At 40.0% G+C, this 139,909-nt stretch overlaps 15 protein-coding genes across 19 annotated transcripts in view; 5 read left to right on the plus strand and 10 right to left on the minus strand.

Moving 5' to 3' along the window:
- Window positions 1-3,974: 3,974 nt before the first annotated feature.
- Window positions 3,975-12,010, minus strand: LOC137937172 (succinate dehydrogenase [ubiquinone] flavoprotein subunit, mitochondrial). 2 transcript variants are annotated; one of them, XM_068782275.1, is made up of 17 exons: window positions 11,770-12,010; window positions 10,730-10,900; window positions 10,500-10,587; window positions 9,942-10,088; window positions 9,712-9,852; window positions 8,641-8,726; window positions 8,430-8,522; window positions 8,280-8,343; window positions 7,955-8,098; window positions 7,510-7,697; window positions 7,244-7,418; window positions 6,974-7,144; window positions 6,687-6,756; window positions 6,461-6,581; window positions 6,340-6,377; window positions 4,340-4,488; window positions 3,975-4,221 (listed from the first exon to the last, which is right to left on the minus strand). In XM_068782275.1, exons 1-16 carry the CDS (start codon window positions 11,866-11,868, stop codon window positions 4,386-4,388), a joined length of 1,899 nt encoding a protein of 632 aa, XP_068638376.1. In that variant the 5' UTR covers window positions 11,869-12,010; the 3' UTR covers window positions 3,975-4,221; window positions 4,340-4,385. The 2 variants fall into 2 exon arrangements, with proteins under 2 accessions (XP_068638376.1, XP_068638372.1); XM_068782271.1 differs by having other exon boundaries at window positions 3,975-4,488.
- A 5,227-nt stretch (window positions 12,011-17,237) lies between these two features.
- Window positions 17,238-19,023, minus strand: LOC137937188 (probable aquaporin PIP1-4). Its single transcript, XM_068782284.1, has 4 exons — window positions 18,641-19,023; window positions 17,907-18,202; window positions 17,651-17,791; window positions 17,238-17,543 (listed from the first exon to the last, which is right to left on the minus strand). Exons 1-4 carry the CDS (start codon window positions 18,969-18,971, stop codon window positions 17,451-17,453), a joined length of 861 nt encoding a protein of 286 aa, XP_068638385.1. The 5' UTR covers window positions 18,972-19,023; the 3' UTR covers window positions 17,238-17,450.
- Window positions 19,024-22,792: 3,769 nt separating this feature from the next.
- On the plus strand, window positions 22,793-27,000 carry LOC137942693 (glycosylinositol phosphorylceramide mannosyl transferase 1-like). Its single transcript, XM_068788426.1, has 5 exons — window positions 22,793-23,284; window positions 25,116-25,512; window positions 26,232-26,395; window positions 26,505-26,575; window positions 26,655-27,000. The coding sequence occupies exons 1-5, from the start codon at window positions 23,094-23,096 to the stop codon at window positions 26,813-26,815; spliced, it is 984 nt and encodes a 327-aa protein (XP_068644527.1). The 5' UTR covers window positions 22,793-23,093; the 3' UTR covers window positions 26,816-27,000.
- Window positions 27,001-30,149: 3,149 nt separating this feature from the next.
- Window positions 30,150-33,435, plus strand: LOC137942691 (GDP-mannose transporter GONST2-like). 2 transcript variants are annotated; one of them, XM_068788423.1, is made up of 8 exons: window positions 30,150-30,295; window positions 30,941-31,080; window positions 31,212-31,341; window positions 31,551-31,649; window positions 32,419-32,573; window positions 32,679-32,795; window positions 32,900-32,997; window positions 33,087-33,435. In XM_068788423.1, the coding sequence occupies exons 1-8, from the start codon at window positions 30,224-30,226 to the stop codon at window positions 33,128-33,130; spliced, it is 855 nt and encodes a 284-aa protein (XP_068644524.1). In that variant the 5' UTR covers window positions 30,150-30,223; the 3' UTR covers window positions 33,131-33,435. The 2 variants fall into 2 exon arrangements, with proteins under 2 accessions (XP_068644524.1, XP_068644526.1); XM_068788425.1 differs by lacking the exon at window positions 30,150-30,295 and adding an exon at window positions 30,527-30,577.
- A 1,361-nt stretch (window positions 33,436-34,796) lies between these two features.
- LOC137943137 (transcription factor MYB119-like) lies at window positions 34,797-37,193 on the minus strand. Its single transcript, XM_068788830.1, has 3 exons — window positions 36,796-37,193; window positions 36,487-36,613; window positions 34,797-35,660 (listed from the first exon to the last, which is right to left on the minus strand). The coding sequence occupies exons 1-3, from the start codon at window positions 37,191-37,193 to the stop codon at window positions 34,797-34,799; spliced, it is 1,389 nt and encodes a 462-aa protein (XP_068644931.1).
- Window positions 37,194-42,935: 5,742 nt separating this feature from the next.
- LOC137942533 (uncharacterized) lies at window positions 42,936-46,421 on the minus strand. Of its 2 annotated transcripts, none has more exons than XM_068788224.1 (3): window positions 46,318-46,421; window positions 44,281-45,957; window positions 42,936-43,755 (listed from the first exon to the last, which is right to left on the minus strand). In XM_068788224.1, exons 2-3 carry the CDS (start codon window positions 45,741-45,743, stop codon window positions 43,506-43,508), a joined length of 1,713 nt encoding a protein of 570 aa, XP_068644325.1. In that variant the 5' UTR covers window positions 45,744-45,957; window positions 46,318-46,421; the 3' UTR covers window positions 42,936-43,505. The 2 variants fall into 2 exon arrangements, with proteins under 2 accessions (XP_068644325.1, XP_068644326.1); XM_068788225.1 differs by lacking the exon at window positions 42,936-43,755 and adding an exon at window positions 43,839-44,169.
- A 7,377-nt stretch (window positions 46,422-53,798) lies between these two features.
- Window positions 53,799-54,263, minus strand: LOC137943138 (protein NRT1/ PTR FAMILY 5.9-like). Its single transcript, XM_068788832.1, has one exon. The coding sequence runs from the start codon at window positions 54,261-54,263 to the stop codon at window positions 53,799-53,801; it is 465 nt and encodes a 154-aa protein (XP_068644933.1).
- Window positions 54,264-54,266: 3 nt separating this feature from the next.
- On the minus strand, window positions 54,267-62,715 carry LOC137943139 (uncharacterized). The gene is made up of 10 exons (XM_068788833.1): window positions 62,595-62,715; window positions 62,302-62,519; window positions 61,273-62,168; window positions 60,480-61,179; window positions 56,523-56,757; window positions 55,946-56,059; window positions 55,611-55,828; window positions 55,341-55,471; window positions 54,577-55,251; window positions 54,267-54,483 (listed from the first exon to the last, which is right to left on the minus strand). Exons 1-10 carry the CDS (start codon window positions 62,713-62,715, stop codon window positions 54,267-54,269), a joined length of 3,525 nt encoding a protein of 1,174 aa, XP_068644934.1.
- A 7,497-nt stretch (window positions 62,716-70,212) lies between these two features.
- LOC137942672 (protein NRT1/ PTR FAMILY 5.4-like) lies at window positions 70,213-77,232 on the minus strand. 2 transcript variants are annotated; one of them, XM_068788401.1, is made up of 5 exons: window positions 77,054-77,232; window positions 72,786-72,933; window positions 72,466-72,683; window positions 71,412-72,308; window positions 70,213-71,318 (listed from the first exon to the last, which is right to left on the minus strand). In XM_068788401.1, the coding sequence occupies exons 4-5, from the start codon at window positions 71,657-71,659 to the stop codon at window positions 70,508-70,510; spliced, it is 1,059 nt and encodes a 352-aa protein (XP_068644502.1). In that variant the 5' UTR covers window positions 71,660-72,308; window positions 72,466-72,683; window positions 72,786-72,933; window positions 77,054-77,232; the 3' UTR covers window positions 70,213-70,507. The 2 variants fall into 2 exon arrangements, with proteins under 2 accessions (XP_068644502.1, XP_068644503.1); XM_068788402.1 differs by lacking the exon at window positions 77,054-77,232 and adding an exon at window positions 75,506-75,593.
- LOC137943140 (protein NRT1/ PTR FAMILY 5.7-like) lies at window positions 71,688-72,906 on the minus strand. The gene is made up of 3 exons (XM_068788834.1): window positions 72,786-72,906; window positions 72,499-72,683; window positions 71,688-72,308 (listed from the first exon to the last, which is right to left on the minus strand). Exons 1-3 carry the CDS (start codon window positions 72,904-72,906, stop codon window positions 71,688-71,690), a joined length of 927 nt encoding a protein of 308 aa, XP_068644935.1.
- Window positions 77,233-91,354: 14,122 nt separating the features above from the next.
- Window positions 91,355-93,101, minus strand: LOC137942535 (nematode resistance protein-like HSPRO2). Its single transcript, XM_068788228.1, has one exon. The coding sequence runs from the start codon at window positions 92,931-92,933 to the stop codon at window positions 91,506-91,508; it is 1,428 nt and encodes a 475-aa protein (XP_068644329.1). The 5' UTR covers window positions 92,934-93,101; the 3' UTR covers window positions 91,355-91,505.
- A 4,484-nt stretch (window positions 93,102-97,585) lies between these two features.
- Window positions 97,586-102,768, plus strand: LOC137943141 (uncharacterized). The gene is made up of 9 exons (XM_068788836.1): window positions 97,586-97,619; window positions 97,788-97,919; window positions 98,478-98,564; window positions 98,698-98,757; window positions 99,104-99,174; window positions 100,009-100,059; window positions 101,652-101,701; window positions 101,911-102,037; window positions 102,425-102,768. The coding sequence occupies exons 1-8, from the start codon at window positions 97,586-97,588 to the stop codon at window positions 101,990-101,992; spliced, it is 567 nt and encodes a 188-aa protein (XP_068644937.1). The 3' UTR covers window positions 101,993-102,037; window positions 102,425-102,768.
- LOC137943142 (uncharacterized) lies at window positions 102,440-111,095 on the plus strand. Its single transcript, XM_068788837.1, has 8 exons — window positions 102,440-102,511; window positions 102,607-102,669; window positions 102,729-102,780; window positions 102,969-103,040; window positions 104,498-104,628; window positions 110,148-110,293; window positions 110,496-110,588; window positions 110,671-111,095. Exons 1-8 carry the CDS (start codon window positions 102,440-102,442, stop codon window positions 110,882-110,884), a joined length of 843 nt encoding a protein of 280 aa, XP_068644938.1. The 3' UTR covers window positions 110,885-111,095.
- A 7,589-nt stretch (window positions 111,096-118,684) lies between these two features.
- Window positions 118,685-123,515, plus strand: LOC137937209 (auxin transporter-like protein 2). The gene is made up of 9 exons (XM_068782299.1): window positions 118,685-119,362; window positions 119,523-119,706; window positions 119,844-120,029; window positions 120,418-120,530; window positions 120,646-120,829; window positions 121,041-121,138; window positions 121,457-121,664; window positions 121,752-122,009; window positions 122,948-123,515. The coding sequence occupies exons 2-9, from the start codon at window positions 119,539-119,541 to the stop codon at window positions 123,158-123,160; spliced, it is 1,428 nt and encodes a 475-aa protein (XP_068638400.1). The 5' UTR covers window positions 118,685-119,362; window positions 119,523-119,538; the 3' UTR covers window positions 123,161-123,515.
- Window positions 123,516-126,707: 3,192 nt separating this feature from the next.
- The window catches only part of LOC137937199 (nuclear pore complex protein NUP62), a 14,961-nt gene continuing 1,759 nt past the window's right edge, over window positions 126,708-139,909 (minus strand). The window contains exons 2-10 of the mRNA XM_068782292.1: window positions 135,247-135,342; window positions 134,518-134,638; window positions 134,224-134,302; window positions 129,039-129,161; window positions 128,425-128,502; window positions 128,025-128,128; window positions 127,614-127,701; window positions 127,418-127,516; window positions 126,708-127,187 (exon numbers count right to left, since the gene is read on the minus strand). Of these exons, the coding sequence (XP_068638393.1) occupies window positions 127,095-127,187; window positions 127,418-127,516; window positions 127,614-127,701; window positions 128,025-128,128; window positions 128,425-128,502; window positions 129,039-129,161; window positions 134,224-134,302; window positions 134,518-134,638; window positions 135,247-135,342 (881 nt within the window). The 3' untranslated portion in view covers window positions 126,708-127,094. The remainder of the gene's footprint in view (window positions 127,188-127,417; window positions 127,517-127,613; window positions 127,702-128,024; window positions 128,129-128,424; window positions 128,503-129,038; window positions 129,162-134,223; window positions 134,303-134,517; window positions 134,639-135,246; window positions 135,343-139,909) is intronic.

Below are 139,909 nucleotides of genomic sequence, written 5' to 3' on the forward strand. Positions count from 1 at the left end.
CTCCACATTTTCTTTTCTTTTCTGCTATTAAATAAACCCAATGGACGCAGTGAGGTCCCGAGGACGAGGGTGATAACATCGTCTCCCTCGAGCTTCTCCTCGGCTCTGCTCTAGGATCTGACTCTGCTGAGCTTGAGACTAGTATTTAATACCCCGACTGTTGGGTAGTGGATTTGGGTCACACCACCCTCCCTTCTTTCTGTTTTCAAAAAACTAAAAGAACCCTAATCACAGTTGAGATCATTTAATTTGGAAATGGATGATATGGAAGGAGAACGTGGAAGAACCAGAAGAGTCGATACTCAATCCATCGCCTTATTTAACAGACTACATACTGCAGAAAGTTTTTTTTTTTCTTCTTTTTCACGGCTACTAATTATGGTAATTAAGATCGATTCACGGTCGATCGTCGTCATATAAGAATATTTTCGTCACTAAGGTTGTTGAATTTCTTTTTGATCTTTCACTGTTGTTGCTGTGACAGCCGAGCTGATCGAGCTCTACATCCAGCCTATAAAGTGAGCTTACTTGGAAGGGATTTAATTCTAGATGTTTCATGTTCACTCGTATAGATCAAATTGAGTATGTAGATAAATATAATATTAGATTTCTGTGGCGTAGAGTCCTTGCTGAATCAACGACTTATTTCACTGCTGCTTACCACAGTTTCAAACAGGTAGATATCACCATCAACCACCTCCTTCTCTTTCCGATATCTTCTTCCTTTCCCCTGATCGAAGCAAACATTAACTTAAAGCCAAGCAAAACTAGGGGATTCGGGAAAGCCCTTTTCCACTATTCCAATTTGACGCCATATTCGATCCTTCAAGAAATAGAAAAAAAAAAAATCGACTTGGGTACCTGCTTTTAAGAATTATTAGCTCTGAATACGCACCTAAGGGTGATTGGTGTTTCGAAATGAGAGTGAAGCAGGATAATGGGAGTCTGCCAATCCATCCAAGCACGTGTTATGGAAGCATTTCTATCTTCTGCAATTAAGTTGGCGGCCAACGAATAAGGTCGGGGTGGAGACACAGGACAATGGGGACATGGTTAGGAGTTGGAAGTGATTGCTCACAGTCACGGCCTTCCTTGTCGATTCAAAATGACGAAGACCTTCGTCTGTTGGTTCGTAATCGTCGTGTACGTGCTTCTTTTAATGGCTTCTTGACCTCGTTTCAGTTATACCAAGGCGCGAATATGGCTTGTGCTTGGCTTCACCTAACTTCCGCAGCAGCGATTATTGTTTTTCAAGTTTCTATTACTTCATTAATGCAGATTAAACCAGTTTGCTGCAAAATAAACTGGAGACGAAGACGAGTCTGCTTCAGTCTTTTCTCTGTGTTTTTCTCCATTGTTTTGCCAAAACAGAGGAATCAAATATTCAATGTGAGAAAGGGTTTTATAATCTCATTAAAGATGATCAGTGTGTTAATCTTATCATTTACAGGATTTTTTTTTCATCATCTATGAAATGAAAAGAAAACAAACCATTCTTACTTAATTAGGTATTAAGTAATTTTACCCAGTTATACATTCAAAGTTTAGGAATAGAAGCAGCTTCCATTAAATAGCTGCTACAAACAGGTAGGAAGTCTGGACCTGCTGAGTTTGTTAAGAAGAGTCATTGACTTGGCAACTTCACGTGAAATACTTGACTTTAGACGCTTATACTGAGACAACCTGATTGAAGTTTAGGTCTTTCTGAGTTCGATCATTCAGTTCAATCTTCTCTTTTGGGCAGCTTTGGTTTTTCTTTTCTTCCCAGTCTCGTCTCACAAACCTTGATATTATTGCCTTTTTTACTGGTTTTTGTCACTTTGCCGAATTAGAATTTTTGCTGATTTATCTCTAGACCTAATTTAATACTGGCACCTTATAATTTTGCTAAAAATGGTTACTCATTCATATAAATTTTTTATGAAAAAAGACGAGAGGAAGCTTCAATAATCCTATTTCATTCTAGAGCAAATCACATCACCAGGCTCCCAAATTTTTTAAGGGAAAGCTGAATGGGAATGAGTATCTCGACGACATGATCGAGCTGTTCGATGCATGCAATGACTTGCAGGAACGATGCGATCGATTTCTATGGTGGCCTCCCTTTATTCCGTCCGTTGTGTTAGCTCCCGTTTCAAACAGGAGAGCCTGGTAAGGGATCATCGCATGAGATGTGATGGGTGGCTCCCCATTAAATATCAACCATTAATTCTTTAACAATCTATCAACTATTGAACATCACATCGTAATGTCTAGTTTGGCCCATAGGTTGTGATATTTTCACAGGCATTGGCCATGGATGAGAGGAGGTTCTCTCCTTCCTCTGTCAACAAGAAGAGAAGGGGAGACAGAGAGAGAAGAGGAGGGGGACGGATAATCATGGTCGCACTTACACCCCTTGATCGAAGAAATCTGATATTTGCTCAATGCCACTTTCTTCTTTCAAAAGTTGTTCAGTATTTTTATCTCCCTCCAGTAATTATTCACGACTTCTACGATTGGTAAGTCTTTTCCCCTCTGGTTCTGTCCGATTTACCTTATCCGACTCGAAAAATAGGATCCAAATCGGTTCGAATGTAAAAACGAGAAGGTAGCAGCTGACACGCCACAACCACCTAGAATCTGCTGCGACAAACCCATGTTGAGTGCCAAAAAATTCCAGGTTGAAGTCTGCAGAGCAAGTAACCGCAGCCCATCGCAAAACTGGTTTTTCCGCTCCGAGCTTTTAAATAGCATTGACATTGAATTGAAGACATAACACGGAAGATCGCCTGGCATCACACTGCGAGTTTGTCTGTTCGATAGATTTCGTAGCTGTTGGAAGCATTCTGTGGATTCAGTGCGGAAATTCATCAAACACTCAGAGAGACCAATCGACTAAAATAATCTTACACGTCAGAGCAACCTAAAAGATCGCGTCAGTGCGGCCATGAAGTCATCCATTATTGTGTCTCTCGTTGCAAAGCTTGACGCAGACACGCGAACGTCCCAACCCATTTTTTCGGCAGCGTAAATGCCGAAGAGGCAGGATGAATGTCAGCAAAACAAGGAAAAGTCCGTCTCTATCGGGTTTTAAATTGTGGAGACGGAGACCATTGGTTGGCCAACATTTGGCAACATTTTCATTGGCCCCCTAAGGTCCACAAGACCGTGGTGGCAGGAATTCCACATAAGGCCACCACAATCACTGAATAAGGGCACAATACTGTAAAGGCCAATAAAAAGCCTGCGAAGATGCAAGCCATGGAAAAATCCTTGTGTTCACACACTATGAAGGAGCTGTAACCACTCTTGTGCAGCAAAGTTAGTACTAATGATCAATTGTTTGCTCCCTCATAGCTTCCTCTTTGAACAGCTCAAAATTGAGATGGAATCAAGTTCAGTAATTGTCAATACGTTTTTTGTTGGATTTGAAGACATTCGATTTGAAACTGCCCCATTTCTCTTACGTTAACTTCCTCTTAAACATTTAGAAAAATAATTAACAAATTTCGGAAAATAGGAATGACTGCTTATATTTCAGCAAGGCTCGGTCACCGTCGCATAGTTGGCATCTGCTCGATACGCATATCATATGAGCAAAAAACGTAATGATCACAGAAGGATCGTTTACAGATGGAGAAATGAATGTTATTAAGCAGATGCCAACAGAAGAACCCACAGTTCCTTACAGTTGCAGTAGCATTTTTCAAGTTCCTGATTCCTATTAGCAGACGCATGCATGAAGACACAGAGAACGCAAACTACTGCTTGATTGCGCATACTGGATAATAAAAAGAAGAACAGAGAAATTGGCTTCTCATCATCAGTAACATTGCTAATTGTGCCCGTGAATCTCAAGGGCTTGGATGATTGGTTTAGAAATTGAAAACTGTGAGACTAAGTTCCATGGTCTGATGTGTCCATTTATTTCTCATGACACGGTCACCACTGATGCCAAAGCTAGATAAGACCTGCAACTCTCTTTACATTAGTTTGTCGAACATGTTAAATAGCTTTAAATTAGTGAATATTAAAATGTACAAGGGAAGTGACTCCAGATCTCTTTTACAATGACTGTAGTACATGAATCCTTTGTATTTTCCAAGATAGAGATATGGCTGAGTTTTCATCTATATGTAACCCAATCTCCATGAGGATCAGTATGCATGGACATACAAGAGATGAGGTAGCTGAATCACCTTCTATAATGTGTCTCCATAATTATGGAGAAAACAAAATCTGAAACGCACGGACAGAGAGGACATAAAATTATTCAAAACTGTCCTTCTAAAATTGATCATTATTGGAGATAAGAAGAACATGCAGTAACATCATTCACCAAAGCAAGTGTCATTACTTTATTGATGCTTCTCCAGTGATAACGTAACCTTCAGTTATCTCTATCAGTAAACACGTGCTTTTGGTGGGAATGACTCAATTTCATCATCCAATGTATTCATGTGGACGGGTCTATAATCAAGCCGTACTGCCCCATTATTCCAGTACCTAAGAAACAAAACAGCACAGAGACTCTTAGAAAGTGAGCGTGGGAGAGAGAGGAAAGAAGGCAAAAAACAAGTTCTGCAAGAAAACTAAGCTCATAATATTCAAATTTTATGTTCTTTAGAGGTAACAAATTGAAAAAAGATACTTTTATTTTCTATCCTAAATTTCCTGCCCGGTTTCTGCTGGAAGCCACATTGAAGCCATTGAGAGAAAGGAGGTTCTATTGGAGAGGCACTTCCTCATATTTTAGGAATCAATAAGTAAATTAGATGGAGGTTGAGAAATATCATCACAACCAAGTATAGATGCATTGAAAACTGATGGCTTTCTTTGGGACTCACCCCAGCCATGATGGCAACCTCACCAAATTTAATCTGGATATTTGGATAGCTGGGAACACCCTTCCTTAGGCTTCCCCATTAACCTTTAGACTCACTCACGCCCTCAAATTTGGACCTCAGTGCATACCATATGGTAAATAGTGCCTGATCCTTGGGATCATAAGTTGAAGTATTTCCTCTCTAAAGAAGCAGCTTATGAAATTTGTACTCTGCTGTCATGGAAGCAGGAAATGACATAATGATTTGGAGGACAAGCTCTTATACATCATATATAGCCAGCTCGTAGTATGTCTCTGTGCCTTTGACCCTTCTACCAAGCCAATATTGGCCAATATCTTGGGTCATTCTGAACCCCTCCAAGATTGCTCATTTTGTTTCATGTGCAGTGATGATATATGATCCTCACTATCAATCAACTTTAGAGAAGTTGCAACCCAATGGAAACTTCCGGACTTCATAATGAACCAATTGAGATGGTGGAGCATCTCATTCTCTACAGTCATTTCATACAGCAACTATTGAGTGCATTCTTTTGCAAGGTTGATCTCAACTTTGTTAGCGATTATCTGTCTCAACTCTTCTTGAGCAGTCAATGGCTGTCCTCTTAGAGACAACAGGCAAGAAAATATGGTGCCTAACTAATGCAGTTACATCTTGGTGTGCCTGGAAGGAAAGAAAACGGAGAACCTTTGTGGTCAAAGGTTGGTGATTTCATAAAAATGTGAGGCACAACATCCTTTTCTGGGCCAACAAGCTCCTTGAGCTTAGCCACTTTCCCAATTCCATGTTTAGAGAGACTTGGAGGTCTGTGATCAATCTGTCAAGATACACTATCGATAACCCCAAGCTGTGTTCCTTTCTCAAGATGAACTTTGACAGCAGGTCCATAAAATCCTGGACCTACAGGCAGAGATGGCATTATAAAGGACTACATCAGTAAGGTCTGTCTTGTCTTCTGTCCCCAATGTCAAGATGATTCCATGAATAAAGAGAGTTAATAGTATCCGTGACTTCAAAAAATTCTGGTCACTTCACTATGCCTCTCTTGATCGAAAGGGACTTGGCAATCACCATCAGCTGGGCTAAGCGTAGAACTCCCCCAGCTGCCGCTGTCACCGTCGTAGGGCAGGGCAAGTTGTTTCAAGATCAAGGGCATTCATCCATCCTAGATAGTTTTTTTGGGTCCATGCTCTAAGAAGTGCCAATAGCATCTCCAATTTTCCTTGTGTCTATCCTCCTTAAAAAACTCCCGTTCATCAAATGACTGTATCACTTTTTTAATAAAAGAACTATTAAACACATAAACAATGTAACACCTGCTTTAGTGCTTAAAAAAGAAAAATATCTGCAAATGCATGTGTAAGGCAACCAGGACCCAACTACAATAGTTTTGAATGATCAAAACATGCTTCACATTGATATAACTGTAAACCATAGTGATAGAAATGATCATTGAGTATGTGTCAAATGTGTGTTCGTGTGAGAGAGAGAGAGAGAGAGAGAGTGTAACCCCAATGTATGTTTCATCCAATTTTCATCATCCCGTTTCTGCAAAAAAGGGCAATATAAACATCGAATCAAAACGAAGGTGACTAAAATCTTGAAAGTTTCTAACAGACACGGATTCTCACTGTAAAATCTTCACGAGCATGTGCTCCTCTGCTCTCTTTTCTAGCCTCTGCAGAATGCATAGTAATGCATGCATTTATCAAAAGGTTTTCCAGTTCTATGGTTTCTATCAAGTCAGAATTCCTGCATCAAAGGTTAAAAAGAACACATTATCCGCAAAAAGAGTTGCATGTGCGAATTTGGATGACAAATCATTAAAAAACCACTACCACAAGCAATATGTTTTACCATATCAGACTTCGATCACTCAACTTTACATCATCAAAGCTCTCCCAAACTTTGTCTATCAACTTACACCCTGAAATGCGAAATGTGCTATACAATCAAGAAAAAGTAGAGTAGGGAACTTAAACAAATGTCATTTTCTTAGGTTGAGCTCCCTTCAAACTTTTATGATGGAACAAAATAAATATTCAAGAGGATAAAACCAAAAATAACCATGAAATTCACAAGTCCCAAATGAATTTTTATTAATAGTGGAGGCAGATAAGACACTTGGAAGAAAGACTACTTACCCTCTTCTAAGGTTTCTTGAGTCCGAAATACAGCTGCATTATTCTGCATGACTCGTTGCATGCTGACACGTATTTTTGAAGTAGGCAGTGAACCATTTTTGTTCCTCAGTCTATCAAGCCATGCAATTGTCTTTTCCCCAGCATCACTTGCCAGAGGTTTTTGTTTTGCTCCTATAAAAACATTTAAGTTGAAAATAGTCATTCCACACAGTTAGTCACCATGTTACAGAGAATTTTTAAAGAATTTAAAAGAGTAAAAGAGGATTATACCAGGCTTATTAATCTCTGCAATCCTATTGGCACAAGCTCGGCCAAAAACAACAATGTCAAGAAGGGAATTTGCACCAAGTCGATTAGCTCCATGAACTGATGCACAAGCTGCTTCTCCAGCGGCCATTAATCCTGGAACCAAGGCATCTGGATCATCACCTTTAATATGAACAACCTGACAACCAAAAAAGGCAACAATAAGGAAAGCAGTAAGTAGAAAGCAAAATCAACACCAACATCAATCCCCTTGTTGGTGCTTCATTTACCTCCCCGTGGTAGTTTGTGGGTATGCCACCCATATTATAGTGTACTGTGGGCAGAACAGGAATGGGCTCCTTTGTAACATCTACACCAGCGAAAATAGCAGCAGTTTCGGAGATGCCAGGAAGTCTCTCCTTAAGCACTTCTGGGGGTAAGTGATTCAAGTGGAGATATATGTGGTCCTTCAGAGGTCCTGTTGAAAGACAAGATAACACTTAACTTGCTGACTACTCTAAAATACAAAAAAGAAATTCAATGAAAAAGGAATACGGCACTTTAATCATTTTGAGATCCCAGAATATAATCAAGAGGCTAAGCTCATTCTAGATAGTTAGGATCTACATGTAAAATACAGTGTCAAAAATATGACAACTGGGAGCTCTTAAACTGAAATATGTCTTCATTTGTAATCTCATTGTCCAAGTACAAGGGAAGTAGATGGAATAATACCTACACCGCGACCTTCACGGATCTCCATTGTCATTGATCTTGAAACAACATCTCGTGATGCAAGATCCTTTGCTGTTGGGGCATATCGTTCCATAAACCGTTCACCTTCACTGTTTCTGAGAATACCACCTTCACCTCGGGACCCTACACAGCGCACATGAAACAGGAACAGAAGTCAAACAGTAAGAGCATTGCATCCACATAAACCAGTAAAAACAAAAAGTTCAGGAAGTTGCACATTAAATCTGAATGAGGTTTTGGGCTCCCTAGCTATCTGCTCAAAATACAGAGAATAGAAAACTTCTAGGACCAAAAAAATATCAACCTTCAGTAATAAGGCATCCAGCACCATATATACCCGTTGGATGAAACTGAACAAACTCTAGATCCTACAAAATAGATACAACACCAAAATATAGTAAGATGCATGAATGAGTTCAAACAACTTCAATACTGACTTTGAATATACAGATACCTCAAGAGGTATGCCAGCACGTGCCACCATTGCATTGCCATCACCAGTACAGGTATGAGCTGAAGTTGCAGAGAAGTATGTCCTACCATAACCCTAACAGGTGATATGATATCCAGAAGTTCAAAAGAAGTAGAACGTAGAATTTTCATTAATAATCATATATGTATACATGGTAAGACATTTGTGATCCAAAAACACAAAAAATTTGTACCCCTGTGGCCAAAATTGTAGAAGCAGCGCGGAACCGGTGAATTGTCCCATCTTCCATATTTAGTGCAATCACACCTTGACAGGCACCTGTATCATGCACAAAAGATAAGAACATGACAAAAAAGTCTGGTCTCAAACCCTGACATCTGTAAAAGCTGATGCACACATATAATCATCTCTTGCAAAAGTAATGTATGGTGGTCCTTATATGACCTACCACAACCAGATAACTACTTCTTTCTCCATCAAATTCATTGGCCCACTTTGGAGTTGGAATATTCTTTCTCATAAGAATAGATAATAAAATTCCATTCACCCACAGCCATTTTGTGCAAGTCTGGTTACATTTAGGGTTATTTTCACATATTTGCATGTCTATCTTCATTAAATATAAAATTTCTCTACAAGACTATGCCCTCAAAATCAAAGAAATACTCAGCATAAGATGATGTTTGCCTTGTTCAGATTGTTCTACTTTCCAAACATTAACAGATGCCACCTCAAAGATGTCTACAGACTCAGAAACCCCATTCTAAGATCGGATAAGAAAAAATCATTGGCAATCTGGGAGCAGAGAAGGTTGATCACATTGGCCACCCTTAGAGCGAGCTTGTTGCTTGGCTTATGTACTGCCAGACCATTTCTGAGCTAAGCCGAAGGGGAGCTCCAGGGCTACAGATGGGGAAGACCTGAAGGTGACACGACCTCAGATGTACAAGCCACCAGCTCCTATGCGGAAACCTTTGAAGCCCTTGGTCAGGCAAGCGATGAATCCCCTTGCAAAGCCCAAGGAAGCATCACCAGTCAAACCCGTAACTCCGGCTAAAGCAGAGATAGTAGGGGCTAAGCCCACACCAAAGAATACCGACAAAGATGCTGCTATAAGGTTTAAAAAGATCTCAATGAATGTGAAGGCTTAAGATAGCTGACTTTGAAGTCATATGCCAAAAGCACCATATAAATCCCTTGATGTCAAATTTTATGCCTCAAAAGAGATGACCTGATCAAAAAGAGATAATAATAAAAGTTCCACTATGCAGGGAGACATGTTCCTGTTCACGAAACAACTTACCATCACTATCCATGATAAGATCCAAGGCGAAGTACTCGACAAAAAACTGTGTATTGTGTTTCATCGCCTGACCATAAAGAGTGTGCAATAGAGCATGGCCAGTTCGATCAGCTGCACAAGCACAACGATAAGCCTGGCCACCTACAAATTGGAGACAAAACCTATGCATCAGACAATATTACTCAACTAAAGCACATACAAAACCCTTAAATCATGTCTTGAGTCTATACCCTTTCCAAAATTCAGGCTTTGACCACCAAAAGCACGTTGGTATATTTTACCATCTTCAGTCCGAGAAAATGGTAACCCATAATTTTCTAGCTCTATCACTGCCTTTGGTGCCTCTCGACACATGTACTGGATAGCGTCTTGATCACCTAGCAAACATGATAATCCATATGTTGAGAAAACCAAGAAATATTTTAAGCATCAGCATTTGCAAGTAGGTTTTTTAATAGAGATTTTATATCATCATAATTCTATGGCACATTAACAGTTTAAAATACCATAAAACCAGGTTCAATTGAAGTTACAGAGTTTTAGGGCCTTTAGTTTGCTAGGCTCTTTTGTATTGTTCTGTATCTTCATTTCTCAATGAAATTCTAAAATTTTTCCAAAAATAATAATAATAATAATAATAATAATAACAGTGAGGAACTTAGGGGTTAAGTAACAAGAAAGTCAAAGATAGGCAGATCTGAACTTCATAAAGATGCAGATGCAAATTCAGAATTGCAATTCCAGGATTCAAGAACAAATGATAACCGAAAATGCCCGGTGAAACTTACCTAACCAATCACTTCCTTTAACTGTGTCATACATGTGCCACCTCCAGTCATCTTCAGTCATGTTTCCCAGAGCTGCATTGATGCCACCCTGCAAAGAATCCAAGGGCATATTACTAAGGAGCAAAAAGTTTTTGAAAGCTAATATCCTGGTTCTCCTTCAGGGAAAGTCAATCATAAGCTTTGTAAAAGAAACTAGAGGCCCATAAGATGCTGCAAAAAAGTCTTCATACCTGTGCAGCCACTGTATGTGACCGAGTTGGGAAGAGCTTCGTGATGCAGGCAGTGTTGAACCCATGTTCTGAAAGTCCAATAGCTGCTCTGAGACCTGCTCCACCAGCCCCGACCACAACCGCATCATAAGTGTGATCAACAATGGTGTAAGATGACCTACCTACAACCCCCTGCAAAAGCAAAATTGAATAAAACTCAACTTTCAAAACAATATGCGCATGGGAAAAGCACAATTACAAAAAAGATCTTTTGGACTAGATCAAACCATAAAAATAAATTATGTGGCATAATGGTAAAATCAAAAAGGTGACAACCCCAAGAACAAACCAGTTCCACAATTGGACTTAGATACAATAAACAAAAGACTATCATATAGAAGCAAAAGGCAGAAACATTAAACAGAGATCAGAGAGTGAGAGTATTTCTGCAATAACCAAGTTTCTGAAGACCTCATCTGCTTCACAAGTGGAAATTCCATGGAAATAGAACAATTTTCATAGAAATCATGAGAAGCAGAAAAAACACATATCGGGTGGTAATTGAACAGAACTCAATGAGAACACTTCAGATAACACCACAGTACATGTTGCTCCAAAACTTGGAATGTGTTCCAAGAACACGAAGCAAAATAGACAACGACCAGCTGACAGATAGCAACAGCAGATTTTTACCAAAAAATCATTGAAATACAAGTCCAGCACATTACTCTTTTGTCATTAAAACTAGCAATCCAAACGTAGTTAACTAAGTCAGAACTAAAATTAGAAAAGATAGAGAAAGCCTGCACTTCGAATTTAGTGACAGATGGATCAAAGAAAATATACTAATCCGACCGGTGTCCGGCAAAGGAGTAAAGATAGATCCCCTACGGCGATAAAATGAATTGCAGACGTACTACCGGTAAACAGGCAATCAGAAATCATATCAAGCGAGGAATCGCCAACTCAGCCTCAATAAAGATCTCAGAGAAAAATAAAAGAAACATTATAAAAAAAAAGAAAAAAATAGACTAAGCAAGACAGATATTAAAGATTCATACCGAATCGGTAGAGAGAAATCGGGAAAGCAAAGGCTCCTTTGAGACGGATCTATTGCAGGAAGAGGAGAGGCGAAGACCGCGAGAGAGGCAGCGCCACATCGTCGTTTTCCGAAGACTGCAGTATCTTATCTGAAATCAACCTTTCCGGCCTCCCTATCGGTACTGCTGGAGAGAGCTGCTCCGAAGGAAAAGCGGTGAGAAGAGATGGCGGACAAACAAGTAGGAAAACAAACACCAGAGCTACCTTCGGGACGCATATAATTAGCCGTGGTAATCTTGCCACATTATAGTGGTTAATGAACTGTCATGACTCTGACGTGGCTAAGTTTGCACGTCCAATTAGCTCCACGTCATAACCTCGTTGGGCATCAGAGCTTGGATTCATCTCTTATTTGATTTTCATTTTTTAAACACAAGAAAATATCAAATTATAGAATAAAATAGAAAAATTTAGACTCGTGAAGGAAATAATGAGTTAGATTTATCTGATTGAAAATAAATATTAGCATCGTTAAAATGCATTTAACTTTCGCCTTCTTACAAACGCTAATCTATTTTGACTTGCTCCCCTACAGTGATCGAATGAGAATAGATAAGAGGCTCGTGTGATTGACGTGAGAGGGTAATACGAAGTGCATGGATACAAATTATGCCTTGTAGTGAAAGACAATTTCGAATCCACTTTGTTTAGGGTGGCTTTGAAGTGAGCCGGCTCGAGTTCGGCTCGGTTCGATTTGTTATATCTCGAACTCGAGATCAGAATTGGGCTCGTTTAGATTAACGAGCCGAACTCGAACAGAGCCAGGTTCGGCTCGCCGGCTTGCGAGCCGACTTGTTAATTTAACGAGCGGCAAGGGGGAGTTAGGAATTTTTTTGGGAAAGAGAGAGTCCCGACTCCCATCTCTTCCCTTCCATCTTGCGCCTACGAAACTCATACTTCTCTGCCATTTCCATGCCGTTTCAGCATGATTTCCTCACGACAATCGTTGTCCGTCGACGGGTATTCATGGGAAACGGGGGATTTTGGTCTTCAAATCTCTCGTTCTCCCTCTCCCTCTTTGATTCCTCAATCTCTGTCCAAACTTCGATTTTTTCATCTACGATTTATTCCTCTGCGATTTCTTCCTCTTCTATCTTCTTCCTCTTCGATTTCTTCATCTGAAGTTTTTCCTCGCCGACGAACGAAAGCAACGATCCAACGGGAGGTATGATTTTTATTTAATGTTTTATTTTTTTGCATCGTCGATTAATTTCAGCAGTGCTCCTTCATTCTTGGAAAAGTTTTGGAGATATCCCCGAACGGCGAACACTCTCTGTTTTTGTAAGTGTTGATTTTTTTTTTCATTTTTATCTTCTATACGTTTTCTTCCTCTGCGATTTCGGTGTTGATTTTTGTTTTTCATTTTTATCTTATGTACGTTTTCTTCCTCTGCGATTTCGGTGTTGATTTTTTTTTTTCATTTTTATCTTCTATATGTTTTCTTCTTCTGCGATATCGGTGTTGATTTTTGTTTTTCATTTTTATCTTATATAAGTTTTCTTCCTCTGCGATTTCGGTGTTGATTTTTTTTTTTTCATTTTTATCTTCTATAAGTCTAGTTAGCCTTTGGTTGACAGGACTCTGGGATTTGTTGTATATGTTCTAGGTAAAGTTAAATATATCATTTTAATCATTTTTTTACCTTTTTTTCCTCAATCAATAAGTTTATCTCGTATATGTTTTCTATCATGTGGTTTTTTGTTAAGCATGAAGAGAATTTAGCAGACCATGTAGTTGATTATTATCTTATTACTCACCTAAACTTTGACTTTCCAATTCCAACCTATATTGTTATCAGCGGTATTGGTTTTAAATGCATAAAACTTCTGTTATCTCTTAAGAATCTGTCTAAGCTAAAAATGATCATTCATCCTTTGCTCGGCATTGCATTAGGTACTATCGTCATTCATATATTATCCTACATTTGGTATCCTATACAATTTTCCTGTAGACAAAGTCTCAAAGCCCTTCTTCTAGTCACAATATGAGGAATATCAACATTTTCAATGTACAGTGCACATCTATTTTTGCTAGTTCACTACTTATATTGATCTCTGTTCACATAGATTGTGTCCATATTAATTATATTTTATCTAGTAGTGGACTTTTTTATCCAAAATACAATGCTTAGTCTTTATCTTTTTTCTGTAGCTTCTATTGTGACTTGATTCTGTTTTTTTTTTTTTTTAATAACTTGAGAGAATTAAAATTACAATAACATGCTCTTTAAAGCAATTGTGTAGACAAAAAATATGTCCTAACTTGAGAGAATTAAAATTACGATAACATGTTTTCTTTTCTTTATGTTTTTAATTTGTAATTTTGTTTTTTTTGTAGAAGTAAGAATGTCAACACGTCCTCAATTGGCATCAATAATTAACACTAGTTCTAGTGTGGCCATAAATAGTGACTCAACTCCACCAGAGTCACTACCCTCTGTCATAGAAGTGGACCCAGATGAAATTACCATAAATGAGGATGAAGGTGACATTACCCATACTTCAAAAAGACAAAAAAAGTCTCATGTGTGGTTGGAATTCAAAGAAGTATCACTTAATGGTACAAAAAAGGTTCAATGTGTTCATTATAAAATCAATTTAAGTGTTATTAGTAGTGGAGTGACCATACATATGAGTCGACATTTGAAACGTTGCACTAGTAGAAAAGTGGCAATGAGAAAACAAAAAACTTTAAACTTTCAACCAGTGGGAGTGGGTCTAATGTTGATCAGAGTCCATCTGGACTTCCTTTTATGGATTTTGAAGGAAATTATGATCAAGCTAAAATGAGAGTACTCATTGCTCATTAGATTTTTATGCATGAACATTCAAGATAGTAGAAGAGGAGGGATTTAATTTTGTAATGAAGATGACAAATATGAATTATGAGAAAATATCCCGTAAGACCATTAAGAAGGAGTATATGGAGGTGTATGAGGCAGAGAAAAAGAAATTGAAAATTTTGTTAAAAGAGATTAACAAGATTAGTCTTACCACGGATCTTTGGAAGTCCCAAAATCAAAAGATTGAATACATGGTTATTACTGGGCATGTTATTGACAGTAATTAAAAGCTACAAAAACAAGTCTTGAGTTTTGTGCATGTTCCTCCTCCTCCTCGTGGCGTTGATATAGCAGATGTTATTTACAAGTGTTTGAAGGAGTGGGATATTGAAAATAAAGTTTTTAGTATTTCAGTTGATAATGCTGCATATAATGATGTCTGTATGAGAGTTTTGAAAGAAGATTTTTCAAGGAAAAAAAATTGGTTTGTAGTGGAAAGTTGTTTTATGTGCACTGTTGTGCTCATATTTTGAACTTATTAGTCCAATATGGTCTTGTTTAGATTAAGAATATCATTGATAATGTGTGTGAGAGTGTCAAATTCATAAATCTGTCTGAGGCTAGATTTTGCACTTTTTCTGAAATTGTACAACAACTAGAACTTGGTGAAAAGAGGATTGTTATTGATTATCCAACTTGTTGGAACTCCACTTATGACATGTTGTCTTCTGCATTAAAATTCAAAGATGCATTATCAAGATTTAAAGTTAGAGAACCAACTGATGATTGTTTGCCAAGTTTTGTTGAATGGGAAAAAAGTTGACATGGTGTGTGAGATTCTAGAAGTTTTAAATGCAGTTACTAATATAATTTTTGGGAGTGATTACCCTACTTCTAATTTGTACCTTAGTGAGGTATATAGGGTAAAAGATGTTTTGAATTTTTATTATACAAATGAAAATATTTTCATTAGGACAATGGTTAGTAGAATGAAAGAGAATTTTGAGAAGTGTTGGGGTGAATGCAATTTCTTGATGGTTGTTGCTTCAGTTTTGGATCCAAGGGTCAAATTAAGGTTAATCGAAATGTGTTTTCCAGAGATATATTTTAAGGAGGAAGTTACAATGAATAAAAATTTAGTTCGATGCACTTTATATGAGATCTACGATGAATATGTATCCTTATATAATGTGGATATTAGAAATGAAAAGATTGTTTCAAGTACTAGCTCTATGGGTGTTTCCACAAGTCGTAGGCCTTCATCAAGTTTTGGTTGGTCAAAGTTAATGAATTATATGAAACAAGTGGATGTAGTTAATTTACCAAGGTCAAAATTGGAAATTTATCTTGAAGAAGGTGTATATAGTTGTGAGTGAACTTCACAATATGATTTTGATGTTTTAGAATGGTGGAGAGTGAATCATATGAAATTTCAGGTATTATCTAAGATGGCAGCAGACATCCTTGTAATTCCCATATCCATAGTAGCTTCAGAGTCTACATTTAGTGTTGGTGGTAGAGTAATAAACTCATATCGTTCTTCCTTGGCACCAAATACAGTTCAAGCTTTGATTTGTGGCAGTGATTAGGTTCGGGTTCTTCACGGTATAAAGAAAAATCAAAAGGTGAATTTCTTTGATTAATTATTTATTATGATATTATTTAGTATATTATTTAGTTTTTTTTTTTTTATGATTACAGCATGAAAAGAAGAGTGTAGAGATAATGCTACTAACTACATGATTTTTCATGTTTTTCTCATCATGGTAATTTTAATATTTTTAACGACATTAAGTAACTAGTAGTGGAAGAGTATTTTTTTATCTGACAATAACTAATTTTATTTTTTTGTTTTTGTCATAGGTAGAGATTTTTTTCATGCATGGACGTATATTGTTTTCTAGTATAAAGAGAAACAACTATAGTTTGTAAATTTATAATGGATTTATAGTTTTTTTTGGGTAATTGTAAATTGATAGTGATAATTCATTTAATTTTGTTATGTTTGATTATTGTATAAAGTTTATTCATAATGTTATACAGTTTATGGAGTGTTTAGACTATTTTATGAAGTGTATGGAGTGTATAAACAATTTCATGGAATGTTTATGAAATGTATAGATAAATTTATGGATTTTATAAAGTATTTATGCAAGTATTATGTATATTAATTATGTCCAATTTTATACAATTATTATATACATAAAAATAATTTTATATAAAATATATACATAATTTTATATATAATTTATTTAATATATTTAAAAAAATATATATATATATATATATATTAAAACTCGACCTCAACTTAAAAATATTTAAATCAAATTCGACTCAAACTTTATGTAAATTCGGGTTCTACCTATAAATGCTACGGAGAGTTCTAAAAGTGAAAGGTGTAACATTGCCATGATATAAATGAAATTTATGATCGGACTGGAGACCGGAAAGGGTAAAAACAGCTTAGACTGCAGTCTGCGCGGCTCGTATTCCTAGTTCCAACAGAAGGATGGCTAGAGCTGAGTGGTGCCAGGTTCACGTCAGAGAAACAGAAAAGGGTAGTAGAGACGAGATCGATCGAATGGAAAGGAATAACATTATCCACAGGAAATTATTCCAAGTAGGATGGGTTGATGAAATTTGATGTTTACAGTTCAGAACATCCATTAAAACAGAGGCCCACATTAAAAAAGCAGCCAAACCTACCCACATTTACTGAAACTGCAACTACAGGAACGTACCAAATACGTACAAGGCCACAAGGGTGAAAAACAGAAAAGAAAACCTAGAGCAAATTCCACTTTTTTAGTGCTTTTCATGATTGACGAAGGGGAAAGCAAATGGGGGTTTGTTTCTTCATCACTTGGACTTGAATGGGATGGCGCGGATCACGACCTGGTGGTAAACAGCTGCTAGGAATGCTCCAATGAAGGGACCGACCCAGAAAATCCACTGCAATTTCAGAAAAGAGAACGCAAAATCAGTTGTTTTTTTCTATGGCCAACGTCCCAACTTCAAATGAATTAATGAAGACATAGGTGGAGAAACGGAGAACATACGTGGTCATCCCAGGCATGATCCTTGTTGTAGATGATGGCGGCACCGAGACTCCTTGCTGGGTTAATTCCAGTTCCGGTTATGGGGATAGTTGCCAAGTGAACCAGGAAAACGGCAAAGCCAATGGGAAGAGGAGCCAAGATCTGTCAAACAATACCATCAAGCACACACCAAATTAGCCCAGAAACAGGAATTCATAGTAAAACTTTAAAAGAGTTTGATGATCATTAGTTATCAGAGGGAGGAGAGGAGGCTTACAGGGACGTGAGAGTCTCTAGCGCTCCTCTTGGCATCAGTGGCAGAGAAGACGGTGTAGACGAGGACGAAGGTGCCGACGATCTCAGCTCCGAGGCCGTCGCCCTTGGTGTAGCCATGGGCCACGGTGTTGGCACCACCTCCGAGTGCTTGGTAAGGACCTTTCTGGAAGCCCTTGACGACACCGGCGCCGCAGATGGCACCCAAGCACTGCATCACCATGTAGAAGAGGGCCCTAGTGAGGGAAAGTTTGCGCGCAAGGAGCAGACCGAATGTCACCGCCGGATTAATGTGACCACCTGCACAGAAGAAACAGCTCCTCATACCATTTGATACAACAGAGAAAAATCATCTTCCTTGATTCAAAGAGAAGCATAAGTTTATCAGACGTAAGAGAATTTTTTTTTATTTTTTTTTTGGAGAAAATACCAATCATCTTTCCATATGACAAAATAAAGAAGAAAATTTGAGACTTGATCAGGTGGTTTTTTTTTCAGAGGAAAAACACGAAGAAATGAACAGATTTTGGTTCCACAGACAATGAGACATATAGAGAAGTGGAGTAACAAAACAAAACAAGAAGAACGTACTGTAGCATGTATAAAAGATAAAACCAATATCCCCGGTAACGGCGGCAAATTTCTTTCGTGAACCAATTAAAAGAAAAATACAAGAAGAAGAGAACAGAAAAAAAGAAGCAGCCATAGATCAGATATACAAGAAGAAAAAAAAAATACCTGAGATTCCAGCCGTGCAGTAGACGAGGGCGAAGATCATACCCCCGAAAGCCCAGGCAATCCCTTGAATCCCAACGCTGGCGCACAAGTTGGGCGATCTCTTCACTCCCATCACCGTCAAAATCGTGATGTATAAAAAGAGGAAGGTCGCCACGAACTCGGCGATCCCGGCCCGGTAAAACGACCAGGAGCTCAACTCCCCGGGCTCAAACAAGGGCGCCGGTGGAGGTTCTTTGTAGTCCTTGTCCTGGCTCTGCGCTGCCGTCCCAAGAGGCTGCCTCTCCGAGAACTTGTTCGCTCCGAGCTTAACATCTTCCTCTTTGCCCTCCATTTTTCTCCCTGAACTCCCTGCCTCACTCTGACTAAAGTCTCAACTGATAAAGTGCAGCGAGGAAGCTGAAATATATAGCAGATAGAGCGACAGAAGAGCCGGCCCCCACTCCAAGCCTATTGAACTCGTTTTTCTTACGGCAAGTGTCCGTCGTGGCGACCGACCACGCACCGTTGTCCATTCATTTCCTGGCTTCATTTTCCTTTTCTGTGTTAAAAAATGTCCATGATTGATGATCAGCAATTATTAACTATTTTTATTCTGTTGACTAACCGTACACGTGGTTGAAGATCATCCATCGATTGCTGGCAGAAACACACGTATTTTTTGACAACATGTGCTCGTGAGCTGGACCGGTTCGAACAGGTAAAAGAAGCTGGAATGAGATATTGAAGCTAATTAAACAAATCATTGGTAAAATGCGAGACTAAATGATATAATTGGAAGTAATATCCGTACGGTCCAGCTAATTCCTTTTCTTTTACCGGTAAAAAAAAGTACATACACTACTGACCTACTGTTAAGGGAAATTTCTGCAATTAAGTGGCCCGTCCGGTCCAGCTAATTTCTTTTTTCCTGTCAAATTCCCAACAGAGCCTCCAGTCACGGACTGAGCGGAGATATCACGAGAAAGCAAAATATCGTGATCAGACTGTAGTAGACCGCTCGGAGAACCGGGAAGCGGATCGAGCCATCACTAGGCGCCATTTGAATGAGACAATGAGCCATAAAAGATAGGCAGGTCTCTCTAGAGAAATTGGTTAGGTGAATGGTCGATAGGGATGTTTGTTGAACCCCATTAATATAAGATCAATGATGTCAATCGAACAATTTTGATGAGGCCTGACGCTCGTATTACATAACACAGTTGTAATTTATATAAGAGCCGGTGAGTGATTGTTGGAGGAAAGAATAGACGATAATTTAAACAATATCATCTATACATGATGAGGTTCGTTTGAGTAATGGAGGAAGAGTGATGATGGCATGGGCCAAGTCCAAGTCTCCGGTTTAAACTAACCCCATTACAACGCACTTTTATGGTTTTTTTTTTTTGTCTGGATTATATCGTATTTCCGCAACGCGATTGCGACCTCGAGGTGTCAACGTCGCATGAGTTTTAGAATCAGAGGGGGTGGCATCAGCGAGCATCCCAGCCGTTGGCGGCGACCGACTTTTGGGCGGCCAGAGCCATCTTTTATGCGATTTCAGTGGGACGGTCAGACCAAATTACTTGGTGATGTCACGACCACGAGCTCGGTTTGAAAGCTGGTGAGTATGGAGACCGGCAGGGCAGGGCAGGGCACATTGAGGAGTAGTCTGGAGACTATGCGCACAGCTTACTGAGTTCAAGTGTACATCCTGAAAAACGTATATCGATGGATTGGATCAGTATTTATCGTATATATTATCAATATATAGATTGAATCAGCTATTTTATATATAATTTATTTGACAACTTATTAAATAGTTAAATAAATAATATAAAATTAAAATTTTCTAACGTAAAATAGCTCAATAAGTACAACAAAAAAGAAAAGTTACAAGTTGATTTCAAGTGATGGTATGAGATTTTTTCTCCCATTTGATTATTTGATCTAATGTCCGTCCAGGGACTTAATTTGAGCATTTAATGATCCAATGAATGTATAGGAACTTCGTCCCTTGGTTGACTAAATCCAATTTTACAACTAACCTTTACTCGGTACTTAAAAAGATAAATTTTGATCTTGTATTAGAGTGTCGGTTCCAAAGTTTTGGCAAAGTTGCGACAAAATTCCACCGTGCAATCTTTGTAGGGATTTTGGTAGTTTTTAGTATTTTTGGTAACAATGTCACATGTCTTTGATGTAGTACCTCCGTTAATTGGACGAAATTTTCTTGCAACGCTATTAGTGACTATTTTTGCCACCTTATTTGATTACATGATATTTTCCTCTAATTCAATTTGAATGATGGTCCATAAAACTGATTTCCATAAAATCGATACACAAAATTCAAAGAATAAAATGTTTCTAATGAATAAAAAAATTCTTAAAAAAATAAAAATCATTTGAAAAAGACACTTTAATCACATTTTATCTCAAATATACATTCCCCTAAATAAAAATTTATTGAATCAAATTTATATATAATAGGATAATTAGTTAATTGGGCATGGAATAACTATTATCCATTTACATGTTAGTATCATTTCCAATGTCCCTCTTTTTATTCCATTTTATAGCCCTTAATTATGAGAGGAAGAGAGTTTTTATGTCAATTTTGCTTGGACTAAGCGAGAAGAGGAGAGAAGAGAAAAATAGGTAATATGCTAGAAGGAGAGGAGACACATGAGTAACCAAGAGTAAGGGTACCTAACCTCCACTTAGGCCACAAACCTTTTGGCATTTTGGCACTAGAGAAGAATTGGGCAACCACCACTTACGCCACAAACCTTTTGGCACCAACTCTATACTTTCTTATGATTACTACTAAAGTGATGTCCTTTTTAACTTAGGGCTGGTCACGCGTTAGGTGAGAGTTGGGGTGGGTTTTAAAAACCCAAACCTGACCTAAAACCCTGACCCAAATCCCAACTATTAAAAAACCCGAATAATCTCTGTCCCTATAACCCCGCCCCATTCCCGTATCTTTAACCCATCCCTGTTTCATCCTATGACCCGATCCACTATGTATTTGTTAATTTTTTTTAAAAGCGAGTTATATAAAAAAAATTATATTGTAGTAAATAAAAATAATAAAATATCTCCAAAAAGTTATAAAATTTCTCTTTTTATTTTAAGTGTATAATTATAATTTTAAAAACTATATAAGTTAATTAGGTTGGTTAGAGTTGGGGTCAAGTTTGGTAAAGCACGTACAAACCCAACCCAACCTCGAACTCAGTACAAGTTTTTTCCCCAACTCCATGAGGGTGAGGAAGAAAACTTGAACTTGGGTTCTTTTTGGGTTTGGTCAAATTGTTTTTATCGCTAGGGTTGGCATTAAGACGAGTTATGCTCGAACTTGAATATGTTCGAACTTAGTTTGATTTGAATACTTTAAAACTTTGTAATAGAGCATAGTAATGTATAATAACCAGATTAATAGATCTAAAAGAAAAAATAAATACTTCCATTAATAGTATTTATTTCATTGACAAACAATAATATTAGATGTTGAAGTACCCAAAAGAGCCGAATGATGGATCGTCTTTGAGGTTTGAGGTAAATAAGATCAATTATCAACCAATTAAACAGGGAATTGACGAAAAAAATTAGAATAAATGATATTTTTGTAAAAAAATATATACTACCGAGTCACCTCACAGAGTAAACAAGTTGAGTTTAGAAAATCTCAAGTTTAGCTTAGTTATACTTAACAAACGTTATTTCAAGTTTAAACTCTAAATGAGCTCAAGTAAAAATTATACACTTGACCTTAATTAAAATATTGAAAAGAAGGAAGAAAAAACCGTGTATGTATTGAAAATAGGGAAAGGCCGTAACGGCGGCATGACCAAACCAAGTCCGCTCTTTCGTTTCCGAATAACACCAAAGTTGTCCAATCAAGCTGCCATTTTCTGGAATCTGATTTTTCAGATTAAGAAGCCGTAACACGCCACGTACTTAAATGCTTTCCGGATTTTATTACTGATTCGGGTATCTCCGTTTGTACTTCGCGTCGATGTTAACTGATCACGCCACCTTGACCTCCCATCTAATTGAACGGGTTCGGATCGTTTTCTTTCTTGGCCCCACATCCTTACTTCTGCCCTGTTTTCCACGGTCAGGGAAGCCTGTCGTCCACGATCGACCATGTCGCTTAGGAAGAAAACAATAGCAGAGAGTCGGTCGGGTCGACGGGCGTGGTACGTTTGAGGTCCTGTTTCAGCTTTGGGTTTTGACTCGGAGAATGGGGAGAATCAGGCCGACCTTGTCTTCTTCCTAGGAGCGGAAACCAACGAGAGGGACAAGCAGACCAACGAACGAACAGACCAACCGACTTCGTCTCCTGCCTCTCGCGTTTCCCCAGTCCCCATGGGGCATTCGTCGATGCCATCCCATTGTCCCGGAAGCCGCCTCTGAGAAATGCCTGCTGAACCAATCCCGTTGTTGGCTACGTATCACCGCTGCTCTGATGAGAGGGAGCTCTTCTAGCCGCAGGTTTCTGCAGAGATTTCGCCAACTTCTCATCTCCTCCGGCTCTGTCAAGATCAAGCTGCTACTCACCTGCTGCATCGTTTTCACCTTTTTCCTCATTGCTGGCCGAGCCGCTTCTTTTATGGGATTGCGCCATCGTCACTCCCACTCTGGATCTTCTCCCCCCAGGTCTGCACGCTAATTCTTCTTTTTTTTTTTTTTCCGTTTCCCCTATAATTTACTTTATTTCAAGTTGTATTTGCCTGCTCTGTCGCTTTCGGCCGCCTCGGCTCGAGAGTTCCTTCTTTGATTGGACGTAATTCTGAAACAGCCGGAGCTTTCTGTTCTCCGGAAGTCGATTTTTAAACCACTACCCTAGATCTGAAGGTTTAAGCTCTGTAGTTTTCTGTAACTTGCAGGAGACTTCTTTACCGCTTGCTCACTTGAAGAGTTATTCGTTCTTAGCTTGTTATTGTATTTCCGGGTTGCTGATAATGTTAAATCTCTGAATAAGGTCAATATTTGGGAGAGTTGTTCAAAAAGTTTGGGTGTCGAACCACTTTCGTCATGTCATAATTAAAATAGCTAGAGTGCACTTTTGCCAATAACCAGTTATAGCTCATCGACGTGTCGTTTTGTGTGAGCTATAGGACTTCGTTCTTTACATATTTGTTTGTTTTATTGCTCTTAATGTTGCTTCCTCTGTTTAGCTTCTAGAGATTTATTATTCCTTAACCTTACTTGTTCTTGTTAGTTGGAGTTGTTGGAACTATCTTTGTAAATTATTGAATCAGATGATGAGGACCTTTCTAGTTATACGCTGAGAGTCGGTCAAAATAGATGAGGTTAGTTGCTTTAGAATTTAAGCTATCTTTGAGACATCTGGAGGTCAAGGACTAGAGGTTACCAGGTTAGTGCATATAATTCCAATAGATACGAAAGCTATGACTAGAACTTGGAAATTTGAAAGAATAGAAACCAGTTGAGGTAGTTGAGCACACTGCATATGGATATGATATCAATGAGTAATACTTGAAACTCAAGGTCTAGAAAACTAGTCAGGTAACATTTGTTACGGATGGGCGTGCCCTGTATTCAGTTTTTGCTGTAGATAGAATTTGTGATTATCCATTAGGGATACTTGATTAACTTCAGTATTTGGTTGTGAGGAATGATTGTGTAAAATCAGTCTTTGCAATTTTTTTTTATCTGTTTTATCTTCTGCAGACGCCTATTATAGGGTATGCTGGTAAATTAATCAGACAGCTGCTCTACTTCATTTCATACTGAAATAGAAACAACTGCCTTATCAGTGTTTAATTAATAAGAAAGAAGAGGAAAATGGTAGGAGCAAACTGAAGGGCTTTTTGAATACTGAAATAATTCATACAACTTGTTCAGATGGTTTTTCAATGATCACTTAATCACTTTTTAAAGCCATTTAATAATAAATTTTTTGAATACTACAAGGTAGTCTTAAAACACTTAGAACTAGAGAGTAACTATAATTCATACAGCTACTTGACAGTAACTTTCTAAAAAATAGACCTATTTAGAGCAGGAAGATACTTTTTTTTTACTTGTATCTAGAAACTATTGTAACTCTTCTAGCTTTTCTAGCCATTATAGCCTTTGACTATGAAGTGACTCTGTATATTTGAAGCTTAAGCAGCCATAAATAGCCGGTGACAAAATATGATTCTGTTTAATTTTCTCTGAGCTCTTACCAGGTAGAACTGCTGATCCGGTCTTCTTATTATCTGATTTCTGTATCAGCATTTTCGTGATATCCCATGTCTTTGGCTCTTGATAGAACAACCTTTACTTCTGATAGACAATTATACTCAATGTTTTTTTTAAAAAATTTCCTTTTGGGACGGCTAATTCGCAGTTTTCTTCCTGAGTATTGGTGATTTAGGAATGTTAATGATCTTCTTTGATTTAAGTATGACTGTTTAATGATTTATTGTATGTGCTTTCTTGGTTTGTTTAAATGCTAATCCACTTTTATTTGGTACAGGCCAGGATTTACTGTTGTGATTAACACATGGAAACGAAATGATCTTCTGAAGAAATCTATTGCTCATTATTCTACCTGTCTTTGTGTTGATTCTATACATATTGTGTGGAGTGAGCCAGGTCCACCCTCTGATTCTCTCAAAAGGGTCCAAAGGCACATTCTACAGTCCAAGTCTAGAGGTGGTAGGCATATTGAACTGAAGTTTGACATACATAAGGAAGATAGTCTAAACAACAGATTCAAGGAGATTCAAGATTTAAAGACGGAAGCTGTCTTTTCAATTGATGATGATGTTATATTTCCATGCACTTCCCTGGAATTTGCTTTCTCAGTCTGGCAAAGTGCACCTGCAGCCATGGTGGGATTTGTGCCTCGTATGCACTGGCTAGATAAATCGGTAACACTTCATTTTCTCTTCTAAATATCCTTTCTATATCTTTATTTTAGAAGGCGTCCAATAGGACTTATTTGTGCACTGTCATAGTTGCTTTAAAATTAATGATAAAGGTTGTGTTTGAGGAAAGTTTGTTCTACCCAAGTAACAATTTTGACTTTCATGGCTGCAAGATTCATGGGGTCCTTCATTCAAAAAAAGAAAAAACAGAAAAAAAGATCTGTGTAAGTTGGGTCCCATGGAAGGATGTGGGACCTTCCACATATTGGCAGAATGTCCTCACCATTAATACGGTTCTATGGTTTTCAATCACAGTAAGGTTGATATCCTAGAGATGGTCCTTCTTTAATTGGATTATGAATGATTGCACAACTGGAAGCAGTTGTTAATCCTTAATTGTTTCCGTCCTGGTGTTCTGTGACTTGATTATGTCTTAGTGGAGTCTCACTGATATCCTTTTAATTCTATTTTGCCCCTTAATATCAACTGTGTCACATGATGATGCAATATACTTGAAGAGTTGCTCCAAAATTCTGAATGAACTTGAAATTTTTTGTTAGTCACATAAAAACACTCATAAGCAACTCTTCTCCTGATTTTGGAGTTGCAAGTTTTTAGTCTTGGTAAAGAATGTATTCCCAAAGCATCTGTGTATGGTATTTGATTGCTATTGCCAGTCTCCAAGTGTAAGATTATGATCAAAATGGAATTTGTGTTGACAGACGAGCAATTCAGAGTCTTACTCGTATGGAGGGTGGTGGTCTGTGTGGTGGATGGGTAGATATAGTATGGTTCTCTCCAAGGCAGCCTTTTTCCATAATAAGTATCTGGATTTATATACAAATCACATGCCAGCCTCTATCCGAGATTATATCACAAAAAATAGGTCAAATATTTTTTGCATTTCTATTTTCCTTTGTTCATTTATTTTTTTTCCGATTTTTCTTTATATGTGAAGTCACATTTTCATTTGTATTAGATCCTGATTTTTGCAGGAACTGTGAAGATATTGCAATGGCTTTCCTTGTTGCAAATGCCACGAGGGCTCCTCCAATATGGGTCAAAGGTAAATAACCGACTGTCCTTTCCACTTGCTCTCCTACCTGATTAGGAATCATCATTATCTATTCTTTTGCTTGATGCAGGTGAGATATTTGAGATTGGCTCCACTGGAATCAGTAGTTTGGGAGGTCACAGCGAGCAGAGATCAGTATGCGTGAACAAATTTGTGGAGTTATATGGGTATATGCCGTTGGTATCGACATCTGTAAAGGCGGTGGACAGCCGCAACCTTTGGTTGTGGTGATATCTTGGATTTTGGTGTTCACTGAGTGTTTTTTTTTTTTTTTAATCCCCTATGAATTAACTTAGCCGTTCATTCTACTCCCTTTTGTATAATATTTATTTATGAAGAGCCTCGTCAAAATTCATCATGTGCATTGCAGCAGTAGATCATTGATTTTTCCAGATAGGTTTTTGTTAACTTTGTAAGCATCCAAATCTGTTAATAGATGGAGATGTTTTGCAAACCCTTGTATACATATGCCATCTTGTTTGCATTATTTATCCATAAGTTTCTCCTATTTGTTGATCAACTTCTTTGCCCTTTCTGCTGGTGGAACTCCTTATTTTTGAGTCAAGAGTTGGAAGATTTCAACCAAAATTGGGTAGACTATGAGAAAAAAAGAACAATTATTTCCTGTAGAACGACTCTGAGGCAAAAAATTTCTATCTTCCGCTTAATAAAACCGTCAAGTTGTAAACTGTGAGGCAATTTTTTTTCTTTTTTAAAGGAAGAAGAAGAACCTTAAAGCAGTAGATGTCAAACCCTAACCCCTTACACCCTAGTTACATGTCAACCTTTTAAAGCAGTATAATTTCCCATGTCCATTTTCGAATATCCCAACCGTGGGCCAATTTCTTTGGCCGGCAATGCATGTGCTGGCATCTTCAAAGCTGCGATCTTCTTGCTGTGAAGGTACAGAAGGGGGATTCCTTCCCTGTTTAGGCTCCCACCAGCACATGTGCCCGGACTCTGCAATTTCCATCTTTGCACGTCTTATTATTATTATTATTTAATACTTAAAAATACTTTTAAATGCATATTGAGATTGTTTTGTATTTCAGCTTTGAGCCCCAAAAAATAAAAATAAAAAATAATAATAATAATAATAATAATAAATTGAATTAGACTCCACAAAATTGCTATTAGAACCTCATTATGAGAAGAGGTTTAAAAGAAACATAATTTGTCTGTTTGCTAATATTATTAAAGAAAAAAAATATACATAACATTATTTAAATATAACTATCATATTACCCAAATAAAAAGAACATAATTTTTTAATTTTTCAATTTTTATTGATCGAATGGCTCTGATCTTATGATGGAAATGCTTACTAATTCATTCCGATCCCTTTCACTTCAATCTGCGGATTACTTCAGATTGGGTTTTATTTGTGTGATAAAAAAAATTTAATCCACCGTCAACCAGAGCACATTTCGCGCCATATTTTGCGCGCGGCAACGGTCGACGAGCCGTTGCCGCTTATTGCAGCGTCCGTCAGGCATCAGCTGCAACTCAGAAACCCTAAACCCTCCTAACTCTTGAAGCAATGAACTCCGAGCATTTGACTTTTCGGATCTCGGGACGTTGTGTTAGAATTTTTTTTTTATCTCAAGGTGCTTCGATCATAGAGCTCCTCACATTAATGCTCACTGCTTTACGTTTGAAAGAAAAACTCCCCCTCTATCTACGCTCTCTAGATCCACCTTCATCGTTTCCTCCTTTGAGTATATTAAAAGCAGGTTGGCGCTTCCTCACAATTTTGAAATTTCTCTGGCGTCTTCGATATTGTTTATGTTGTTGGCTGTCGTGACTGAAAAATTTTCTTTCCGTGTTCTCTTTTTCGATTCCCGGAAAGGCGCTTTACAGTATAACAGGTTTAATTATCGTAGAACGTCGAGAACAAAGCAACAGCTGGAGATCCTAGAAGTGACGCTAGTACGATAGATCGAACTGATTTGTAAAAGAGTAAGTACTTCTATTACATTTCCTTTTTTTCTGTTTCAGCTATTGGTTCGTATATTTGTTCACATTGATGAGTACCTTTTTCCTAGCATTTAGTGCTTAGAGACGCATTTCATGTGCGCTATGGTCTTCCAGAAGTCTTTGTTGCTGCCTTTTCTTAATGGCTTGCCCATCTCTGCTTTATTTGCTGACTTTGCTGACATTCGATCTTTGAAGGTAGTTGTATAAATCACTGATATTCGACCAATACTAAGGCTATTGATGCTTGACATCATCGTTTGAGCTTAACGTTCCTCTCAATCGAGTGTCAAGGAAGAGGGGGAAGGTGGATTCCTTGTTTGAGCTCGAGGTTAGTCTTCTGATTTTAAAGTTTATTTATAAAAGTTTAAGGTCAGTTTTTTCATCTAGTCTTCATTGTTACGAGGATTAAGTTATTTGCATGTGAAGTCTTGACATATTTCATATACCGTGAAATTTTTGTTGTGCCAAATTTATGTAACAAAGAAAATCTTTCTTCCGGATATTGGATGTCAGTATTGTCTTTGATGTTGTCTGTGTTATGTGGTTCTGTCATTATCATCTGAATCATTTAACATGACTTCTCTGCTTTATGGATTCTTGCCAACCAACTGATTTGTTTTCTAATGGATATGTTCAGCAGTCAGATCTTGTAAAATTTGCATTATTGCTGTTCAACCGACATAAGTAGATAACTAAATCATGATTTGAATTGTTCCTACAATTTATAACAATTTTTAACTTTAATGTAGTGGATACATGTTAACCAAGACACTCAAAATCTCAAACTTTTTCGAAAACAATTTGAGATGGATATCACCACATTATTACCAGATTAATTGTATGTTATTTGTCTAAGGTGCATTTGGTGAATTACCTATGTATGTGAGTGTTCCTCCTACATACAACTACTGCAATATGTTGTTCTTCCTGGATGTCAGCGTTGAAGTGCTTGATGCTTCAGTCTTCTTATTAGTAGCTGGCAAGCTGATGTTCAGCCCTGCAACTATTTTCTAGTTTAAGAGTCTGCAGACACACCTATCAGTTTTGTTGTTAAACTTAATACTTTCTTCTTTCAGGTATTGTCATGTCTGTAAATTTCAAACTGGGCTCTGACATTGATCATGATCAAGAGAATCCAAGAGTTTGTGATGCCAAAGAGGAATTAAACTTTAGAAAAGGTAATAATATAGTTTACAAGATCCTCCATGGTTTCCTGAAGCAAGGAAATACGGCAGTTGTAAACATTGCCACAAATGTAGTAAGAAGAGCATCAAGAAAGAGGTAATTGTTGAAGTTATCTGCATTGTTGCCTTTTTCTCATCCTAATTAATTTTGAAACTTTTGCTTTCAACATCTGACATGCATGTGACTTAAAAGTTGTGGGATCTTCATCTCTTGCAAGCTTTATGCTTGATGGGAATATTCCACTGCTTTGTCAGGGGACATTCCACTTTCTGTACATTGCCTGATGATAATAGAACAGAATTCTTGTGAGGAGAATAATTAATATTTTATTTGTCTACTTGCAGAACTTCGAATGGTGCAGAATTCGGTGGTGGTATCAACCATCACATTGATGAAGATGAAAAGCGGCAGCATGGATCTGAAAGATTGTCTGGGCCCCTATTATCAGGAGCAGCCTACTGCATTTCTTCCTGCTGTATGATATTGCTGAACAAAATTGTTCTATCCAGCTTTGGTTTTAATGCCGGAATTACTTTAATGCTTTACCAGGTAGCAAATTGTCTCAACGATTGATCTACCAAACTTAATCACTTAGCTGGAATAATGTACCTGGAGATTTTTTTGTTTCATTCTAGAAATATGGCTTAAAATTTCTTAATGCCATTATCTGTAGCATCATACATAATACCATTCTAAGACTCCCTACATGCACAGGGCATGCTGAATGGAAATCATATTCAGAGTTGACAAGGAATAAGGCAATGGAATTCATTATCCTTTAGTGAACCCATTTTGTTGTGTTAGTGAACTGAGTCGAAGTAGATCTCCCAGGTAAAATGAATTCCAAAATTCATGCCTAAACAGCAAGATTATGTTGTCCTTTTGAGATGGAATATTTAAGTGAAAGAAGGTTGCATAATCTCATTACTAGTCAAATTTTTTAGATTTCATTAGATAATTGTACCCTGGCATACTACATTATTACCATTGACTCGAAGCAATACATTCCTTCAAGGAAAGTGGTTTACCCTGGATTTCATACTTTGTTTCATTTCTGAGGGTAATCTACTTTTTTCATGCACCAACCCTACTTTCATCCTTTTTATACTCTCACTCTCACTCACTCTTAATCTTCATTTTCTCCAATCTCGAAGTCCTCGGCTAGTACTTACAAGCTACTTATACATACTGCAGAATTTAGTAAGTGTAACAGTGATTATTGCATTGGGGTGCTTGGGAGCAGTCTCAATAGAGAAGTTCTCTTGGAAGCTCATTCGTATTTGGGTTCCTGTCAATCTCATCTTTGTTGGTATGCTTGTAACAGGCATGTACAGGTAACCTTTTGGATTACTGACTTCCTTACTATATTAGATATTATAAGCTCTGGAATATCTGCTTTCCCTGTTTTACTCAGATTTGCTGATACTTTTCAATTTTATGTTTTTTGTTTTTGAGGATTTGTCAGTTTGGAAAATATGAACGTTGCAATGGTGACAATCTTAAAGAATGTCACTAATATTATAACAGCTGTTGGAGAATACTATGTTTTCAGGAAGCGTCAAAATAGAAAAGTTTGGATTGCAATGCTTTTAATGGTATGAATTTGCTCTTATAACTGTTGTTTAGTGTGGTTTGTTACCTTACTGTTCTTTCAATTTGTTTTTGTTAAATAAAGTGATCTATTTTCTTACTTTGCTTGTATATTGAGTCTGCATGTTTGGTGTTGCCCATAAACACCAAATCATTGTCTCTCATGTGCTACCGTTGGATGTGAACTGATTAAATTTAGCTGAACCTTTTTCAGATCATATCAGCCATGAGCGGTGGCATTACAGATCTCTCCTTTGATGCAGTGGGTTATACATGGCAAATTGTTAATTGCTTTCTCACAGCAGGTTATTCTGTAAGTTTCATATGTTTTTCCTGTTCTGTGGCTGATTCTTTTTGTCTTTATTTTCTTCAGTTTGTTGTTTATTTATTCGTTGAAGCTACAAAATCTTTTCTGAGGTTTATACATCTCTTGGCTTCCTTCAAACACAAACTATACTTTTATCTCATGTCCACTTTGAGACGAAAATTCCTGTATTGCACACTTTGAGAATTTTCTACTTTAAGGAATATTTGCCTTATATTATTTCTTAATTATACTTCAATGACTTCTTCATTATCTCCTCAACTCCTATGCCAACTTTCACCTTGAGTATTGAAAGCCCCCTACATAATACTCTAGTAAAAAATCTTGTCATTTATTTTACATGGATATCTTTTGCAGATTAAGTATGATTTTAAATTTAAAACCATGCTACAGTAGTTCAAATTTTGTCATTCACTAAATCATGTAAACTTTGGTATTCTATCAAGAGTCTTTGCAATTTCTGAACTAATTATTTAAGTTGCTTGCTAAGCAGGGAGCTTCCCTCCAATCCCTTGTTGTAAAAGGAGTGCTCCCTAGCTAGCTTGTTGTCTTTTGTTTTGTTTAATAAAACTTTGCTTTTCTAAAAAAAAAAACTAATTATTTAAATTTCTATCGATTATTTTGGTATTCTCATTATTGGTCTCTTTAATGTATTCTGATTACTGTAATCAGAAGAATGCATCAAAGAAGTTTAATTTGTCTTACATTGCATCACCCTTGCACAGCAAACTTAGTCTATCTTTGCTCTCTTGGGCAGCTAATGATGCGCCAAGTGATGGATAGGGCAAGACAGTCAACCAACTCTGGATCTCTGAATGAAGTGTCCATGTCTTTGCTGAATAATGCTCTCTCTTTACCCTTTGCAATATTGCTGATCTTTCTCTTCAAGGAATGGGATTATGTCTATCACTCGTAAGCAGTTCGATCTCTTTGACAGTTTACATATAGCATCTGAAACTGCAGTATCTTTACTTGTTATCATCCTCTCTGACATCTAATTGGTGGGTTTATACACAGTCAAGTGATTAAGATGCCAATGTTCTGGGTTGTGGCAACAGTCAGTGGGTTACTTGGACTTTCTATCAGTTTTACTTCTATTTGGTTTTTAAACCAGAGCAGTCCCACAACATACAGGTGGAGTTATTGATATGATCTGGCTTCCTTCTATTTTCTCTGTCATCATTTTCCAAGCAAAACACTGCTAATAACGAGTTCGTTTTTGCCTTGTTCTTCTTCAGTCTGGTGGGTTCTTTAAATAAGATTCCTATATCGATAGCTGGTATTGTGCTGTTCAATGTTCCACTCAGTGTGCCCAACTTCTTCACCATCCTCTTTGGTACCGAACAATTCAAACCTTCTTTTGCTTAATTAACATTTCATTTTTCTGTTCTGGATTTTCTGACAAAGCGTTCTAATTTTGAGCAGGTCTGTTTGCTGGCGTCTTATTCGCAAAAGCCAAAATGTCCTGACTATTGTCTCACAAGGTATTTTCACTTAGGAACCCCTCCAAGAAAATCCTTATAGAGGGAGTGATTTTTTCTTAAAAAGTTGTTGCTCTATTTCAATTTTCATCAAGAAGAAAATATTTAATTAATTTTGACATGGCCTCTTCATTGAACCGGTGAGATTTGACTGGCCCATCTTGGGCTCACAAAGTTGGTGATAGATAGGGTTCCGAAATTCGGCACAACAAGTTAACCTTGCAAGAGTCCCCCATTGGAGTTCTGGTTAGCAACCCCGTACTCTTGTGGGTTTAAGATATGGTTCGAGTTTGTTTGCCGCAAATTGGAAGGAATGAAAATGTCGTTTTTCTTTTACGTTTTGAGGAATATTCCACAAGTTACAAGCGACAAAAACGAAGTGTAAACGGTGCTAGACCGCTCTGGTCGTACTTATTGCTGTTTTCTACAAGCTTAGAAGCGACAAAAAAAAAGTATAGTGCCATGCAAGAGTGGCGGCTTTGGCGGCAGATAGTGCCACTCGGGCTTTTCTTCAGAGCTACGATAGGCGTTTGGCTAAGCTTGAACCTTCAAAACTTCAAACCTTAAATTTAATTTGAGCTTGAGCTCCAAAATGAAATGAGTTTAAACTCAGATCCAGTTGGGTGATGAACTCAAGAGAATTTGGTGATGAACTTAATACCATTTATTTGCATGTTATTGCAAAGGAGTCTAAGACTTTGGTGCATACTAATAAGTTTGGAAATCTTGAGTTTGGTTTATAACATCTAATGAGCCTTATTAAAAATTTGAGTTTGAGCTGAGCTCAAGTGAAAGCTGCATTGAGTCAAGCCTGGTTTGCAAATCGGTTTGGTTTAGTACGACCCCTACAAAGCACCACCAGCACTTTGAATCAGAGTTTTTCAATCGTTCTTCAAACCTTGGATAGGCTCAATCCCAAGTTCAAACCTGGATTCAAAGAGAGTTAAGAGGGGACTTGTACCAAAATAAAAAAAAAAAAGGCTAAGTTGAAACCCTGATCCAAATCGCTCCCTTAGAAACAAAATCAAACATAAATAGGCCATGACTTGGACTCTTTTACTAATAAATGGACTATTACAATTGTTTTACATAAATCTTTTACTTTTCAAGGAAACTTAAGGACACTAATACACATGCACCAATAAGCACATAACACCATCTTTTGTAGAGTAAAACCAATATCATCACTGATACAATTTCGGTCTCTTATTACGATAAAAATAATCATAACCCATTTTAGAAATCAGAAGTTTTCCCTTCTATAATAAGATGATTAACAGTAAACAATCATATCTTGCCGTTTTGGATCATCTTCCATAAAAAAATGTCTAAAATGATTTTTACATCTCAAGTAGAGGAACCACATTGTTCCCTAGATTGATTTTAGATCTCTTAGCTCATGAAATATTTCTCTAGAAAGATTGAAGAACCAAATAAGAGCAAACAGTCAAACATGTGTTAAAAACTGGTTTCAGAATAAAAAACACTTTCGTCTAATAAAACCAGAAAAAAAAAGGTTGTTTCAGTCAGCACCAGGTCATAGAGAATCTCTTCATACAATTTTCAAATGACCCAAATTTGATTTTGGATGGTTATGTTGACTCAGTTGCAGCGCCAAGTAAGAACTAAGAACCCTTTTAGTTATAATACCACATCACGATAGGCTCCTGCATCTACTCTGAAGGATCTGCGAGGAGGAAACCATCTCTATCAAGTCCATTTCTTCCCTGCAACTGGAAAAAGCTTGGTCTTGTTCCATCAGAAGCTTCGCATTTGTTTTCTCGTCTTCATCTTTAGCACCCGATGCTGATCCGTTCAACAGATATGAAATGTAGAGGTCAGAATGAAGATGGGTTGATGCTGAAGTGGTACTGGTTGGAGTTGTTCCCGCAGTGGTAGTTGCAGCATCTTCATGGACACTATTATCAGAGAAGTAGTCTATAATTGGAGAAGGTGCAAAGAATGCAAGTTCATCCATATCCATCAATTGATGCTCGTTGTCTAGCAATGAATCATCTGATAATAGAACGTGTTCCAGCTGCCCAACTCCAAGTACTGTTTCCTGCCTGCTGGATTCGATGGAGGAATCAGCCGGTGAATATGTATGAACATCTTCATAGAACTGTTGTAGAAGATGGTTCTCGTCTTTAGAAATAGTTAGTTCCAGACAATCGTTTGTTGTTGAAGACTGTTTTGGGGATGTAGCCTGCACAAGATTTGATGGATTTGCAAGGCCATTCGAGTTGTTGCCATTGTTCGTGTTAATGAAGTCCTCTTTGGAGTAGTACATGCTTCTAATGTAATCTTGCAGAACACAAGGCTGAGATTTCCCATTTTGAACTGTCGTTTTTCGGCTCTTTCTTCTTGAATTCTGCCTCCTTTTGGTGGCGTTCCAGTGATTCTTTATTGAGTTTTCGGTTCTGCCCGGGATTCTCTTTGCGATTTCAGCCCATTTATTGCCAACCTTTTCGTGGGCTTCAACTAACAATCTCTCTTCGTCTTCACTCCAAGTGTCTTTCTGCATAACGAAAAGATATGAAAATGGAATCAGAGAGAGCGAAAGAGGAATGACACATAGAGCCTTAGGTGGCGTGAAACGCGGATAATAAGAAAACAGCTTTAACTGTTCATATGCTCCGAGAACAATGCTGAAATATAAAAACGACATGGAAGAGATGATTTGCTTGCAGTGTCAGATGAGAGAAAACATAAAAAAACACAAAGAAACGTTATAAGAAACTTCAAAGCATAATAAAGAAGGAGATAAAACACCTGGGACTTCAGCTGTTTAACTACTAGAAATAATCATGAAGAGAACAACAGAATCGGAGAGGACGTTACAGATACTCAGTGGTCCTCCTCAGGCATCTAAGGCAGCAAATAATTAAGAAACCTTAAAAGTAAGATTACTTGAAAACTTGCCAGAAAGGTTTCCAACGCTTGAAGCAGGTATGCAAGTTTAGTAAATTCTTGGGAGATTCGTAGGATTGAAAATGGACAAGATGAACTATTCAGAACTAGGAAGTTGGAGAGGAGAGAAGCTAGACCCTTTCAGTCAAATCAGGGGAAAGTGCCGACTACTATCTATTTAAAACCTAATCTGTGCCCTCAACTCGTTCAGATGTTATTTCTGATCTTCTTTGACCGTCTTCTGGTCTATAATTTGCCAGAAGATGAAAGGAAGAATGAGAGTAAGACAAACCTTGTATCTTGTTATTTATTAGGGAAAGGGATGAAATCCCAATCATGGAGGGGAGAGGTGCTCTCCACCAGGGAAGATGTTTTCTTCTGAACAATGCATTTTTGCTCGATATTCTTTTGAGCAAATGAGAGGAAGAGGGAACCTTGATATCAGGGCGTAAATGATTGTGCCATCTCTCTCGGCACTGCTTCCCGATCCGACCCACCAGATGTTGCGCTATTAGAGACCATTTCCTCACACCGTGTTGCTTCACCAGTTTCAGCAATAGGCTGATCAAAACAGGATAGCAGAGAGACGAAAGTAAACAATTTCGTAAAAAAAAAAAAAAAAAAATCAAGTTCAGTCCGTAATAACACAGAAGTCTTCTTTGTTTAGTTTCTTTCCAGATGAATTCTTTCGTGTTTCACAAGTGAAAATTTTCTCTGAGAATTCAAAGCTTCATGTTTGTCACCTGTCTTCTTCAGCTGTCCACTGCCCTTTCACCACAGCGGAGCAGGATCCACCGGACCTTTTCTTTCCTGTAGAGTTCTTGTCATTTCTGCGCCCCCCGCCTTCACTTCTCACTAGTTCATCGCCATGCACAAACAAGCCATCAATGAAGCTTCTCTCTTCGAGAGCATCCGGCAAGTAGAACCCATTAGCAGGACCGTCAGTTGCACCATAAGGTACCCCACGGAACCCGCTTTCGGAGGCTCTCGCCTGTATGGCCGCTGCTGCTTCTTGTGAAAAGCCGTTCGAGCTCGTCCGAAACCAGTCAAGAGGAGTCAAGAGTGGTGCGGGGCGAAGAAGGTGAGCAGCTTTCTCAAGAAACCCATGTCCGAGACCGACTCCTCTTTCCATGAAAGCCATACAAAGGATAGTAAAAGAAGTCGCAGAGAGCTCCAGAGGCGGTGAATTGCGCTCGAGAAATGGCTTTGATTCTGGGCTGGTTTTCTCTCAGCTACTTGTAAGAAAGCAGTTACGGGACGAAAGCTGAAGTTTAGCAAATAGACGCGTCTGAAGGGAAGGTGATCTACCCACCGTTGATTATTGGAAGATCCAGCGGTCAATAATCGTCTGCGGCTGTAACGCCTCACCTCCCTCTCAGAGACAAGAAGAGTCGTTATTGCTTTGTTAAGCGTCATTAACTCCTAATTACATTACCATTTCTGAATTTTTTTTCTTTTACATAATTTCTTTTAGAATTTTAGTCAAATAAATTTCCAAATAATTAACCCATAAGCTAATAAAATTCTTTAATTAAAATTTAATTTAAAATTTAAAATTAATAAATGAGTCAAAACTCAAGACTAATCACAGACAATTTTGAAATGAGGCTCCAAAATTTACGTAACTATGTCCAGTGGTCAAGAAAGCCCAGGCCCACAAGGGGCTCATCCATGCACACGAACAAACTATCTCAGACCAGAGATTTCTGAAATAGACTAATCCACGTTTAAGACTTTTTAAGTTCGTTGGTGCCGTGCATTAGTTTAGGTGAGGTTTCAGGAAGGGACGAGAGGCACGGCGGTCTTCTGGGTCATCGCAGTAATGAGATGTAAGTAGCAGTTACTGAAAGTTCGTTAATGGCTTTCCTTTTTGATCTTGGGAAGTTTTAATTGCCGACGGTGAACTACCGTTAAGCTAATCGCTTCAACTCTTCTGAAATGTTTCAATTTTTTTTTGCAGGTTTCGTTTTATTGAATTTGTTTGTTTTATATAAAAATAATTTCCAGTAGTTAAATAACGGTGAGCACATCTCCCTGTAGAGCTTCTCCATTGCCCATGTCTCCTGGTATATTTAATTGGACACGATTCGGGGGCTCTTGCTACCCTTTGTAGTATCTATAAATAACCTCCTTGGCTGATCTTCTCCTTCAACACTTCTCGGTCAGTGAGAAAGGGAAGCCTGTGGGAATGTTCTCAAATGAAACCATTGTGGGTGCTGCGGATAGGATTAAGCCTTTGAGAAGGGAGAAGAGAGTTTGGATGAGTTTGAGAAGAAATGAGAGAAGTTAATGTTCTACCTCTTGGTTAAGGTATCTATTTATAGTTTTTTTTAGTGAATTTAAAATGATTACATTATAGTTAGGGTTACAACCTTATAAGAGAAGATATATAAATAGACAAGTAATTACATCTTCATGCTTGCGAAATCTTCTTATTTATCAATATGCCACCTATTGGATATGTGAGCTTGAGCCTATCTTCTAACACTCTCCGTCAAGTTGGAAGAGAGAAAACATTATAAATACCCAAGTTGCCACATTTAAAAGAAAGGATTTTAGACCTGTTTATAAAGTGGCAATCTACCTCAATGTGTTTGGTTCTTTCATGAAAGACCGAATTTGAAGTGATATGAATAGCTGTTTGGTTATCATAATATAGATCCATATAACTTCTTTTATAAAATCCCAATTCAGTAAGAAGGGACCTGATCCATAGAAGTTCATTGATTGTGTGAGTCATAGCCTTGTATTAAGCTTCTACACTAGAGCTCACAACCACATTTTGTTTCTTGTTTATCTGCGTAACCATGTTCCCTCCAACAAGAGTCCAATATCCAGAAGTGGACTTCTTGTCATTAGGTAATCCACCCCAATCTGCATTTAAGAAACCTTTTATGTTAAAGTAGCCAATTTTCCTATAAAGTAATCTTCTTCCTGGGGTTCCTTTTAAGTAGCATAATATCATTTCCAAGGCTTGCCAATTGGCAAGTAGTGGTTTATGCATGTACTGACTCACCACACGTACGACATATGATATGTTTGGTCTAGTTACCGTGATGTAGATAAGTTTGCTTACAAGTCTTTGATATTTGCCAATATCAACATCTTTTCCAGAAATTGCACATAATTTAATATTCACATCCATAGGTGTGTTGGCTGGGCGGCACCCCATCATTTTCGTTTCTTCGCGGAGGTCCAAGACATACTTCCATTGAGATAATATTATCCCAAAAAATAATTTAGAAGTCTAAGATCTTTAGTTTTAAATTCATGACATATCATGTTTTTGATTTATTGTATATTATTCGCATAATTATCGGTTAAGACAATATCATCAACATACACAATCAATAATATCTTTCCTTTGAGGTATCTTTAGTAAATACCGAATGATCTATTGAGTATCGACAAAATCCAAACCGTAGTAGTGTTTGACTAAATTTATCAAACTAGGACAGAGAGAACTGTTTAAGCCCATATAAGGATTTCTTTAAGCAGCATATGGACTCCCCCTCAACCACATAACTAGGTAGTTGAATCATATAAATTTCTACTCGTATATCACCATTTAAGAAAGCATTTTTGACATCGAGTTGATAGACAGGTCATGAAGAGTTAGCGGCAAGCTATAACAAGACACCTACCGATTTTAACTTGGCAACTAGAGAGAAGGTATCCTCATAATCCACTCTATAACATTGAGTGTACCCTTTAACAATGAGGTAGGCCTTAAGGCGAACAATGGGCCCATCGAGATTATGTTTGACGGTAAAACCCATTTACAATCCACCGGTTTCTTACTTGTTGAAAGCGGTGCCAAGTTCCATGTCTAATTTTCATATAAAGCTTGCATTTTCTCATCCATAATCATTTTCCATCCTAAATGTTTCAGAGTCTCTTACTAGGAGTGTAGAATAGAGATGCAAGGAATTAATAACATGGGAAGACAAATGATGGTGAGACATAAAGTTTACGAGATTATTTTCTTACAACAATGAGCCGAATATCAAACTGAGGATCAAATGGAATAGGGGAAGAAGGCTTACCTCGGTAGGACTTTCTGAAATAGACTAGTCCACATTTAAGACTTTTTAAGTTCCTTGGTGCCGTGCATTAGTTTAGGTGAGGTATCAGGAAGGGACGAGAGGCACGGCGTTCAGACGTGGTCGTTGCAGTAATGAGATGTAAGTAGCAGTTACTGAAAGTTAATCGCTTTCCTTGTTTTTAACTTGGGAAGTTTTTATCGCAGTAATGAGATCACCCAGTAGCCAAAAATTTGAATATGGATATGCCTCGACTGGGGAGAAGGAAAGATGGTTATTCTCCACCGACAGCAAAGAACTATTTGTTCACATCTGCAGAGACGGAAAAGTATATATGATCTTCTACAATGTCGTTTTACTGCTTGATGGGATCAGTGGTCTATTCATTTGCAGCAAATATATGCTCATTCACTCTACCTGTCGGTGCGTTAAACTCTGTTTTTTGTTTAATATTTCAACCAATTTTAGGTCTCATCTGCCATCACCACCACCAACACCACGAATAACAAAACATATGCTTGTAGATATTTGATCTCTCAACAAATCATGAATAACAAAATAGGGTTGTTGTCCAATCACCTTTTATTTGCTCTCGTAATTCGTTAGTGGGGAGAAGGATCCCCACCACCTTAATAATATCCAATCATGGTCTAAAGCAAGAATTCATCTCTTACTATTAATTTACACGAGTTCTGTGTCTCTTTCGTAATCTTCTAATTCCATTAATGGCAGTTGAGAAACTCTTTTCATCCTCGTTTTTCTTCTTTCCTGTCAATTTTAGATTATGCACTTAAAGATCGTTCGCATATTCGTCAATCGATTTACTTCGCAAGTTGGGGTGCCCAGTAGCAAATTAAACCTTGCCAGCCCAAAAGGCAACATTAGCCAGGAGCTTTCCTGAAATCCTCCATTACTGCCGCGCTGATGCGCTGCTGATCTTTTCTTGATAACAAACAATCACTGACCTATCTACTGGTTTTGTCTTCTTCAATTTTGACAAGCTTAAATTTTATTTTAGAATTCAGAACTGTTGCAAGTTGATGCAACTTGGCTTAATACATTATTAAACGAAGACTTGACTAGCGATGGACTGCAGAGGACGATCATCGATAAGTACTTGTGCGGCAACTCATTTTCTCCGATTTTTTAAACCGTATTTTAATCATGCTAATGATGAAGAATGACATTAATCTCAGGAGTTTCCCTTCCCCCGACGAGTTTAATCTTTGGAAATCGCACTCATCATTACCGGTATAAAATAATCTCATCAATTCTAGAACCGTCTGTATTGCCATAAATTGGATCTCCACTCTGTGCCGCTACTGGGAAAAAAAGATCAAAATGACCAGAATTTCTTATCCTATTTTGTTCGAAAGATATCATATCCACCGCGTTAGAAATCGGAATTTTCTACTGTAAAGCTCGTTCAAAGATAGGAATCATGCAAATGAAAACGTCTATATGAAGGGAATGTTTCTTAATTTCCTCCATTATTCTTGTTTATTCAGAGGCGTCTGGATTCTGATTATTTAATGTCGCACTGAGCAGGAGAAGAAGATATGGGGAGGGATGGGAAGGGCGATGGAGGAAGATAATGAGGCCATTTCTTCACGTGTTCATGAAGTCATCTTCTGCTTGTCCGAACTGATAATCCTCTTCTCCAGGCCGACCCACTTAATATAATTGAAGCCAGTGGTAGATAAAACAACGGAGCCAATCTCTTCGGTATAAAAACAAATGATTTCACGACTGTTCCTTGATACTCGCAGAAAATAATTCATCCAGTATCTACAGAAGAAGGAATTGTTCTGATACAGTCAAAAATGATTAATTAGCTTTCGAAGGGGTAGAGTTTCAACGTAAAAGTTCGAGAAGTCAAAGAGTTAAACGTAAGAAAGCAAGAAAATCACGGATTGTGATATGCCTAAGATATTGATAAGTACAACTCGAAGGCGACCAAAGAGTCTCTGGCGGAAGCCAATTCCAAACGTGCAACTACATCACCCATCCCTTCGTTCTGAATTTCTTGTCAAAGGATCATTTGTGCTGTCACAAGAAATTAAAAATGCATTTGTCTTTCCGTTTCCCGAAGTTGGCAAAACGAATTCTAATATGAACCGAACAGGGGATTCAGGTCCTATTAAAACGGATTCAACAACACTGTTTTAGACATTAAATCTCAACCACAAACTCTCTACCGGCTGCTCAACGAAACCTCCACTTCCTGAATCATTCAGCTTTCTCTGTATTAAGCTCTTCCCCGATGCTCCTACTTCCTATTTCCATACAACTTTCGTGGAAGAAGAACCAAACATATGCAAGCAAGTAGAAAGCATCCTCTCTAGTAATCTGTGTATTCCCTTTCGCCGAAAGAGAAAAAGTAAAGAGAAATGCTTCTGCTATTTCTCAAAGAGCCGAACAAGAACCAAATGATAAGAAACAACGAGAGTTTAGGCACATAACATGGGCTGCCCCTCAACTGATTGGAAGAATGTTGCGAAAGTGGAGCTGCGACGAGCGCCAAATCCAAAATCTGAAAGCAGGATCTGCTGCTTTAGCGAGTGGATTCCGAACACTGGACGCGAAAGCACATCGACGAGTCGACGACACTACGTCTTTTCATCGTTATTTTTTCAAAAGGAGACAACTTTTCAACAACTGCACCTGAACGCAAGCAACCGCTTCGGGTGTGTAATTGGTTCCGACAATTGTAATCTCGATCAAATGAGATCCAGAAAGCACGCGAAGAAATGTGAGAGCCTCCCTGGACTTTTTCCGATAACTATGAACGTAACAGAGATGATCGAGAAAAACAGGAATAGTATTCTGTTAGCCACCATGAATTATGATCGCCTCAGCGTCCAAGTTTCAAACTTTTTGTGATAATGCAAAATACTACAGTAGAGAGTTTCTTGAAATGGAAAAAGTTCGTACAGGTCGGGAATCTGGGAAATTTTCCAAAACCTGTGGTTGATGGTTCGTTCGTACAGGGAGCAGTGGGCCACCATGTCACGTTCCGCATTCCGCGAATTGTGGTACAAAGCGAGCTTCAACCGTACGCACGGAGACGCGGACGGACCTGAATATTTTAATTTTTGAACCAAAAATCGTGTCTTATGCACAAATTTCCTCTGCCTTTGTAACAATGGAGAAGGGCGACAGCAGCCTGCTTATTTATCTCATACATGTGGAAACAGGAAACAGTACAGAAATCCCTCCACAGCCTGTCTCTGCCAAGTTCTTTTGCATCCTGGACTACGAATGGAAGCACGCTGAATCTCAACAAAAAGCTTCCCTCTTTTTCTCATTTTCCATTCTTTGCTTTCCTGTAAGAATTATTACTATGTGCAAGTCCAACACCTTCAGCCAAAGGAAGCGGGACATGGGGGGAGCGAGGCGAGAGGTTTTTCTTATGTATCGTCGGAATCCATGTCTCCTTCGAGGGGGAAACAAGTGTCTTCGCCGCCCGTGTTCCAGAGGAAATGGGCGTAGTTGGCAGCGTGAAATGTGTTGCCCGGATCAGCTGCGATGGCTTCCAAATACGTTTCCTCCGCCACCGTCATGTCCTTCCGTGCCAACCACAGGAAACTCGCGTACCGGCTCAGGGACTCTGCGTCCGGCGGATAGACGCGCACCGCGCGTTTGAAGTACTCTTCCGCTCTGTCCAGAGCCCAAAAAATAAAAAATAAAATACATCAGCGACTGCTCAATGAGAAGAATCTCTGATTACCTGCATCGCACCTTTTAAGTAGCTTACAGAAAACTCTTAAAAGCTAAAAAGTAAATTGGTCGAAGTACTTTGGGGTAGGGCGTAGCGAAAAAATCGCAGGGAATCGGAAGGAAGATACCAAAAGGTAAAAGAAGAGATTTTTTCACATCCAAGAAAACCCGTCTGTATCTATCAACTTGCCCCTCCATCACGCGCGACGAGACCAATTGGGGGTTCCACATGTGGAATCCCAGTACACAACCAGAAAGCCACATGGACGGAAGGGGTTTAGTGGTGGACTCCCCTCACCAAATCGAGAGAGAAACGCCTAAAACCTATCATAATGCCCGCCCGCCTCTAGAAACCTGTTTATTACGGAAAATTAAAACGCCTAATTGAGAAGCCCAAAAGCTTTTTTTCTTTCTCAGGTTCACGGCGGCTTTGCGGAAGTAAATAAACTAGAGATAGATTTTTACCTGTCGTGATCGTGGACGACGAGGAATAGGAACTGTGCGTAGTTGGAAAGGAGGAGAGGGTTGTCCGGCTCCAGCGAGACGGCGTGCTGATACATGAGCTCCGTCTTGAAGTACTCCGTGTTGTACTCCGGCTCCACGACCGCCGTCACCGGCGACACGAACCCTTGCATCGTCTCGCTGTCCAATACCTCGTCTCTTACACTTGCTTTCATTCGGGACGCTTCTTCCACTATCGAGTTCCAAAGCTTCGCCTCCCTCAGCAACTGCGACCCCGATATCCCTCCCTCCTCTTCCACCGTCCGCTCCCCGACCGGCGACATTCCGTCCGGCATGATCGTGCTGTGTTGTTGTGACGAGGACCTGTTTAACCAACCGTCTCCCCCGTCTGTCGCCCCCGCCACCGGTCGAATCTTCCCGCCACCCCCACCGATGGAAGCCGTTTTACCGGTTACGGAGAACGACCTGATCGATGAAGGATCGAACTTCGATACTCGGCTGTTTTCCACCGTTGAGAAAGCCTCCGCGCTGCTTGTGTAAGATTGGGGCGGTGGACCGGCAGCAATGGCGACGTTGTGCCCCATGGAATATACGGTGAAATTCGCGAGTAGAATCATGACGTAGACCATGAGGGTGGGAGTACGGGAGAAAATCTGCTCGAAGAGCCAGACGAAAGAGGCGTGCATTTCTTTCTGAACGCGGACCAGAATCCCCTGCAAGTCTTCGTAGTAGAGGACCTCTCGCATCTGTAAAGTGTAACTCTGCAGCTCCCGGATGATAAATACCATGGACGAGAAGGCCTTCTTCACGGAGCAGTAGGCGGATTCCCCTGCTTCTCGGAAGCCTTCTTCCCATTGCTTCTTCTTCTTCAAGATCCGGAGAGAAAACGGAAGTTCGACGCTGTTCGCCTTCCACTCGATGTTCGCCGGAATTATCTCTTCGTGTTCCGGCCACTCCGGTGGCTCCGACCGCATTCTAATCCACGGAGGTTCAGCAGATTCGAATGGTCTAAGACTCTGTAAAGAGGGGAAATCGCTTTCCATTCTTGAGAAAACTCCCTGGCTCCCGCTAATTTCACCTGCTTTATCTCTCTGCTCGGATTCGGCGTTGGTGTTATCACCCTCTGAGAGCTGAAATCTCAGCACCAATTCTTGAATGTTCTTAACAAAGTCTTCCTCGGGGAAGGTATCGTCATCAAAGCTGGCGCTGGCTGCTCTCCTAATTGTTGTTTGTCCTCGCGATTTGGGAATCTCGAAAGAGCGTGTTCTTTGTAATTTGGGAGTCGTCCTGCCGAATAAAACAGATCGATCCCAGTGCCGAACGAGGCGAAAGACGACAGCTCGTTCATTGCCGGTTCTTCGTTTCGAAGAAGGACACGAGATTGAAGAAGCTAATGTCTGAGATGTAGGAGGCGACTGAGGGACGAGTGGCTGAGACCAGTGCAAGCAAGTCGCAGCTACTTCCATCACCCAAAATTTTCACAGACTGAGAGGAGAAAAGCAACGAGCACCACAGAAGCAGCTTTCTTTCCTTTTGGCAAAAGTGACTTTTCAGAAAGAATTCAAAAGCTTTTTTCCCAGACTTGCTTGCAAAGCGTCTCCTTTTTTCCTTAACGGAAACCTCACCTCCTTCTTGATCCGATCCGGAGAAACTCCGACCTCGCTTCTATAACAATCCAACCTGCAGGAAACACCGGAGCCGTCAGTCAAATTCAACAACAGTAACATCTAAAGATTGAGATGAGATGCTCTTCTCCACTCCCAGAGCTCCCGTTTGCCACTCATCTCCCAGAAAAACGTAAAACCCGTCCCCGCAAACTTGTAATCCAGAAATCCACCATCACACCCCAACCGATTCCCTCCGCTTCCGGCTACAACCTCCCCCCGAAGACTTAAAAAGCCACACTTATTTCAACTTTTTTAGGCCTCCCCGTCCATCTCGGATCAGGAAAACGTGGTCCGAGACCCCCTTCGCGGCACGGAACCCGAGGACGACGAAGAGATAACGAAATGGGATGAGAAACGAGAGGGCGAAACTTACTCGAATCCCACCGGAGGTCGAGCAGGACAGAGTCTCCGATCAGGCGGCCGAGATTAACAATCTGTTCTTCGCTGCTGCGGCGGAGCTACGACCATCAGAGAGCACAAAACACCTCTCCGCTTATATATAACACTTCGAGACATGGGACTTTCTTTCTGAGAAAAAGATCTGCTCGTATTCGTAGAGCGGAGATCGTATTCCGTAAGAAATTTGTACAGGAAAGCTCAAAGGACCGTAGTTTCGTATGACCCCTAGTTTTCACGCATGGAGCCAGAGACGGGATGCCATGAGCGCAATCTTTTAGGGTGATTTGTTGATTTTTTCCCTCTGTAAAACTCGAAAAAGTTGACACGCTTACTCATACGTGGATCTCTTTCACACCGCCACGTGTACCACCTTCTTCCTCAAAACCCGATTCTGCCACGTGATGCAACTCAAAACCGCCTCGTTGGCCTCCCCTTGCTCGAGGCTTTGACCGATCTCCTCGCCTCACACTGGCTCTGAGTTGGAAATCGGGTCAAAGTGTCGATTTCCACACGTGACTCGGTACCTGTTTCTTTTTCTGCTTCACAGGTCGCTCGTCTATCCGCCTTTCCTCTTCACACGGTCGACTCACTCAGAATTCCCCATCCATGATTTTGCAGCGAATTGGCAAATTCGCTTTTTCCTCGATTTCGTTGGTGCGACCTCGTCGGTGACCGAGCCCAACCGAACACGAATTTTAAGTTTGATTTAAATATTTCGAGTCGAACCTAAAAATTGTTATCGAACTCGATCCCAAAAATTTTAACCGAGTTTAAGTCACATATTTTAAAATATTTTAAAAAATATATAAAAAATAAATTATATATAAAATTATACATATATTTTACATAAAATTGGGTATGACCTCTACATAAAATTGGGCATAACCTATATATAAGATTGGGCATGACCTCTACTTAAAATTGAACATAATCTATGTATATAATACTTATATAAAATTCGGTATGACCTCTACTTAAAATTGGGAATAATCTATATATATAATACCTACATAAACACTTCATAAACACACTATTAAATTGTTTATACATTCCATAAAAACTCCATGAAATTGTTTATACACTCCATAAAATAGTCTAAACACTCCATTAAATTGTCTATACATTCTATAAACACTTCATTAAATTGTTTATACACTCCATATAATCCATAAAATAGTCTAAACACTCCATGCATTGCATAACATTATGAATAAACTCTATACAATAATCAAACACAACAAAATTAAATGAAATATCACTATCAATTTACAATCACCCAAATAAAAACTATGAATCCTTTAAATAAAATCATATTACTATTACATACTTACTAGAAAATTACAAGAAATATTTTAATTTTTTGTAGGAAATTTAAATGGACCTCTTATTGCCTTTTCTAAGGAAATAAATAAAAAATAATAATTAATCTAATATATTACTATACTTATCAATAATTTTTTAATCAAATAAAATGTCAAACACAAAATTGCTATGAAAATTACCTCATGTTAAAATTATTATATCATCAACTGTCAAATACTTATTCAAAATTTTTCTATACGACTTTCTAGCTCATCTTGGCAAGAAAATCTTACTTAGAAAATTATATAATTTTTTAACAAGAATTTATAATTAGAAAAATATTTTAAAAAACATGAGGCACTAATGGTCACTATATTTCTACTAAAAAGTTATTTTCAACATTACAAAGAGTTTTTTTTTTTCCTTGTTTATGATCTCGCACGTAGGGGTGGCTTCGAATAAATTATATATAAAATTATGCATACATTTAAAAAAAAAGAATGATAGGGGAGGTTCAAGATTGAATTTCAATAATGAATTAACACACACCGATATTAATTTTTTTTACTCCAATTGTTATCTAGCTTGTTTGTAATTTTTGAATCTGGCCATAAATTTACTATAGCCTCATTACTGTTCCTAGATGTAAATTTATATTCTAGGAAAAACTAAAAATATTTTCCTATGATAAATATTCCCCAAAAAACCTTTAAATAAAATTCTATTACTATTAGTAACTTATTAGAAAATTACAAGAAATATTTTAAAAATTTCTTAGGAAAGTTAAATGGACATTTTATTGCCTCTTCTAGGGAAATAAATAAAAATTAATAATCAATCTAATATATTATTATACTTATCGATAAATTTTTAATCAAATAAAATATCAAACACAAAATTGCAATAAAAATTACTTTATGCTAAAAGTATTACAACATCAACTGTTAAATATTTATTCAAAAATTTTCTATACAGTTTTCCACCTCATCTTGGTACCGATCCCAACTCACTTCACCGACGAACCAAACCTGGTTTCGATAGAGTTCGGCTTATTAATTTAAACGAACCGACTAGAGAAATTTTTTAATTTAAAAATAGTTTAAGTAATTTTGGATATCGGAAAGCGCACAAATAAGAGTTCGGAATCCAGTCTGATCACAGGGGAAGAGACGCGGTTTGGGTTGGCGGGTGGTTAGAGGTCAAACTTACGATTTTGCTTTTTTCAGAAACGCTAACAATAAATAAAAAGTATATAATATGTTACTAATTTTTTAACTTAACAAGGTATGGATCAAGCTTTCATGTAACGTACGGACTGTCACGTCCAAAGTCGAGGACGCTCTCTGTTCTGAAGGGAAACAAAAGCAGAGAAACGGAAGAAAACATGAAAAAATATCGGTAGGGAGAGGGCTGGCAAACGGACGGACCAGAACGCGAGTTACTCAAAAGGGGCACGTCATGCGCGTCCTGTTCCCATCAGACACTGTGATGGACCGGTCAATACTCGCTCCCACGCCGATGAACGGTCGATACGGGTCGATAGTACGCGTCATCGCCAACAAGGCGGCGCCGCTCGTTTCTCACGTTGGCTGCCTCACTGTCTCTCTCTGTCTCAATACTGGTTCTGAATTCGGAGAATCTGCTTAATGGAGGTTCAGGTTGGCCAATGGAATTGCCTTATTTTCGTATTACAGCTCATTCCATTTACTCGTTTCTTAACCATCGCAATCATGTGATGAAGTTCTATCTCAACATCTGTGTCAAATTCGGCTTTCTGCTCAGTTTTACGCACTCACGGCCACCATCCATTTTTTTCTTGTCATGATATAGAGTCTCCCCAGATAATGACGTTAGGTTGAAGACGGCAAGCCGATGTGCGATTGCAGGAGAAAATTGAGTCTGTTATACGTGCAACCCAGAACTGCAATTAATTGCACTGGTTAATTCCTTCTGCATAAGACGATGAGATATGCCTCAATTTTGTTGCTAATGTAACCGGCGACAGATACGAGTTTGTTTTCGGTGTTCTTCCTTGTTATCTACCCAGCTTTGGCTGCCTCCGTTGGTCACCGTCATTTATGCTATTTTTGTCGTTCGATCAGATATACGCCACTAACCTGACAGGGTTCAGCTTTACTGGTGATCAAGCTTTTATCTGCGTCTCTACTTCCTTTCCAACAGGTTTCTGTTGGACCCGATTTCACTAATTGTTAAGATCTGTTATATATCTCAAGATGAGATGATTTCTTCTCATACGGAAACAACTCTCGAAAAAGAGATTAATTTATTAATCAATCTACTGTAAGCAAGTTCTACAGAGGAATTTGCTGTTATTTTCCACCACGTCTGTTCTGGCTGATATAACAGCGGATGGACCCTCCTTCGGCAACGATTCTGTTCACACAAGGAAAATCTGTTTCTTGCATAAAAGAGAGTGATGGGTGACAGAGCAAGTTATGTAGCCTCGTGCTTTTGAGAGAAAAATGGAAAATGCCGGGCTAACCGTCCAAACATTGGAAGCCATTCGTTGTTCGTGGCTCCAAACAGTGCTAACCAGATTCCTCTTTGGGCAGGGGTCCTGCGTCATTTTCCTTTTTGTCTATATGTATCTTCGTTAAATTACCCGAGATCAACTTCTGCTTATAGTCCAGCTCTTTTACACTGCTGAAATGACAGAAAAGCTTCAATTATACGTGAACAAGATGCCAAGCAGAAACTACAATGAGAGTAAGAAACGCATCCAAAGAGAATTTACTTGAAAACAAAGAAGCCTATCTCTGAAACGGAAGTACAGTTACTCGCTACGATTTGTTATCTTTCTCTTGGTCCCAGTAAATAATAAAATTTGGAAGACGATGCCCTGGATTTCATGTTTTCTGGTGTTTGTCATTATACCCGTCAAGCGAAAGAAGAATGCTCGACTTGTCCAGGGAGCAAGAGGGAGAAGCTTCTTGGGTATATGATTATGACCCTTTGAGAGAGAAGAAGAGAACCAAGGCTCGCGGAATCGAGAGGGGCCCGTGTCCGCTCCATAAGAATCCCATTCGCATAACCCATTGGCCTCTGTAAGTATCCACTGTGATTCTGCATCTATACTGGAATACTTGAGATAAGTTCTACTCTGTCACTTGGAGGAAGGAAGAGAAGAGAAGACAAGCTGAGAAGAGACGAAGACAAACAGAAACTACAAAATCGTAAAAAAGTATATAGAAAGAGGAATTCGCAGGCTTGAAACGGAGGACAGTTTGGGAAGGTTTTAAATATTTTGAAGGAATTTTCCCTTTTTTGTTTATACTCGTGAAAGAAATGGATTGTTGTCGTGAAAGAAATTAATACGCAGCAGCAGCTCGCAGTCAGCTGTGGGAAGAGGGGACGTTTTAAGTGGGTCTGTGCGGTTACAGACGACAGAGACGCACAGGCACCATCGCCACGCCAATCTCCTTATCTCTTCACCTCTACTCCTCCCCACCGGTCGCTGTGTCATCGCCCTGACTCCTCTTTCCATCTCTTCCTCTCACTAACTATCTTAATCTCCTTATCTTTCCTGATTTTTCCACCGAAGGACGAAGATACACTTACAAGCATGTCAACAGAAGATATATGCTCAACTACGGATTAAAAAGAAAAAACGAAAAACACACTGTTCCTTTCTCAATCTTTATACTTGTTCTTACGTCCACACCCATTTAATCAAATGCGAATTTTATTATCATGCTAAGATTTTCCATTCTTATTTCTTCATGTTTTTGAAGAGCCGGAATGTAATTTTCAATCTTCTTGTTCTTCTCTGGTGTGTCCATTTCATTTATGAGTCTCTGGTCCTTCGAAACTCAATCTAGTCCAAGGAATACTTGTCGACTATATCCACATTCTTCAAGTAGGATAAGCTTACCTGACCAATAACTGAATTCTGAAATATCGAAGAAGGTTCTTGCTTATCTCGTGCACGTGGAGAAAAATCTACATTTTTTAGTTACATTCAGACGCAGATACAAGAGCTACCGAGATTATAGCTTGAAACATACAAAATAGTAGAGTTTATGATCAGGTAAAGTATCACTGGGTTGAAGAAACAAGAGAAGGAGCCAATGCGTGCTGTAATTTTTCAGCTTCTGAAGCAACTCGGAGCCAAGAGGTCACCACCGCCCAAGAAGCCGTTTTATGGAGAGGATGAAATCCAGTAAAGGAGATGGAGGCAGAACGAGGCGAGTAGGTGACCTTGAAGGGTGGCCCTTAGGTGTTCGTGGTAGAATCCAGCAAACAAAGCAAAAAACTAAATAAAACCTGAAATTTCACAAAACTTAACTACGCATAATTTATTTCAGAGCATGATATGTAGAACCAATTCAAACTTAATCCAAATTTAAGAACTTCAATTTCATAGTTTTGAACTCAATCTAGTTCTAATCATATTTAAATCAAACAGACTATGACATTTTACAACTCAAATTAACCTTAATCCAACTCAGGAGAATTTGTATACACCCACCCAAGCTATTTCTAATCATGCTGAAATTAAACGAAACGTGACATTTCAAAACTTAGGAACTTCAATTTCGAAATTCTAAACTTAATCTACCTCTAATCAAGCTTAAATCGAGACAAACATGCATCTTCAGAACTCATTTACCCTAAATCAGAATTGGAAACATCAATTTCAAATGCTTAACCTAATTTATGCTTCTTTTCATACTTAATCAAATCCAAAATACGAAATTTAAGAACCCAATTAGTTTTAATCTAAATTAGAATCATCAACTCAAAAATACAAAACTCGACACCACTAAATTGAGAAGAGGCACCTCGGTTTCGAACTTATCATATACAAAATTTCAAAACTTTAAAACCAGTGAAAGAACAGGTATCATCTAACCTAAGGAACGATAAGGCTTCTCATTCCGAAAATCAAAAGGGGAGGAGCAAAAAGTTAGAAGGGTTCAAAGAGAAGGGCAAGGGGGATGACAGAGTTTCCTCCGCTATCTTCTTCCTTCCGTCGCACACCCCCCTCTCTCCTTTCTCTCTATCTTTCTTCTTTTCTCCCTTCCTCTCGAAATCGAATGAACCTTCACGATCTCCTCCCCCCCCCTTCCCTTCCTTTTCTATTTCATCGATTTACCATAGTACCCCCTCTCTTTCTCTTTTATTCCACCATGCCCTTAGTAAAATGTAAAGAAAATAAAAAAAATATTAGTTGAATTTTTTTTTATTAAAATTCATTTGATTTCTTTTGACTTTAAAAAATATAGAAAAATGAGTTTCTTATTACCCTAATATAAACTAAATATAGAAAATAATCAAGCAATGAAGTGGGGTTTTTTTTAATAACACACACCAAATCTTTAACTTTTTTTATTGTTTATTAAATTATTCTACTTTTTGTATAAACTGAAATACTATAACTGATTTTCCTATTGTTTCATATGACGAGTGAAATGCAAGAAAATCGGTCAAAGCAAAATCTTGTCCAATAGAAAAATTAGCCAAAGTAAAAATAAGAATTTTTACTAAATTACACATTTTTAATAAATATTAGAAAAAATAAATAAATTTAAAACTTAACATAAATATCAACTTTGACTAATCAACTTCATAAGGTACGGTCCAAGACAACACATCATGTCCCGTCATCACATCGCCACAACATAAGACATGTGTACAACAAGTCATTATGTCACGTCATCAACGCACACAAGTAGCACACTTTTTTCTCTCATTTTTCTTTTACTATTCATTTAAGTTATTTTATAATTAATTATTTAAAAAAAATTCTGGTTTTAAAAATCTTACACATTTCATTACCTTCTATTTAATATAATAATTTTTTTATTAATTTATTTTTTTCTATAATATTTTTAATACCTTAAATTATCGACTAAAGATATTATTTAATTAATAATTCATGGTTCGATTAACTCAGTCGAATATACAACTCGTCTTTTATTTCTAACTCTTAAAAAGAAATCAGTCCAATAAACAGTTATGATAGTAGAGGGGGCAGTTCTATATCTTCTCTTCATCTTCTTCTTGCCCCTCAAATTTCTTCGGACTACCTTTAACTGCGAGAAAAACGTAGCAAAATAGGTTGATGACACTCAGTATGGCAACTAGCCAATAAAAGTAATTCAACCGGCTAGTGTTTACGCTATCCTTGAACTAGCTTTGTGTTCCTGCTAGCTTGCTGGTCTCGGCTGCAATGACGACGAGCAGGGCGCTCAATAGGCTTCCCGCTTCGAACACACTTTCAGAGGATAAGTGCTTGTAAATCCTCATTATGGAGGGAACATGATCGTCGAAGAAGTCATCCAGGCCATCACTGGCGAGCCCATCTATAACTCCCAGTAGGATAAACTGCGAAAATAACCAGAAGATACTCATGGGGACAATATCATATGGGTAGTTGATCAGGTTATTTTTCTCTACTACCTTCAACCTGTGAGCCTCCACCTCGGCAGCCGTTATGCAACACAATATGGAGATGAACAGTCCTATTGTGATCTTAACCTTTGGAATCCCTTTCTCCAGTTTCAACATCCGGTTTAGTAGAGGCAGAAGAAACTGAGTGGTTGCCACATCTGACAAGCGTGAAACAGCTAAAAGGGCAGTGAGAGGAACCACCATATGCTAACTAAGTTGGTTGTCGAGGGTACCTCCTTGCACAAGAAAGAGGGAGTCGCCCAATTGTAATACAACTCCAAAAATGAGAAATGTTGCCCATATGGGAAACATGCGTAAGAGAACCTTAGTCTCTTCTACCTGTGTGACTGTGCAGAGCTTCCATTTCCTTACCAATTCCCATAAATCTTGACTTGGGTCTATCGTCGTAGCTTTGTCCACGCACCTGACATGATTCTCGAATAAAAAGAAGAGTTGGTATAGTAGTCTTAGAGAGAGAAGAGTTGATTTAGTCAATCGAGAGAAAGAGAAAAATCACCTTTGACCCTCTGTATGAGGCAACCGATGTAGTATTGGATCTTTGGATTCGGAGGCCACCAAATGTGGTTCATCCTCCGACGGATTCACATTACTGGATGAACCAGCATCAGCAAGGGTAACCTCTCCATTCTGATCCGTAGAAAGTAGGACATCTTCTTGATCCTCCTCACCATGTTTTATTTGTAGTTCCTCTGGGCCTTGTGAAGTTGTAATCCATGTGGGACCATTCCTTAACAGTTCTAACATTTTGTCCAAGGCAATTTCTCCAATTTGCTTTCTTAAGCTCGGATCATCGTCAGGGAGATTTTCTTGGAGCAACTGCTGATCTTCTATCAATTGACTTGCATTGACAGGTTCATTTGCATTTCCTTGGGGATCACAGACAAGAACTCTATTCTGCAAGTTCCTTTCCTCGTATAATTCATTAGCATGATCAGGGCAACGGAGGCGTCTGTTCCGCAGAGCAGCAACAAAAACACGCAGTATACGAGTAAGGGGACTGCCTCGTGGCTTACCATGGGTGTAAAGTAGGGTTCCAGACAAGAACAAGAGAAGCGTGACGGCCATGGTTAGGAGGGAATATGTACCGGCTGATTTCCAATATTGGTTTTCGTCTTCATCATCAGTAGCTTTCTTGGTGAGAATGCTGTTAGTTGTGATGCCAGCAACTACCCTACAAGTTTTCCAAGGTACCACCATACTCTGGTGTGGATCCTAGCTTTAGTTTGGTCCACACAGCGGTGGCTCTTGAATTAATCAAACCCAAACTCTCTGAGAGTGTGGCCTTGTCCACATCTGCCTGTTGCAATCAGAAGCAATGCTATGTAGAAAATGACTGTTTCAACAAGTTTAGGTAGTTCCAGTGAGACCAAAAGTACGAAGACACCCATACCCTGAAACAGTTTAAGCCATGTTATTATTTCCTCTGAGATGTGCATTTGAGAAAAATTTCGAAATTGTGAATGTTTATTTTATGTGACAACTTCTCCAAAAATTAAAGCAAAAGCTTGTTTCTAAAGAATCTTAACTCACAGCCATGTAGGAAGTGATGGAGATGAGGATGACACAGTAACGACCAATCCGAGCATCTGAAACAAAGGCTCCTAAAATGTCGAGGAAGGACGACAGGCCATTGGTGAAGTATATAGTGGCGGCAGCAGGGGCAAGTTTCTTCTTCTGAATACTCGTAATGAAATCAATCAAGTTTCCAACAATAGTGTACTCGACGAAACTGTTACTGCTGACCACACCTGACATGAACCAGATAACAAACACACATCATGAACTGTCGTGCAGATTGTTGGACAAACATTAGTTTGGATTACCCAAGATGAAGAAACTGGCTCGCCAGGCACTCAAAAATTTACAAATTTCTTCTCTAAGCTCACGAACATATGTCTTCAGTCGTCCTCCAATCTTTGGATTGTCCAGAACTTGCGTTGTCATTTCTGGATCTCTCCCATGCTCAACTTCCTGTGATTCTGCGACAAGTAAGTGATAACATATATGAGATTGGGTTGGTTGAAGAAAAGTTAGAAGAATCAAAGAGATAGTATTGATAGAGATAAAGATAAAGATAGTGATAAATATACATATAAGTATAGAGATAATAACTAGTGATTGAATTAGAGACAGTCTCAAAGTTTAAATTTTTAATCACCTACAATCTCTGTGTAATTCTATAAATAGTTTACACCTTATCAATGATAATCACGACAATATTATTCTTCATTCTTATATTCTATATGGTATCAGAGCTCCTGATCTATTAATCAGAACCAGTTTGCCATCGCTGGAAATACTTATCGGAAGCCGCCTCCATCACCGCAGGTCATTGCCATCGCCCTGGTATTTTTTCTCTTCCTCTTCTTCAAGCAATCTCGCCAGAGATATTCTCAAAAAAAAAAAAAAAAAAACGCCACCACTGTTCGCTCTGCCATCAACCACACTCGACAGTGTCGCAACACAAAACCCCCCACGCTTCTTTCAGTCTCCTCTCGTCGCGGTTCAGTCTCGTCGCCGCCATCACCATCAAAGCTTTCCTCGCCGTCACCGCAGTTCGTCCGTTTGACCACAACGCCGACAGCCCCCAGCTAGCTGGTGCCACACAAAAACCCCCAGTCTTCCACTCTTTTGTCGTCGCCGATTTCCTGCCGAAATCGGTCGACCCCGCTGCCTCCTGCCGCTCGCCAAAACATGAATCATATTAGATTCAAAACAAACTAATGAGATGAGACTACCTTTCTTTTCAAGTCATTGCTTGAATTTGGGATTAGTCTTCTTTATATGTCTTTTCTGTAGAATATAGGAACGTAAAATAGTATTGTTGTAATCATCATTGATTAGGTGTATACTATTTATAGAATTACAACAAAGACAATGGGTGATTGCAACTCTAATTCAATCACTTAAAACTTGAGTATGTCTCTATTTCAATCACCTTTTATCTTTATCTCTATCATTATCTTTATCTTTATCTCTATCATGTGAACTTGGGTTTAAGGCTTATCCCAAAATGACTAGTCAACTTAGGAAGCCTCTTTCCCCCATTAGTAAACTCAAGATCTTTACACTCACTAATCCATGTGGGATTATTCCTTAACACTCCCCCTCACGTGTAGGTTCTCTTTTATGGCTCTACATGTGGATAATTTGGGTGGAGGCCCACATATAAGTATCTACTATGATATTGTGTGAAGTTGGGTCACAGAAGGGGGGTGTTAAGAAATAGTCCCACATGGATTAGTGAGAACATATGTTGAGTTTATTAATTAGGAAAGAGGTTCCCTAAGATGCCTAGTAATTTTGGGAAGGGTTTTGCACCTAACTTCACACTTTCTTCTTGCAAAGAAGTATTTCACATCACCTTTATTAACTTGATTAATTGACACTTTTCCCTTCTCTTTCTTAAGTGGCTTCTTCCAATGAGTCGTCAAATGTGCACTTTCAATCCTCTCCTGATTCAAGCTCCCTTCCTCTTGCACACACATGGTCAAAAGTTGTTAGTCGACAATTTTTCCTTATTTGTGTTATAAGAGATCTTGAAGGGTCCGTATTCAAACAAATATGAGTAAAGGATGAAGTGAATAAAAAATGACTTGAACATATCAATCTCCTTCTAGTTCAGTTTTGTGGCTATATCCAGCATCTACATGATGTGCCCACGCACACCTTTGGTACTGGTAAATTTCATGGAAAACATTTTGGTTATCGGGGTACTTATTAATACCTTGTCAAAAGTCTCAAACTGATTCTGAATAGCTTCTCGAACTGATTCTGAATAGCTTGAAGATATTACTTTACTTTGGTTCAAACTGATACTGAAGATATTATTTACTTTGGTACAGGAATGGATCTACGGATGCTCTTCCCATTATGAAACTTGATAAATATCTGATGGTATTCCGACGCACACAAAGAGTACGGTCGGTGCTCTGGCTCGCAACGTTGCGGGATAACCGGAGAGTACGAAACCGGCGTTCCTGGCCAAGACAGTGCTCCGCCGAGAGCATACCGAACTCTGGCGCACATCGCGTCGGTCTCAGCTATCCCGTTGTTACATTGACTCCGGCGCGACGACTTCCTCAGAGGCAAAAGGCGCTCGACGGCAACGCACCCAGCTCGACATTTTTATTTCTGGGAGAGGAGATATGCGCGCGCGCGTTGGTCGAAAAATAGACTCCGGCACACAGTGCATCGTCGGTGCGTCTGGTGCACAAGCACCGGTGCACTGGACGCCTATCTCGGCATCTCACTGTCGTGAGTCGGCTGGCTATGCAAACCAGCCTCACGCAGCACCCAGGCTTAATCACAGGACACAACATTTTTTATCACAAGACAACATTTTTTTAAGATGAGCTTGAGCCTCATACAAAGAGCTCGCTCAATTTTTTTTTTTCTAGAATTGAAATGGTAGCTCTAATATCAAATTTAAGGAACGAATTTCTATCATAAATCATGAAATTCATAATTAAAATATAAACGGAAGCATAAAAAATTACCTTTAGCTATGGCGATCAAATTTAAAAAATTAAAAAGAGTATCTTGTCCATTCAGATGTCCTCGCCGGAGAGAGAAGTTACAACTTCCTACCTTCCTACGTGAGATACATAACACACCTTAAAGATTAATGAAATCGGTCCAACAGAAACCTATTGGAAAGGAAGTAGAGACGCAGTTAAAGCTTGATCACCAGTAAAGCTGAACCCTATCACGATAGTCGGGTATATCTGATCGAACGATAGAATAGCAAAAATGACGGACCAACAGAGGCAGCCACAGCTGGGTAGATAACAAGGAAGAACACCGAAAACAAACTCCTATCTGTCGCCGGTTACATTAGGAACAAGATTGAGGCATATCTCATTGTCTTGTGGAGAAACGATAACCTGGATCAATAGAAGGAATTAACCGGTGCAATTACTTGCACTTCTGGGTTTCACGTATAACAGACTCATTTTCTCCTGCAATAGCACATCTGTGCGGAAATTCATCAAGCACTCAGAGACCAATCGAATAAAATATTCTTTATGTCAGTACCGCCGTGCAGTCATCCTTAATAGTGTCTCTCGTTGCAAAGCTTGACGCAGACACGCAAACCAAAGTTTTCCGGCAGCATAAATGCGTAAGAGGGAGGATAGCGTGCAAGTGCAACTGAATCTGATACCAAAATTTTTCCGTGTAGCATGATTCGGTGTGTTCTTCTGTTGACGTAGCGTGCAAGTGCAACTGAATGTGATTCCTAAATTTTTTTGGATCAAATTAAAGGAGAAACAGGTTTAATTGCCTTTCCGGGGAAAGTTCCAAATAGATATATTATGAAACTTTTAGGTTTTTACCCAATTTTTAAAAATTAATTAAATAAATAACGACAGTTTGAATTTATTTAGAAAAATACTCAACCGATTACGCTGCCATATCACTATTTTGACATGTCATCACCCATGTAAGATGCCATATCATTAAATATATTAAAACATCATCAAGCTATGTCATTTAATTTTTTCAATTTTTTTTAAGTGTATAAATATTCTACTCCTACTCACCCAAAATGAAATACGGATTCACAGAGCTCAACTATTTCTAATCTAAATTGGAACTATCAATTTCAGGAATCGGATTCGATATCCTTTTAATCATGCTTGGCATGAAATGAAACATGAGTTTTAGAACCTGTTAGCCCTAATCTAAAATCAGACCATTGGTCTTTAAGGTTCAAACTCAATATACATGAGATTTTTGAACTTACACAATCCTAAACTTTCAGCAACCCAAACTTAGTACCCAGCTAACCAAGCATAAACTAAATAAAACCTGAAATTTCACATAACTTAACCACGCATAATTTATTTCAAGCCCTCAATTTTAATAATCCTACTCAATACCCAATAAATTCAGTATAAAGGAAGCAGAACCTGGAATTTCAAAATGCTTAATCATGCATAAATTATGTCAAATCCTCAATTTCAACAACCTTAAATACTCAAATAATCCAGTATGAACTAAATAAAACAGGAAAATTCATAAAATTCAATCATACATAATTTCAACAACCTTAAATACTTAAATACCCAATCATATAAGCGATGAGATCATCATAGATTTTTCAATGACAACTCGGGCGTTCTTTTGATGTCATGGTTCAATCAACTCAGTTGAATAGTACTACAACTTCTTGTTTCACTCAAACTCTTAAAAAAACCAGTACAATAAACCGTTAACGATAGTAGAGGAGACAGTTTTATATCTTCTCTTCGTCTTCAAAGGCTTCTCTTCATCTTCTTCTTGCCTCCGAAATTTTTTCGGGCTACATTTAACTGCGACAAAAACGTAGCACAAGAGGTTGATGACACCGAGTATGGCAATTAGCCAATAAAAGTAATTCAGCCGGCTAGTGTTTACGCTGTCCTTGAACCAGCTTCGTCTTCCTGTGAGCTTGCTGGTCTCTGCTGCAATGCCGACGAGCAGGGCACTCAGTAGGCTTCCTGCACCGAACACACTTTCAGAAGATAAGTTCTTGTAAATTCTCATTTCGGTGGGAACATGATCGTCGAAGAAGTCTTCGAGGCCATCACCAGCAAACCCATCCATAACTCCCAGTAGGATAAACTGAGGAAATAACCAAAAGATACTCATGGGGACAATTTCATATGGGTCGTTGATGAGGTCATTTTTCTCTACTACCTTCAACCTATGAGCCTCCACCTCGGCAGCTGTTATGCAACACAGTATGGAGATGAACAATCCTATTGCGATCTTAACCTTTGGAGGAATCCCTTTATCCAGTTTCAACACCCGGTTTAGCAGAGGCAGAAGAAACTGAGTGGTTGCCACATCTGACAAGCCTGAAACAGCTAAAAGGGCGGTAAGAGGAACCACCGTATGCCGACTAAGTTGGTTGTCAAGGGTACCTCCTTGCACAAGAAAGAGGGAGTTACCCAATTGTAATACAACTCCAAAAATGAGAAATGTTGCCCATATGGGAAACAAGCGTAAGAGAACCTTATTCTCTTCGACCTGTGTGACAGTGCAGAGCTTCCATTTTCTTACTAATTCCTGTAAATCTTGACATGGGTCTATCGTCGCAGCTTTGTCCAGGCACCTGAAATTATTCTCAAATAAAATGAACAGTTGGTATGATAGTCTTAGAGAGAGAAGAGCTGATTTGGTCAATTGAGAGAAAGAGAAAAATCACCTTAGACCCTCTGTGTGAGGCAACCGATGTAGTACTGGATCTTTGGATTCGAAGGCCACCAAATGTGGTTCATCCTCCGGGGGATTTACATTACTGGATGAACCCGCATCAGCAGGGGCAACGTCTCCTTTTTTATCCCTAGAAAGTAGGACATCTTCTTGATCCTCCTCACCGTGTTTCTCTTGTAGTTCCTCTGGGCCTTGTGAAGTTGTAATCCGTGTGGGACTATTCCTTAACAGTTCTAACATTTTTTCCAAGGCAATTTCTCCAATTTGCTCTCTTAAGCTCGGATTATTGTCAGGGAGATTTTCTTGGAGCAACTGCTGATCCTCTATCAATTGACTTGCATTGATAGGTTCATTTGCATTTCCTTGGGGATCACAAACGAGAACTCCATCCTGCAAGTTCCTTTCTTCGTATAATTCATTAGCATGATCAGGGCAATGAAGGCGTCTGTTCCGCAGAGCAGCAACAAAAACACGCAGTATACGGGTAAGGGGACTGCCTCCTGGCTTAACATGGGTGTAAAGTAGGGTTCCAGACAAGAACAAGAGAAACGTGACGGCCATGGTTAGGAGGGAATATATACCGGCTGATTTCCAATATTGGTTTTCATCATCATCATCAGTGGCTTTCTTGGTTAGAATGCTGTTAGTTGTGATGCCAGTAACTACCCCTACCAGTTTTCCAAGGTACCACCATACTCTGTTGTGGATCCTAGCTTTAGTTTTGTCCACATAACGGCGGCTCTTGAATTGATCAAGCCCAAACTCTCTGAGAGTGTGGCCTTGTCCACATGTGCCTGCTGCAATCAGAAGCAATGCTATGTAGAAAACGATTGTTTTAACAAGTTCAGGTAGTTTCAGTGAGACCAAAAGTACGAAGACACCTATACCCTGCAACAATTTAAGCCAGGTTATTATTTGCTCTGAGATGTGCATCTAAGAAAAATTTCTAAATTGTGAATGTTTATTTTATGTGAGAACTTCTCCAAAAATTAAAGCAGAAGTCTAAAGAATCTTAACTCACAGCCATGTAGGAAGTGATGGAGATGAGGATGACATAGTAACGACCAATCCGAGCATCCGAAACAAAGGCTCCTAAAATGTCGAGGAAGGACGACATGCCATTGGTGAGGTATATGGTGGCGGCAGCAGGGGCAAGTTTCTTCTTCTGAATACTCGTAATGAAATCAATCAAGTTTCCAACAATTGTGTACTCGACGAAACTGTTACTGCTGACCACACCTGCCATGAACCAGAGAACAAACGCACATCATGAACTGTCGTGCAAATTATTGGACAAACATTAGTTTGGATTACCCAAGATGAAGAAACTGGCTCGCCAGGCACTCATAAATTTATTGGTTTCTTCTCTAAGCTCACGAACATATGTCTTCAATCGTCCTCCAATCTTTGGATTGTCCAGAACTTGTGTTGCCATTTCTAGATCTCTCCCACGCTCAACTTCCTGAGATTCTGCGACAAGTGAGTGATGATATATATGAGATTGGGTTGGTTGAAGAAAAGTTAGAAGAATCAAAAAGACAATATTGATAGAGATAAAGATAAAGATAGTGATAAAGATACAGATAATCATAGAGATAATAACTAGTGATTGAATTAGAGACAATCTCAAATTTTAAAGTTTTAATTACCTACAATCTCTGTGTAATTCTATAAATACTTTACACTTTATCAATGATAATCACGAAAATATTATTCTTCATTCTTATATTCTATATGGTATCAGAGTTCCTGATTTATTAATCAGAACCAGTTTGCCATCGCTAGAAATCCTTATCGGAAGCCTAGCCTCCATCACCGCAGGTCATTGCCGCCGCCTTGGTATTTTTTCTCTTCCTCTTCTTCGAGCAATCTCTCTAGAGATATTCTCAAAAAAAAAAAAAAATGCCACTACCGTCTCCTTTGTCGGCAACCACGCTTGACGGTGTCGCAACACAAAACTCCCCACGCTTCTTTCAGTCTCCTCACGTCGCGGTTCAGTCTCGCTGCCGCCATCACGATCAATGCTCTCCTCGCTGTCACCGCCGTTCGTCCCTCTGACGACAACGCCGACAACCCCCAGCAAGTTGGCGCCACACAAAAATCCTCGGTCTTCCTTCTCTCTTTTTTCGTTGCCGATTTCCCGGCAAAATCAGTCGACCCCGTTGCCACCTACCGATCGCCACCACTGCCACACCTAAATCACCCCGCGCATCGCCTTCTCTACCGCTGTTGGTCTCGATTCATCGTCCCGTTGCCAAGCTTGTCGCCAAATCGTCACCTCCATCATCGATCAACTGCAACCACCGTCGTCGTCGTCGCCGTTCACCTCGACGGCTACAGTGCCGACCGCCCCAACCAGCCGGTGCTGCCTAGTGTTGTTCCCCTCAGCACGTCTCAGCAATCAAAGACCAAAGTCCAAAAAAATCATTTGCTAGCGTAAGTCCCCAACTTCCCACTTGTGAATTTTTTTATTAAAAAAAAAACCTCACTGAAGTACCCTTTCATCTTATCCGGACAATGCAATTTTATCTATTTCAGTCGCTACTCTTCCACTGGATGATGCAATTCCGTTCGCTCTTCGTTTTGACGATGTGATTCCGTCCGCTCCAATCGCCTCTAATGTCGTTGCTCTTCCTTCAGACAATGCATTTTTGTCTGCCCTAGCCACCTCCAATGCCACTGCTCTTCATCTGGACGTTGCGAACGTTGCGATTCCGTCCACCCCAAACCATTTCCAAGAACACGTTTCCTTTTTTTGAAGATAAAGATGGGACTCTCATCTCGGAGCTCCATCTTGCGGGGGCATGACAGAGATAAAGATAAAAATAGTGATAAATATAAAGATAATTATAGAGATAAAGATAACTAGTGATTGCATTAGAGGCAAACTCAAATTGTAAAATTTTAATCACCTACAGTCTGTGTAATTCTATAAATAGTTTACACCTGATCAATAATAATCACGACAATATTATTCTTCATTTCTATTCTATACGTATTTAATTTAGGGGCGGAAACAATTGAATTCTAACTGAATTCATCAAATTGTCATCTCAAAGAAACGATTCAGTTAACGTATGACAAACAATACTGACCAATAGGCAGTCAGACTTAATTTCTGAGTACTTCAATCTCTACATTGCATCTCATCATTGTGGATCCAATCTCATCGATGTGTATGATTTAATAATTTCTAATTTACTTATTAATAGAATAGTCATAAGAAATAGTTCTAACTTAATGAAAAACTCTCCCTCTCTCTTCCTGTTTGTAGATTAAGCTCTAAGGATGAAAGATATAAAATCTCTTCGTGTTTTGTTTTTCGTTTACTTAATTTCAAATTTTCACTATAAAAAAAGACATATTTAGAAACGCTTTGCTTTTTTCATGTCTTGTTTTTTCTTTTAAAATTGAAGGAACCATTTGAACGAAAATTAAAATCCAATCATTTCCCTTCTTATTTTATTAACAACCATCAAAAAAGAAATTTCAATTGCAACTTCTCCTTCACTTATACATGGTTCATCAAGAGGTAGATGACGTACCAATATGACTCGCCTAAATAACCATGATGGCTTGCACATTCGGGTTTAGAAACTGGTTCTAGTGCACCAACTGAACACAAGCCTGATACAATGATACTGGGTTTGCAATGCTCAACTAGTGCGTTGATCTAGCGAGTGGGTTCAGATCCAATCCATCATCCGTTGCACAACTCCAAATTAGTGAGTGTATTTCTCGAGGAAATCTACCTTTTTACCCCTCATCCAGCTCCACTATCAGCAATGTATTGCCTTATAGATCCAAATTTGATGCATAATCCACATGAAAAATCCAATCAGACCTACCTATCAGCTTACCACTTGTTGTGGTTCTTCCTCAATTTTTTACACAAATAGGTTCAGTGTGGGTTCAAAAGAAAACCAGTTCAGTCATCTAATTTTGCTTTCCATTTTTATGCAATTTTTAACGTCTAATTTCTAAAAAATAAATATTCATTATTTCAAAAAGGGGAATGGATTGAGAGGAGACTTTTATTTTGAAACATTAGTTAGATATTTTCTTGAATAAGGCACTTTTTAATAGGATAGAGATAGGACGTCCTAGTGAGATGAGCCACCTTCCTCCATCACACATCATCCTCAATAATTCCTTCTTATAGGACGTGCTAGTCAGATGAACCACTTTCCTCCGTCACACTGCATCCTCAAGAATTCCACCTTACCATAATAAAATTCTTCTCTACGAGATATAATTCGGATTATATGCCTATAAATAGGCATAGAATTGTTGTAAGAAAGTATTTTGATCTAATGAAAAACTCTTTACCTACATGAGTAGAGGACTCTAATGTATTAAAAAATGACATGAGTAGAGGACTCTATAATGTATTCAAAAGTTAAGATATTGTTAAGGTGGAATAGGCAAAGGTGGGCAAGAAATGGCCCTCTTAGTCAACAGGTTTTCCTTGGACTAATTGAGTTTTGAAGATCTTGTTAAGGTGGAATAGGCATAATCAATCCACCAAGTGTTATAAGAAACATAATCATATTAGATTCACAACAAACTAATGAGATGAGACTACCTTTCTTTTCAAGTCATTGCTTGAATTTGGGATTAGTCTTCTTTATATGTCTTCTAATTCAATCACACTTGAGTATGTCTCTGTTTCAATCACCTTTTATCTTTATCTCTATTATCTGAAGTTGGGTTTAAGGCCCATCCCAAAATGACTAGTCAACTTAGGAAGCCTCTTTCCCCCATTAGTAAACTCAAGATCTTTACACTCACTAATCGATGTGGGACTATTCCTTAACACTCCCCCTCACGTGTATGTTCTCTTTTGTGGCTCTACATGTAGATAATTTGGGTGGAGGCCTACATATGATTATCTGCTCTAATATTGAGTGAAGTTGGGTCACAGAGGGGGAGTGTTAAAAAATAGTCCAAAATGGATTAGTGAGAACATATGTTGAGTTTATTAATTGGGAAAGAGGTTCCCTAAGATGCCTAGTAATTTTGGGATGGGTTTTGCACCTAACTTCACACTTTCTTTTTGCAAAGAAGCATTTGACATCACCTTTATTAACTTGATTAATTGACACTTTTCCCTTCTCTTTCTTAAGTGGCTTCTTTCAATGAGTTGTCAAATGTGCACTTTCAATCCTCTCCTGATTCAAGCTCCCTTCCTCTTGCACACACATGGTCAAAAGTTTATTAGTCGGCAATTTTTCCTTATTTGTGTTATAAGAGATCTTGAAGGGTTCGTATTCAAACAAATGCGAGTAAAGGATGAAGTGAACAAAAAATGACTCGAACATATCAATCTCCTTCGATTTCAGTCTTGTGGCTATATCCCGCATCTGTATGATGTGCCCACGCACACCTTTGGTGCTGGTAAATTTCATGGAAAACATTTTGGTTATCGGGGTGCTTACTAATGCCTTGTCAAGAGTCTCAAACTAATTTTGAATAGCTTGAAGATATTACTTTACTTTGGTACAATCAGGAATGGATCTACGGATACTCTTCCCAATATGAAACTTGATAAATATCTGACTTAAGAGATTAGATCACTCCCAAAGATCATGTGACGTTTTCTCAATTTGGGTACTAGATTTTGTGGGCATTGGAGGTTCAATCACTCTATGTACCAAGTCAAGGTCTATGCACCCCCAATGATAAGAGAATTTTCTCTTTCCAATCAGTATAATTATCTTCATTCAGAAGAATAATAGATGAGGAATCAAAATTTGGAACAGATAAAGTTTGAATGACTTTAGAATAAACAACAAGCTTACTAAAACATGCAATGAAACTAAATATTGAATACTTACCCATATACATAAATTCAAATAAATAAATCAACATGTCATTATAATCTTTCATGTTGGCTTAGATTATCACATAAAGGATTTATGTCACTTTATGATGGGATAAAAAAATTAATTGTAAAAGAATATTCTAGGCCTGTGGACAACTAGATTTTTTTAAAAAAAAAATTGTATTCCATCCCAATTAATCACATAAATATAACATTTACTTGTGGGGTTAAATTATTATATCTTCATGATTAATCATAATTTTTTATGTCATTAACTTTATATGGTTAAGCTTAATGTCACTAGACATTTTCATAAATAAGAATACTGTGGCAACTACTTAGTTATTCAAACATAAACAAAAATAGGACTCCAAAATAATTGACTACAATTTATGCCAATTATAATTCCTTAAATTTAGGTCAACCAAAAATATACATAAAAGGCTAAATAAAATTTTTCATAAGAGAATAATTATCATAAATATGCATTTATACGTTATATATACATGTAAATAATTTAATTCATATGACATGACATGGAAAACAGATATACTGATTTTTGAGTTATTTAAATATTTGCTAAATGTGTCCAATTATAATATTCAAGGTGAGATACACTAGAGGTCATTTCCCTAAAGTTTTGAGATGAGGTTGTAGGTTCAAATCCCGCCTTCACTTTTTTTTTTTTAATGTCTGCCGAGTCAGCCCGGCCTCCACTCGGTTGCGCGGTTTGGAACGGACGAATCACAGCCAACTGAGTCATTTTAATACCCCACATGTTACATATGAATCATTTAATTTTTCTCTTTTTTCAGCGCGAGTCGCAGGTCGTCCTCAACCTCCAGCCTCGCGCAGACAACAACGTCGGATTCCGTCACCACTTCAACTCCGGTCACCGTTTTTATCAAAGCCGACGCGATGACTACCACTGATGCAGGCACCACCGGCATCTGACGGTATTCCGACGCACACAAAGAGCACGGTCGGTGCTCTGGCTCGCAACGTTGCGGATAACCGGAGAGTACGAAACCGGCGTTCCTGGCCAAGACAGTGCTCCGCCGAGAGCATACCGAACTCTGGCGCACATCGCGTCGGTCTCAGATATCCCGTTGTTACATTGACTCCGGCGCAACGACTTCCTCCGAGGCAAAAGGCGCTAGACAGCAACGTACTCAGCTCGACATTTTTATTTCTGGGAGAGGAGATATGCGCGCGCGCGTTGGTCGAAAAATAGACGCCGGCACACAGTGCATCGTCGGTGCGTCTGGTACACAAGCACCTGTGCACTGGACGCCTATCTCGGCATCTCACTGTCGTGGGTCGGCTGGCTATGCAAACCAGCCTCACGCAGCACCCAGGCTTGATCACTGGACACAACATTTTTTTAAGACGAGCTTGAACCTCATACAGAGAGCTCGCTCAAATTTTATTTTTTTAGAATTGAAATGGTAGCTCTAATATCAAATTTAAGGAACGAATTTCTATCATAAATCATGAAATTCATAATTAAAATATAAACGGAAGCATAAAAACTTACCTTTACCCATGGCGATCAAATTTCAAAAATTAAGAAAAGTATCTTGTCCATTCAGACGTCCTCGCTGGAGAGAGAAGTTACAACTTCCTACCTTCCTACATGAGATACATAACACACCTTAAATATTAATGAAATCGGTCCAACAGAAACCTATTGGAAAGGAAGTAGAGACGCAGTTAAAGCTTGATCACCAGTAAAGCTGAACCCTATCACGATAGTCGGGTATATCTGATCGAACGATAGAATAGCAAAAATGATGGACCAACAGAGGCAGCCACAGCTGGGTAGATAACAAGGAAGAACACCGAAAACAAACTCCTATCTGTCGCCGGTTACATTAGGAACAAGATTGAGGCATATCTCATTGTCTTGTGGAGAAAAGATAACCTGGATCAATAGAAGGAATTAACCGGTGCAATTACTTGCACTTCTGGATTTCACGTGTGGATTGAGTGCGGAAATTCATCAGACACTCAGAGATCAATCGACTAAAATAATCTTTAACGGCAGAGCAACCTAAGATCGTGTCAGTACCGCCATGCAGTCATCCTTAATAGTGTCTCTCGTTGCAAAGCTTGACGCAGACACGCAAACGTCCCAACCAAAGTTTTCCGGCAGCATAAATGCCTAAGAGGGAGGATAGCGTGCAAGTGCAACTGAATCTGATACCAAAATTTTTCCGTGTAGCATGATCCGGTGTGTTCTTCTGTTGACGTAGCGTGCAAGTGCAACTGAATGTGATTCCTAAATTTTTTTGGATCAAATTAAGGGAGAAACAGGTTTAATTGCCTTTCCGGGGAAAGTTCCAAATAGATATATTATGAAACTTTTAGGTTTTTACCCAATTTTTAAAAATTAATTAGATAAATAACCACAGTTTGACTTTATTTAGAAAAATACTCGACCCATCAACTATACATATGTACAATCAAAGGTAACATGTAGGTTTTGACCGATTAGGCTGCCATATCACTATTTTGACATGTCATCACCCATGTAAGATGCCATATCATTAAATATATTAAAACATCATCAAGCTATGTCATTTAATTTTTTCAATTTTTTTTAAGTTTATAAATATTCTACTCGTACTCGCCCAAAATGTAATACGGATTCACAGAGCTCAACTATTTCTAATCTAAATTAGAACTATCAATTTCAGGAATCGGATTCGATATACTTCTAATCATGCTTGGCATGACATGAAACATGAGTTTTAGAACCTGTTAGCCCTAATCTAAAATCAGACCATCGATCTTTAAGGTTCAAACTCAATATACATGAGATTTTTGAACTTACACAATCCTAAACCAATTTAAAACTCTAGATTTTCAGCAACCCAAACTTAGTACCCAGCTAACCAAGCATAAACTAAATAAAACCTGAAATTTCACATAACTTAACCACGCATAAATTATTTCAAGCCCTCAATTTCAATAATCCTACTCAATACCCAATAAATTCAGTATAAAGCAAGCAGAACCTGGAATTTCAAAATGCTTAACCATGCATAAATTATGTCAAATCCTCAATTTCAACAACCTTAAATACTCGAATAATCCAGTATGAACTAAATAAAACAGGAAAATTCATAAAATTCTGTAGAATTCTCATTGAGAGGGTGACAATCTCACTGGTTCATAAATAAATTATCAAAGAAATTCCCCCAATCCTATAAGCGATGAGATCATCATAGATTTTTCAGTGACAACTCGGGCGTTCTTTTGATGTCATGGATCGATCAACTCGGTTGAATAGTATTACAACTTGTTGTTTCACTCTAACTCTTAAAAAAACCAGTACAATAAAACGTTAACGATAGTAGAGGAGACAATTCTATACCTTCTCTTCATCTTCTTCTTGCCATCAGAATTTTTTTGGGCTACATTTAACTGCGACAAAAACGTAGCACAAGAGGTTGATGACACCGAGTATGGCAATTAGCCAATAAAAGTAATTCAGCCGGCTAGTGTTTACGCTGTCCTTGAACCAGCTTCGTCTTCCTGTGAGCTTGCTGGTCTCTGCTGCAATGACGACGAGCAGGGCGCTCAGTAGGCTTCCCGCACAGAACACACTTTCAGAGGATAAGTGCTTGTAAATCCTCATTATGGAGGGAACATGATCGTCGAAGAAGTCTTCGAGGCCATCACCAGCAAACCCATCTATAACTCCTAGTAGGATAAACCGAGGAAATAACCAAAAGATACTCATGGGGACAATTTCATATGGGTCGTTGATCAGGTCATTTTTCTCTACTACCTTCAACCTATGAGCCTCAACCTCGGCAGCTGTTATGCAACACAGTATGGAGATGAACAATCCTATTGCGATCTTAACCTTTGGAGGAATCCCTTTATCCAGTTTCAACACCCGGTTTAGTAGAGGCAGAAGAAACTGAGTGGTTGCCAAATCTGACAAGCCTGAAACAGCTAAAAGGGCGGTAAGAGGAACCACCGTATGCTGACTAAGTTGGTTGTCAAGGGTACCTCCTTGCACAAGAAAGAGGGAGTTGCCCAATTGTAATACAACTCCAAAAATGAGAAATGTTGCCAAAATGGGAAACAAGCGTAAGAGAACCTTATTCTCTTCGACCTGTGTGACAGTGCAGAGCTTCCATTTCCTTACTAATTCCTGTAAATTTTGACATGGGTCTATCGTCGCAGATTTGTCCAGGCACCTAAAATGATTCTCAAATAAAATGAACAGTTGGTATGGTAGTCTTCGAGAGAGAAGAGTTGATTTGGTCAATTGAGAGAAAGAGAAAAATCACCTTAGACCCTCTGTGTGAGGCAACCGATGTAGTACTGGATCTTTGGATTCGGAGGCCACCAAATATGGTTCATCCTCCGAGGGATTTACATTACTGAATGAACCAGCATCAGCAGGGGCAACCTGTCCTTTTTGATCCCTAGAAAGTAGGACATCTTCTTGATCCTCCTCACCGTGTTTCTTTTGTAGTTCCTCTGGGCCTTGTGAAGTTGTAATCCGTGTGAGACCATTCCTTAACAATTCTAACATTTTGTCCAAGGCAATTTCTCCGATTTGCTCATTTAAGCTCGGGATTATCGTCAGGGAGATTTTCTTGGAGCAACTGTTGATCTTCTATCAATTGACTTGCATTGATAGGTTCATTTGCATTTCCTTGGGGATCACAAACGAAAACTCCATCCTGCAAGTTCCTTTCCTCGTATAATTCATTAGCATGATCAGGGCAACGAAGGCGTCTGTTCCGCAGAGCAGCAACAAAAACACGCAGTATACGGGTAAGGGGACTGCCTCCTGGCTTAACATGGGTGTAAAGTAGGGTTCCAGACAAGAACAAGAGAAACGTGACGGCCATGGTTAGGAGGGAATATGTACCGACTGATTTCCAATATTGGTTTTCATCTTCATCATCAATGGCTTTCTTGGTTAGAATGCTGTTAGTTGTGATGCCAGTAACTACCCCTACCAGTTTTCCAAGGTACCACCATACTCTGTTGTGGATCCTAGCTTTAGTTTTGTCCACGCAGCGGCGGCTCTTGAATTGATCGAGCCCAAACTCTCTGAGAGTGTGGCCTTGTCCACATCTGCCTGCTGCAATAAGAAGCAATGCTATGTAGAAAACGATTGTTTCAGCAAGTTCAGGTAGTTCCAGTGAGAGCAAAAGTACGAAGATACCTATACCCTGCAACCATATTCTCTTTATGTTTAGTTTAAGCCAGGTTATTATTTGCTTTGAGATGTGCATCTCAGAAAGATTTCTAAATTGTGAATGTTTATTTTTTGTGACAACTTATCCAAAAATTAAAACAGAAGCTTATTTCTAAAGAATCTTAACTCACAGCCATCTAGGAAGTGATGGAGATGAGGATGACACGGTGACGACCAAGCCGAGCATCCAAAACAAAGGCCCCTAAAATGTCTAGGAAGGACGACAGGCCATTGGATAGGTATATGGTGGCGGCAGCAGGGGCAAGTTTCTTCCTCTGATTACTCATAATGAAATCAATCAAGTTCCAAACAATTGTGTACTCGGCGAAACTGTTACTGCTGACTACACCTGCCATGAACCAGAGAACAAACACACATCATGAACTGTCGTGCAAATTATTGGACAAACATTAGTATTTATCTTATGAGCGTATGATGAGTTTTGGATTACCCAAGATGAAGAAACTGGCTCGCCAGGCATTGATAAATTTATTGGTTTCTTCTCTGAGCTCACAAACATATGTCCTCAATCTTCCTCCAATCTTTGGATTGTCCAGAACTTGCGTTGCCATTTTTGGATCTCTCCGACGCTCAACTTCCTGTGATTCCGCGGCAAGTGAATGATAACAGATGTGAGATTCGGTTGGTTGAAAAAAAGGAAGAAGAATCAAAGAAACCATATTTAATTTAGAGGCGGAGAAAATTGAATTCTACTTGAATTCATCAAACTGTCATATGAAAGAAACGATTCAGTTAACATATCCTGCACGAACACGACAAACAGTACTGATCAGTATGCAATCAGACTTTATTTCTGAGTACTTCGATCTCTACATTGCAGCTCATCAATGCAGATCCAATCTCATCGATGTGTTTAAGGATTCAGATAATTTCTTATTTACTCATAAATAGGCATAGAATAGTCATTAGAAATAGTTCTAACTTAATGAAAAGCTCTCTTTTCGTTTGTACATTAAACTCTAAGGATAAAAGATATAAAATCTCTTCGTGTTTTATTTTTCGTTTTACTTAATTTCCTTTTCACATAGATACACTACATGGTAAGAGAGTCAAAGGTTTGGTTTTAGCTTGATTTGTTTTTTTTTTTTTTTGTTAAAACAATTTTGTTTTTCTTGATTCAAATTGATTCATATATTAGATAGATAAGTTCATTATGAATATTTTGCCTCTTATTCCATTGAAAACCATTGAGAAATGGTTAATGATTTCAAATTTTCACTAACAGAAGTAAAAATATTTAAAAACGCTTTGTTTTTTTAATGTCTTATTTTTTTTCTTTTAAAATTGAAGGAACCATTTGAAAGAAAATAAAGATTCGGATCATTTCCTTTCTTATTTTATTAACAACCATCAAAAAAGGAATTTCAATGGCAACTTCTCCATCACTTATACATGGTTCATCGAGAGGTAGATGACGTACCAATATGACTCGCCTAAATAACCATGCTATCAGCATACCATTTGGTGTGGTTCTTTCTCATTTTTTGACACGAATAGGTTCGGTTTGGGTTCAAAAGAAACGACACTAAACCAAGCAGGGGTGCCAGCCCGACTCAGAGCCTCAGACGAAACAGCCTGAGTTTTGGCATGCAACAAGTTTTCACGGCTGACAGTCTTTCGGTGCTCCCGATTATTAGATTCCAAAGGTAAATCCAGGAGTTCGGGAAGAATCTTTTCCACACCTTGGTCCACCGAACATTGCTTCTTTCGGGTTTGGGTGCAAACCCTACTGAATGTACAACTAGATCAACTGAAGATGGCAACACAGCCACACAAAAAAAAAGTTTGTGCTTTACCGACGAAAAACACGAAGGGGTAGAAGAGATTCTATTCCCTTCTTTCTAATACCGCAAGTTACAACTTACAACGGACTACCATTACCAAAAGAATCACACCCTTTTTCAAGGGAGACCAAATACTCACATATAGAGAGGATAATGGCGCATCTCTCTACCTCTATACAACCTCTCATCTCATTCTCCTCTTCCATTTATTCCACTACACCCTAGACTTGCAGGCTTTTTTCTAAGTACCCACAATCGTGAAACTGAAAGATGGCTCCTCGGAAGGCTTGGAAACTCTTCACCACTTGAAATGGAGGAATCCATAGCTTGGCAACCTCGTGTACTCTGCCTAATCCGGTGTCTTCTCCTCTGAATTTATTAGATCTACCAGATGGAATTCCTTCTGAACCTGCCCGATTTTGAAGCCTCGAGTTTTGAATCCATAGTTTGGCGATCTCGTGTACTCTTTCCCTCTTCCCCCTGATTCCCGAGAAGCTAGAACGAAAGACGAAGAGTTTGTCAATTTGATAACTCAATATCAAATTCAAAGTCGAAAGGTCAAATGAAGTCGAAGACGACTCCCGCCTCCCACCTCCCATGCCGCTCGTTAAGTTAACGAGTTGGCTCGCGAGCTTTCGAACCGAACCATGGTTCGTCGAACTCGGCTCGTTAACTTAAACGAGCCTCAAGATCCAGATAAACCGAATCAAACCAAGCCGGAACCGAGCTTGTTCGAGATCCAAATAAACTAAATCGAACCAAGCCAGAACTGAGCCGAGTTCGAGCTACTCACAAATCGACTCTGTTCGATGCCACCCCTAATTGCGGGATAGCTGGAGAGTACGAAAACCGGCGTTCCTGGCCTAGGCAGTGCTCCGCTGGGAGCATACCGAACTCTAGCGCATATAGCGTTGGTCTCAGCTATCTTGTTGTTACATCGACTCCAGCGCAACAACTTCCTCTGATGCACGACGCAAAAGGCACTCGACGGCGACACACTCAACTCGACATTTTTATTTCTGGGAGAGCAAGAGATATGAGTGCGTTGGTCAAAAAATCAATGCCGGCACACACAGTGCATATGGTGCGCAACCACCAGTGCACTAGGCGCCTATCTCGACATTACACTGTCGTGGATTGGCTGGCTATGCAAACCAGCCTCATGCAGCACCCAGGCACGATCATAGGATGCAACGTTTTTTCAAGACGAGCTTAAGCCCCCCACATAGAGCTCGCTCAAATTTTCGTTTTTTAGAATTGAACGCAGATGGGATATGGTAGTTCTAATACCAAATGTAAGGAACAAATTTCTGTCCTAAATCATGAAATTTATAAGCAAAATATAAACGGAAGCATGAACGCTTACCTCCAGCCATAGCGATCAAATTTTAGAAATTACAAAAAGTGTCTCTTCTATTCAGAGGTCCTGATTGAAGAATTCATAGATCGACTCTACTAGACCAAATCCGAATTCTTAAGCCCACCTTTTACCATCAAAAGAGAGAAGTTACACCTCCCTACATTCCTACACGAGATATATAACACACATTAATGAAATGGAGTCCAACTAAAACCTGTTGGAAAGGAAGTAGAGACGCAGATAAAAGCTTGATCACCAGCAAAGCTGAACACTGTCAGGATAGCGAGGTATATCTGATTGACAGAATAACAAAAATGACGGTGACCAAAGGAGACAGCCACAACTGGGTAGATAACAAGGAAGCACACCGAAAACAAACTCCTATCTGTCGCTGGTTGCATTAGCAACAACATTGAGGCATATCTCATCGTCTTGTGCGGAAAAGATAACCTGGAACAATAGAAGGAATTAACCAGTGCAATTACTTGCAGTTCTGGGTTGCACGTATATAACAGACTCATTTTCTCCTTCAACCTAACGTCTTTATCTGGGCAGACCGAGACTTTCTATAACATGACAAAGACAAAATGGATGGTAACTGTAAGTGCGTAAAACTGAGCAGAAGCCGAATTTGACACTGATGTCGACAGAGAAATTCATCGCATGATTGCGATGGCTAAGAAACGAGTAAACGGAATGAGCTGTAATACGAAAATAAGGCAATTCCATTGACAAACCTGAACCTCCATAAAGGCTCCTGATAGAGAAGCAGATTCTCCGAATTCAGAACCAGTTATAAGACAGAGAGAGACTGGGAGGTGGCCAACGAGAGAAACGAGCGGCGCCGACTTATTGGCGATGACGCGTACTATCTACCCGTATCGAGCGTCCATCGGCCTGGGTGAGCGTGTATTGACCGATCCATCCATCACAGTGTCTTATGGGAACGGAACGCGCAAGATGGGCCCTCGTCTTCATTAACTCGTGTTCTGGTCCGGTTGTTTGCCAGCCCTTCCCGACAGATATTTTTCATGTTTTCGTCCTGGCCTGGCCTAGGCAGCGCTCCGCCGGGAGCATACCGAACTCTAGCGCGTATAGCGTTGGTCTCAGCTATCCTGTTGTTACATCGACTCCAGCGCGACGACTTCCTCCGATGCACGACGCAAAAGGCACTCGACGGCGACACACTCAACTCGACATTTTTATTTCCGGGAGAGCAGGAGATATGCGTGCGTTGGTAAAAAAATCGATGCCGGCACACACAGTGCGTCTGGTGCACAACCACCAGTGCACTAGGCGCCTATCTCGACATTTCACTGCCGTGGGTTGGCTGGCTATGCAAACCAGCCTCATGCAGCACCCAGGCACGATCATAGGACACAACGTTTTTTCAAGACGAGCTTAAGCCCCCCACAGAGAGCTCGCTCAAATATTCGTTTTTTAGAATTGAACGCAGATCAGATATGGTAGCTCTAATACGAAATGTAAGGAACAAATTTCTATCATAAATCATAAAATTATAATAAAAATATAAACAGAAGCATGAACGCTTACCTCCCGCCATACCGATCAACTTTTAGAAATTACAGAAGAGTGTCTTCGCTGAAGAAGTCACAGATCGACTCTACTGGACCAAATCCGATTTACAACTCCCTGCATTCTTACATGAGATATATAAGACGGAGAGAGAGTGGGAGGCGGCTTGACGACAGAAACGAGCGGCGGCGGCGGCTGGACGCGTACCATCGGGCCTGGCAGCGTGTATTGACCGGTCCATCCATCACAGTGTCTGATGGGAACGGAACGCACAAGTTGGGCCCTCGTCTTCATTAACTCGCGTTTCTGGTCCGTCCGTTTCTCTGCTTTTGGTTTCCCTTTGGTAAAAGAGAGCGTCCGCGACTTTTGGACGCTTTACTTTGTTCAAAAGCACTAATGCGCACTAAATTCAGGACACGGACGTGACAGTCCGTACGTCACATTAAAGTTCTATTAAAAAAAAAATATACATAAAAGTAAATACCGGTGGGTTTAAAAGTTTGATACTTTTAATAGAAAATTTATTTAGTGGGTAGATATATGTTGAAACGAAATATTGGCGTAACAATGAAAAATCAAATTAGTGATTATTACATAAAAAAAGATTTATACGACGGTGACCGAGCCTTGCTGAAATATAAGCAGTCATTCCTATTCAGTGATTGTCGTGGTCTTATGTGGAATTTCTGCCACCACGGTCTTGTGGACCTTAGGGGGGCCAATGAAAATGTTGTCAAATGTTGGCCAACCATGGTCTCCGTCTCCACAATTTAAAGCAACCTAAGATCGCGTCGTCGGCCATGCAGTCATCCTTAATTGCGTCTCTCTTTCCTTGTTTTGCTGACATTCATCCTCCCTCTTCGGCATTTACGCTGCCGAAAAAATTGGGTGGGACGTTCCCGTGTCTGCGTCAAGCTTTGCAACGAGAGACGCAATTAAGGATGACTGCATGGCCGACGACCGACGACGCGATCTTAGGTTGCTCTGCCGTGTAAGATTATTTTAGTCGATTGGTCTCTCTGAGTGTTTGATGAATTTCCGCACTGAATCCACACAACGCTTCCAACAGCTACGAAATCTATCGAAATCTAAAGTTTTCTTACCTGTTTGTAGCAGCTATTTAATGGAAGGGTGCACGTCAAAGCTGCTTCTATTGGAACTCACCACTCAGCACCTTTTATTCTCTCTCGATCGATCGATCGATCGAACTACTTCAGTCAAAAATCTTCCTTGATCTAAACTGTATACACACAGAATCAAGTAAAGTAGTCATTTTCCTATGCTATTTCACTTATTTATTAGTTATTTTTATATTTTATTTCGTATACTGTTTATTTATCTGTTTATTGAATGGTAAATGGGTAATAGAATAAATAATTAAATAAAAATTTACTTAAAATGATAAATAATGATATGCACAAAGATTAGAATAATTACTTTCGCTATATAATGTAATAATATTTTTTAAAAATATTAAAAAAACCTTAAAAAAATGTCATTTTCGTTGATTATTATACCAAATACATATGGTTTTACCTACTCAAAACGAAAATCTGAAGTTCAGGAAGTTTTTCACCATTACAAAACCATTGTGAAAAATTACTTCAAAAGAAAAATTATCACACTTTATTCAGACAATGAGGGAAAATATATTAGCCTCAAAGATTACCTTTCTTTAAATGGCATCTCTCACCTAACCACTCCCACCCCATACACCTGAGCACAATGGCAACTCAAAAAGGCGACATCAACATATTGTTCAAATTGGTCTCAACTTACTTTTTCATGCCTCCCTTCCATTTACCTTTTGGTCCCATGCCTTTGTCAATGTTGTCTATTTAATAAACAGGATGTCAACCACTACACACAATCTATCATCTCCATATGAATTAATTTTTCACAAAATGCCAATTTATTCCATACTAAAGATTTTTGGTGTTTATTTTATCCTTGGTTCTGTCCATATACATCTCACAAACTGGATCAAATGTCTAAACCATGCGTTTTTCTTAGTTATTCGTTATCTCAAAGTGCTTACTTGTGTTTTGAATAATCTGCTTCAAAAAATATTCATTTCTCATCATGTCAAGTTTGTAGAGTCAGTCTTCCCGTAAACCTCCCTTAATAATCACCTACCTCATCCCACCTCCACCACCATAGATATTTGGATTCTACCTGTGCTTACTATTTCATCAATTTCATCACCACGACAGACTTCTAACAATCCACCTCAAGGGCTCCCTCAAGAAATGCCTCCTTATGATATTAACACATCAAACAAAAATTGATCAGCAATCATGACCCATCCAACCATCACCATATGTTACCCATCCATTCATTGAAACACAATCTACCACCAAAAACTCACCCAACATCTCATGACCACTCGGGCCATAAACAAAATCCGTAATCCAATTAAAAAACTCAACCTGCTCACACACCTAACATCCCAACCCGACCTTGAACCTACGTCCATGACTCAACCCCTCAAAGATCATAATTGGCGACGAACTATGTTTGAAGAATATGATGCTCTTGCTCATAATGGAATGTGGGAACTAGTTCCTTCTGATGATATCACTAATCTTGTTGGTTGTAAATGGATTTTTCGAATCAAAAGACACTTTGATGGGTCTATTGATATATTTAAAGCCCGTCTTATGGCCAAAGGATTTCATCAACGACTAAGTGTAGATTACCATGAAACTTTTAGCCCGGTTGTTAAGTCCACCATTGTGAGACTTGTACTTAGTATTGCAGTTAGCAATGGTTGGTTCATTCGTCAACTCGATATCAATAATGTCTTTCTTCAAGGCCGACTCTCAAAAAATGTTTATATGGCACAACCTCTAGGCTTTGTAGATTCAGATCATCCAACTTAAATCTACAAACTTCATAAAGTTATCAATGGTCTCAAACAGGCTCTGTGGGCTTGGTATCATGAACTGTGTCAATTTCTTTTGGGTTCATGTGTTATGGTCCTAGGTTAAGTACCTATGTCTTCCATTCCTAACAAGCCGGTCTTTTGGGTAGTATTGGTTAGGTGCTTAACATTTGGTATCAAAGAGGGCTCCCATGTCCCGAGTTCGAATCCCCGAGGGGAGTTCCCCGACGCCGGTATCGCGAACCCCGAACGCGGTGGCCGTAATGGATTATGGGATCCTGACCCAGCCCTCGTCGCTAAGTGTTAAGCCGTCGTGGACGTCGGCTCGCGAAGGTGGGGTGTGATGTTATGGTCCTAGGTTAAGTACATATGTCTTCTGCTCCTAACAGGCTGGTCTTTTGGGTAGTATTGGCTAGGTGCTTAACATCAGGCTTAAAAAATTCTCACTCTCATACCTCCCTCTTTATTCTCAATACTGGTATGCATATTCTACTTCTACTTGTGTATGTCGATGACATTATTATTACTGGTAATAGTGTTGACCATATTTCTCAATTTGTTGATAGTCTCTCTCAACATTTCTTTCTGAAAGATCTTGACTCTCTTTCTAATTTCCTTGGAGTTGAGGTTGTTTCGTATCGCAATGGTATATTACTCTCTCAAAGCAGATACATTCAAGACCTGTCCAAAACGACTCATATGGAAGATGTTAAACCTATTCTCACCCTATTGCCAACGAACTCTTCATCACTCACCATGACCTCAGGCTCTCCTCTTTCTGATTCATCTCAGTTTCGTGAAGTAGTTTGCAGCCAACAATATCTCTCTTTCACTCAGCCTAATATTTCCTTTGTTGTCAATAAGATGTCTTAGTTTATGAATTAACTGATTGACGATATTTGAGTATTTGTTAAATAAATTTTACCTTATTTATGTGGCACATTGGATTAATGACTTCTTTTACATCGCAAATCTCCTATATTTCTTCATGGGTTCTTGGATGCCAATTGGGCCGGCAATAAAGATGATTACTCTCTCACTAGTAACTAAATTATCTATCTTGGGCATAATCCCATTTCTTGGAGTTCAAAGAAACAACACATTGTTGCTCGCTCTTCTACTGAGGTTGAGTATCGATTAGTTGCTGCTACTGCTATTGAACTTAGGTGGGTATGCTCTCTACTTATTGAACTTGGTGTGACTTTATAGTCTTTTCTTGTTGTCTATTGTGACATTATTGGTGCCACTCAGTTAAGCTCCAATCTCGTGTTTCACTCCAGAATGAAACATTTAGCAGTTGATTACCGCTTCATCCGTGATCAGGTTCAATCTGGCGTACTTCATGTTGCTCATGTTACTTCTGCTGATGATCTCCTTACCAAACCATTGCCACGTCCATAATTTTAGTTGCTAAGAGACAAGATTGGCCTATCTAACCGTGGTCCATCTTGAGGGGGTATAAAGAACAGAATACCTTTACTCTGTGAAAGTTCATCAACTGAATCAATTGAGTCGTCCATAAGAATAGAACTCCTCCGACTCCTATGAATCACCCTTTTTGTTTAGGTGATTTTTGTTGTAAAATTGTATGTAAATACTATGCTAAATCAATACAAAATCGTGGTTCAATTTTAATCGAAAATAATTCGTTTTCACCGTTTCCTCGGGTGTCTAACCAATTGGTAGGGTGATGAAAGCAGTTATGCGGGTAGGGGACTCCCACCTTCCGCTCCGCCATTCAGCACGGAGAACACATTTGTGTGAACTTTCACATACGGGTGTCAAACTCAAAGTCCATCAACAATCCAAACCTAGCAAGATTGCTATGTGGTTTGGCGGACTCCTGTAATTAACCATGTTCTACGATGACCCGTTCGGCAACACTTTCTGTTAGGGAATCCCTGAGTTTGAATAGTCAGGGGACATATAGGGAATTTTGGGTTTTCTTTACGAGGTTGGCGCGTGGAACACTCAACCTCATTAAACCTTATTATTAGTTTTTATATCCCCCTCCCCACGATGATTTCTGAATCCCGTTGTGAATTTTCGACAGTGTGAGAGAAAAAGGGAAAAACGAGAGAAACAAAAACAAGTTCGGATTTCTCCGGTGAAGCTCTTTGAAGGACTGATTTTCAAAGAGCGAGAGAGATTTTCGTGCTTCGAGTGAGAAGCTCTTGTGCGACCGATACAGTGAGAAATCACTTCCTTTACCACCGAGACGTTGCTGCAGAAACAGAGCTTTCTGCTTGCCGTCGTTGTTCTGCTCCGACGCTGCGTGATTCCTTTTGTTGGGAGTCTCTATCCTCAGTGTAGTGTGAGAGAGACCAGAGAAGGAAGAAGGCCGTTGTATCCTCAGTGTAGAGGGAGAGAGCGAAGGAGAGGAAGAAGGAACACCTCCGTAGAGGTGTTGTCTGGTTCGTTTTATTACTGATCGTGTGCTGTTTGTTTCGGGTTGTTTCTGACCAGTGCTATTTGGGCGTCAACGAGTCTCAGGATCTTCATACAGGTTACATTGTTCCTTTTAAAAATCTGTATTTATTTATCTGCAGTAGTAGATTAATGTATGGATTGTATGGATAAGAAATTGTAAACACTGAACTATATTCCCTATAAAGAATTATCATCAGCAGTTGTGGATGTAGCCCGATTTGGGTGAACCACGTTAAATTTGTGTATTTAATTTTGCTCCCTAGGTATAATTTGATTTGTATAATCCTATCAAATTGGTATCAGAGCTAGGTTATTCAGAAAGTCAAATTTGAGTGGGAGCAATGGCTGCAGATGAAGGGAAGTTAAAGATTGAAAAGTTCAATGGGGCGAATTTTGGTTTCTAGAACATGCAGATAGAGGATTATCTGTATCATAAAAATTTATACCTACTGCTTGATGGAGTGAAGCCAGACAGTATAAAGGATGAAGAGTGGAACCTCCTTGATAGGAAAACCCTTGGATTCATCCGACTGTCGTTATCCCGCAATGTTGCATTTAACATAGCAAAAGAGAAGACCACAACAGGTCTCATGAAGGCTATCGCCAATATGTATGAGAAGCTGTCAGCCTCAAACAAGGTGCATTTGATGAGGCGACTGTTCAATTTACGGATGACAAAAGGAGCATCAGTAGCTCAACATATAATCGAACTCAATATCATTACAACCCAATTGAGTTCAGTTGAAATTGAATTCGACGATGAAGTACAAACATTGATACTTTTGTCTTCCCTGCTAGAGAGCTGGAATGCCACTGTTACAGCAGTGACCAGCTCGTCTGGAAGCAACAAGTTAAAATTCAATGATGTATGAGATTTAGTTCTCAATCAGAAGAAAATCGTCGGGTGAAGGGACAATTTCTTCAACATTGTCTACAAAGGCAAGAGGAAGAACTAGGACCTGGAAGGTCAACTCATCGAGGCACTTCTCAGAATAGAAGGTCTCAATCAAGAAACCCAAACAGACCTCAGAATAGAAGGTCTCAATCTAGAAACCCAAACAGATCTCAGAACTCAAGTGCCAAGTGCTGGAACTACGGGAAAAACGGGCACTACCAAAGTCAGTGTAATAGTGCACCGAAGGATCAGGAGGCGAAGGTAGAAGTAAATGTTGCTTCCTCTTCAGGGAATGATGCTGCATTGATATGCTCTCTGGAGAACAAGGAGGAGTCTTGGGTATTAGACTCTGGAGCATCGTTCCATGCTACCTCGCAGAAAGAACTCTTCGAGAAATATGTGTCCAAGAACCTTGGCAAAGTATATCTCGGTGATGATCAACCGTGCGATATTGTAGACAAAGGTGTAGTGAAGATCCAGTTGAATGGGTCTATATGAGAGCTGAAAAATGTCAGGCACATTCCTGACCTGAGAAAGAACTTAATCTCAGTAGGGCATCTAGCCAGTGAAGGCTACACCACAACTTCCATGGTGATGATTGGAATATTGCAAAGGGTGCATTGGTGGTTGCACGAGGAAAGAAGAGTAGTACTCTCTATATGACAGCACAAACATGTTGTACCATTGCTGCTGCAACAAGTAACCAAGGTTCCAACCTGTGGCGCCAGATACTTGGCCACATGAGTCAGAAAGGAATGAAGATTATACATTCCATGGGAAAACTATCAGAGCTACAGTCAGTAGAAATTGATATGTGCGAGGATTGTATACTTGGAAAGCAGAAGTTAGCTTTCAGACACATGGCAGAGCTCCAAAGAAGGAAAGCCAAGAGCTCGCTCATTCTGATGTTTGGGGGCCAACAACTGTTTCATCCATTGGTGGAAAACACTACTTCGTGACATTCATCGATGATCATTCACGGAAGGTATGGGTTTATTTCCTAAGTCACAAGTCTGAAGTGTTTAATACCTTCAGAAAATGGAAAGCCATGGTTGAAAATGAAACAGAGCTTAAGATAAAAAAGTTGAGAACTGATAATGGTGGTGAATATGAAGACACCAGATTCAAGAAGTTTTGTTATGATCATGGGATCCGCATGGAGAGAATCGTGTCAGGTACGCCTCAGCACAATGGTATAGTTGAGCGTATGAACAGAACTTTGACTAAGAGAGCCAGAAGTATGCGTATGCAGTCAGGCCTACCAAAGCACTTCTGGGCAGAAGCAGTCAACACAACAACTTATTTGATCAACCGAGGTCCATCGATTCCACTGGAATACAGAATACCAGAAGAGGTATGGAGCGAAAAAGAAGTAAGACTCTCACACCTTAAAGTTTTCGGTTGTATGACGTATGTGCATATCAGTGATCAAGGCAAGAATAAGCTAGATCCCAAATCCAAGAAATGTACTTTCCTCGGTTATGGCGAGGATGAATTTGGATATCCCATATGGGATGATGAAAACAAAAAGGTGATTTGCAGTAGAGATGTGATTTTCAGTAAAAGGGTGATGTACAAGGACAGACACACTGCAGATGACAGTAACTCAGTAAAGAGTGAGCCAGTATATGCAGATGTGGATGGTCCCAGATGATTCTGTAGCAAGCCCCCAGATAGCTGAATCTGTTGAACAAAATAGTGCACACCAGTTCGACATATCACAGTCCCCTGTTCCAGCTGCGATGTTGAGAAGATCTTCTCGACCTCATGTGCCTAACAGGAGATACATCAATTATCTGTTGTTGACTGATGAAGGAGAACCTGAATGCTATGTAGAGGCATGTCAGACTGAAGATGCTAGCAAGTGGGAGTTTGCTATGAAAGATGAGATGAATTCTCAAATCTCAAACCAGACATGGGAGTTAGTTGAGTTACCCATAGGGAAGGAGACCTTCCATAACAAATGGGTGTATTGGGTGAAAGAGGAGCACGATGGCTCTAAGAGATACAAAGCCCGATTGGTCGTCAAAGGATTCCAACAGAAGGAATGAATCGATTACACTGACATCTTTTTTCCCGTTGTGAAGCTCACCACTATTAGAACAGTGTTGAGCATTGTTGCCATTGAAGATCTCTATCTAGAGCAGTTAGATGTGAAAACTGCATTTCTTCACGGAGACTTGGATGAGGAGTTATATATGCATCAACAAGAAGGTTTCTCATAAAAGGAGAAAGAGAATATGGTGTGCAAACTCCAAAAGAGCTTGTATGGTTTGAAACAGGCTCCAAGACAGTGGTACAGGAAATTTGACAGTTTCATGCATAAGGAAGGTTTCCAGAAGTGCAATGCTAATCATTGTTGCTACTTCAAAAGGTACACATCCAGTTATATCATTTTGCTTCTTTATGTCGATGATATGTTAGTAGCTAGGTTAGATATGGATGAGATCAGAAACTTGAAGCGGCAATTGTCAAAAAAAATTGACATGAAGGACTTAGGTCCAGCTAAGAAGATTCTCGGAATGCAAATCACAAGAGATAAGCAAAGTAGAGTATTGCAGTTATCTCAAGCAGAGTACATCACTGTTGTTTTGCAGAGATTCAACATGAGCAATGCTAAGCCAGTTGGCACACCCTTGGACAAACACTCATGTCTATCCAAGGATCAGTCTCCTCACACAGAAGAAGAGAGAGCTCATGGATAAGGTTTCCTATGCCTTATCCATTGGTAGTTTGATGTATGCAATGGTCTGTACGAGACCAAATATTGGTCATGTAGTGGGAGCTGTTAGCAGATTTATGTCAAACCCAGGTGAGACCCACTGGAAGGCAGTGAAGTGGATCTTGAGATATCTATGTGGCACCACAAATAAGTGTTTGCACTTTGGCAAAGGTGAATTGCAAGTGTAAGGGTACACAGATGCAGACTTTGCAGGAGAAGTTGATCACCGGAGAAGCACCACTGGTTATGTGTTTACCATGGGCACAACAGCTGTTAGTTGGATGTCGCAGATACAGAAGATTGTTGCATTATCCACCACTGAAGCTGAATATATAGCTATAACAGAAGCCAGTAAAGAGATAATATGGCTTCAAGGATTGTTAACCGAGCTTGGTTTCGAGCAAAAAGATGAATGCCTTGCACAGTGACAATCAGAGTGCGATACATCTGGCAAAGAATTTTGTATTTCATTCTAGAACCAAGCACAATGGTCTTCGTTATCATTTCATCAGATCTTTGTTAAAGGATGAGGTGCTAACGCTGAAGAAGATCCAAGGTAATAGGAATCCTGCGGACATGCTAACAAAGCCGGTGACTATTGATAAATTGAAGCTATGTTCAGCTTCAGTTGGTCTACAAGAATGAAGAGACCTAGATAAAGTTGTTGCATTGATATGTGTGAAGACAGATTGATATCAGTCTTCAAGTGAGAGATTGTTAGGGAATCCCCGAGTTTAAATAGTCAAGGACATATAGGGAATTTTTGGTTTTCTTTATGAGGTTGGCGTGTGGAACACTCAACCTCATTAAACCTTACTCTTAGTTTTTATATCTCCCTCCCCCCCCCCCCCCATGATTTCTGAATCCCGTTGTGATTTTTTGACAGTGTGAGAAAAAAGGGGCAAAACTAGAGAAACATAAACAGGTTCGGATTTTTTCGGTGAAACTCTTTGAAGGATTGATTTTCAAAGAGAGAGAAATCTTCGTGGTTCGAGTGAGAAGCTCTTGTGTGATCGATACAGTGAGAAATCACTTCCTTTCCCGCCGAGATGTTGCTGCAGAAACAGAGCTTTCTGCTTGCCGTCGTTGTGCTGCTCCAACGCTGCGTGATTCCTTTCGTTGGGAGTCTCTATCCTCAGTGTAGAGTGAGAGAGACCAGAGAAGGAAGAAAGGCCTTGTATCCTCAGTGTAGAGGGAGAGAGCGAAGGAGAGGAAGAAGGAACGCCTCCGCAGAGGCGTTGTCTGGTTCGTTTTATTACTGACCGTGTGTTGTTTGTTTCGTGTTGTTTCTGACCGGTGCTATTTGGGCGTCGGCGAGTTTCAGGATCTTCATACAGGTTACAATTGTTCCTTTTACAAATATGTATTTATTTATGTGCAGTAATAAATTAATATATAAATTGTATGGATAAGAAATTGTAAACATTGAACTATATTCCCTATAAAAGATTATCATCAGGAGCTGTGGACGTAACCCGATTTAAGTGAACCACGTTAAATCTGTGTATTTAATTTTGCTCCCTAGGTATAATTTGATTTATATAATCCTATCAATTTCTGGCACGATAAAGGGAGTAGAGCTATGTGACTGATCACCGACAATCTGAGCTTGCCAAGATGATTAAAAGGTTAATGGGTTAAATGTAGGAGTATTTTGAATTACCAAATACGAAGAAACCCATTTACGCAGCTCTCTCATACTTCTTTCTTCTCTCGAAAATGTCTTGAACATATTTCTCCCGTCTTCCTCCAACCTTTGGATTGTCTTGTGTTTGCGTTGCCATTTCTGAAGGTCTCCGTCGCTCAACTTCCTGTAACTACGAGATATGTGAGCGATTACAGATGCGATATTTATCAACTACCAAATTGGCAAAGCCTAGGGCGTGAATCCAAGTGACAAATAGATATTCATAGAAAAGTTGATTGTTTGCATGATGATTCATACTCTGCCAAAGTTTTCTTTTCTTCGTTGACCAAGGGAGCCTCGGAAGAAATTCCAGCTAATCAACTCGACCAACAGAGGGGTTCCCAGAAGTTTTCTTGTTGGGTTGAATGGAGGACGTGCGGACTATTTGGCCGAATCAGACTCTGTCGATGGCAGTGACGTTTTCTTCGGGGTTTTCAATAGTACCATAGTCCAGATTTTCTTCTATTGCTGATGCTACGTGCTCTGGCAATTCATCATCTTCTTCTTCCTGGTGATTCTCCTTGTAGCATAGGAAACTTTCGGGGGCTATACTTCACTGTAATGAAAATGTAGCACAAGAGGTTGATGCCGCCCATATTAGAAACATGCGTAAGAGAACTTTAGTCTCTTCTACTTGTGTTACAGTACAGAGTTCCATTTGCTTACTGGCGCTTCTGCATCTTGAGCAGGGTCTCTGAGATTTATGATTGCGGCATGATCAGTCAGAGAACGATACGTCAAGAATTAGAGCTTCTGTACATTAGTACCTATTTTCTGTTCTATATGATGAGTGGCCTACTCAGTGGCGAGATTCTTTCTTTCATTGTCTCCCTCGTTCCGCTGCTCGGACAACAGTGAACAGACAAAAAATAAAAAATAAATGAAGTCAAGAAAAAGGTCGCCTCCATGTGACCATGACCATCGCCGGGAAAGAGTTGTCGTTACTTCCTTCCGGTTTGGAATCTCGCCAGGGTGCTCCCGATCGCCATTTGATTCGGTGAGGGGCCTCCCCGTTCTGCAAGGATAGGTTATCTGTATGAACTTTAACATACAAACCAAGTATAGAGCTTTCTGGTTTAGCAGATTCCTGTAATTAATTAACCATGTTAAGTAGCAATGAAGATCTCTCACGACAAAGGCTACATGAATCACATATAATCAGAGATTGCAGAGATGATCGCAAGGTTTATGGGTTAAAAGTAGGTGTAAAATGGATTACCCAAGACGAAGAAACTGATTCGCCAGGCACTGATATACTTGTTGGTTCTTTCTCTAAAACCTTGAACATATTTCCCCGGTCTTCGTCCAAGCTTTGGATTGTCTGGTGCTTTCATGGCCACTCCAGTTGCTGCTTTATGAAAGAAGAAGCTTACTAGGAAATTACATGAATTTTTTTTATAAAAAATTAAAAATAAAGAAATGAACGTGCCTTTTCCACGCAAACGAGCCTCCCATCACCACCTCATACGAGTGATGGGATGGAATCAAAAACTTAGTCAAAGTTTGGGGTGGCGATGGTTTCCTTACAAAATCTTTGAAGGGGGGTGGGTTAGTGGGTGCAATTAAAAGTCAAAGTGAATTATCTTTTGGAAGTTAAATGAATTATTTTTTGAGAAAGTAATAACGTTTGGGGCCATGCCAGCATCCTCTTTTATCTCTTCATCTTCAACTTCGTCCCTGTTTTCTCAGCTCCCTCTTTACTCAGAAACTTGGGAGCCTCCTCCCTCTAGTTCTCTTATCGGATCTCTTAAAAACCTAAAGCTTTAACGTTGTTGTTGTCACCTCCGCCCATTACCCTCTTGTTGCCGCTTCCGCTGCTGAAATAGCCACATCGGCCAATTTGGAGAAAACGGTGCTTTGAATCAATAGGTGCCCAAGCAGGGACCTTTCGGAAGCGATGAAGTTTGGCAAGTCAGCCGGGTACTCCGTTGATGCAGAGATGCTTCGTCATCATTGATTGCGAGCTGAAACGTCCTCTCTTTCTCTGAGCGCATTCCTTTTTCAAATGCTATTTTCGCTGAACTGTGAAAGTGCCCCCCGTTTTTCTGTTTCTTGCTTCCCAAGAAATGCGTCTATTAAGAGCGAGTAGTCACTCTGTTCTGACTGCTAGACTGAGAGCTTTGGTTGCACGGTACTCTGTGAGAGTGAGAGGCTTCGGATACTTATTCGATAGTTAAAAAAAGTAAACCATGCCCGAATTCTAATTCATAGAACATCGGATATGACGCTCCGGCTGCAAGAGAAACTCACCTTTTGAAAACTCAAATGATCTCTTCTCTCTCTCTCTCTCTCTCTCTCTGAATAAGTCGAATGATCTCTTCTCTCTCAAATATTATCATACGAACTCAATTCTCTCTCATTCGATAATCCTAGCAGATGCCTTCACGAAGCTGCCATTATATCTCAGCTCAAGATGTAGAAGCACCAGTAAGCAATGGAAGCTCTGCACTGTAACACAAGTAGAAGAGACCAAAAAGTTCGCTTACGCATGTTTCCAATATGGGCAACATTCCTCACTTACGGAGTCGTATTATCAACAGGCAACACCTTTCTTGAGCAAGGAGGCAACCCAGACCGCGAACTAAACTCGCTAGGGTAGTTCCTCTCACGTCCCTTTTAGCAGTTTCAGGCTTTTCAAAACTAGTAACCAGTCAATTTCTCCGGCCTCTGCTAAACTGAACAGCAAAACTAGATAAAAGGATTCCTCCAAAGCTGAAAATCGGGATAGGATTGCTAATCTCCATATCGTGTTGCAGAAATGCCGCCAAAGTGGAGGCTCGGAGGTTGAGTGTAGTGAAGGAAAAAAGATTGACCGACTGAGTCTTCGTCTTAGTTCCTCAAGTTTATCCTACTGGGGTTTACAGACGGGTTTGCTGCTGATGAGCTCTCACTTTCCTTTGATGATCATGTTCCACACACATGAGGATTTACAAGCAGTTTATCTTCGGAAAGTGTGATGGGTGCGAGGCGCTTGATAAGTTCCCTGCTCATCGTCACTGCCGCAGAGGCTAGCAAGCTAGGAAGACCAAGGTGGTTTGAGGACACCATAAACACTAGCCGGTTGGATTCCTTTCACTGGCTAATTACCATACTCAGCAGCATCAACCTCCTGTGTTACATTTCCATTGCAGTGAATTATATCCCCCGAAACTTCCCTATGCTTTAAGGAGATCACCAAGAAGAAGAAGATAACAATGAATTGCCAGAGCAAGTAGCGTCAGTGTTAAGAGAAAATCTGGATGATGGTAATGTGAAACCCCCCGAAGAAGACGACGCTGCCATTGACAGGGTCTGATTTGGCCACACAATAGGCACGTCTTACATTCTACCCAAAACGAAAATCTTTGGGTATTCCTCGGTCTACTTGCGTTGATTTACTGAAGCAAGTTTCTATGGAGACAACCCTAGTCGACGAAGAAAAAATTTCAATCTCTTCCACAAGGAGAGAATGATGAAGATTATTTCCCGGTATTATCCCCAGTACAGAGTCGAGAAGGACAGCGAAAACAAACAAGCAAACAACATTCTGGCTTCAGCTGTGTCGGCTTAATCGAATCAAGATTATCATCCGAAGCTGTTTCCTTCAATAATTTATACTTAGTGGTCTAAGCTGTCAACACCGACACCATCGTGACAGAAGGAGTAGGGCGGGTTTTCTATGCAAGAAACGGAGGAACCCCTCAGAGTTGTCTGAAATGAAGAAATGAAACATTCTGTATTATGGTGATATAAAAGTCTATACAAGGGATCGAACAAAATTCGAGAACAATATAAATGATGGAAATCAGTATAGCTAACAAACTGTATAACGAACCATCTATCTTAATTTATGAACATATTTCCTGAACTGCCTTAATTTCTACTTCGATCGCGACTTCCGTTGCCATTCAAGCCAGCTAGCTGCTGGTACTGCCAGTACTCGCCCAGGAACGTCTTCGCGGCGTCCAAGCTCGGGAAATAGGGTGGTTCCAAGAAGATTTGTGAAAGCTGATCGGATGGCTCCGCGTAAGCGGTACCGTTAATGCTCTCTTTGGCTTCCAAGCTCCCCATCGAGATCACGACCAGTTCCCGGTACCCGAAAAAGAACCTCTTTACAGCCCCTTCGATAGCCTGGAACGCCTGTAATAAATGAAGTTTGCTGAAATCGCTTCTCCGGTGGAACAGATTCATGGCGGCTTCCTGAACCCTGGGCCCTCCCGTGGGGTCCACCTCCACCCCAAGAACCTGCGGAACCTTGTGCCTCAGGTCTTTGGACGATCCCGTCAGATCCAACAACGCCTTGGATCGGAAGCAGAATGACGCCGATCCCGATTCCGATGCTTTGATTGCCAACTGGTTTTTCAGGCGTAGGAAATCATCTGGATCCATCAGAAGGTGAAGGTCTTCAATTTCGACGAGGAGCTTCCATATCCGCTCCAATAACCAGCAATCCTTGGCAGATTTCTCGTATTCTCTTTTCTCGATCCTTTCCTCGACGCGGTCTAGGACCTTCCGCGCTGCGTAAACCCAACATTCCAGAATCTGATATGTGGTGAACAGCGTCTGGTTCTCGAGGTTTTTGAGATCCGAGGGGCACTTCTTGAGGGCGTGGAGATCGGCGGGTCTGCAGATAAGGTCGTACTCGAGGTTGGGCTTCCCGGATAGGTTAGGCTCGCCTATTCCCAGCGTAAACGGCGATCGCTGCATCTGGCACTCGATCGCGAACGCAATTTTGGCGGCAATGTCCTCTGATTTGTGCCACGAGGCAAGGCGCGGCAGCAGGCTCGCCTCGCTGGTGCGGTTCACCACCGAGGTCCCGTTCGGAGCATTCCACACTTGGCTCATGCTCCGGTCGCGCGCCAGGACGCCGTTCGTGTTACTGAGGTCGGCGATGGGCATATCCCCGCGCGTCTCTACGTCGCTGCTCTCCTCCTCGCAGATGGTCCCGATGAGTTCAATCTGGTGCAGAGCCAGGGCCTCCAGTCGCCGTTTCCACTCGTGCTGGTTGGCGTACGGTCGCGTATCTGATAAGACAAGGGAAACGAAACGAAACGTAATCTCTAGTCCTTGCAACGCCGGCCGGATCAGCGACCCTGATTTCCAGTCGGGGAAATCCCTGCCACTCCAAAGCTTGGACAACTCGGGAAGGCGCACGTATTGCTCGTACGCCAACGTCGCCGCGGTGCTCGCAGGTAGATAATCACCTACACGGGCGGAGGGCGGAACTGGGTACCGGGATTTATCCGAAAGCTTGGGCGATTTGGGAGTTATCATCTTCGCTTTCCAATCCAAATCAACCATTTTTCGGTGGACAATCTAGTAGCTCGAAATAGAAGCAATCAACGGAAGAGGAAGACGGTATCTTCCCGAAGAAGAAAAGGCTGTCGCTGGAGAAAGAAGAAACTTTAATTTTAGGTCCCGTTCAAGAGATGAAATGAGAGAGTCTGGTATTTATAGGGATGCCCAGGATTTCCTCGAAGGCGTCTGCTACGAAGGCGCCTTGGTCTATCGGGAGAATTTCCAAGTCTGCGATGGTGAAGAAAAAAACGGAAAAAAAAGAAAAACGAGGGAGCTTATCCATTTACCTAACCCAACACGCCACTCTTCTACGAGACCGCTGTATTCTTCTGTAAAGGATGTAACTACCAAAAGTGCCCTTTGTCGATAACCCTGCAATCTCATCAGTGGCAGCGTGGGGGAGAGTCGTCTTTGATTAATCCAGATTTTCAAAAATCATTTAAGCAAACCTCGTTGGTAAGGTCTCCCTTGGGATGCTTCCCCTGCTTTCCACGGTCGGTCGTCGTTGAAAAGTCGTACAACCCATGGCTGGCTCGGTTGGCCGGTCTCTGCCGTCTGCGCCGTGTTTTGTCAAACTTACCGTCTCTCCATGGCTCTGAATAAATTCGAAAGGATAATCTCGCACAGTATCATTAAAATATGTTCTCTTAGTTGGAGAATCCCATGTTTCGGGCCAAGCGACAGACATCGACGTCGACATCAGTCGAGGATTAGAGATAAGCCTCCGAGGTTCTTGATTATGAAAATATTCGCTTTTACTGCTTCAAAGACGGTTTTCCATTGATCCTTTTTAGAAACGGGTAGGGGTAAAGCCGGAAACGGAGAAGGGCTCGGCATGGCCACCTGAAAAACCCCAGTCTGACGCAGTTATCGTTAAAGATTAAGTCCCCGATATCGCAGTAAAGGGTTACGCTCGTCTTTTTGGCAAAGAAACCAGTGATCGATTTAGGATAAGGTTCTTCGCCCCTTTGTTTGAGACATTTTCCTGGCTAACCGTTGGCCGATGGCGGCGCAGCTGGATTCCATCTCTCAAGACTCCGCAACTACCGCTGTCCAAACAGTCTTTTACTCATTTCAACTAACGTGATCTCGACACGTGGCAATCGTGGAGCCATCTCCGGTGGCCGTAGTGCCGTCCAACTCCGCGCCGCTGCTTAAAGCCAAGAGCTTAACACCGCGTCTGGCGCCTTGTGGTGTGCCAGATTGTTTGTTCGACGCGTGGCATGACCTCCCATGCGGTTGGATTACCGGTCGTATTTCTCTATACCACACACCTGTCCAGACAGTAGGTGTTGTAGTTGAACCGGTGGAGCGGCTAAGGCTGTTGATCGGATACGAACACTTGGACGGCCTTGATGATCTAGGCTGCTCGTTTAGCTTCCAAGGTTCGCCGGAGTGGGACGCGTCTCCGGTTGTTTCTTCCTTTCTTACCCATGTTGACGCGTCGACCGGGCTGTCGGTAGTTTGCCTTTGGAGAAGGTCAAAATTACTGTATTGGTCAGTCGATCAAAAGAGGGGTCGTCGCGGATTTACGCAAGGATGCACGGAGCTGGAAGGTTATTTGTGTAAATCCGCATTTCGGAATCGGCGGCTTGAAGGATTGGGGCGGAGCTGTCAGGTTTTGCACATCAGCTGTCACGTGTCAGGAAACATAGGCGTTAGGGAAATGGTAGTGTGAGGGTCACATGCGCTGCTGGACCTCAACTGAGCAGCCCCTAAATTCTGGGTCCTACACTCTTCTCGTTGACGATGCCTCTAGTGAAGGAAAAACCAGTTTCAGAAAAAAAAAAAACCACATAAATCTCTGTCGTCATCGTCTTTCATTCTCACCATAAAGATTAATTGGCAGAGTCGCGTGGAGTAGTTAATTCGGCGAGTCACGTTCTGGAGTCTCGCCTCACCACTAAGAAAAGAAGAAAGAATCGACTTCCACTAAGATTCGTAGGCGTTCCCCCAACCTCCAGCCCATTTTTAGATGGTCGTTGACGCCCCTAACCGAGGATAGGGAACTAAGAGACGGAGTGGCGATAAAGGTTACAAATTCCAATCATCAAGCTCGTAGATAAAACGAATCAATGATCTTATCTTACTGCGGTGATCTTATCTAATCAGAGGAGGAAGGAGAGAATGTCCGCATCCAAAATTTTAGAAGTCACTTCACTCGTTTCCAAACGATGTGACTTTCTTACGGAAAAAGAAAAGATGGGGAAGTGCGGTAGGAATGCAAGGAGGGAGCTCGATGGCAGTTCTGACTTTTCCTGGGAGCCTTTTTTTGCAGTTTCATATGTGTGGGAAAACTGTTTCTCTTTTGTTCAGTTCTGGACTCTTCTGTGCAGTTCTTTTAGTTAATCTTTCTACGCACTTCCTAGTTTAATAATTTAAGATCTTGGAGTGGATTCGAATCGTGTCGTCTAAGAATCCGAGCTTGCTTTAGATTGGGCAGGCACCGACGTTGGGAAACCTTAACTTTGTTTGATTTGGACTTCAGAGCTTCTATCAGTTTCAACCATGTCTAATGGAGTAAGAACTCTTGTACTCACAGCTCGTAGTTAAGTCCATTCCTGGAGTCGAGTTTGTAATTGTTGGCAGGGGAGAACCCGTCATTTCACCCCTTAATAGGGCTATATGAAACGTTTAATCCCAAGTTCACTACCCAATGGCTGCTATCGTCGATACGAGGCAAACCCATCTAAACTGATTAGTGCAGATTCGAAGTAGAATTAATGGATTCACTCAGTTGAGCTCGAGCTTTCCGTTTTTTTGCCGTCATAGTTACTTTCGTGCTCCGATCGTACTGATTTTTGGCGATTGAATGGCACAATGCAAACAACGTAGCAGATGGAGATCGTGCATTGGATCGCTTATAAAAGAGTTTAATTCTTTCATCGATTTACAGTTGGTTACAGAACCGTAGACGTAATATATTCTCACATGAGCTATGGGGATCTCTTTTTCTTTTCTATATGCTTTGACAAAATCAGCAAGACAAGCTAGCTAAGATTCGAGTGTTTTGGAAGCGGAGACATCTACAAGGGAACTGATAACTTGTAAAAAATAAGAAAACAAATCATAGAATTTGACGGCTTTAATTTGGAAGCTGGTAACCCTAGTCCAAGAGGGTGCGAGCATTATCGAAATAACTTTCATGTTCGTCCATGATAAGCCTTTGTAACGAGGTTTCAACCAGTTCGTAACAGGTTTCAAAAATTTGGTACGACTGCGGTAATGTAATTCGACAACTGTCGGCCTCTGCCGAGTCGAAGATTGTGGCGGGAGATGACATTCTCGAAGCCGGAATGTTGAACTCTTCTCTGCTGACTAGAATTCCCAATATATTGTCGAAGCAGAGCAATGGAGCACCTCAGTTGACCAACGATAGGGGAAGAGGGGGTGGGTGGATCGCCGACCCCTCTCGATATTCTTTCGACCAATGATAGTAAGAACAATTTGATGTGTTCATTTTCTCAAATAATCAAATTGGTAAATGCCCAAGCTGAATCAATACCTCAAAATGACCGTACCATCAGCCGTCTGATCTAATCAACGGTCAATGTTCAAACGAGCCAAACCGGTTTTCTTTTCCATCCGTAGTCTTCTTCCCGCCAGATGCAGAAGAGAATCGCTTTCTCCGTCCCTCTTCGGCTAATTTCTCTTCCCCCCCTGTTTCCTTCCCTCCCAGGCACACCAGCAATCCTCCTCTGCTGCTCGCATTCTCCATCTCGTTAGTCAGTCGCACGTTGCCCATCATCCCTGCCTCCTATTGGTATTTTGAAGAATAGCAGCCCGCGAGAGGATCAAATAACCCAGATTGTTTCCAATTTCATTAGGTATCAGTGTTGGACAATTGATGTTTATGATTTTTGCAGTCCATATGTCATTTAGCCTCCTAATATTTTGGCTTGCCTAAAGAACCTGGAATTGCCTAAGCGAATTAAGGAAAATGGTATCTCTGCGTCTTCCCACCAGAGTCAGTTCAACGGTGATTCACCTCTGAAGCAGAAGAAAACCAGGTCCAAAGTGGTTGCTCAGGAGGACTTGCCCTTTCTGAGACGGAGATCACCCCGAGAATGTGTAAATGGAAACCTAGCCGCCCAACTGAATGTGAGTTTTGTTGACGAATTTTGCGTGTTTTGGTTCTAACTTATATTTTGCTGATGTATTCTATTTGATCCACAAGAATTCTCTAAAGAGTTGAAAAATCTATGTACAAATTTGGCAGTCACCAAAATCCCCAATGTCACTTTCTGGGCGTCCACGTAAGAAATGTAATGATGTTGTGAAATCGAAGGACATCCAGCTGAAAAGATTTTTTACTACGGCAGGCACCTAGTGATTATAGTCTGCTGGCTTTTTCACCAAGTCAAAGGAAGTCACCTCGAAGTGGAGGTCAAAATGGGGACTTGAATATAATTTTTGGTTTTTAACATCTTCATGTATTTGATTTATTTTTCATGAAAACATCCCTGTTCAGAAATTTGTTGAACTTGGTTAAACATATAATATTCAGATTTCTGGAAGTGGACCTGGACAAATCACCACATAGAATATTATCAGATCAGTTCTCCCAGAAGTCAAAATGGAATCCTAAAGGTAGCTATCATTGATTATGCCTTCCTCATTCTGTAGTTTCCTTTTTTAAAGACCTACATTTTATTATGGCTTTTATTCTTGATAATGGATCAGCAATCTGTTTCATACACCCTGTTTTATTGGGCATATAGCTTTATGCAGCTTTAATTTATAGCTTCAGTGTCCGTTCATCAAAGGTTTGTCCTTCCAATATAATTTCACAAAGTCCTGATCATTTGTAGCTATATTATATATTTGTCTCAATTGGACTGCCTTAATTTTTTGAAGATTCTGCTCAGACGCATGTGTTGAAGGAAGCCTTGCATTTATCAGTAGCTCATTTATCTATAGTTTGCCGAGAGGAAGAGCAGAAAGGAGCGTTTGAGTTCTGCCAGCATTGCATTGAGAAGGAGAGCGGAGGTAGCTTATATGTAGGTGGATGTCCTGGAACTGGGAAGACTTTGTCTGTAGAACTACTTCATGAACCTTGAATGAATGGTGACTACTTGTACCTTGTTCCAATTCTTTTCTCAATTTTCTCTATTTCTGATCTTCTAGTAATAATTTTATGTTTTGAATCAAATGTGCAGGAAGGATTTAAGCTTCCAGATATGATGAGCATAAATTGCACTTCACTTGTTAGTAGTTCTGAAAATTTTGAAAAGTTACTGAATGTTTACTACCAAGAAAGATATTTTTTTTTAAAAATTCTTGTTGGTCAATTATAATGTGATAGCAACCATTTATTGACTTGAGATAGTGGAAAGATACCTTCCATGGAAAAAAAACCCATCATGCTTGTGCACCTCTCAAGTACCTGCTGGATTCGTTCTTTCAAAAGATGCCACCATCTGTTGGAAAGATGATGTAAGAAACATCTTAGAAATATATATTTGCAATCTTAAATTTTATTTTTTTCATACACCCTATCTACTTATTTATGAGTTTGATGTAAACAGGGAGATGATTGTTGATGAGATGGATTACTAAATAACCAAGGATCAGGCTGTGCTTCAAGATCTTTTCATGCTCACGACGCTTCCATTTTCCAATTCATATTATTAGGTACACTTATTAGATAAGAGATCTTGCAAGAGATGCTCAATTACTAACACTTTGGAGCTTATTCTCCCTAGTTTACATTCCTCCACAAACAACTGTGCACTAATAAGAATCATCAATGGTGCTTTTTTTGCAGGAATAGCAAACGCTATAGACTTAGCAGATCGCTTTCTTCCAAAACTTCAGTCCTTGAATTGTGAGTTCACCCTTACACACATCTTTTAGATATGCTCAAGGTAGATCAAGTTCTTTAATTGAACAAAGACCCCAACATGTGGAAGCTATTCAAAAGAATAGTCTTTGGGGATGAATTTAGGAGCTCCCAATCTGCAGAAATTGAACAATTACAAGCATTCTTGCATCCACTCATAAGGAATCTCTATGGTGGAGTTCAGGGGAAGAGATGATCTCCATGAACAAACCCAATCCCTGCCCCTGCGGGAGCCAGGAGGACAGAGGAATAAAGAGAGATGGATAGATAAATCCTTGTACAAAATAATCTCAACATGTTATTGATGTCATGTTTTTCCTTGTGGTGTCAGGCAAGCCAATGCTTGTAACTTTCCGTGCTTACTCCAAGGAACAGATAATCAAGATACTTCGAAGACTCATGGTAATTCATATACTCCAGTTTTCACATACTTGGACTATGTGATTCTCCATCTGTTTCCAACTTCAATCACGTTTTTAGCATGTCATTTACCAAATGTAGGTGATTGATTGGCTATCTGACTAGTTTCCTGCACATACGTTGTCAGCCATTATATATCAGGGGTTAGTGTGTTAAAATATCCATTGTTGGAAGAAATTTTAGGAATCTTACTACTAAATTATGCATTTGTAGCATAATCACTGAGTTGGCATGATTTTACGTATTATATCTCGTAAGGGATAATAAAGAAGAAATAGAGGGAAGGAGGAAGCTGTTGTCAGTTTGAAGATGACAAAAGAAGACAGGCGGACTCCAGCTTGTATCATTCAATAAATTGCAGGAAGAAGGGTAGAAGCCAGATCTGCTAACACCCACTGTATCTGACCACCTCTGTTAGGCGAGCAAGTGAAAGTAGAGAGGGGAGGAGTGGCAAGATCTAGAGCTGCAGACATTCCTACTGGTTGTTGCCATGGCAGCAGCAACCAGATTTGGGTGGTGACTCAAGGGGAGAGAAAGGAAGTGAAATAGGCAAAAGTGGAATTCCATTGAATTGGAAGTTTGGAAGTTTGAAGAACATTTAAGGCACTTTCAACTAAATTCACCATCCCCTATGGCCTTGTTTAACTTTTAATGCAATTAAATGTTTTCTGCTTTGAAGTTAAATACATGCAATTTCTTCTGATTACCTAACATATGAGGATCAAAGAGTTTTTGGATTTTTAGAAAAGGAGTTGTTCTTTCGAAGTTAAAAACATGCTATTGATTCCTTTGCTTTTTGTTCTTTCACTTCAACAGGCACTTCAATCAGGTGCATTTCAACCTCAAGCATTAAAACTCTGTGCTAGAGTAAGTTCATTTTGTTTTCTCTTTTTTTTGCTATAAGTTTAATTTTCTTTTCTCTCTCCCAATGCTTACTACATTTTACCCTTGCCACTCTTCCTTATTAAACAAAGAAATAAATCATGGTATGCACAACTTGCTTGATTTATGTTTGTGTCCCTTGCACATTTACACTGATAGACACTGTGAATCCTATGAATGATTAAAAGCTTAAATTTTACTCCATATTAAATACAGTTAACAACTCCTTTCAAAATGATTAGATGAAATTAGGATTTTTTTTCTGACCAAGTGTCTACTCAAAACTGTCCTAGAAGCTATAAAGAGGGTTACGCACGCGCGCGCGCGCGCTTGTGTGTGTGTGTGTGTGTGTGTGTGTGTGTGAGAGAGAGAGAGAGAGAGAGAGAGAGAGAGAGAGAGAGGAGAGAGAGAGAGAGAGAGAGAGAGAGAGAGAGAGAGAGAGAGAGAGAGAGAGAGAGAGAGAGAGAGAGAGATGAGAGAGAGGAGAGAGAGAGAGAGAGAGAGAGAGAGAGAGAGAGAGAGAGAGAGAGAGAGAGAGAGAGAGAGAGAGAGAGAGAGAGAGAGAGAGAGAGAGAGAGAGATCTAGTTTTATTTGGATCTAAGATTAGAAAAGATCTAGTGCTTATTACTTGGGAAGAGGATTCCTAACCTCAGTAAGTCATTTTAAGATGGACGTGACTGCAACTTTACCTCTAAGAAATGTAGAATCTTTCCCAGCCCAAACCAGCGTTGGACTGTTTTTGTGCAGCAATTTTTCACATTCTTTATAGCTAACCTGAGATGTGAAACACATGTATAGTCATTGGCCAATGTGGCGTTTTACCCACTAACACTCCCCACCTATAAGTCTGATAACCTAGCTCAAGAGTCGGAGACATACATGAGTCAATTGGGACAGATATGGCCATGTAGAGTATACATGTGAACCACTAAACAGAAGTAGATAGGCTTGGACTACCTATTATTAAAATATCAGTTCAGGGGTATTTTGGTTATTTAAATATTTTATAACTTTATCTTATATGATGTCTGTTAGGTAAGCAATGTCTTCATATGCCTATGGTTCAATTTTCATTCATTTTAGAGGTGAATTCTAGGAGATATGTAAGTTTCTGTCATGAGGGCATTTTAATCTTTTATGTAAAAATTACTTAAATCCTGATTAAAAGAAGAGGGAGCGTGCTTTTTCAGGCACAACTCCAAGGCAGCAGCTGCTGCTCCTCTCCAAAGCTCTTCTTCACTTAGTTCTCTTCTTTTCTCATCCAAATCTCTGATTTTTCACCTATAATACAAAGTTCTTCTTTTGGCTATATTACTCTGTGACCGGCTGAATTTGGGAGATCTTTCCAAAGTAATAAGCACATGATCTTTTTAATTCCAAAACAGTGTAAAACTCTCATGACAACTTATCTCACTCTTTGACAACCTGCTTGAGACATAGAACATATGTACAATTACAGAATAGTTGGACTTTTGACTCGTGAACAAAATTAGCATTTTTTCTGACTCTGTTAACCATTTCTGATAACGATTTTCCGTGAATAATGAGAGAATATTGGTGAATTTGCTCGTGCCAGAGAGTGGCTACAGCATCAGGAGATATGAGAAAAGCACTTAGTGTTTGCAGGTTGGTGTTACGTTCTTTGAGATGCTTTCAGTTCTAAATTTTCAGTCTAAACTGACAAATGCTGCATTATATTATGTTCAACCTTTTCTTAGGTTTTTTTCTACTGTATCTATGAATTTGGAATGTTATGGGCCTTTCACCTCAAATTCTTTATTCTTGGTCTATTGTGGAATTTTATGTTGATACTTGACCTTTACTATTGGTTTCAGGACAGCAGTTGTGTTGCTAGAGGCAGAGTTACGGAATCGGGCTAGTTTCAACCTCTCATCAGATTCATCATCTATGGAGTAATTGAGTCCAGCTGATGAAAAATGGTTGCAGCCAGATATGAGAATTGTAGGGTGATGGGTCTTTTTACCATGTTTGCGTCAATTTGTTCATACTTGTTCATGTTACCCTTTTCTGATGGTTATAAATGGTAAATGTCTAAGGAGTCCTGTGTGCATCAATTTTTGTATCCTGGCAACACATTCTTCAGTCTGCCAATAAGGAGTCTGATTCCCTGGCTAAGGAGGGGTGTTTCCTGCTTGTGTCTAATAGTGGGGACTTCCTTCCCTATTGTATCTTAGGTCCTCCGTCCCCCCCTTGTTCTTGGTTTTTTCAGTAATAAAAATGCCAGCAATAATTTTTTTTTTTAAAAAGGTAAATGTTTCTCTGCCAGTGTGCTTTACTTGCATATCTTTTCTGACCCATCTTACTTCATATTTTGTGGAAATGTTGCAGGTAAAGGTAGAACATATGACTCTAGCTTTATCAAAGGCATTTCAATCAGTAGTGGATATTATGCAAACTCTTCCACAGCATCGGCAGGCATGGATGTGAAAATTGATTGAGAGTAGCATGGAGTTCTGGCAAACTAAAGACATCTCATTTTATTAGTGTGATTGTTTTATCTTAAAATGCAGATTATACTTTGCTCATTGGTTAAGCTCTTTGTCAAGGGAGGAAAAGCTACAACTGTTGGTGAGGTGTGCTTTTGGAGATCCATTTTTGCTTTTAAAATTAATGTCACTTCTTTAAAATGCAGAAACTGAAGTTTAGTTTTGTCTTGGTTGCGGTTAAATATATCTTACTTGGATGTATGTAAATTGGTGCAAGTCCCTCCTGTTAACATGTTGGAATTCTCCAACTTGTGTAGAGTTCTCTGTGATCAGGTCTTTGAATCAAATACAAAATTTTCCTCAAGTTTCCGTAGGTTTGTTTTTTATTGATTTTTTCTACTAATACTCTTGCAATTATTTGCTGGTTCATGGGATTCTAAAATTAGGTTCATCTAGAACTGAAGAGTGTAAACTTGAAATTGATGAAGCCGACATCACTTTTGCATTACTGTTACACTGTAATCTTGTCCTTTAATATTACTGTAATAGGATTACATTGAATTTGCGCATTGCATCTAGACCTAGGTGATCAGGATGGGACAGTTTCTTCGCATTGTTTTTAACTTAGATCACTCAATTTTTCGGAATTGCTTTCAAGAATACTTGTCTCAGAATGAATTTCTAACTCTTTTGAAGATTGTGATCTAAGTTATCACACCTTGCCAAACTTGCTGATCTACTTTTTCCCAGTTTCATTTTAAGAACAAGGTCAGTGCCTGTTAGTTGTTACCTACACTATTCAAACACTGGTGCAGCAGGAATTGGTCTTTTCGGTCCCTAAAATCAAGCTAGTTCGACAAGGAAAAAGTTTGATATGGTGTTGGCAGCCATATCCAGCCAAATCAATAGATTTGATCATTTGTGAGATCTTATGATCTTTATAAAGCTTACACAACTGAGCATAGAGGATATTGAACAAGACCATGGTGTTTCAATGACTATCCCTTAGAAGATTTGAGCGATGATCCTGCCAAGAGCTATTCCTTCACTAGTCTTCTTTAGCTACTCAAGAACAGATTTTTCAAGGTTGGGATATTCTTCCATGCAAGATTACCTCGTGTGGAGGATGTCTAGAAGGCATTCAAGATGTAGGTCCCAGAATCCATATAATACTGATAGGATTTGAAATTAAGTTCTGCTTATTAGTGTTCATTCAATGAACTAACTTGATTTCCAATCCCTGCTTCAAAAGACTGATGAGAAATACGAGCTTAATGGATGTATACCAGACTGAAATTCAAGTTTGATTACAAGTTTCTGTAGAATAGCTTTGAAATCAGTCTTCGATCACAAGAGGAACAGAAGATCGTAAAATTTTAAAATTGCTCTGTGAGAACGGAGTTGGTCGACTCATTGACTCGATCTAACTTGGTCTTACTCTATTCTCAAGCAATTCTAGTCCAACTCAGATCTCTCAATGACACCTCGCCTTAATAAGCATGGTCCAAAATACAAACCTAGATGGGTCAACTCATTGTTTTCTCATTCTATGGGTCATCCTTTGACTCATCTCGGTCGACCTAGATTTTAGGGACTAATAATAGAAAATTTTATTTTTTTCTTTGACTAATATTTTCAGTAGAAATTTTTAGAAGCTACAGAAGCATGAAAATCTGGTGATTTTTTGTTCCACGTTCCCGCAATCTTGGGGGCATTGTGTGTCATTATATATATCATGCCTCTTACCACCAGGTTCTTTTCCGAAGCCGCGATTGCTTCCTCGCTGTCTTCTATGCCACAATCTGTCATCAGAATCCGATATAGAGTTTTACTTGTCCGCTTCCTACCATGGCTTCCGCTGGTGTTTCCTCGTACCGAGATCGATCCGCGGGATTCCGTTCGTTGTCAGCGAGATTGTCGAAGGCACTTCTAGCAGAAGTGCATTAGGAAAATAATCATGATTCGTTCACAACAGCTGCTCTCTTATCCCGATCTGAATTCAACGAAAAGGCGTCAAAAATTGGATCAGGGATCTATGACACCTCCAAAATGATCTTCGGTTTGCACAACGTAAATCTCCCTGTCATCTTCCGTATTGATTTTACGGTTTGATTCTTCTTCTCATTTATTCATTTTCCGTTTTTATTTTTATTTTTATTTTTAATGAAGTATTAGTGTTAGCTTATGTGTTGGATATTCAACTGTTTATTTTCTTATTATGGTACGAGTTGCATTCTCTCAAAACAGAACTCTTATATGATACGATTATGCGGAAGCTGCGCTTGGCACGCATCTCCTCTTCTGACTCAAGTATGAGCAGTGAGCTTGGGGCTTCAAAATCAGTATTCATTTTAAATAGTGTTGTTATTCTCATCATGACTCGTCCAGAGAATGCGCTGTTTTGAAGTATAGTTCTTGGAGTAGACAAAATAGTGATGAATATGAAGTTTAAAACTGACCTAATACCTACACTAAATGCATTATCATTGTTCCAGTCGAAAGGACAGAGTATGTAGGCAACATTTCATATTCCATCCGATTATGGTCACTTAATGAAGTACGAAAAAGCTCCTTCATATGCTCCTCATATACTACGAAAATGCATGAAATATTTACTTATTTTTGTTTTATATATTTTTATTTTCGTTCTTAGTTTTCCTCTTACTTGATGGAGCCTATCTTTTCTCACTTATCCTATTTTCTACGTTTCAATTCATTTTCTTTATTGGAGTATCTTGTATGAGGAATTCTTTCAAGTTCACTTTGCTATTTGTCAAGCTCCTTTAATTTTCTAGGTGAAAAAAAAAACATGTTTTGATTTAAATGATACAATCAACGCAGTATCAGCAGGCATAAATTTTTGACCCAGTTCACCTGTTACTGCAAGCATTTGTAATAAAAGGTATCAAAATAACATGGGAATATTTGGAAAAGCCTTGATACAGGTGGCATTTTCTTTGGATGAAAAAAAGGTAAATAATTTGAATTTATATGAAATATTCTGTTAAGAATGTTGACATTGCAAGATAGCAAGATAACAAGAACTATAAGTACATTGAAGGAGAGATCCCTTAGGTTGGAATCTTAGGAGGGACAAATTTTCTTCTTGTACGCAAGCTTGGTAAATTACTTCAATAAGGGTTCAATAATGGAATACCCTTAACTCGGCTGTTATTTCTCATTTAAGGCCACCAAGGAAGCTGCAAACTTGAATATGCTCCAGCCAATTGACTCAGTTAACTACGTGTTAAAACTCCGTTTGGTACTCTTTAACAGAGCTAATATTTTTGAGCTTTGCAAGAAGACAATCAAAACCTTGATATTGGATTGGCCCACCTAACTCCTCCATCTGTCCATACCACTTTCTCTCATACCTATGTCAGGAAACAAGAAAACCCTAGGTTGCTGCTCTAGTAAAGAACCTCGAAGGAAACCAACATCTCAGTTTGGCTCTCTTCCTGAGTCCATATTGAGCCAACAAGAGCAATATGACGAGAATACCTAGGTTAAGATGTTTGACTTCCCAAAAAAATTCAATGCATCCATGAGCAAAAAGTGTCCAGACAAAGGAGTGATAATGAAAAAGAAAGGTAGGAAATGATTTTTATATCATGGAATATCAGATTAGGCAAACCCAAGAGGAGATATGCAATTAGAGCTGTCATGGAGAAGCAGAAGGCATAGCTGATCATTCTCCAGGAAACGAAGGCAGGTACCATGTCTGAAGCTGTCTTAAGGAATCTATGCCACATTCCTCAGCTAGTCTAGATAGCTTTGAACACCATCAAATCAGCTGGCTGCATCTTGGTTATCTGGGATAAGACCGTGTTGGAATTGCTTGATAGCAACTATAATGAATTTCTCTAGCCATCAAATTCAAGGACAAAGAAGTAGGCATTCTCGGTGTCTTGGGGGTGTGTATGGGCCGAGTAGCTACAGGCATCACTCTAAATTGTGGAAGGAGCTTGCTCATGCTCTTGATTCCTGAAACCTTTTTTGGCTTCTTCCAGGGGATCTCAATGCCATCTGCTTTTGTAATGAGAAGTCTTCTCCTACGCCTGTATTACCTCCTCTGTGCGAGGATTTTGTGATATAATCGGTGCATATAGTTTTGAGGAAATCCCTACCTCTAGGAAGACCTTTACGTGGAGCAACATGCGAAGAAATCCAATCCTCTCCAAGCTTGACTAGATTTATGCTGAATCTTCTGCCATGGTGTTGGGGAAGCCGGTCTCTAACCACTGGCTCATCCTTCTTGACACAAAATTGAGCTCTTAGGGTCAAAGGCCATTCCTGTTCGAGAACTGTTGACTGGAACGCAAGGACTGTTATAGGCCTATGGAATCCTTGTGGAAGGATTGCACAGTTATTGTCCCCAAAGGAGTCATTATTGACCCGAAGCTTAAATACATAAAAGCTTAAGTCAGGCACACCTCCTTCTCAGCTCAAGCAAAGGCTCTGCTGCTGCAAATTGATGCGCTGGACCAACTTGAAGAAGGTAGACCCCTCGCCATGTTTGAGTTTTCTGACTGTACTATTGCTTCAAATTCTCTTCAAAATTGGCTTAATCACAATCAAGTCAATGGAAGCAACAAGCTAGATACAGACGGCTGAAAGAAGGGGATGACAATGGTCTTTTTTTCCAGTCCATTGCTTCTGCCAGGTATTGATTTAACAAAATCAACTTGCTTCAAATCGGAGACCAGCTGTCTAGATTGGCGATAAGTGATGACATTTTGAGCTTCTTTACAGGCCTCTACAAGAAGGAATGTCCTAACAAGCCTTTTCTTGAGGGCATTCCACTAGTGAGGCCACCAAGAAGGAGATTGAAGCTGTTGTTACAACAATGCCATTGGACAAGGCACCTGGACCGAACAGGTTCAATGGGGAATTTTTTACAGCTACGTGGTTTTATTGTTGAGGATGTGGAAAAGATGATGGCTGAAGGTTTCAAACATCATATGGTGAAATAGACTGATGTATGCCAACCTAAGAAGAATGGAGGATTGGGCATAAAACAATTCTTGACACAAACTGGGTGCTCCTCACTAAATGGTGTTAGAAGTTGAATACCAGTCAGCCGCTTACTTGGGCCAATTTTGTTACTCAAAAAATGAGGCATTCAAAGGGGTTATAGCAACTTGGAGAGGGCTCTTCCAATCGCCTATCTGCTACCTAGAGATTCATTTTCAGGAATTTTGAGTACTTGTGCCCAAAATATCCATTTTTGTGCTGGTGATGGAAGTAGCATTCAATTTTGGCTTGACCAATGGCTTCTCAATGAACCCTTAAAGACCTGTACCCTTGGCTTTATATCTTGGCCATAAATCAAAACATGTTGCTTGTTAGTTTGATAAACGGTAATAGTCTACAAAATATCAATTGGAGCACTTATTTCTGGACAGAACTCAATGATGTCGAAGCTGATGATATCGGCAATATTGTTCTCCTTCTTGACCAATACTACATCAACCAGTCCAACGTTGACAAGATAATCTGGTGCCTTGACCCAGATGGGAAGTTCTCAGTGGCATCTTGCTATAATCAATTATCACCTTCCGACACCAGTCCTCATTTGGCCGCCTCTAGGTGGTCCCTGTTTGCCACACCTAAAATTAAATTCTTCCTTTGGAGCATGTCACATGGCAAGATCTTAAGCAAAATCATCTTACTACTTCGAGGATCTTAGCCTAAGATCCCGAATGGAATCCCCCATCCCCTGGCGTCCTCAAACTCAACTTCGACGGAAATGCTTTTGGCAATCCAGGTCTGGCCGGCTTTGGTGGGGTTTTTCAAGATCTTGATGGCTTCACTCTCATATCATACTTTGGACCTATAGGTATTTCAGACTCTACCTCTACTAAGCTTATGACCCTCCTACAGGGCCTCATTATTTTCCTTGATCATCTTTCCGGCCCCCTTATAATCGAAGGCAATCCCAAAGTGGTGATAAATTGGTACTCTTTCCCCTTCTTTGAACCTCCCTGGTGGCATTGGACAACCTTCCACGACATTAGGGACATTAATCCCTCTTTTCTTGCTTTTGGACTCATGTTCCGAGACTCCTTGGCTGATTCTCTTGTTTAGTATGGAACCTTCCCTCCAATCTCTTGTTGTAATGGGAACATTCCTTTAATTGTATGTATGTCTCACTTTGCTTAATAAAGTTCACCATTTTCAAAAAAAAAAATCGTCGAAGGCCCCCTTCCCCCACTTGGCATGTTTATTTTGTAGCCTTGTTGATGAATTCATCGATCATGTCCTCATCCACTATAGGTTCTCTTGACAAATATGGAATTTCTTCTTCAACCTTTTTGAAATCTCGTTGTGTTTCCCTAGCTCGCTTAGTGGTCTAATCACTATTGGCATAGGTCTTCCTTTCCCCTCGCTTGGGGAAGCTATGCTTAAGGCTTGACTTGCTTTCATTCCCTCGGTATTTGGTATGAGCGGGACCAGTGACAATTTCAGCAAGTTTCTTCTACCTAGAGTTTGGTTGTGGATAGGATTCTCAATTTATTATCCCTTGGCTTGCCTTGAGTTATTTGATGGCATCCATTGTATTAACCTCAGAAGTAGCCAGGCAAAGGTTGCTACCCTCTCCTACTCTGAGAAAGATCCTCTCCTGGTTGCTCTGGCTGCCTCGGACTTCGATTGCATGAAGCTTAACTTTGACAAGCTTCCGCTTGGCAACCCTGGACTCTCTAGCTTTGGGGAGTCTTTTGGAATGCCTTGGGGAGACACTAGCGTTTTATACTAGCCCCCCTTAGTATTTCTAACTCAACCTCTGCTGAGCTTCAGGTCCTCAGACATGGTTTGCTGATCTTCCAAAGAAAGGGCAACTTCATGTAGAAGGGGATTCTAGTAGTGTCATTGCTTGGGATTCAAGTATCAAGATCCTGCTTGGTGAAAATGGTCTGCCTTTTCTGAAATTTAGAATTTATCTTGTCATGTTGTTTGTAAATGGACTCATGTCTATAGATCTGCCAATTGTTTTACTAATGCCCTCCTCCCCTCCCTCCTTGTCCTCTTGCCTTCGGGCTATTAATAAGAAATGCCTTCTTCCCAAAAAAGAAAAAATTTAAAAAAAATCAATCTGAAGGAAATTCTTTAAAATCTTTCATAGTGATCTAAGTTATATTGATTTTGTTTTTTCTGCAAGCAGCTTCTACACATTCGATTGACCTTAGTTTTAATGGCTGCATGTCTTTCCTTTTTGAACACTGGTTGACCTTTTTAGAGTTTGTTGTAGATATCAAGGATGGGATAGAATACCTAATCAGACTGGATCATAGGAAAATACACAGTCACCTGTGGGATTGGGATTAGGTTAGATTGAGCCAGGAGGCCACGAATCCATGTACAGTTGGAGAACATGTATATTTACAGAGAGTTGTCCAACCCAGATCAAGTAATGATATTTATAGGCTGATTTAGATCAATCTTCCAGGAACATAATATGCTGACGTTAAGAAGACCTTTTATAGTTGTTGGCAGGTTTATCCATTTTCTTTGTTTGTATTTCTTTAAGCTGTGCATGTGGTGATGAAAGTTGATCACTCTATTATGTTGTTTTGATGCTTTTACATCTTACTCAACATTTTCAAATCAGGCAAGGTTGAAGAGAGGTCCCTATCTCAATCGATGGAAGTTTCCTTGCAAGGTACATATACAGAGCAGTTGCGCTTCAAAATGTTGAGTCAACCATTTCTGAGCTTGATGGGATCTTCATGCAGTTGGCGACTATGGTAACACAGCAAGGGGAATTGGCTATCAGATTTCCACATGAACCTTTTTTTGTTTTGCATAAATCAATGTTTGTCTTAATTTATGTCATTCATTTTGTATTCTAAAAGCATGCCTCTTTCTGTACCTCTTAACTCTCCCATTTGTTCGACTTTTTTTTTTTTCCTGATAATCTTGTTTTGCATAATCAAAATAAGGAGCTTGAACATTATGCTTTTAATGACCATATGCAGGATTGACGATAACATGGATGAGTCATTGGCAAATAAGAAAAGTGCTGGTGGTGCTCTTCTGAAGCATCTAAACAGGATATCTTCAAACAGGTGGATTTTAATCAAAATATTTGCAATTTGTGTCCTCTTCCTCTTGGTAAAAAGGTTGTAAAAATTTTTTTCCTGAATTCAGGGAAGTGTGGAGAGAGGAAACCAGAAAAAGACTTCAGGAAAAGCTGGGATCTAATAGGAATACAGGAATATACCAACCTTCACTATATTCCTCTACTGTTCTGTGGAGCATCCTACACTGTATTCTTGTATTGTACTGGGGAGCATGCTATCTAATAGGATCATCAATAGTGTCTTCTTCGTCTTATGATGTAGTACTCAATTATGCTGATTGAGTGATAATGTCATCACATCTTTGGGACCACAACATGGACAAGAATTTGGAATATTAGGACATGGTATATTTGCTTCGGTTGGAATTTATGTATGGGTGGAAACTTCAGAGTGAAGTTTTCCCGGGGAGGCTTTCGGGAATAGGCAGGGGAGGTTGTGCTTGAGGAAAAAGAGTGCAAGTTAGAGAGTGCGGTGAAGTAGGGAATCAATCAAAGAGACAAAAATGAGGGCACTTCTCACCAGTCAACGTCTTTGGCCTAGCTGGTGGGAGGGAGCATGAACATCTTTGCTACATTTTGTTTGAGGCGAGGCTAATTGTTTCAAAGGCATTTGATTCACAGAATGATTTGACAAGTTCATGTGTGGGGCTGATTATTTCTCACAGCTTCTGAAGAACAGTATGCTGCTCACTAATGGTTGTTCAAAAAGCAACATATAGCCGTGGCCCATATAGAGTCTGCAAGTTGTCATCCAGCACATTGTAAAGGCCTCTGGACACGACTCATACAAATCGCAGAGCGTGGTGGGCAGGCATATGGAGACAGCTGCCACTGAATCCTGTTTGCAGATCTTCTAAAACGATCAACCACAAACTGCTGTGACCTTGAAGTCGTAGGAATTAGTGGGACACTAGGGAGCCCAGGAACGCCCGTCAACATTTTTCAGGTATCACTTCAGATTCCGCATTCTGAATGTCTAGGAGAAGTGGATCTGAGTCCTTACTCCTTATAAGTAACGTCATCTCTCTTGGCACTTCTATTTGGGAATCTGATCGTAACTTCGTCAAGGGGTTATCATTCCAATAAAGATCGACTTCCCGGTAATTTCCACATGTAGCCATCGTTTTAGGGGTAAGAAACTATCAGCCTCCAGATTTGAGAATCTCTCCCTCTCAACTTGGATACTCTTTTCCGAGGGCCAGGTAGAGTGGTTAGTGGTGATTGACTTTCTCGTTTGTGAATCTCTTTTCAACTCCACTGAGTGCATATTAGGTTTCTTACTGTCTGCCATAATAAGCTTCCGATCCCAACCACTTCCAAGGAGAGGCACTGGTGGAGAAAAGGATGGCGAAGAAAAAGAAAGCCCAACCATGGACTCGTTTCCGGACTTGCCAACTTTCAGGTTTTAACGTCTGAAAAACATGGGAAACCACCACCGTTCTATCAATCATAATGGAGGAGCAGATGTTCACGTTCATCTTCTTATTTGGAATTGAAAAGATGGTTGAATTGATTGATACCCGATTCCGATTCAATCAAGGTCAGATGGTTAGTAGTCCGTCGGTCTCCTTGAAAACCTTGTTGTATCATATCTAGGATATTAGTGACGTCTTCTGGAATCTGCCTGCAAAATTTAAGGTCAATTAGAATTTTAGACGAAAGAGGAAAAAAGGAGAACAACCACAAGATAGTTCAGACGAATAGTAACTGTGGATTTTCGTCATTCCTTAATGCTAAAAGAGCAACAGGAGAAAAACTAAATGAGGTCAGAAGAAAAGAACTGAACTGAATGAAGCCCAAAAAAAAAAAAAAAAAAACGAACCAATAATTTGAGATGGTGAATCTTATCGCATATCCTGTGGAGATCCCACCACGAGCTCTCAACAGTCAAAGAAACTAGGAGTTGCCAAAGGGTCTCTGGCCTTGAATACGTGATGTGTTTCACCCCCACGTGCAGCCTGGCAAGTTGCAATTATGTGATGGAATTGGATCGGCGGATCTAAGGTCTATAAATCCGCTGGGCCACCACATTGGCACCTCAAGCCAAACGAAGATCTTGTCCGCTTGCCCTGACCGGACCCACATCGGCTCCTCATCCATCGAAACACTTCTGGCTCAATATCTTCATTTATCCTCCTAGTTTTTGCTCGAGCCTTGACTGGACTTGCGGGACCTATCGGATCGAAGGTTAGAACAAGACGTACAAGTTCACATGCGACACGGGCCCACACGAGACCGAAAAGCATCTCACACCCACTCGGCATTACTCCCTTTATGCCTCGCATGAACCCAAAAATCCAAATCTACGTAGCTGCCTAGATGAGACCGAAAACCCACCCTTTATTAGGATTTCCTTTTCCTTGGACCGTAAAAAGGAATCTCCAGACGCAACCCAAATCCTTTTCCACCAGCATTCCGGTACGGCCCCGAGACTTTCACGTACCGGACGACACAGAACTACAAACCGGATACGGGAAAAAGACGACGCCACGTGGACAGAAATGAGGACGTCTGGTACAGAAGGCCCGTTAGGCAGCTGTCTATCATCCGACGGGGGGTAGCACATGACAATCACGAGAGGGCCCACTCGAATGTCTGTCTTCACTGACCCCACGCGGTCAGAGAAAATGAGGAAAAAAAAAAAGAAAAAAGTCTCCACGCGTATCTGAATTAAATGCCACCCGGCCCAGGGCCCACTCATTACCCTCATCGCAGATTCTCAGATCTACATACGGGCCCACCACCTACCTCTTCATTAGCTGGTCCTCGGACTTGATTGCACAGCTGCAGCTCACGCCATTCCATTCAATCAAAAGTTTTTTTTTTCCGTTCTAGGCATTTTGATGGGTCCTCAAGTACCAGTAGATCCCAGGTGGGGCCTCGATTATCAGACTAGGCCCCAGTCTCCGGTTACATCAATCCCTTCAAATTTGTTCTACCATCGTACCAGTTTAAAATCCTCTTTCGGAAGTGATTAAGATTTAAGAAAGCAAATTACCCAAAAAAAAAACATCTAATCCTTTATAGAAGTGATTAAGATTCAAGATAGCAAGTCCGTGATAATTGTGATAGAATGAATGACCCGGATCCGGATCCATGGCTTGGGTTTTCTGTACTGGGTTGGTATTAGGTGAGGTGTCATTGACCCTTTTTAGATTAAAATGACCGAGGAGAAAAGAATACAAGAGGAGTTAGGTATGTGGATGGCTTAAGATTGAAAAAGAGTGGACTTGTAGTGAAATTGCTGCACTAGATCATGGTCCATGATGCTGCTGTGGGGGACCCAAAACTGAGTGTGGGCTATCCTCTTCCAGCTAAGGGAAGACCAAACTCCAGGCTGAGGATAAGAGAAAGTGAGAGGGACCAAGTTGATGGAGGAGAGCATTAACTCCAAAATGGCCCTTATCTTCCATACCCACTGTGGTCCCCTTAATGGTGTTCACTGCCCTTTTTTTACACTTTCCACCTCTGGTGGGTGTTGGACCCCTCTCCTCTCTTCCTCGTGTCAAAGGCTATGATTGCTTTGACCATGTAAAAAATTCAATGGGAACTTTGTCCAAAATAAACTCATAAGATGGAACATGAGTAGCAGCATAGGAATCACATTCAGATCAGCTTGCTGCTCTCTCTGGTTAATGCCCACATAATGCCAAGCCTCCCACAGAGTCTGTATTTCCATCATGAAATGTTAGAAGCTTCTGTGTGAAAAGATTGATGGGAAGGGATATCTGGGCATTTTCTTCAACCTGCCATTTGAGCGTGGAGAGCAATTGGCTCATGGAAGCTCCACTGCTTCTCATTCATGGACAAGCATCTGCAATTACTCCCCTTCTGGGCAGACAGCTTTCAGACAAGCCCTGTAAGCACTAACAGAGGAAGAGATGAGCTTGGCTCTAGAAAATGCTCAAAAAGAGGTTGCTTTAGATGGCCAGCCCTCGTGGACCCTCTCTCCCCATCGTTTCCGGGTTTTCCAAATTTTGCTTCAATCAGATCAAAATCTGGAATTAGTGCGACGAATCTTCCGTCAGGAAGTTGCATTATTTGAACTGAGCCTGTTAATGCTTCTGCCTGCAGTGAACCGAAGTTGCTCTCTGTCGTTTTTATTGCACTAAATATTTTGATCATTCCATGATGTCATGAACATCTATCTGTTTTAGCTATTCTTGTGATCAATTATGCATCATTTTTTTTTTATTCTGGCAGACTCGCTATCATGGAATTAGATCAGATAAGCAATACCCATCAAAAATCAATATTTCCTTTAAGATTCAGTATAAATTCAAACATGTTCTCTCCCAGAGAGGCATCTGCAGGGATGGGTGCAATAGCGATCTTCAGCAAATTAATGACGAAATGTGTGACTTCTTCTCAGTTTTTCCCCTTTTGGCGTTCACTTAGCACTGTTCTTCACTCCCCAGGAGCTCAAAACCAGACATTCTGTACTTCAGTGGTGTGAAAATTCTTTAATTACCCCTTCTTTCGTTCTGGTTTTCTACAGAGTAAAAACACAATCTCGATCGTCTTCCTCGGTTTATCTATGCCTCAATGTTGTCCCTTTTTTTTTTTCTCTGTCAGTTATCCCAGATAACCACGCGTGAAGGGTTGGTGGAACATTGCTTTAAATTCCATTTAATTTTGTTATGCATGCAACTGCAACTACAACTAGTCCTTTTAAAAAGAAGCGCAAATCACAGACGTTTGATGGATCAGTGCAAGCTCATGAAGAAAAAGAATCCCTCAATTCAAGTATGCAGATCATAGCAAATCATTGAGGCGACACTAAATCTAAAATTTCATTCAAAGCTCAAAAAAAATAAAAATTTCTTGGTGGGTTTGAACCATTGGAATCTCAAACTCACATGGAAACTCGATCTTCTACGAGTTTCTCAGAACACATAAAACGATGCAGTGGTTCTGCTTATGCAGTGAAACCGAACTAGAAAACCCATATGCTGCCGGAGCTTCTCTTCTTCTCTCTCTCTCTCTCTCTCTCTCTTTCTCTGAGACATTACAAAGAAACGAAACTCCACTCACTCACATGGCGATGTGCCCATAAAGCCAGGCAACTCAATCCCACCGTTGCCTTCTCTAATCCAAACCGTCCTGTTCCGGATTAAACTAGAAACTTTACTCATTTGATCGACCTCGAGTCTTGATTCTAGACTTGCACTCCATCGTCTTCGATAGTCGAGAAATACAGATCGCAGTCATGGCTTGGTTTAACCGCAAACGGTCGCCCGACGAAAAGTCAACTTTTCCTCACTCTGATTTTGTTTCGGATTTAGAAAAAACGGAAGAGGTCAGCGTCTCTCATTGAGGCTCTCTGTTGCTAGATTCCTGTATCTTCGTTTTTTTTAAAAAAAATCGCGAGAAGACGGGAAGATGAAGCCTTTTTGGCCTACTATAGAATAAGCCAGGTCTGACCAGGGTTAATCGATGTGATGGGCCCACGGGCCGACTCTTTTTGGTTCACGAAAATGTTCTGACCCCCTTTTTCTTTACCGGTTCATATGGTAGTGACTACCAGTTCCTTACCCGAGAAATTAGTCAAGAATGGACAACGGTAAATAAATCGGCTCACACGAGAAGGAAGGAGTATTATTTTGGGGATTATCCGATTAAACCGGTTCAGTTCTCAGAACCGGCCAGTAATAAACAATCACCTGCCGACCAGAAGTGATCCCGGAGGGGCCGAACCGCTGAGAAAGCTAGGCAATCGCGGACTCGTTCCCCGCTCGGATCCCGAGTCAGGCAGGCCATAAGCGCAAAGTCACCCGTTGTTTTGAATTTTTATAAGCACGACGACATCCGAGTCGCCAATATTTTTTTTATTTTTATCCCCCTAGACAGGAAAAGCCTAAACGAGTCTGCAATCCTGTCCCGATGAAAACACGGACTCGGTGGCGCCTCCGTCGATGCAGGTGGCGGCTCTCGGGACTCGCCAAAAGGCCCACCGAGACCGGCCGACGCGCCTTATCTCTCTACCTCACAAACTACTCTTTATGTTTCGTCTACCTGACATCACTCGGCTGTCACAATGTATCGAATTCCAATCACCCTCTTTTGCTTGGGAAAAAAGCAGCGGCTGATTATACTTAGGGACCGGTCATCATTAAGCCGATATTGCAGAGATTAAAGAAGCTTAATTAAAAAATAAAAGTGGGCTCCTGAAGAAGATTACAAGTTAACTATTCAGAATGGATGAGGCGTGACAGAAATTATAGCTTCAAAGGGAGGGAAAAAGGGTGGTGGGGATCGGAGAAAGAAGAGCTATCAATAGCTTCTGCTTTCTGCTCATATTAAACCTTAAGCTAATCAACATCTTATAATGCCTCCACCTTTCTTTCTGCCTTCTGTTGCCTTTACTTCCTCTTTTCAACTTCTGCAAATTAGAATCTTCACAAACCCTCTCAACGATATCTTATAGCCACCTCAAGTTGTTCTTAGAATGAAATAAGTAACAGAGCGTATCTATCAGTAGAGATGGCAGGGGTAGGCTTCCGGCATCTCTGAATTAAGCTTCTGGTTACGTTAGCCAAGATATTTCAGCAAAAACGATCACTCCACATAAGAGGATGGGACCTTGGGGAGGTGACAGTAGGATTGGTCATGTCATAATTAAGCTAAGCATGAAATAATTGCAAGTTGCACACATGCATTACACAAGAACATGAGTTTCATTGAAGAAGGGAGGAGGAGTAAGAGTGTTGGAGTGAATGAGAGTCGCTTCCATGAGTGGGAGGGTATCGAGTATCGAGTATCGAATGCACACCCACTCACTCATCCAAAAGGCATTTCCCGTCTCACTGTGATGTCGATTCAAGCTTCCACGCCCCCACCCTGGAAAAGAGATTCCCCAACGGCGTCAAAGCCTTAAACTAGTCGTAAACTAGTGAATTTAAATAACTTCTTTTTCGCGACAGTCGGGAGTGAGAGAGAGTAAAAGACATAAAAGAGCAGCAGCTGTTGGTGGCGTTGTTGTTAAAAGAGGGAGAGCGAGTGAGAGAAGGGGTGGGAACGGAGATGCTTTTGGTGTTTATTGGGAGGCTATCAAAGGAAAGAGAGAAAAAGGGGCCGTGTGTAGCGGGAGAAAGGAACATATGCCGAATATTTCCCTAGTGGCGCTTCGGAGTCAAAATCTGCTCATTAATCATTACGCTTGCACTAAACCAGGTGATTTGCTGAAAAGATCAGCTGGGAGAGAGAGACGACTGACTGCTTCATTGAATTGAACTCGGAGAGAGAGAGTTGAATAGAGGACGGAGGACGACTTACAGTAGAGAATCAAAAGAAGGGAAGGGATCGGGTTAGTGGGTCGGGGCTGAACCGCATCGAGCCGACAAATCCCTTTCCAACCGGGGCGGGGGAAACTTCGCCTTCGATTTTTAATTAATTAACATAAACCAAAACCACAAAAAAAGGTCGAGGATCACTGGTCTAGTCATCGCAGGCCCGGCCACGAATTTAATCCGTAAAAAAAAGCGTGAAGCTGAACCACAGCTTTAGTACCGTTACTAAAACGTTGTAACCCAGTCCGGTTCATAACCTCGTAATCTTAATTATGGTTACAAAGCGTGCTTAATTGCTTTTTATCCTGGGAGGGTCAAAAGGAGAAACCCTTCTCCCAGCTGGCTTTTTCCCCTTGATCGAGTGGCGTTGGACCCCACCGCCGTCTCCCGGCATCCCGCGTCGTCGGCGGCCGTGGGCGTGGGCTTGTTTACTTTAATAGCGTGCGACGAGTGGCGGGCCCCGCAGCCGTGGCGTAAGCCGACCGCTCGAAGCTTCGCCGATGTTGGTAACACAGTTGGGTTTCTGTCTCTGATCCGGCATTTTTAAGTAATTAATCTTTAACCCGGTCGCGACTTTGGCTGACCCAGTGATCCGACCCACCAGATGACACGGCGAGTTAAATTGCTAATTACATTTAAAAGTAAAACAAAACAAAAATTAAATGAAGGGTACTTGTTATGTCTAAACTCGGAAATTAAATTCCGAGGGAATTATTTGATTGGGATTTGGATCTGAGCCAATTTAAAAAGGGCAGAGAGCGCCCGGTAGCAGATTACTGAGGGAGAAGTTAAAGAACCTCTGCCAAGAGAGATAAGACTGAGAGAGAAGGAGAGAGGCTTCTTCTCTTCCTTTTCATTCCGTTTGCAGGAGAACAGATTTCCGGACTGGTATTTTGTCGTTGCCGTTTGTAGGTTACGACGGATTTTCCACCTATAAAAGCCGATCAGATCGACGTCCTTTTCACCAGATCTCCATTCTTTACAGAAGCAGAGAGTAGCAAGGGGGGAAAGCCGCTCATAAAGGAAGAAAGAAGGGGAATTTTTCAGAAGAGAGGTAGTGTTACGGCGGTGCTCAGTGAGGGAGCTCACTCGCTATCTCTCTCTCTGTCTGCTGGCTTCTGCTGTCCTCTGAGAGCTTCCGTGAAGGACTCGCTCGGCAACTCGGTTTTCGAGAGCTGCGCATTTAAGACCTTTTCGGCCTAGTGGAGACTGAGAGATTCGGTAATAATACAGGCATTTAAAGTGGTCTTCCAGGCCTTAGAAATCGGCGTGAAGGATTCTCCAAACACCTGTTAATTCGCTTAGTTCTCCACTCGTCGAATTTCAGCTCGCTGACCTCCTTCTCTCCGTCTAAAAAGACAAGGTAGAGATAGGATCGGACCCATTTGTAGAGAGAGAGTAACGCTCGCAATCCTCCCAGCGTAAAAAGCAGCGGATTTTGGATACGTGCGACAAATCTTGAGTCTATAAGGTGAGAACTTTGGAAAGGTTGGGGTCAGATCTCTGGAAATCGCAGTGGATGCGGGTTTTGTGATATTGTGAAGACTGGCTGTTTGGATCTGAGTTTTCGCTTTCGATTCCTGGGAGCCGGACTTTGTCTTACTGGCTGTTTCGTTTTTCTGTTTTTGCAGATTTTGACGTTTGAAGATGTTGCCACAAAAGCAAGCGGAGGAGGCGATCGTCCCGAGCTTTAACGAGACGGAGCACGATGGAAAGGAGGAAGAACGGGAAGAACATTCGGGCTTTAGCATGAAAAACTTCCTTTGGCATGGAGGCTCCGTTTATGACGCCTGGTTTAGCTGCGCATCGAATCAAGTGAGCAAAATTCATTTTTGAAGAGAGGGAGAGAGAGACATTGTTTTATGAAGCTAGGTAACAGTGTTTTAGTTACTGTAATTATCAATCTTCTGTTCTGATCCGTTTTTTTGTTTGATTTGCTTCTTCATTTACAGGTCGCTCAGGTTCTGTTGACGCTGCCTTACTCCTTCTCCCAGCTTGGAATGCTGTCCGGGATTCTGTTGCAGTTGTTTTACGGTCTTTTGGGAAGCTGGACTGCGTATCTCATAAGCGTGCTCTATGTAGAGTATAGAAGCCGAAAAGAGAAGGAAAACGTTAGCTTCAAGAACCACGTCATTCAGGTTTAGTCTCGTCCTCTCCTTCACCGATCCCTTGAAAATCCTTCAATGGAGTCAAAAAATATTTTCCCCTATCACTATTTTTTGACATGTGTAAACTTCACTCCACTCGAGAGGCCGAGAGAGAGGACGAGATTCAGAAGATGAACCTCAATTTCTTTTACCATCATCCGTTGCTTGCTCGCTGTAAAAGCTGTTAAATGAGAAGACGATTGCTGTCATTTAGAGAAGTGGGAGATTTTTCTTCTGATCTGACCGTCAGAAGAGACCTATGAGAGAATTAAAAAAAAAAAATCTTTCTAACTGAATCCAGAACCACTTTTAATTAATGGGATGTCCGGAAAAAAAAACATACGAAAACTAAAAATTCTGAATTTGTTCTGGATTGCAGTGGTTCGAAGTTCTGGACGGACTGTTAGGCCCTTACTGGAAGGCAGCCGGGCTCGCCTTCAACTGCACTTTTCTCCTCTTTGGCTCCGTTATCCAACTAATCGCTTGCGCCAGGTGCATAATATGGCAAATTTTTCTTCGGTTACTTGCTGTTTAAATTTGAAGAGGCAATGAACGGATTTCTGCCATTATTGCCGGTCTCTCATCCTTACCCTTCTGATTTCTTCAGTAATATCTACTACATAAACGACCGACTGGACAAGCGTACATGGACGTACATCTTCGGAGCCTGTTGCGCCACCACCGTCTTCATACCTTCCTTCCACAATTACCGTATTTGGTCTTTCCTCGGTCTCGGAATGACCACATACACCGCCTGGTATTTGACGATTGCAGCTCTCGTCCACGGCCAGGTACCCCATTTTAATTCAAAAAACATTACTACATTCGGCTGCTTCCTTCCATTAATTGCTGTTTTAACATTCAGCTTGTTTGTCCTTCGTTCTTGATTTTTGTTCTCCCTAAGTTCCTTAAACCAGAAAATAAATAGACGGCGCCGCATTTGTAGCCTGTGTACTAATGAGGAAAATCGCGTTCTGTTTCTTCTCTTCGTTCCCGTTACAGGACGAAGGCGTTGCTCACACGGCCCCCACTAAGGCGGTTCTCTATTTCACCGGCGCGACCAACATCCTCTACACTTTCGGCGGCCATGCTGTCACTGTGTAAGAGTTTCCTTTCTTTTGCTCTCCTTCTTCAGAGTTCTTCACTTCTTCTTCTTCCATACTGCAATTAATCCATCATTACCATGGATAAAGAAAAAAATCTTATTAGCTGCTCTTGGATTACAGCACTTGCTGGCTTTTTACTTGATTACAGCGCTCGTGTCGCTTGCAGCTTTTGTTCCCCTGTAGTGGTTCATCGTCCATTTTTAATTTCAGTTGATGAAACCAACCTTACCCTCTCAGAATTGTTTTACTCTTTTACCCTTTGATCATGATTGTCGGAACGCTGACCTGACGGAGCTTGGTCCGGGCTCTCAGGGAAATCATGCACGCGATGTGGAAGCCGCAGAAGTTCAAGTACATCTACCTTCTCGCGACGCTGTACGTCTTCACTCTGACTCTACCGTCGGCATCGGCGGTCTACTGGGCCTTCGGCGATCAGCTCCTCAACCACTCCAACGCCTTCTCCCTCCTTCCCAAGTCCGCCTGGCGCGACGCCGCCGTCATCCTCATGCTCATCCACCAGGTCCGCCTTCTCAACTCCTTCACTTTTTCCTCTTATTTCTCAGCATAGGAATCTGATTTTCGGTTTCCGTAACGATGTTTAATTCAGTTCATCACCTTCGGATTCGCCTGCACGCCGCTGTACTTCGTGTGGGAGAAAGTGATCGGGGTTCATGACACGAAGAGCATCTGCCTAAGAGCGGTATCGAGGCTGCCGGTTGTCATCCCGATTTGGTTTCTGGCCATCATTTTCCCCTTTTTCGGTCCGATTAATTCCGCCGTCGGGGCGCTCTTGGTCAGCTTCACCGTCTACATCATCCCATCGCTCGCACATATACTCACTTACAGGAAGGCCTCTGCCAGACAGGTAATAAAATAAATACTCCACATCAGTACTCACCAAAACGCCCTTCCCGTTCTCCATATGCCGACAGAGCACAAAGCTTCCAGTTGCCGGAGAGGGTTTTGGTTTTTTGTGCTTTAGGGAAAAAAGGACAGTTTAATCTCTTCTCGTCCAAATTGTTAAAAAGTTTTTGATCCGTCTGGTTTCGCTCTTGTTGTCTTCCTCACTCCTTAAAAGCTCAAAACCGTCAAGTTTCTTCCTGACGTATTTTCTCCATTCTCTCCTTCGTCAACCAATTCAAAACTGGAAATTCACCAGGCGAACCTCCATTCCCTGAAATTGTTAGAAATGGCGATTTCTGTAATGCGACGGAATCCGGATCCGGGTTACGTCACGCTTCATATTGTCCGGATGTCCTCTCTTGTCTATTTCTGAAAAGTGGAGGGTAGTTTCGGCTTTTAGTTTCTGTCCAAGTAACGAGTCCGTGTCCTGTCATTTGTCAACATGTTCCTGTCGGACATACCCTTCAAAATATGTCCGATTCCTCTCCGTGAAATGACTCCGAGTTTTAACGATTTTACCCTAAGGTGGGAAGTCCTATGAACCTTTCTGTCTTTTAATCGGGAAAGGACCGAAAGGTTCTCGCCTTCTGCCTAAATTCCCTCCTGGATAAAGTTCCCAATAGTTTTTGTTTCAGTTATGGGACCCGGAAGTGGCATCCTTTTGGATAATAGGACACGTGGACTTTAAAACAGGTGGGCCTCCCGTACACGTGAGTGTCACGAGAGGCTCACTAGACGCCCATCCCCGCATTCAATACTGCGAGCCGTTGGGACGTTTCTTTCATGTTTTTTTGTTACACCCAATAATTTAGGACAAGACCCGCCTGGCGCGAGTCGCGACAGCGCGTGAAATGAGTCTTGACTCAGTAACCCACCGGAACTTTTGCTGGTGTTTGACAGAATGCCGCTGAGAAGCCCCCGTTCTTCCTCCCGAGCTGGACGGCGATGTACGTGGTGAACGCTTTCATCGTGGTGTGGGTCTTAGTGGTGGGGTTCGGCTTCGGCGGGTGGGCCAGCATGACCAACTTCGTGAGGCAGGTGGACACGTTCGGACTCTTCGCCAAGTGCTACCAGTGCGCCAAACCCGGTGCCCCGCCCGCCCCGCATCACTAAGTCGCCGGCAACATCAACAACCACAACTCAACTACGGCTTCGGTACCGGCATCAGATTGTACTATAAACGACGCGAAGGGGGAGGCGCCGCCGCCGCCGCCAGTTCTCTCCGCTTACGGCTGTTTGCTTTTTCGTTAATCTCTTGTTCCCTTGAAGCAAGCCATGGTGTTAAAAAAAAAAAAAAAAAAAAAAAAAAAAAAATGGGGATTAGTGTTATTAAATTAAAAATATTTCAGGGTGTTTTTTTGTGAAAGAAATCTTTAAAGGGGGTTTTTTATATTTTTGTGTGTTTTTAATTTTCAATTCCCCTCCCGGGCGTGTGATAGTGATCAATTAATTAGAATCACGCACTTTTCTTGAAGTCTTATCGGATACGCGAGGAACAAAATGTAGATGAGTGGTGTGGTGGGCCCGTCAGCTTTGTCACGATAATGGCTTTAACGTAAATAGCTTTTGTGGAAGACCGTTTGACTGGATTCAAAAGAGGATGTGACTCGACTCTTTAAACTTCGTCACTTCGTCCACTGTTTCATTTTCTGCACATGAGATGCTTTGCGAAAATGGGACAAAGAGATTAGCCCTGAAATCTACCCACTTGGGCATGAATCTCCATGTGATAGTTTTGAAAGAAAGAGCGTTTAGAATGATTTGATTTAAGTATGTTAACCCATTAAATCAGAATCTGGAGCCTGATAGTTAAAAGTAGCCACAAGCTCGGATGCCAATCATCGTTGACTTGGATATCACTGCTGTCAGTATGAAGCAAAGGAAGTTTTCAGTGTTTCTCCTGTAGTTAAACTGCAACCGTGTTAATGGGAAATTGGGAATTGAAGAGGAAACCTGGTCGAGAACAGGAGTTTTTCCTGGCCCTATAACAGCAGGAAAACGAGACCGTTTTGTTTTTTTTTCTTCTTTAATCTCATTCCATACTCAAGGTTTTAACCAAAAACATTTGACAGATTGAGGGTGTGTGCAGATTCACTGAAATCACAGAGATCGAAATCTTTATGGCCAGCGATCCTTTTTTTTCTTTATTTTACAAAAAAAGAGATGAACAAATGAAGCCATTTGCAGATACCCTTGGAAAGAAAGACCTGACAGTATATGAATGGCCAACAGCCAGTCTATCATGGTTGCTGCGTCTTTATTTTAACTGTGAGAAACCAATGGAATCTCAGGCTCCTCTTCTCCGGTCAAAATGCTTTAATATTTGTTAAATCGAACAACATGTGAAGCCATTTCAAAGACCACTTTTGGAAATGTGTGTTTGTGAGCCACAAAACACATGTAGAGTCTCAATGAAGCAAGAAGAAATTGGGTTCCGAAGTAATCATTTATGTTATGCATGTGACACATGTGGAAGCTGATTCACCTAATCGGTTCTTCCTTCCTGTGGGTGGACAAATTCCCCGCAGAGGAAAAAATTAGCTCAGAGTTGCAGGAAACAGATCATCTGGAACATTAAACGTCTCATTCATGGTGGATTCTTCTTCATTTAATATCAACCGTTTGCAGTTTTTTTTTTAAAGTATTTCCACTTGCAGGAGTTTCTGAGAACAGTGGGGATCGTCCATGTGGTAACAGTGTTTAAGGTTTTACGCATCCAAAGAAGAGGAAAGCAGCTTATTGTCCGGCTAGATGATCTCCAACATGTGCCATGTGAATGCTACACTCAGGCTTCAAACGACAGTGGCAGTTTTTAACACATTCAAGTGTTCGAGTAAAATACTTTCAGAAACTGATTTGAGCCGGTGATCCTTCGTCACTTTGATTGAGGATCACCTGTTCCCAGACCTATTCCCAAAATGTGCTCTCTTAATTACCAACTTCAACAATTGTCTTTATAAATTGCAGAAGTATGCATGAAATGATGTATAAGAACTGTTGAAATATATTTGAGATCTGATTGGCGAATGGGATCTATTCCTATTTACGGAACCAATCAGCTAAACATGTTTGAGCATTTTGCTAAAATTCTATTTCAACGAATCCCTACTCATGAACCGAGACATCTCTGGATATTCTGTCGGAGGAAATTTTACACCACTTTGCTCAAAAGCATGCAATTGCTAGTTAATTTCGTGAAGGATTTCTTTTATATCAAACCTTCTCCAAAAAGTTGAAGCCACTCACTGAAATCTATCATGAGTTTTCCAGTAAGTTGCTTCCAGTTCCTTAGTGGGATTACGCATTAGGAGGATTGGAGGTGTGTGTAGTCATGGTGGGGAGCAGTGATCCCAACCATCTTGCAGTTTCTCAGGAGAATATTTTAATTTCTTAATGCAGTAGTGACACCATAGAATTTGAGGAGGGAAGTACCGTCTTCTTCGTGAAACTTTTAGCCTACATCAGCACTTCCAATCGATATATTGAGACGTTAGAATTGAAAAATCAAGTTCGAAGAGATTTCGGTCTGCCATACTAAGCATTTTAGTGATTAAACGTATGAAAAGATAAAAGGGAAGGCGTCATCAAGCTCGAAAACCATTATCTCAAGCAGCAGCATCCACATCATGTTGGGAAAAAAATGGTGGGATGCGGATCAAAGCTGTGCATGACCCGCCAAAGGATTTGCATTTTATCCTCCTACAGCAGCGACCTTCGAGTCAAAATGTTTAGATAATGCCAAAGCGATTGTCTCGGTGATGAAATGAATCAATGATGTTAACAGAATCAGACGAGGAACGCAACCAGAAGGATTCACCTATCCTCAGATTCAGAATAAAACCCACGGCCGCCGTTCGAAGCGTGGGACCCTCCCTGCAATCCGGCTGCTTCTATTTTTAAAACGGAAAAGAATTCGAGAAGGAAAAACGCATCGTCTTTCGCTTCCTTCGTGCTTTTGGATGAGAGGAGAAAAGGAAACGATCGGTTTAGAAAGGCAATCAATGCGAGGGAACGCGTAGGCGTGTGTTTAGAACTTTTAAGACTCGAAAGTGGGGTCTTGCTTTCCTTTTTGTTGTTTTTTTCCCCTCCGTTTCTTTGTACTAAGCCATTAATCAGTCTCTTTTCTGGAGTTATTGTCAAGTATGACTGCTCAATGGAGAAAAGAAAAGCAAAAGAGACGATGATGAGACACGGCAAAAAAAGAAATGCTCGATGTAAAATATCTACATTTTCTTCTCCAATGGTATATGTATTCCCCATGCCTGTCTACTTTCAAAAGGTATCTTACTTTTTCCCTAATTCATTTTTTACAAAAGAAAGAAAGAACTAGTGGAAGTCCGATCTAAATCTTTTGATCAAAAGGTAAAGAGATATGGTCGATAGCGTTCTCTGGCCTGTTCATTCAAACAGTAGAGGCTCTGGAGTTATCTGATCATATTATTAGAATAAACCAATGGAACCAGGGGCTGTACGAGGACCCAACATGGCCCATACGGAAATTTGTCTACTGCACCTGTCTTTTCAAATTACTGAGGACATCCATGATCCTGATCCCAACCAGCTCGAAAATTTTGGAGCCACTTCTGAATCAGAATCCAGTACACTTTGGTCCGATCTTCTCGATATTTGTTACATTTTTGCAATATGTTGGAAACTCATCTTAGAGGTTCGCTGATCAAATTTTGGAATTAGAATATCTTCTTGAGGACGATACTCTTTACGCTTTACATATGTGGTGCCCATGAAGAATGGATTCGAAAACAGCAGGTGAAAATGAGTCTAACAATGACATGAAGACGGCAGTAGACAAACGACAAGACTCACAAGCGACTACAGATAAAATATAGAGATTCCGCAGGACATCTCCAAATGCACGTGAAGTGAAAACCATTAAAGAAAAGAGACTTCGCGAAGACGACATTCGTGAAACACGAGGTCATCTAGTATCCAAAACCTCATCAAGGAGAGCAAAGGAGGTTGGAAAAGGTGCTAATGGCCAACTACAAGATCTCTTCAACCAATGTCCTCTCCTATGAATATCTGATAATCATGTAAGCCAGAATCTTGTACTTGCCAAATCTCTATCAGCAGCAGCCCCATGATTTGCAAGCTTTTGAATTCGATTGGAAAACTCACCAGCCTGACAGAAAATCGTATAAGAAAACGCAACTAATAAAAATAAAACTAGCTCTTACATGACATAATGTTCTGAACATTATGTCAATTATGTGCAGGTGGGTGGTTTTTGGATGCGAATGACAGGCATTTGCCACTAAGCCAGCTCGAAAGAAGAGAGCTTGAGACAAGGATAAGAGAGTTGGACACTGATAAACTAAGGTCCTGAGCAAGGAACAAAATATTGCCACTAACCTTTTCATCAATCCACATCAATGAACTGAGTTGGTTGTTTAGAATACGGACAACCGCATCAATAGGAGTCATGCCATCTACTACTTCAAGGTCCCCTCCCTATCAAAAAGAAGGGGGAAAAGTTAAAGAGTAGTCAGGCAGAAGAGTTTATATGTATTAGCATAAAATTGTAAAAGAAATGAACATAAAGCCTCACATGAGTTGCATTTAAGGTCTGGATAACTGATTTTATTTGTTCTGCCATTTGTTCCATTTCCCTCTCAATGATTTCTGCCTGCTCGTACCTGACATATACAGAAAAAGAAAGTAGTAAAGAAAAGAAGTAATGAGTTCATTACACTAGCCAAGATCACCTTCCCGTAATAAGCTTCCATAGGTTAACGAGTAAGGTATATCACAAAGATGGATAAGATGACATACACACATTTGAATCTAGATACCTCAAGAACGAAGCAGGACCAAGATCCTCTTTTCAAAAATAAATACATAAACATAGAGAAACTAGTAAAACTAAAAGGTACAAGCATAGTGAAATTTAAGAGGGTAAATCCTAGAAGCAACAATATACAAATGGTCAATTGAACAGGGAAACAGGTAAATTACTCACATGGAGTCCCTAGTAGATGCAGCATCATCCTCAACCAGCAACCCTCTCTCATCCTTGAAGATACGCTCAGCTTCTTCTTCAAAACTCTGCAAAGCCTTGTCAACCTAAGAGGTAAAAATGTAAATAATTAATTGGTTTGAAAAGAAATATAAATTTAATAATAAAAAAAATCATAGAACCAATAAGAAAATGATATGACTAGGAGATTTCTGAGTACACATCACAACCACTACTGACATATCCACTCTAAAAAGATGTCTAATTCTTAATTTATAACAATCACTTAAGCTTGTGTCTTTGAGAGTGTTAAGCATCTACATGCATCATGTCACAGGTGAGATTGATACATCAATATAAAAACACTGAAACTTGAAACCTAACAAAAGTCATATCTTCAAACCTCTTGTTGATGTGTTTCAACCAACTCAAGTTGACGCTCCAAGCCAGCCTGAGTCTCGACCACTTTTGCCACTTCACTCTACATACAAAATTGAGTGCCAGATAAATGTTGAAAGATTAAGACAGAAAGATGGCACCAATGGTTCTAAAAGTATGCAGTTAGCAATTTCTTCATAATCAGGTCGAAGGGGATTCATCATCATGAATTGTTAAATCATTAAAAGTGAATGATGTATTTCAAGGTAACACTGAGATAATGGCATTGCTGACTGCACAAAGGATTGTAAGCAATTGTTACTGATGTGTCACAACTGCAGGGAGACAGTCAGAGAGACCAAGCAAAAGAAGGAAAAATAGGCTTTCAAACTGCCGACTCGGCAAGTTAACAAGCATAGTTGCATCCATCAAATCAACATTTTCAGTTTCCTTATACAATGACATGGCACCCAACTTAAAGGGCACCTTCTTTTACAGCTTCAAACCCTAAAACGTCTCAATTTTTTGGCATACCAATGAGAATTAAACCCCAAGACCCTGAATAAAGGAAACCTGGATGAGGCCATTGAGCAAAACACTTGATCCACAAGAACATCTCAATGTTCTAGAGAAGATTACCTCAAGTCTAAGTAGAATATCCCTGTTTCTTAGGATTCTCCTGTCCCACTCAGCTATTGCACTAGCCTGCTTTCGAAATTTTCCAGTGCGCTCCTGTAGTTCAGAGTTCCAATCTTTGATAATCTGTAACAAATATAAGATGGCAATGATCAATATCATAACTCAAATAAAAAAAAAAAAAGATTAAGACTGTTGGTAAATACTTTAAAAGGGTAATTTGGTAATTTCTCACTGACTGCACCTCCTAGGAATAGTCTTATCTTATTTGTATGTTTGAAAGTTTATGTAGCTCAAGTTTCATGAGGATTAACCAAGGAGTTATAAGGGTTTAAGTGAGTAACTAGGGCCATTATTGTTCTTATACATGTTTTTAAGTTATAAAAGAGATTAGGGGTCAATCAGAACCCTAATCATGAGAGATCCTTCTCTCTTGCTGACACCCCCTCCCTTGTCTCTTTTCTCTCCTTCCTCTCTCAATCCCTCTTATTCCACAATTCTCACATGGTATCAAAGCAGAAGATCTTGATTGGGTGCCTTTATTCTTCTCCAGTTCTCTCCATTGAAGCCTGCGACTTCCTAGAAAGGGGATTTTTCGAAATCTGCATTGACTGGTTGATAAAAATCTGAACTTGTGTTCTTCTTCTGCCATAACCCTAGGTTTGATAACTTCTACTGTTTGAGCAGTTCTGAGACTATTTACAGCCCCATGAGAACTTATGGAGTGAAAAATCAATCAGACTATACAAGGCTAAAAAGAAGTCTAAATTCATCATGGATGACCCTCCTGTCCCTTAGAATGACAACTGGGAAGCCGAGAACAATCAGGTTATGACCTAGCTGATTAACAGCATCGATTTCAAGTTAAGAAATCACGTTATGAATTATGACATTGCTAAGGAGATGTGGATATCTTTGAGCTTGTTTATGCTCAGGGGAGCAAATTGTCATGAGTTTATGATCTCTATGCAAAGATGTTTATGCTCAGGAGAGCAAACTGTCACGAGTTTATGATCTCCATGCAAAGATGTTTAGCCTCAAGAGAGGTCAAATGTCAATAACAAAATACTACAGTGAGTTGGTTGGTATACTGCAGGAGATAAGTGTTTTTCATCACTTTACTGTTGATGAAAGGGAAACAAGAAAACAGCATGGGCAAGCACATTGCAAATTTCTAGACAATTTAGGACCAGAATTTGATGCTATTAGGGCACAACTATTGGCCTTAGAAGATGTTCGATCCTTATCTACAGCTTATAGCAGAATGTTGTGTGGCAAATAATGCCATTGAAGCCCAGGAAAGTAAAGATGTGGCTACTATTTCTGTATCAGGACTAAATACTCTGGATTCCTCAGAGTTGTCTAGAGGCAAAGGTGGAAGTACTAGAGGCAGAGAAAGAGATTGTCAAGGTAGAAGTAGAGGAAGAGGTGATACTAGGCCCGACAAGAAATGTGCCCACTATGGCCGCATCTATCATTTTTCTAACAAGTATCGGGCAAAATTTGGTAAACCTACATGGGCCAACTCTCTTATTCATGAGAGTACTGATGTGCCCCCTGATCTTATGGTGAATACTGTACCTGAGGCATTTGATGAAATGCAACAGTTGCTTCAACGCATGGCTCAATTAACTGTTGCCTGTTCTTCAGCCTCTACGGCTCAGTCTTCCACTCCTACAACCACACTGACTAATTCCAGTATATCTGCTATACATGAGTGTCCTACTTCCACCTAGGTTTTGGACTCAAGAGCCACAACTCATAAGTTAGGTGTCTTCCATGTTTTCTACTTTAAAAGAGTCTCCTGATGTCAATTTTTTTACCCTAGCTAATGGATCAGTGTCATCCACTTAGGGAAGGGGTATACTAATTCCTACCCCCCTTTATGTCTCCACAATCAGTGGTACTTGTTCCCAAATTTCCTCTTAACTTGTTGTCAGTAAGTCAACTTACCAAGTCCATGAACTGCTCAACAACCTTTTATCCATCTTATTGTGTACTTCAAAATATCACGACAAGGAGGACCATTGGTTCCAAACGTGAGAAAGGAAGACTTTATCATCTAGAGGGACACTCACAGCCTCCTTTACATGCTCTACATACTGCAGTATCACCACTTCAAAGGCACCTATGGTTAGGACATCCTCTTTCAACAAAGTAATTCATCCATTTCCAGCTTTTCCTTCCAATTTATCGTTTTAGAGTAATTCATGTCAAATGGGCAAGCATCACGGGACTATGTTCCTCATGAGCCAAACAAAAAGCACAAGTTTATTTAAAATTATTTACTCAGATGTATGGGAACCATGTCCCATGTCCAGTGTCTTTGGTTATAAGTACTTTCTTTCCTTTATTAATGATTTTAATAAATATACTTGGGTGTATCTCCTATAGGAGAAATCTGAAGTATTCACTGTACTCCAAAACTTTTACAATGAAATAAAGATCCAGTTTAATGCATCTTTCCATGCTAGTCACACTGACAATGGTTTAGAGTACATGAATCACAAGTTTGATATGTTTTTTCCACACTCATGAAATTATTCACCAATTGTCTTGTGTGTTCACTCTTTCATCAGAATGGGGTAGCTTAACGTAAAAAAGCCACTTGAAGGAAGTTGCTCGTACTATGCTCCTTCATTTGAATGTTCCCAAACAATATTGAGGTGATGCAGTTATGACTGCATACTACCTTATTAACAGAATGCCTTCTACTATCCTTGGGGGGAAAATTCTCATCCAACTGCTTACACCATAAGTTTCCCAACATACCTGGACCCCAAGAGTGTTTGGGTGTGTATGTTTTGCACATGTTTTTGGTAAAGCCACATATAAATTATCTCCCTGCACCATGAAATGTTTTCCTGGGATACTCTTGTACACAAAAAGGATACGATACAAGTGGTAATGTCCTACCACAAGGAAAACCTTTGTATCCGCCAATGTGACATTATTTGAATATGTCCCATTTTTTTCTACTGATGTTAGAAATACTTCCCCTCTCACTGCAAATCTGAAAGTTATTGCACCAACTTCTATAGAAGACAATCCTACCTATTCGCCAACAATTCCTGGAAAGAAACCACTACAAGTGTACCACAAAAGGCATACTTTCGAGCGCCCTAAACAAGCTCTCTCTATCTCAACAAACCTAGAATCCTCTACGTTTGCTAATCCTGAGGTAAGTGACTTGGACCTTTCTATTGCCATTCAAAAAGGTGTCCATAAATCCACAAGACACCCATTGTCCAATTTTGTCTCATTTGATTCCTTATTTCACCAATACAAAAAGTTTGCCCTATCTTTGTCTTGGTGTATCATTCCTTCTTTTGTACAGACTCTATTATTACCTCAGTAAAAAGCAACTATGGATGCTGAAATGGAGGCATTATGTGATAGAGGCACATGGATGTTATGTGACTTGCCCTCCAGAGCTACTTTCGTTGGGTGTCGCCAGGTATACACTATCAAATATAGGGTCAATAGTTATATTGAACGACATAAGGCATGACTAGAAGCCAAAGACTATACACAGACATATGGAGTGAATATTTTTGAGACCTTCTCACCTGTGACTTGTCTGTCTTCACACATTCTTGTCTCTGTTACAGTTAACCAAGACTGGCTGTTATTTCAAATTAATAGCAATACTGCCTTTTTACATGGCAACCTCAATGAGGAGGTGTATTCAAGGAGAGATCCAAAAAGTGAGCAGACTCAAAAAGGTAATTGATATCCTTAAACAAAGTTTGAGGTGTGATTTGAGAAATTCAGCTAGGTGGTTGTTCTGTGGATTCTCTCGAAGTCACTGTGGCCATTCTCTGTTTATAATGAAGAGACAAGGGTGTTGTTGTCCTGCTAGTGTATGTGGACGATACTATTTTGTCTGGAAGTGATAAAAAAGGGACTGAAGAAGTAAAGTTATATCTCTCAAATCATTTTCAAACAAAAGACTTGGGTCCTTTGAAGTACTTCCTTAGCATAGAAGTGGCCTGAAGCAAGGTAAGACTTGTACTCACCCAAAGAAAATATATCACTAAAATGTTACAAGAGTATGGTCAATTATGAGCGAAACCAATAGAGACTCCTATGAAAGTGGGTCATAGTGAGGACAATTATGAACTCAAAGAAAAGACAATGTATCGTCGGTTGGAAAACTAATCTATGCTACAATCACTCGTCCTAACATATCATTCTCGGTCAGTGTGGTCAGCCAATTCAAGGATCGGCCATGAAAGATACATCTTGAAGCCACTCAAAGAATACTAAGATATCTAAATGGTTTTCCTTGGAAAGGGTTGATCTTTAAGCCTCATGGTCATCTTAAGATAGAGATATACTCAGATGTTGATTATGCTGAGTCTAAACTAGATAAAAAATCAACTACTAATTGTTGTGTGTTCTTAGGTGGAAATCTAGCAAGTTGAAAAAGTAAGAAACAAAATGTGTTGGCTTGCTCCAATGCAGCAACTAAGTATAGAGCTATGGCTCATAAAGTCAGCGAATTGATGTAGGCAAGATCTGTTATACGGGAATTGAATCAATAGTACAAAGGGTCTATGACTATATACAGTGAAAATCAAACATCTATTTTTATTGCTGAAAACCCATTTTTTTCATGAAAGAACCAAGCACATAGAAGTGGATTGTCACTTTGTCAGAGATATAGTTAAGAAGAAGAAAGTAGCCACTCCCTATATTTGGTCTAGTGATCAGATTGTTGATATCTTCACCAAGGCACTAGAAAAAAGGGGATTTGGGAACTTTTGTAACAAGCTGGAGCTCAAGGATATTTATGTGCCAGCTTGAGGGAGAGAGTCGGAAAAACGGTAAAAGGGTAGTTTGAAAATTTTTCACTCTCCGCACCTCCTAGGAATAGTTAGGAGGTGTAATGTAGGAGTTATAAGGGTTTAAGTGAGTTTAAGTGAGTAGGGGCCTTATTGTCCTTGTACATGTTTTAAAGTTATAAAAGAGATTAGGGGTCGACCAAAACCCTAATCACAAAACATGTTTTTCTATTGCTGCCGCCCCTTCCCTTTTCTCTCTTCTCTCCTTCTTCCTCTCTCTGAATCCCTCTTATTCCATAAACAAAAACCTTTTAAAAAATGAAACCCAAAAAGAAAATATTCAAATGACAAAATATATCAGGTAATCAACAAGAATCTAGAAGAGAAAATGTGATCAGAACCTCCTCAACAGTTTTTCCTGTGATCTCAGATGGCAATTTAGGAGCAGGAGTTGTTGTAGTGACAGTTGAAGTTGTTGTCCTGTAAACAAAGAAAACAGTTCAACCTGACAGCTTAGAAAGCCTGCTTGACTTGCAGGCTTGGATTTGCACCACATCAGGTTGAGAGAGAAGATAACGGCAAAGACATCGGTAACATTTTGGTGATACCACAAGGAAATTCATATCATAAATCTTCAATTATTTAGAACCTCATAACAGCTCAAATAAGTAAAGATATCAAAGAAGCTAGCAGACCCGCCACTCGAGGCCGCAGGAACAGTAGATAATGGCTGACTTGCGGTTGTGCCAGTAACTGAAAAACCAAATTTTGGTGTAGTTTCAGTTGACAAGCTTGCAGAGGAAGAAGCAGACACACCTGCAGTAGATTCATGGAGAAGAAACTAAGAGAAGAAAACAGAAATTCAAACATGACAAGAGTGGGAGCATTTGATAAGGACAACTATGCAAAGAAAACAATTCAATATTTTTTTATAAAGTGAGACTTTCATTAAGAGAAGAACTTTACAAAAGATAAAAAGAATTAACTCGTGTCCAACAATCCATGTCCCAACAAAAAGAATCACCCACTACAGCATGTTATTAAAAAACACAATTCTAACTAAAAAGAACAGGGGTATAATAAGTAGCAGAGTGGCCTTGCTGCCACCATCCATTAAGATTCAGCCCATGCCACAGGAAAAAAAATCAATATTATATACATGAGAGTAATTTATTATGTAAGAAAGTATACAATAGAACAGAAGTAAATGTTTCAGTATCCGGCCAAAACCAATTTTCAACAGAGACCTGAGATTGTTATTTCTAGATTATATGGATGCCAAACTGTAGCAAAAGTGAAAAAAAAGAGAGAAGTTGGGAGCTCAACAAGAGTGCAGTCATGCCATTAGAAAATTTTGTAATCTTTGACCAAATAACAGTACTAATAGATCCTCCAGTATTATAGATTTCACAGATTTAAATTACCTGATGTATGCTGACTTGTTGTGACTCTGGAAACTGAAAAACCAAATTTAGGTGCAGCTTCTGTTGATGTGGGTGCGGAGGACGACTCAGACACACCTGCAGCCAATTCAAGGAGAAGACATTAAGAGAAGATGGAAAAGAACAACATTCTATGAATGCAATATATAACAAAAATAACAACAATTAAGTGTAACACCATAAAAAATAATGATAATGAAAACAAACAGCTTAGTTATTTGAAGAAAAGCAATTAACATAACATTTTCAACCAGCAAGGCTTCTATAAAAAGAAGAAAAGAAATAAAGCAGAAAAATGAAAAAAATAATACTTGCAAGAAAACAACAGCAGTAACATATTAACATTTCAATTCTAACGACTTGCTAAAAGCTCTTTTCAGCCATAAGAAGGTGAGTCCAATTGCAAGCCTAAAACAAGTTCCACTCCTAGCAGGAGGAAGAAAAAAAACCATTCCCAGCTATTTGCTGGCACCAATCACACATCCATCCTTGCATGCTTTAGAAATAACAAGGGCAATCCAGAGCAAGCCTAATCAATGTTAAAGCAGGAAATGGCACCTACTAATCACATTACTTCATAATACCATGTCTTCCTTAGCAAGTTAATATCCTTCTTACTAATCAACCTGTATACACTAATCCAAAATGCCTTAACATTAATGAAGTGAGTTTTCACGAGCCTCTGAAAATTAGTCTGCTACACAATGTTGGTTCTTAAAGAAAGCTAACCAAGCTCAAAAAGTAACAGAAGAATACTCAAATACATTTAGGTAAAACTCTCCGCTTGCCACGTAGAAGAGGTTTTTTTCCCCTTGTGGATTATGCAAAGAAGATTTTAAGAGAATTGGTGCAAAACCATGCAAACATAGAATTGTACACTAAGAAAAAAAAACCCAAGTACAAGCACTAGGATAAAATGATGGATTCTAACACCAAGATGTTCATGGAGACTGACAGCCAGCCTAGGAATCAAACAAATGACAGGTGCTACAAAGACAATTGACAAACTGTATATTCCATTATTCATCATAAATCTGAAGAAGTCATCTTTCTATACGAAGAAGGAATGATAACTAAGGTTTCCGACCAGAAATTGCAACCCAACCAGAGTTGTTCAAAATCTGGATCAGGTCGACAGAGCCAGGTCGGGTGACCCTAAGTCCAGAGCTGGACTCTGGGCGAATAAGAGGAGACTCGCCAAAAACAAAAGGGGTAAGTTAGACCCCCTAACCTGAACCAATTCACCCCTTTACAAATCCAGGTTGACCTGGCTAAGTCGCCATAAAACCATGATGACAATGACCAAGTCCTCTGGAGCAAACAATGGCTCGAAGAAGCAATGATAGTAAATCCTGGTACTACACAGCAGCAGAAGTTCCACTTAGAAAAAATTGACATCAAAGTTGAGCACATAACTGTCAAAGAACAGGGGTGACCATTGGAGTATAAAAATCGTGTCCAACTTAGCATATTAAAATCGTGAGAAAAAAATTAGCATAAGAAAAAGAAAACAACAACTTCCCATCTTTTCTTTGATTATTAAGCTAGAAAGATAGCTAAAAATTAAGAAGCTCACTAGCCACAAATACCCTTTGATGGAAACCCATTCAACAGGCACCTATTGGATGATTCCTTCTATCAGAAGTTCTTGAATTGTGCCCCCAAATGTATCAGCTAACAACAACCAGACCAAGCTCCCAAAGGACAAAGGTATACCCGCAGAATAAAGGCGAATTGGTCAAAAAGTCAGAGAAGTCAGAAAGGTATCAAACATTAGAAACTGATTAAATTCTTTAGTATTCCACAATCATCCACAGAAAAACAAAAAAGAGACGGTGTCAACCCTACATAAGCAAAAATCCATTCAGTAAAGAGAGAGAGGAAACTTTATATATGCTCTAAAAACATTATATAAAATAATGATCACAACAACAATAACAATAAGTAACAATAAGAAGGGACTTATCAACAAGGAAGTAAAGGATTCAAATCATCCAAGAAAAGTTAAAAAAAAGTCATCGTCCCGCACAAGCAGAGCTTGTCATACCCTTGAGCCACCAATGTCATAGCCTCTTATGTACTCATCCTTGTATTTTTTGAATGTTGAATCCCATAACCTAGTGAGCCCAAGACTGCACACTAGAAACCCCCCTCCTAGTGGATATTGAGCCAAAGGCCAGACTGCACCTTTGTTCAAAAGTTATGACAAGTATGCAAGTTGAGCACCGGAAGTTAGGAATAGCAAGATCAATTAGATGTATAAGTGGCACCCAGTAACAGTCTTCTAGCACACAAGCACATGAGGCAAGGCCATGGACCTTAAAAAAAAAAAAAAAAATTGGACATGCACTCAAATCTTAAAAGCTAAGTATACCAAAGGATGCAAAACCATAGAACCAAAGACATGACAATTAACGATGAAGAAATCCAGCTGCAAACATTAACCAACCACCCTAGCTGTAGGGTTTAATCAACAAACACCAAAACAAAAAGAAACTGATGCAAACGGTTTGCAACTAAAGGCCCCTCCAAGTAACCAAAGCGATATATTTGATGGGAGAAAATAAGAACTCAGCTGTTTGGCTTAATTAGGAATCGAAAATTTCATTTCATGCAATTTTAGACGATTTAGAAACTTAAATTTAATTTTTTATGGAATTTTTATTTGTATCTTCCATTTTATTTTGGTGCGCAAGTTACTCATTTCATTTTATCCTTACCGGATTTGGTGCACTTTCCTTCATAAATTTGGTCATAAGGTTTGCCTTCTACTCCTTCACCAACCATTTTTGCGTAGTCAATTCCTTCCCAATTGAGAAACCTGGGCACAACATTTTGGTTTTGTACAGTTACAACAATTTCTTGATGTCCAAAAAAAGGGAGAGAAGAATCTTTGAGTGTGAATGCTATTCGAGGCCAAAAAATTCCCTAAGCTTAGTCATCTCTTAAGCTCCATTATCAGAGAGAATTGGAGATCAGCCATCAGCACTCATTATCATGCTACAGAATCATTGTTGAATGGGCCCCTTCCACAGGAGGATGGTTGAGGCTCAACTTTGATCATATCTCTGATGAGACTTCAATTGTGAAATTCGGGTAAAAAAATTTGGTTCATACAATTGTCGCTGTTTCTGGTCTAGAAAGAAACGAGTTGCAAAACATTTGAGGATGTTAGTTGATCAATTAGTGGATCTTACTTTAGGCTCGTAAACTCTCCAAGCCTAATCTTCTCCTAAGCTCCATCATATCAGAGAATTGGAGGCCAAACATCGGCAGTCATTATCATCTTTTCGGTCCACCCATGAGTGGGCCTCACACCAAAGAGGATGCTTGCAGTTCAGCTTGATGGTAGGTCCAACTTGGGGATGGGTAGGTGTCATTTGGGACTTTGATGGTGAAATACGGTTAAGTGTTCCCTACTCCTTTTCTGTCATCCCATAGAAGCAGAGCTAAGGGTCCTTCTTCAAGATCTCAGGCTAACATTCAGCACTACATCTCTGAGCTCCTATGATCCGTGTGTATGCTCTCCATGTCTTGAAATATGTTGTCCTTTAGGCCTGGACTTGAGAAAGATTATTGGTGGGTAAAAAAATACCAATATCTTTAGCTGTACATTGGTCCATACCTCAGCTAGTTGTCTGATAGTTAGAGTTGTTTGTGTGGGAGAATAGTCCCATAATGGTTTGGCTTTGAAAAGATCTTATGCTTATTAATTGAGAAGAGTATCTCTAACTTTTGCTAATCATTTCAAGATAAACCTTGACCCAATTTTAACAGGGACATTTGTAGAACTTTGACTATCTTTAATTATCTCGTTGGCTCACACTCCAAGAAGTGTCATTATCTGCCAACACGTTGTTGAGGCAATACTCTTCCACTTGATTGGTTGCTTTCCTTGAGTATTTCCCATAGCTTTTTTATTTTGGTTTTTCCTAATGTTTCTCCAAGTTTTCTTTATTCCTAGGGAGCCTTTCTTTAATACAACCTTCTTTCTTGTCATTATAATGACAAATATCTAAATTTTAACTGATTTAAAATAAAAATGTAAGTCTAAGGAAACAAGTTGGGTGGGTGGGTTGAAGCTTTAATGCAAAGGCCGGGAAATAAAGAGACAACTTAGAGAAACCTCATCTGCTTTCAAAAAACAAAAAACAAAAATCAACAACAACAACTTGGAGTAACATTAACAAAAGCCTTGGGCTTGAAGTTGTACTCATTACTCATTGGCCTTTGGCTTGAAGTTGTCCTCGTTACTCACTAAGCCTTGTGCTAAAAAAGCTTACTATGAATACTTAGGACATCCTGCTAGTCTCATTTTCTCATTGATAGTAAATTTAAGCTGTACCCTTCCACAAAGTGATCAACCATTTTTTAGACCCACTCTGGTTAGTCTGATCGAGGAACTGATACGTTCCCTATGTATACCATGCAATGCCCTCTATGAAAGTCTTCTGTCACAGTTCAGCTCACTCAAACCATTTTTCAACGTAACACCTCACAAGAACCAATGAGCACCAAACCAACATGCTAAACAAACATTTTAATACAATTCTACAAGTAAGCACACAACATCAGGGTCCTCCTAGCCATAAGGGGAAAGAACAAGCAACCATGATGATAAAACAAAATATAGGAACTGAATTGG

The sequence above is a fragment of the Aristolochia californica genome, unplaced genomic scaffold, assembly GCF_029961685.1.
Source record: "Aristolochia californica isolate CCGP_79_NKW_82.1479 unplaced genomic scaffold, dmAriCali1.0.hap1 SCAF_10, whole genome shotgun sequence".
Classification (NCBI taxonomy): Eukaryota; Viridiplantae; Streptophyta; class Magnoliopsida; order Piperales; family Aristolochiaceae; genus Aristolochia; species Aristolochia californica.

Coding starts and splice junctions, on each gene's coding strand:
- LOC137942535 (XM_068788228.1), bottom strand. CDS start 92,933: ATGGTTGATTTGGATTGGAAAGCGAAGATGATAACTCCCAAATCGCCC.
- LOC137942691 (XM_068788423.1), top strand. CDS start 30,224: ATGATATTGCTGAACAAAATTGTTCTATCCAGCTTTGGTTTTAATGCC. Junction 31,650..32,418: donor TTCTCACAGCAGGTTATTCT/GTAAGTTTCATA, acceptor TCTCTTGGGCAG/CTAATGATGCGCCAAGTGAT. Junction 32,998..33,086: donor CTTCTTCACCATCCTCTTTG/GTACCGAACAAT, acceptor AATTTTGAGCAG/GTCTGTTTGCTGGCGTCTTA.
- LOC137942533 (XM_068788224.1), bottom strand. CDS start 45,743: ATGGAAGTAGCTGCGACTTGCTTGCACTGGTCTCAGCCACTCGTCCCT. Junction 43,756..44,280: donor GTCGTCCACGATCACGACAG/GTAAAAATCTAT, acceptor GGCTCTGGACAG/AGCGGAAGAGTACTTCAAAC.
- LOC137943139 (XM_068788833.1), bottom strand. CDS start 62,715: ATGGCAACACAAGTTCTGGACAATCCAAAGATTGGAGGACGATTGAAG. Junction 62,169..62,301: donor CCATCACTTCCTACATGGCT/GTGAGTTAAGAT, acceptor AAATTGTTGCAG/GGTATAGGTGTCTTCGTACT. Junction 55,829..55,945: donor TGAGCTTAGAGAAGAAATTT/GTAAATTTTTGA, acceptor GGTTCATGTCAG/GTGTGGTCAGCAGTAACAGT.
- LOC137943140 (XM_068788834.1), bottom strand. CDS start 72,906: ATGGCAACGCAAGTTCTGGACAATCCAAAGATTGGAGGAAGATTGAGG. Junction 72,684..72,785: donor AGCCAGTTTCTTCATCTTGG/GTAATCCAAAAC, acceptor GGTTCATGGCAG/GTGTAGTCAGCAGTAACAGT. Junction 72,309..72,498: donor CTCGGCTTGGTCGTCACCGT/GTCATCCTCATC, acceptor ATATGGTTGCAG/GGTATAGGTATCTTCGTACT.
- LOC137937188 (XM_068782284.1), bottom strand. CDS start 18,971: ATGGAGGGCAAAGAGGAAGATGTTAAGCTCGGAGCGAACAAGTTCTCG. Junction 17,792..17,906: donor CTAGAGACTCTCACGTCCCT/GTAAGCCTCCTC, acceptor ATTGTTTGACAG/ATCTTGGCTCCTCTTCCCAT. Junction 17,544..17,650: donor ATCATGCCTGGGATGACCAC/GTATGTTCTCCG, acceptor CTGAAATTGCAG/TGGATTTTCTGGGTCGGTCC.
- LOC137943141 (XM_068788836.1), top strand. CDS start 97,586: ATGGCTTTTATTCTTGATAATGGATCAGCAATCT. Junction 100,060..101,651: donor CATTAAAACTCTGTGCTAGA/GTAAGTTCATTT, acceptor TGCTCGTGCCAG/AGAGTGGCTACAGCATCAGG. Junction 101,702..101,910: donor AAAGCACTTAGTGTTTGCAG/GTTGGTGTTACG, acceptor TATTGGTTTCAG/GACAGCAGTTGTGTTGCTAG.
- LOC137942693 (XM_068788426.1), top strand. CDS start 23,094: ATGAGAGGGAGCTCTTCTAGCCGCAGGTTTCTGCAGAGATTTCGCCAA. Junction 23,285..25,115: donor TCTGGATCTTCTCCCCCCAG/GTCTGCACGCTA, acceptor TATTTGGTACAG/GCCAGGATTTACTGTTGTGA. Junction 26,576..26,654: donor TCCTCCAATATGGGTCAAAG/GTAAATAACCGA, acceptor TGCTTGATGCAG/GTGAGATATTTGAGATTGGC.
- LOC137942672 (XM_068788401.1), bottom strand. CDS start 71,659: ATGTTAGAATTGTTAAGGAATGGTCTCACACGGATTACAACTTCACAA. Junction 71,319..71,411: donor CCTCACACAGAGGGTCTAAG/GTGATTTTTCTC, acceptor GAATCATTTTAG/GTGCCTGGACAAATCTGCGA.
- LOC137937172 (XM_068782275.1), bottom strand. CDS start 11,868: ATGTGGCGCTGCCTCTCTCGCGGTCTTCGCCTCTCCTCTTCCTGCAAT. Junction 6,757..6,973: donor TCAAGAAACCTTAGAAGAGG/GTAAGTAGTCTT, acceptor TTCGCATTTCAG/GGTGTAAGTTGATAGACAAA. Junction 6,582..6,686: donor AGTGATCGAAGTCTGATATG/GTAAAACATATT, acceptor CCTTTGATGCAG/GAATTCTGACTTGATAGAAA.
- LOC137943137 (XM_068788830.1), bottom strand. CDS start 37,193: ATGGCTTTCATGGAAAGAGGAGTCGGTCTCGGACATGGGTTTCTTGAG. Junction 36,614..36,795: donor TGGACAGCTGAAGAAGACAG/GTGACAAACATG, acceptor TGTTTTGATCAG/CCTATTGCTGAAACTGGTGA. Junction 35,661..36,486: donor ATTTACGCCCTGATATCAAG/GTTCCCTCTTCC, acceptor TTCGTTATGCAG/AAAGACACTTGGAGTGAAGA.
- LOC137937209 (XM_068782299.1), top strand. CDS start 119,539: ATGTTGCCACAAAAGCAAGCGGAGGAGGCGATCGTCCCGAGCTTTAAC. Junction 120,030..120,417: donor TCAAGAACCACGTCATTCAG/GTTTAGTCTCGT, acceptor TCTGGATTGCAG/TGGTTCGAAGTTCTGGACGG. Junction 120,830..121,040: donor CAGCTCTCGTCCACGGCCAG/GTACCCCATTTT, acceptor TTCCCGTTACAG/GACGAAGGCGTTGCTCACAC.
- LOC137943138 (XM_068788832.1), bottom strand. CDS start 54,263: ATGGTGGTTCCTCTCACTGCCCTTTTAGCTGTTTCACGCTTGTCAGAT.
- LOC137943142 (XM_068788837.1), top strand. CDS start 102,440: ATGACTCTAGCTTTATCAAAGGCATTTCAATCAGTAGTGGATATTATG. Junction 102,512..102,606: donor CTCTTCCACAGCATCGGCAG/GCATGGATGTGA, acceptor CTTAAAATGCAG/ATTATACTTTGCTCATTGGT. Junction 104,629..110,147: donor TCTTCCGTATTGATTTTACG/GTTTGATTCTTC, acceptor GGTTGAAGAGAG/GTCCCTATCTCAATCGATGG.